The sequence below is a fragment of the Macrotis lagotis genome, chromosome 5, assembly GCF_037893015.1.
Source record: "Macrotis lagotis isolate mMagLag1 chromosome 5, bilby.v1.9.chrom.fasta, whole genome shotgun sequence".
Lineage (NCBI taxonomy): Eukaryota > Metazoa > Chordata > Mammalia > Peramelemorphia > Peramelidae > Macrotis > Macrotis lagotis.
The window spans coordinates 77,162,253-77,306,431 of NC_133662.1; the positions used below are offsets into that span (position 1 = coordinate 77,162,253).

Here is a 144,179-nt window from a genome sequence, read left to right on the forward strand (position 1 = left end):
AAAAAACCTATGGTAATAGTGGGGAAGAAGGGAACAGAGGAAAAACACCTGAATCTTCTTCTCATCAGACTTGGCTTAAAGTCAACCTACACATACTCAGTTAACTTATAAAACAGCTAACCTTTCAAGTATTAAAAGGGGGAAAGGGGAGGGGGGAATGGAGAAAGGGAAGGGGAGTGGGGGAAATAAGGGGAAATAACAAAAGGAAGGGAAAAGGGGAAAAAGGGAAAGGGGAAAGAAAGGGGAGGGTGTGATATAGGAGGGCAAACACACTGAAGGGGGTGGTACTCATAAAGAAAATACTGGGTAATATGGATAAAAGGGGGGGAAGGGGAAAAAATACAAACAGAGGGAAGATAGCACAGAGGGCAAAAAAGAATTAGTAATCATAACCTTGAATGTGAATGGGATGAACTCTCCCTTACAATGTAAGCAAATACCAGAGTGGATTAAAAACCAGAATCCTACAATATGCTGCTTACAAGAAACTCATTTGAAGTAGAGAGATACATATAGAGTAAAGGTAAAAGGTTGGAGCAAAATATATTTTGCCTCAGCTGAAGTAAAAAAAAGCAGGGGTAGCAATCCTTATCTCAGACAAAGCAGCAGATAGCATTAAAAGAGATAAGGAAGGAAAATTAATGCTCCTAAAAGGAACCATAGACAATAAAGTCATTTCAATATTGAATATATATGCACCCAATGGGACAGCACCCAAATTCTTAGTGGAGAAGCTGAAAGAATTACAGGAAGACATACACAGCAAAACTCTACTAGTGGGAGACCTCAACCTCCTGCTATCAGATCTAGATAAATCAAATCATAAAACAAACAAGAAAGAAATTAGGGAGGTAAATAAATTGTTAGAAAAATTAGATATGGTAGACTTATGGAGGAAATTGAATGGGGACAGGAAGGAATATACCTTTTTCTCGGCAATACATGGAACTTATACAAAAATTGACCATGTACTAGCACATAAAAACCTAATGACCAACTGCAGAAAGGCAGAAATAGTGAATACATCTTTCTCAGATCACAGTGCAATAAAAGTCATATGCAATACAGGCCCAAGGAGATATAGACCCAGAACAAATTGTAAACTGAATAACCTCATTTTAAAAAATGAGTGGACCAAAAAACAAATTATAGAAAGAATTAACCATTTTATCCTAGATAATGATAAGAATGAAACAACATACCCAAACCTATGGGATTCATTCAAAGCAACTCTCAGGGGATATATTATAGCTCTAAATGCTTATATGAATCAATTGGAGAAAGAGGAAAGCAATGAACTAAACATAAAACTAAAAAAATTAGAGAAAGAACAAATCAAAATCCCCAATTAAGTACCAAATTAGAAATTCTAAAAATTAAAGGAGAAATTAATAAAACTGAAAGCAAAAAAGCTATTGAATTAATAAAAAAACAGAACATTGGTATTAAGGAAAAACCAATAAAATTGATAAACCTCTGGTCAATTTGATTTAAAAAAAAAAGAAGAAAACCAAATAGCTAGTATCATAAATGAAAAAGGTGAACTCACCACCAATGAGGAGGAAATTAAAGTAATAATTCAAAATTATTTTGCCCAACTCTATGCCAATAAATATGATAATCTAAGTGAAATGGATGAATATTTGCAAAAATATAAGTTGCCCAGGTTAAATGAAGAAGAGATTAAATACCTAAACAACCCTATCTCAGAAAAAGAAATTCAACAAACCATTACTGAACTCCATAAAAAACAATATCCAGGGCCTGATGGATTCACAAGTGAATTCTATGAAACATTTAAGGAACAATTGGTTCCAATCCTATAAAAACTCTTGGGAAAAATAGGGAAAGATGGAACTCTGCCTAACTTTTTCTATGAAACCAAATGGTACCGTTACCTAAACCAGGAAGAGTTAAAACAGAGAAAGAAAATTATAGACCTATCTCCCTGATGATATAGATGCAAAAATCCTAAATAACATCTTAGAAAAATGATTACAAGTCATCACTAAGATAATACATTATGATCAAGTAGGATTTATTCCAGGAATGCAGGGTTGGTTCAATATTAGGAAAACTGTTAGTATACTTAATTATATCAACAACAAACCTATCAGAAATCATATGATCATATCAATAGATGCTGCAAAGGCTTTTGACAAAATACAGCATCCATTCCTATTAAAAACACTAGAGAGTGTAGGAATAAATGGACTGTTCCTTAAAATAATTAGCAGTATCTATCTGAATCCATCAACAAGCATTATACTCAATGGGGAGAGGCTAGAGGCATTCCCAATAAGATCAGGGGTCAAACAAGGGTGCCCATTATCACCACTACTATTCAATATTGTATTAGAAATGTTAGCATCAGCAATTAGAGAAGAAAAAGAAATTAAAGGAATTAGAATTGGGAAGGAAGAGACAAAACTGTCACTCTTTCCAGATGACCTGATGCTCTACCTAGAAAATCCCAAGAAATCATCTAAACAACTACTGGAAACAATTAGCAATTTTAGCAAAGTTGCAGGTTATAAAATAAACCCTCATAAATCCTCAACTTTTCTATATATGTCTAGCAAGAAACAGCAGGAAGAGCTAGAAAGAAAAATCCCATTCAAAGTAACCTCAGACAATATAAAATATTTGGGAGTCTATTTGCCAAGACAGACTCAGAATCTTTTTGTAAACAATTATAAAACACTTCTCACACAAATTAAATTAGATTTAAATAACTGGGCAAATATCAACTGCTCATTGATAGGTAGAGCTAATATAATAAAATGACAATTCTACCAAAACTAAACTATCTGTTTAGTGCCCTACCAATCAAAATTCCAAAAAATTACTTTAACGAGTTAGAAAAAATTGTAAGTAAATTCATATGGAGAAATAAAAAGTCAAGAATTGCCAGGAGCTTAATGAAAAAAAGTGCAAAAGAAGGTGGCTTAGCCCTACCCGATCTAAAATTGTAATATAAAGCATCAGTCATGAAAACTGTTTGGAATTGGCTAAGAAATAGAGTGGTGGACCAGTGGAATAGACTAGATGTAAACGCAGGAGATGATGACAGTAATCTGCTGTTTGATAAATCCAAAGAGTCTGGCCATTGGGATAAAAACTCCCTCTGTGATAAAAATTGCTGGGAAAGTTGGAAGTTAGTATGGAAGAAACTTAGATTAGACCAACATCTCACACCATTTACCAAGATAAGATCCAAATGGTTACAGGACATAGACATAAAAAACAATACTATAAGCAAATTAGAAGATCAAGGACTAGTCTATGTGTCAACTCTATGGAAAGGGGAACAGTTTATGACTAAGGAAGAGTTGGAGAACATCACCAAAAACCAATTAGATGATTTCAATTACATTAAATTAAAAAGCTTTTGCACAGATAAAACCAATGTAACCAAGATCAAAAGAAATGTAGTAAATTGGGAAACAATCTTTACAACTAATTATTCTGACAAAGGACTCATTTCTAAAATATACAGAGACCTGAGTCATATTTTTAAAACAAAAAGCCATTCCCCAATTGACAAATGGTCAAAGGATATGCAAAGGCAATTTACAGATGAGGAGATCAAAGTAATCCATAGCCATATGAACAAATGCTCTAAATCATTAATTATTAGAGAAATGCAAATTAAAGCTTCTCTGAGGTATCACCTCACACCTCTCAGATTGGCCAGTTTGACCAGAAAGGATAATGATCATTGTTGGAAGGGATGTGGGATATCTGGGACACTACTTTTAGTGGAGGTGCGAACTCATCCATCCTTTCTGGAGAGCTAATTGGAACTGTGCCAAAAGGGCAACAAAAATATGCATACCCTTTGACCCAGCACTACCACTACTGGGTCTATACCCTGAAGAGATGAGGAAAAATGGTAAAAACATTACTTGTACAAAAATATTTATAGCAGCCCTGTTTGTGGTGGCAAAGAATTGGAAATCCAGTAAATGTCCTTCAATTGGGGAATGGCTTAGCAAACTGTGGTATATGTATGTCATGGAACACTATTGTTCTATTAGAAACCAGGAGGGATGGGATTTCAGGGAAACCTGGAGGGATTTGCATGAACTGATGCTGAGTGAGATGAGCAGAACCAGAAAAACACTGTACACCCTAACAGAAACATGGGAGTGATGTTCAACCTTGAAGGACTTGCTCATTCCATCAGTGCAACAATCGGGAACAATTTTGGGCTGTCTGCAAAGGAAAGTACCATCTGTATCCAGATAAGGAGCTGTGGAGTCAAAGTGCAAGGACTATTCCCTTTTAGAAAAAAACAACAGATAGCTTATTGTCTGATCTTGTTACCTCTTAGACTTCTCTTTAAGGATATGATTTCTCTCTCATCACACCCAATTTGGATCGAGGTACAACATAGAAACAAAGTAAAGACTGACAGAGTGTTTTCTGTGGGGGGGGGGAGGGAAGCAAGATTGGGGGGAAAATGTAAAACTCAAATAATATCTTTAACAAAAATAAATTTAAATTAAAAACAGAAAGAAAGAAAGAAAGAATATGCATTATAAGTTGAAATTTTCTCATCTGTCAAATGAGTTTTTTCAATTCTGCTTTGAGAACCATAAATTCTGACAAAATCATTCCTAATTTCTTCTTTCATGGATATCAATTATCCATTTCAACCATTCTCATTTGTTGTTCCATGTACCCCAGAAATCCACACAATTCTGCATTTCATCAGATATTAATTTACTTTTCTTTGTCTTATAATATTTGTAAAAAGCTTCTGGTTTGGAGGCAGAGACAATATGGCAGAGTGAAGGTAGGACCTCCTGGTGGTTCTCCCCCAGACCACTGGAAATACCTTTAAATAATAACTTTAGCTAAATTCTTGAGTAGTGAAACCTACAGACAGGCTAAGTGAAACAATTTTCCAGCCCAAGATAACTTGTAAGATCTGTGGGAAGGGTCTGGTTCATCAGGGTTAGAAAGGACTGCATTGCAGCCCAGTTCAAGCCAGAGCAAACTGGCCCCAGTCACCCAGGAACAGTCTGCTGGAGTACCTGGGTCCCTGGGGTGCCTGAGGCACAGTGGTGAATTCCAGATCTCTTACCTCAGGGATTGCCAAGGACAATTTAGAAGGTCAGCAGGGAAACTATGCTGCGCCAGAGAAAATGCAAAGCCCAGTCCCAGGACCAGGAGCAGATCTTGGGGGGGGGGGGGCAACCAATAAGGACTCACTTAGTAATTGAATAGTGGATATACTACTAAAGTAACTGAATAGTATTGCTCTTTTTTTAAAATTCCCCCATTCCCCATTACATGCAAAAGCATTTCAACATTTACTTCCAAAACTGAATTCCAAATCCTTTCCTTCCTCCCACCCCACTTCCCCTCACTGAAAAAGCAAGTTACTTGGTGTAAGCTAAAAATATGTAGCCATGAAAAAATTACTACAATAGTCATATTGCAAAAGTAAACATAACCCTCTCCCCCAAAAGAGAAACCTCAAGAATCATAAAGGGAATAAAAAAAAATATGATTCAGTCTATATTCAGACACCATCAGCTCTATCTTAGGGGTAGGTAGTATCCTTTATCCTAAGTCCTTCAGCATTGTCTTGAGTCACTCATACTTAAACATCCTGCAATATTGTTGATACCTTGTTTAAGATACATTTCCCATTGCATTTGCCCATATAAATAGGTTTTTGTTTGGCTTTTTTCTGTTTTATTTTTTTACTTAAAGCATCCTGTTCATCATTTCCCATAAACAGAACAGCATTTCATATCAATTACATGCCACAATTTGCTCAACCATTTCCCCAACCACTGAGCATCCTCGAATCTCTACCTCCCCAACACCAGAAGAGAACTGTTATAAATATTCCTTATATATAAGATTCTTTTCTTCCCATATTTCATCTCTTCTGTAATATAGACCTAGCAGTAGCACTGCTAGACAAAATGGTTGGCATGGCAAGCCCTTTGGGCATGGTTCCAAATTTCTTGAAAGAAATGTTGAATCATTTCACAAATCCTCCCACAATGCATCAATGCCTCAATTTCCCTACATCCCTTCCAACATTTGTCATTTTCTCCTTCTATCCCATTAACCATTCCAAGGGGTAGAAGGCAGCACTTCAGAATTGTTCCAACCTACATTTCTCCTATCAATAGTGAAGTAGGATGTGAGCAAGATGAGCAGAACCAGAAGAACATTATATACCCTAACAGCAACATGGGGGTGATGATCAACCTTAATCGACTTGCTCATTCCATCAGTGCAACAACAGGCACAATTTTGGGGTATCTTCAATGGAGAATACCATCTGTACCCAGAGAAAGAATTGTGGAGTTTGAATAAAGACCTTTAATTTTAAAATAAACCATTATCTTATTTTATAATTTTGCTATCCCTTACACTTTATTTTTCTTCCTTAAGGATATGATTTCTTTCTCATCACATTCAACTTAGATCAGTGTATACCATGAAAACAATATTAAGACTAATAGATTGCCTTCTGTGGGGGGGGGAGAGGGAAGCAAGAATAGGGGGAAATATTGTAAAATTCAAAATAAATAAATAAAAAAATTTTAAAATAGTGAAGTAGGACATTTAAAAAATATTTAAATGAATTGTATCCAATAACCTCATCTGCAAACTGTTAATATATCTTGATAATTTATCAACTGAGGAATGGCTCTTATTGTTTTGTTATAAATTTGATTCTATTCTCTATGTTTGAGAAATTAGGTCTTTATCAGAGAAATTTGTTTCAATATTTTTTCTATAGTTGCTATTGCTAGCTGTATTTCCCTCCATTCTATTCTCTCTAACCCAATTTTTTGATATTCTCTCTTCTCTCTCTCTCTCTCTCTCTCTCTCTCTCTCTCTCTCTCTCTCTCTCTCTTTCTCTCCTTTCACCCTGTCCCTCCTCAAAAATGTATTACATCTGATTTTTCCCTCCCATAATAATCTTCTTTCCCTTCTAACATCTACACCCTGCCTCCCCCCGCCCCACTCTGTTCCCTTTCCTCTCCTATTTTCTGCTAGGATAAGATAGATTTCTATATCCAATTGAGTGTATGCATGTTATTCACTCTCTGAGTCAATTCTGATGAGAGAAAGAATCACTCCTTCTCATCTTCCCTCTGTTCCACTCCCCTGCAAAAGTTCTTTCTTGCCTCTTATGTGAAGTAACTTATGCTATTCTACCTCTCCTTTCCCTTTCTCCCAGTACATTTCTTTCTCACCCATTAATTCCATCTTTATATTATACCTTCATATTCAGCTTCCTCCTATAATTGTCTATACATGTTCCTTCTAACTGCTCTAATAAATGAGAAGGTTTACATGAGAATTATGAGTATCAACTTCCCAAGTAGGAATACAAGCACTTCAACATCATTAAATCCCTCATGATTTGCCCTTCCCATCCACTCTCTACACTTCACCTGAGTCCTGTACTTGAAGATCAAACTTTCTGTTCAATGCTGTTTGTTTCATTCAGAAAGTTTGAAAGTCCCTTATTCCATTGAAAATCCATTTTCCCCTGAAAGAGAAGGTTCAGTTTTCCTAGGTAGTTGATTCTTGGTTGTAATCCAAGCACTTTTGACTTCTGAAATATCATATTCCAAGTACTGCTACTTAATGAAGAAGCTGCTAAATCTTGAGTTATCCTGACTGTAGCAACACAATATTAAAATTGTTTCTTTCTGGTTGCTTCTACTATTTTTCTCCTTGACATGGGAGTTCTGAAATTTGACTGCTTCTAGTATATCAGGGCAATTTTCCTGGATAATTTATTGTTTTTTCTAAGGCTGCTCAAAGTTTATTGGTTTCTGTTGAATACAATGTAAATAAAGTTATTCAGCCTTCTGGAAAGCACACAGGTGATTTGGATAGTAAAAAACCACAGTATGATTACTTTTAATTGATTTTTCTGTTTTGTTTTTTGATTTTCTTTAGTAAAAAAACAATACTTATAACACAACTAACTTCTGCATTTAATCAACCTATCTATTCTAAATGAATTGGCAGGAGAGGGAAGGGGAAGGGGGAAGAGAGGGGGAAATGGGCTCTGATGCTCTGAACATTTCAGAAGTGGGGAGGGGAGGGAACAGCAAGGATGGTGTTGTCACTCATGCAGAAGGTCCAGCACTGATTTTACTGGGCTCACAGATATGCCATGAGAAACCTGGAAATTTTCTGAACCCTCTGGGGATTCTAATTCAGTTGTCAAGAATGAATGACTCAACTTCCTGAAGAAGAAGCTTGCCTACCAGTGTCCTGGGTCTGATTTGGGAAGACTGGGATGAGGGAAGGGATCACTTTCTCTGACTACTCAACTCCTCCACAGGAGTTGTTGGAAGTGGAACCCAGATGCCTTCGGTAGTGGTCATGGGTTACTTCAAGTGAATGGCTGGACAACATTGCTGCCTTATTGCTTGTTCTTCCTGTTGTGATGTGAATTTTAGTGGCAGCTCCTGAGCAGCCTCTGTGAGGCAGTGGGTTGCAGCAAACATTGACAGGGTGGGGGACCTGGCTCAGGGAAAGGGGGAGTTAGGCCACAGAGCCAGTTTGTAAAGAAGATCAGTAGAGAATATTCCATGGCAATAGAAAATGCAAGAGTTCTTTGAGTTTCCTCCTAGATAATTTCTTGAAAAATTATGTCTGGGCTCTTTTTTCTGATCATGACTTTCAGGTGGTCCAATAATGTTTAAATCATCTCTCCTGGATCTGTTTTCCAAGTCAGTCATCAACTTCCCTTAACTCCATTCTACATTTTAATAAATTATTTTCTTCAGAGAGATTTTGAATCTCCTTTTCCATTTGATCAAGTCTGGTCAAAAGATAATCTTAAAATAATCTTGTCCTCATTGGCCTTTGGACTCTTTTTTCCATTTAGTACAGTTCATTTTTTGAGATATTATTTTCTTCCATAATTTTTGCTATTTCCTGCTGACCAGGTTTTCATGATTTTCCCAAATAGTTCTCATTTCTCTTCCCAATTTTTCATCTACTTCCCTTGTTTCAAAATCTTTTTTGAATTCTTCCAAAGCCTGAGTTCAATTCATATTTTTCTTGGGGACATTGGATACAGAAGCTTTGATTTTGTTATCCTCTTTGAGTGTATATTTTTATTTTCCATAAGACCAAAGGAATTGTCTATGTTCAATTTTTTTCCGTTTGGTTGTTTGTTCATTTCCCCAGAGAATGACCTGATTTTACCTCTTTGTAAGGTGGGAGCTCTACTTCCAGGGTGGAGGACACACTGTCCCAAGCTTTTGAGGGGTTTTGAAGCTGTTTTTCAGGGATACACCACCCAGGGACCTGCAAGTTTTCAATTCCTCCAGGGCTTATGAGAGACTCTGACTGTTCTACTTCTCTGTGCTCTGGTCTGTGAATGACCACAAAGCAGTCCTTCCTGCCCTGAAACCATAAGGAGAGTTTCTGCTCTGCTGCAGCCTGGGGTCTGAATCTGCAATCTGGATCTTACCATTAACAAAGCAACATAGTCCTGTCTCAGGGATAGCCAAGAGATCTCTGCAATCCCCCCATCCCATTACTGTCTGTGGATTGAGAGATCTGGGAGCAGCTGCTGGGTGGTACCATACCAGGTGGTTCCCCAAGTCTGTTCCTGGTCCCCTGGGGCTGGGTCTGTCCTGAGGTCTGCACTCTCCTGGACTCTGCTCTTACTCTTGTGTGGCAGAGTTTTCCTGCTGACCTTCCAAGTTGTCTTTGGTAATCCGTGTGCTAAGAGGTCTGGGAAAAAACCACTGCTGCCATGGACTCAGGCACCCACCATCTGTTCAGGAATGACTGAAGCCAGTTCACTCCAGTGGCCCCTTTCTAACCCTGGAAGAGCTAGGAAACCAATGTAAAACTTTTAACCACAGCACAGTTAAAGTTCTGGTAAAAACTATCAGCAATGAGGGTACCAACTCTAGCTTGGGGAGCAAATTTTCTAGTTCTGGGAAGCTTATGTTATGTTGGGCACTAGAAACACTGAAAAACCCATCAGAACCCTGACCTACAGCAAAAAATATTTGGAATTATACATCTTCCACCATAAGAAGAGAGCTCAACTGATAAAATGACCAAAAAATGCTTACCATTGACAGCTACTATTCAAATAAGAGGCAATAACAATGACTACATGTTATGCCTCTAAGGGCCTAATGAGTTGGTCTCAATTCCAAACAGATCTTCAAGAAGAGTCAAGAAGAATTTTAAAAACCAAAGAAATGAGGAAGAAAAAAGTGGAAAAAATGAAATTAGAGTCATGCAGGAGAATTTTGAAAAATTAACTGAAGAAAACAATAACTTTCAAAGTAAAATTTATCAATTAGAAAATAAAATTAACTGGAAAAGGATACAAAAACTAACTATAGAAATTAAAACCCTAAAAACTAGAATTGGACAAATGGAAATAAGCAACTCTATGAGACACCAAGATTCCATCAAACAAAATCAAAAGGGTGGAAAAAATAGAAGAAAATGTATATTACCTTTTAGGAAAAATGAATAACCTGAAAAATAGATTCAAAAGAGACAATTTACAGATTACTGGTCCATATGAAAGCCACAATCAGAAAAAGACCCTGGGCAATATCAGCCAGGACATTATCATGGAAAGCTTCCCAAATATCCTAGAACAAGAAGACAAAATATTCTTTGAAAGAATCCATCCATCAGTTCCAGAAAGAGATCCTAAAATTAAAAACTTCAAGAAATATCATAGCCAAATTTCAGAAGTTTCAGCTACAGATGAAAATACTGCATGGAGCCAAAAATAAGCAATTGAAATACCAGGAAACCATAATCAGTATTATACTGGTCTTATCAGCTTCAACATGAAAAGATTCGAGGGCCTGGAATATATTCTGAAGGGCAAAGGAAGTTGTATTACAACCAAGAACCAAAATTCAGCGTATTTTTTCCAAGGGATGAAATAGATTTTCAATGAAATAGAAGATTTTCAAATGTTCTGATAAAAAGACCAGAACTGGAAAGAAAATTTGATCTTCAAATACAAGATTCAAGAGATGTGCATAGGTAAGTAGAAGGGGAGGAAAATTAGTTAATGACTAAACTGTCTATATCCCTACATGAGAAGACAACACTTGTAACTTTTGAGAGCTTTATTTCTCTTAGGACAGTTGAAAGGAGCAAATTTAGATGGTATGGGTATCAACTGACTGTGATATGATCAAACTTTTAGCTCTTGAGGGTTGTTTTCCTATTGGGTCAGTGCAAGGAAGGATACTTGAAAAGGGGATGTGGTTATAAATTGACTGTAACTAAAATATCTGAAAAGACTTACAGATATAAAGAAATTTTGCAAAGAAATTTGTAAGTTGACATACTTTAATGTTTGAGATCTTCAAGGCAAAGATAGAATAGGTGCACACAATAAAAATAATTAGGAAAACTAGATTTGGAACAGAGAATGAGAGAAGTCAAATACTTGTTAATTAAACAGTAGTTTCACTTATCCATATTGCAAATCCTTTTTTGAAAGAAAGAATTAAAAGGTAGAGAACATGTAAAGCATTAAATAACATTTAATAAAATGGATTTTTTGTTAGCTGAGAGAAAAACTGCTTATTGCTGATATGGAAATAATTACTGAAACAACTGTCTTTATACAGTTAGACCTCTGGTTTATTGAGTAAAGATCATTATTGCAAAGTTACAATAAAGAGACAAAAAGATATGGCATGCAGGTAAAAGAAATTTAATTTGATTTTTAAATAATTTATTAATGTTGAATAATGGAATATTAAGAGACAAAAGGAGATATATATATATATATATATATATATATATACCTTATTTTAATAGTTTCCATACAAAAATTTAACTACTACAGATCAAATGCCATAAGAAAGAGACCAAAAGAGACCCTACCCCCACCTAAAAAAAATTACCTTCCTCAGCAAACACTTATCTTGGATGTCAAATATAGAGATATAGCAGCCAAGAGTAACACAAATTTAGAATATAAACTCGTTTATAAAATCTTACAGAGAAGGACCAGGGAAGATTATGACCCAGATCACCTCATAAAACAGAGAGAAGCAGTGAAGGGTAAAACCACTTTTAAAGAAATATTGGCAAGAGACACATCTAAACGCAGTCATCCTGAAGGCATTTTAACCTCATCACTCAACAGAAACGCCTCATTCCAAATTTACCAATGATCTCTCAATTGCCAGTTCAGATGATGTTTTCTCAATCTTCATTCATCTTGTATTCTCTGCAACATCTGATACTTCCAACCACTCTATTCTCCTGGATCTTTTCTCTCTTCTTAGATTTTGTGGCACTCTTCTGCTGATTCTTTTCCTGCTGCTTTTCTGATCACTTCTCAGTGTGCTTTGCTTGTTCATCAACCATGCCCTGTAACTATGCAAAAGGTTCATCTCTCTTAGGCTTGCCTCCCTAAATATCTCCCCCCCACTCCCTGCCTCCCCTCCCCATGGTTTTTATTTTCTGATCTGACTCTACCTTCTCCTGAATTGCTAAATGCTTATTAGAATTTCAAAATGGATGTCCCAGAGACATCACAAACTCAACATGTCGAAAACATTGTCTTTTCCTCAAACCCACCTCCTCTTATTAACCTTCATATTTATGTCAAGGGTACTAGTTCCATTCTCCCAGGTTTACAACCTCAGCACTATCCTTTATTCCTCATTCTCTATATCAATTCAGTTTCCATTTCTAACCCCACAATAGCCCTCACATCTGGCCCAATTTTTTTTCTCCCATGGTCTCCACTCTGATTATGTCCTCATTACCTCTCACCTGGACTATTGCAATAGCTTTTAGAAAAGGGGAAGGCTGTAGTTATTACAATAGCAAACAGAGAAGAACAAAATGAGGCAGGAAGAACCAAGTTATTGCCTTCCCCAATTTATTTTACACACAGCTGCCAAAATGCTTTCCCTAAAGGTCAGATCTGACCATGTTCATCCCCTATTCAAATACAATGTCTCCCTATTAGATGTAAGAAAAATATGACTTCTCTGACTAGAACCTAAAGTCCTTTACCACCTGGCTCCAACCTACCTTTCCAGCTTTATTTTATAAGACTCCTTTTCACTCATTTAATAATCCAGACAAACTGGCTTTCTTGCTTATTTCTTTCATGTGACACTTCATCTACTATCTCTGTGACTTCTCCATCTTACTGCTGCTGTGGAATGCATATATTTTACTTCCTCGCCATTGCTTCCAAGAGTTCCTTGTTTCAAAATTCAGCCTAAATATAACCTTATGGAAGAAGTCTTTCCTAGCATCTCTGAATTCTCTCACTTCCTAAAATTACTTAGTATTCATTTTGTATGTACACTTAGTGTGTGTGTGTATGTATGTATGTATGTATAGAACTAATGATAGCATGTTTACTCAGGTTAAGAAGACTTGAGTTAGAATTCTACTTCAGTCACTTGTCAACTGTTTGACAAGGCATTTAATTCTTTAGTCTTAGTTTCCTCATCTAGAAAAATAGAGATAATGATAACACTCACCATTCTAGTTGATGGTGAGAATCAAATAAGATAATGTATGTAAAGTGACTTATGATCTTTATAGCCCTATTGAAATGTTAGCTTTGACTTTGCAAATGCTTATCTATCTAGCTATCGAATCTCTCTGTATCTAAATATACATATGGTCATATGTGTATACATATTCATAAATATAATGTATATATATAGTGTCCGCAGAAAAAATATTAGTTCTTTAGTGTTAAGGATTATTTCATTTTTTGTTTTTCAGGCTTGGTGACTGATTTTTATAATAAGATAAAAGAAAATTTTCATGTTATTTTCATAACTTTTTTCATTAGTGAGAACCATTGAGTCTGCACATATGGAATTTAAAATTTTAGAGATGTTTGTGTTTATAGAGAAGGAAGATGTCACAGAAGAGAACACATATGGGAAAGACACCTATACCAGACCAAACCTTTGCAAATAGCTCTACTGGAAGTAAAACAATTGAGTGTATTGAAGGATTTATTCTCAAAGAGTCTGAAAGGTAGGAAAATACCAAAAATGAGTGGGAGTAAAATCTTAGGCCATAATTATCTGAAAAATGATAAAGAAAATTTCAGCATCTACTGACATATGCATCCTTTTCCATTCTTAATTCTTTATGGAACAATCTACATGCACATTAAGAAAATTCTTAATGAGAGCATTAGATAAAATTAGCTAAGCTTTTGCAAGTAATATTTCTAGGTACTTCACATTTTTACCAGTCATAATCAAAAATTATGAAGAGAATACAAAATGTTATTGCTCCTTGATGAGAAAAAAGATTCAGTATAATTATATGCAGTCTTACAGGCTGCCCTCTTAACATATGCCAAAATTAGATAGGATTCTTTGAAAGATAAAACAAGAGGTAAATCTATTCAAAAATAATTGATATCAAGTAGAATAGAAAAGATAGGACTGTATAGTCACCAAAGGCATTTGCCACTGTCTTAAATGAGATCCAAAAGAGTCCAAATTGAAGTTGAATTTCTTTTAGATGACAAAGTTTTCCAGAAGTTCCTATTTATGAGTGCATTGTAATTGTTATACCAAACCCCAAAAAACTAGTTTTCTAGAAACACTTGGAAGAAATTGGTCCAGTTATTTACATAGGAAAAAATCAAATAGATGAAGACTGTCCATAGCTCAGGATATTATGTCCAATTAGATATACAGGCCAAAGAACCTGTCCATCATCGTGTGTGTGTGTGTGTGTGTGTGTGTGTGTGTGTGTGTGTGTGTGTAATGGCCCAGAATTTTTCAGGAGGAAGAGATTCAAATGAATTATGTTTGACACATGTTGAAGTTATTTTTACAACTCCAAACTTTTTCCTGAAACCAATGCCCATTTCTTTAATAATATTCTATTGCTGGTGTTATATGTCTGGAAAACATGGAACACTACAGATTCTGAAGGATTAATAGGATGGGTGTGAATACAAAACAAATATAAACAATGAACTGTAAAGAAGAATCAAAATAAAATGTGAAAAATAAATAGATGAATTAAAAAGTCTATGTGGTAATAATGAAAGATAACCAATGGGTACCTGCATATTCTTTTAATTACAGTAGATTCCCTATAATGAAATTGTAGAAGGATATGGGCAATGATCACCCAGGCTGGAAAGGCATGGAGGGGTTATATTCTCCATCATTTGACTTTGTTTATTGCTCAGTGATGATAAAAAATGATTCAGTATAATAATAATAATAATAAGTAATCTTAAAAGATATCCTCTAACATACCAAAATCAGATAGAATTCTTTGAAAGTTAATGATATCATAAATCAGTCTGGGAATATAATATAACCTACTATTTTCACATGATATAGGAAATTCACTTTCATGCTTTAACAGATTGTCTAACAACATGTTGTCCTCAAACAGTTGTGCCAGGAAGAAATATGTATCAGTTCAGTTATGATTCTAGGTACATTCTTTAAAAAAGAGGAGCTACTTAGTCCTTATATTGTGGCAAGAAAAAGTTATCAAAACTAGAATTATGGAAAGCCTTTTTCTTGGTGATCCCTAATATACATTATTTGTGCCATCTCATTGCAAATAAATATGGTATAGTGAAACTAGTATAATAAATTAGGATTTAGGAGACCTGTCTTCTAATTTCTATTCTTTCAGTAAATAGAGAGTAACCTGGATGAGTAGTTTTACTCTTTTAGATTTTAGTTCCTCATTTGTAAAATGATTGGGTTAAACAATATAATATTCTTATAGTCTCTTTAGCTTTAACATTCATAAGTATATATGTCAAAAATTAAATGCATTTTATAAAGTTGCGTGTATAAGTTAGTTTGAATAAATGTGAGAAATCATCTCTTCTCTCAGTAGTTTATCTTTTGAATATTTTATCAGTTCCCATATTTTTAACTGCCATCTCTATGAAAATAGTGCCTCAATCTATATGTCTAGCCCTCAACTTTCTCAAGCATCACTAATTCCTTATTAGACACCTCCACATGGATAGTCCCATAAGCAACTCAAACTCAGCATGTTCAAAACAGAACTTAATTTTCCCCTAAATCTATCCTTTCTCTTGTCTTTTCTAATTCTGTCCTAGGCAACACCATTCTTCTAGCTATCCAGATTCACAACCTCAGTGTTATCCTCAGTTCTCTACTTTCCATCTCTAGTTCTTACACCCACATCCCTGTTATCTTAGTTCAGGCCCTCACCAAGTCTGAACTGAACTATTTTAATGGTCTCCTAATTAGCCTCCTTGCCTTTAATCTCTCTCTCTCCTTCAACCCTTCCTTCTCACAGATGCCATATTGTTATTTCTTTAAAAAAACACTAAACAAATAAAAAAAGAGTTTAGTCATGTCACTCCCTTTCTTAAAAAACTCCAGTTATTTCCATATTGCTCCTGGGTTAAAAATATTTTTAAAAGTTATCCTTGATCTAGAACTGGAAAGGACCTAAGAAGCCATCTACTTAAATGCCCCATTCTTATATTTGAAGAAACGTAGGCCTAGGGAAATTAAATAACTTGGTCAAGATCATATAGTTAGAATCATAGGCATGATTTGAACATTTGTCCTCAGACTCCAGATCCAGTGTTCTTTCAACTCTACCAAAATGCTTCATTTATCTATTTGATATCAAAAAAAATCTCTACTATCTTTCCAAAATAATTTTAGACTACTCTCCTTCACATATTTACATTTTAACCAAATTGTTGTATTTGTTGCTCTAAATAGATAAAATTCAATCATCCACTTTTGCATCTTTGCATTGGTTATCTCCCATGACTGGAACATTAGCCTTCTTCACCTTCATTTCACAGAATTCCTAAATACTTTCAAGCCTCAATCAATTACCATCTTTAACAAGAAGTCTTTTGTATTTCTCCCAATAAATAGGATTTCCTTCCTTCCCCATTCCAAACATATTTTATATTTATTTGACTGTATAGAAAGTAAGTAAACTGAGGTAAAGAAATGTACAATTTTATCTTCATATTCCAAGATATTTAATGTAGTTTTTTTAACTCATAGTAGGTACTTAATAAATCCTTCTTTTGTTGTTCATTATTAGATGCCAATATAAATCTTAATCTGTGACATATAATTGATGTTTTTGCATTTAAAATAGTTTTTCTGAGGATCTTGAATACATATTATGTATCAGATGTTTTAAATTAACTTTAAAACACATTAATTTGATTTGAGTATTGTTTTAGACTGATTCAATTTATATATTTTCTTATTAGCATTTTGTCTTATTGCAATTCAAATTGTTTATTTTTATTTATTTATTCCCTTATCTAATTAGTGCAATTTGTTGAAACTATATAGAAACTCAAGAGTTAGATCGTAAACCTAGTAGACACTATAAATTTTAAAACTGAAAATATGAAGTAGAGTACTTGACACATCATTCAATGGTGGTCAGATGACTGTCAACAATTCATAAAATCATTATGGCCCATCAAACCAATTCTTTATTATACCATTTTTAAAAAAAACTGTCTAATACCAAGAACAAAATCAGATAGTCCCGAGCACAGAACATTTGAAATAGGCTTCTTTTAAGTTCAATGACTTGGTCAACCTGCTTAAAATAATTGAAGAGAAAAGAGATATAATACTTTTCTGCACTTTTTACTTTTCATCAAATAACTTTTGCTTCAGTGATTTCTAAGGCACCTTTGTGAATTGGTGAAAGAATTAGAATAATGGCAACTGACTTGGGCCTTAAAGGAGTTGGGAGTAGCTAAACAAGTTAAGGTATATGAATGTTATGGAGTGCTATTGCTCTATAAGAAACCATGAATTGTCTGATATTAGAGATGCAAGGAAAGATTTATATGAACTGATACTGAGAGAAGGGAGCAGAACCAAGAGAACATTGTACATATTAACAACATTGTGAGTTGATCAACTATGATGGCTACAGCTCCTCTCAGAAGTTCAGAGATCTAGGACAACCCTGGAAGATCTGTTATGGATAATGCCATCCTCATCCAGAAGAAAACAAAAACCAAACTAACAAACCACAGAAAAAATACCCTCAGAATCTGAATGGATACTATTTTCACTTTTTTAAAAAGCCTTCTCTTCCTATCACATAGTTTTCTTTCTTTTCCCTTACTCCTAATTCCTCATGCAAAAAAAAAAATGACTAATAGCACAGCTAGGTGGCATAGTGGATAAAGCACTGGCCCTAGAGTCAAGAGTACCTGGGTTCAAATCCGGTCTCAGACACTTAATAATTACCTAGCTGTGTGGCCTTGGGCAAGCCACTTAACCCCATTTGCCTTGCAAAAAAAAAAAACAAACCTAAAAAATGACTAATATATGTTAACACAATATATGCATACAACTTTTACTAGACTGTTCATGACTGAAGGGAATGAGGTGGGAAGGGATGGTGGTAGAAAAATGTACAATTTATAAACAGAATTTTGAAAAATTTTCATAAAATGTAATTGAAAAAATTAAATTTTTAAAATATAAATAAAAAAGAAATTCAAAGCCTTTCATAACTCATTCTCTTCCTGTCTTTGCAGTTTTCTATACCTTACTACTCACCATGTATGTTTTGATTCAGTTTCACTGACATCCTGGCTATTCCATACACAAGATGTTTCATCTCTCAGATTCAGGTTTTTCTCTGCCTTTCATTTCTTTCCTCAGCTCAATTACTAACATACATTTATGCAAATAGATAAAGTTATCAAAGAAAAATATTCAGAAAGAGAAAAATCAAGGATGCCCAATGAGCCTTCTGTAATTTGATACAGTTCTCTGTTAGCAATATTAATATTGTAAGAGAAAGAATTAACAGTGTAAACCTAGATAGAAAGAATATAAAGTGATCCCTATTTGCTCATGACATAGTACTTTACTTAGGAAATCTTAAAAAAGATCAGCAAAGAAACTAATTAACAATTTGTAACTCCAGTTTATGTGCAGATGACAAAATAAAGCCATTATATAGCATCAAAGCATTTCTGCAGTACAATAATCAAAAACAAATACTAAAAGACTTGTGATGGAAAATATCCATATCCAGAGAAGAAACCAAAGTTTACAATCTTCAATTTGAAAAAAAAAGTTGTCTTATAAATTATATCTTTTTTCTTTTTAATTTATTTTCTCTTCCACTTGGATATGATTCTTACTTCACAACATGAATAATATGGATCTATGTTTAGCATGGTTATAAATGTAGAATCTATATTATATTGTGTTCTTGCAGGGAGGAGGGTAGGAAGAAGAGAGGGAGAAATAAGTAAAAAAAAGATTGTTGAAAACTACTGTTACATGTAGTTGGAAAGATAAATGAAGAAAGTTGACTGCAAAAAACCAAAAAGTCTCTAAATAGGTGGAGAGACATAGAAAGTACCGGTTTAATTAGTAGAAATTATCCAACTCTATGTTGTCTAATAAAAAGACATATTTTCCAATATAATAAATAGCAAATCTATACAATAACAAAATTAAAGAGGAAATAATAGAAAGGAAAACTTCTTTCAAAATAACTGCAAAATACATAAGACATTTGGAAGTCAGTCTATCAAAGCATACTCAATACTTATAAAAAATCAATTATAAAATGTTACTTAAAATATAGAACAAATTAATACTTGCGGGAATATTCAATGCTCATGGATGGTCAGTGTCAATATAATAAAAATGACAAAGCTGCCTACGTTAATTCATAGTTTTTGTGCTATGCTCATAAAATTTTCAAACAGATATTTTATAGAATTCAATATAAACTAAGTTTTAAAAATTCATTAGTAGGTTGATATCTAAAATGCCAAAGGAAATAATGGGGTGGAGAAGCAGAAATGAAAAAAACAAATAGCATTTCCAGGCTTCTATTCATATTATAAAATAACAGTCATCAAAATCACATGTTACTGAATAAAAAATAGAGTAGATCAATGAAACAGACTAGACAAGGGAAAGGCTAAAATGTTAGACCTGAATTCAGAAAGGTTCAATTTCCTGAGTTCAAATATGTCCTCAGACATATTGTAAGACCCTGGGCAACTCACTTAACACTATTTATCTCAATTTCTCATCTGTAAAATGAGCTAGAGAAGGAAATGGTAAAATATTCCACTGTCTTTGCGATGTTGCTTGAATCCTAAAATATAAACTAATCTCTATTTGATTAAAAACTCCTAAGAAAACTGGTAAATTACCTGGCAGAAATTAGTTATAGATAATAATTTATATTCTAAATTCAAAGTTGTTATACAATATAAATGTTAAATATAATACTGTAAAACAAATTAGATGATAAACAGGTTATCTTTCACAGCAAAAAATAGATGATAAATATCTAATTAAACAAGATAAAGAGGTAATTACAAAAGAAGTTTTTAATTTTACATATATAATTGAAAAACTGTTGCATAAATACAATTAAGGCATCTAAATTAAATAGGGGTAATAGCTTTGTTGCAAATTTCTCAAATATAGGTGAGGCACACAAGATATATAGATGCCTAACACTAAACACAAGACCAAAAGTTATTCCCCAATAGATAAGTGGTCAAAGGATATGAGTAGACAGCTGTCCAAAAAAATGTAAACCATTACCAAAATGAAAGAATGCTGTAAAACACTAACATTAAAAGAAATGAAAATCAAAGCAACCTTGAATTTTCACCTCACACTGGGCGAATTGACAAAGATGACAAAAAATAATATTGAAGGGATTGTGGACATTAAGCATTGTTTAAAAGAGTTTCAAATTGATTAAAAATAATCCTGGAATATAATTTCAAATTAGGCAGATAACCTTTGACACATAGATTGCACTGCAAGACATATACCCAACGAAGGGCACTGGCAGACATTCATCAAAAGATTTATATTATTGGAGGCTGGCTAAGAAATCATGTTACATGAATGTTATAGAATAGTATTGTGCCCTAAAAAATGATAAACAAGGAAAGTAAGGAAAACCAAGAAAAATGATATGTAAAATAACTATGACAATATAGAACAACCATGAAACACTACAGTTTGAAAATTATATATATATATATATATATATATATACATATATATACATATACATATATATATATAAATAGTTAGCTAGTTAGTTAGTTAGATGTTTTCAGTTTATCTATTGGTTTTGTTGAAATTTTTCCTCTTTAAAAAACTCCTTGCTATATGTATTTGATATCTGGGAGGTGGAAGGCTGAAGGAAAGAGAAGAGATGCAGAGGGAATGTAAAAACAAAATTTTTCAATAAACATTTAGTTTAAAAAGCAATTCCAATTCAAGAGGAAGAAAGAGGAATAAAGATAATCTTTCTGAAAGAAATTGTGAAACTTTACAACATAATGCTCAAAGGAAAATGCACAAATCTCTATGCCTGGTTATTTCTTAAGAAAAGGATTGGGCATGATAATACTCACCTGTAGTCCACATTTTTTGTGGAGGGTGAGGCTTGTGCCTCTAGCATTGCTTATTGTAGGCATGTGTAAGTTGATAAGACTGCCCATAGTATCTGGCACCAATATAATAAGCCCCTAGAAGCAGGGGGAAGGGAAGTTCTATTCTGTCTAAGAAGGGACTAATCCAGATCAGTAATGGAGCAAATCAATCAGCAATGGGGACAGTGAGAAGTTGTTGCTGAGGAAAGAATCAAAGACTCAGTCTCCAAAAAAAAATGGAAAGGAGAATGGAAAGGAATCTTTTTTCCCAATATTTTCAGTTCATGAATTGATTAATTTCATCCAGTCATTTCACAAAGATGTTCTTTTAATAGCATTTATTGAATTGAATTGGTTATTAGATCAACAACTAAAAAAAATGGAACCCAGTGTAGAAGTTACTCAAACAAATATAGGCAGAGTAAAAATAAAGAAAGAATCAAAAATCAAAAAACCAAATATAAGAGTCATAACAAAATGACACCTTTTAAAAATATCACCAGCTAAACCTTGATTCTATAATTGTGCCTCAAGCAAAGTCCTTCTGATGTCAATAGGAATTTTGCCTAAGAAATACAGAATCAGACCCACCAAGAAGCATGTTTCCAACAGACTGGCAAATGTTTTTTCAAAGTTAAATATAGATGGCTGTTTATGCAAAAGGCAGCTTAGATGGCCATGGACAACAGCTGCTAAAACAAGTATGTGTTGACTGATCCCTAATCATGAAATACTTAAGAATTGTGGCCACTCGATGGATCTATGATTTATTTCATCAATTTGGGGAACTTCCTTCAAGTAGGTAGATACCATACCGCTGAATTCTAGGGTGCTGAAGAACAAAGAATTGAAGTGACTTATTCAAGTTTACATAGGTGGTGGCCAATAGGTGAAGGATGACAACTACATTATTAGTCTTATTTGCTTATATGTTAGCAGTGAAGTTTCTATGGGGTTGGGGAAAGGAGGGAAAGGGAAATATAACTTGAATATGATGATGTTGTTTAAAAAGCACCAATAAGTATATATTTAAAATTATCTTAGTGGTAATGTTTACTGGGGTCTTGGTAATCTGATTCAGATCTTGTTCACATCTGTTCAAAACTTATCATTTTAAGTCATTATAGGAAATAGCAACAAATTTCATGCAAAAAAAAGAACCAATGGAGCCGGTCCTCATATAGTATTTTCAGACTGATAGGAAGATATATGGGGAAGAAGAATAAAAAGCAAGTTAACATTGCAGCTAATGATTTAATAGACATATTGAATCAGGAGGGAACAGACACACTGCAAAATAGAATTGGTTATGTATACTGTTTAAGAAGATAGAGAGCAGTCAAGCATTTTCTTAGCTGACTGGCAATGCATGTAACATGAAAGCAGTGTAGCAAAAAATAATGAAAAATATCTGTGAGATTTCATTGTTTCCTTTGGTAATAATTGTAGTGAGTCACAATCCTTGCTTTCTCCTAGAATCATTATGTTTGAGTCAGAGCATTTTTCAGACACTTATTAGCAAATGTTTCCAAATGACAGAACTCGCTGACAGTCATTATTTGATGTTAGAGATGGCTTAAATTCAGTTCTTCCACATGAAATTCAGTGCTCTTTGCACAATGCTATACTGCTATATCTAATTAGTCTACAAAGCCAACAGCACATTTGAGATTTCTTTGTGTCATGAAGATACTTTTCAAAAGTCTCAGGATTCAGAATACCTTCAGACATTCGAACTCCTAATATAGCCTGGGATTTTGAAAAACACATCCCTCCTCCAACATGGCAGCCAGGCCATGTTGGGTTTTCTTGTTCCATGCTTATTTCCTATTCCACCACTTTCTGCAACATATGAAAGAAATTAGTCTATAGAAACACAGGAAACCAAGAAACTACTAGAGATAAGAAGTTTATGTCAATTTTGGCACATGTCTTTTTTCAGAAGATGATAAAAAATATAACATAAATAGAAAATTCTGGTAGTAATACATCAGGAAAAAAAGACTACGTAGACAAAAAATTATGCTGCAAAAGTTTTATTCTATAAACTTTAGAAGGGAATTATAGAAGGTCTTGACTCTCCTTTTTTTGCAAATTAGTTTAGCTAAACTCCCGTCCTTCTACCTTCTACCTATTGTTCTGAGAACTCTAAGTAATCAATACCATCAAACTTCTTTGTGATTTCCCAGATGATAATTTCCATGTCCCGACTCCCATACTGTCTTGCTCATTAGGATGTGAGTTAGTCAAAGACAAAGACTGTCTTACATTTTCTTTCTTTTTTTTAAATATTTTTTAAATATTTTATTTATTTTGAGTTTTACAATATTTCCCCTAATCTTACTCCCTCCCCCCACCCCCTACAGAAGGCAATATGCACATCTTTAGATTGTTTCCATGGTATACATTGATCCAAATTGAATGTGATGAGAGAGAAATCATATACTTAAGGAAAAAATATAAAGTATAAGAGATAGCAAGATCAGACAATAAGATATCGTTTTTTTTTCTAAAATAAATTTAGTAGTCTTCGGTCTTTGTTCAAACTCCACAGTTCTTTCTCTGGATACAGATGGTATTCTACATTGCAGACAGTCACAAATTGTTCCTGGTTGTTGCACTGATGGAATGAACAAGTCCATCAAGGTTGATTATTACCCCAATTTTGCTGTTAGGCTTGCCTGAATTCCCATCCCTCCTTGTTTCTAATAGAACAATAGTGTTCCATGACATACATATACCACAGTTTGCTAAGCCATTCCCCAATTGAAGGACATTTACTTGATTTCCGATTCTTTGCCACTACAAACAGGGCTACTATGAAAATTTTTGTACAAGTGATATTTTTACCTTTTTTCATCATCTCTTCAAGGTATAGACCCAGTAGTAGTATTGCTGGATCAAAGGGTATGCACATTTTTGTTGCCCTTTGGATGTAGTTCCAAATTTCTCTCCAGAAAGGTTGGATGAGTTCACAGCCTCCAACAACAATATAATAATGTCCCAAATTTCCTACAATTCTTCCAACAATGATCATTATCCTTTCTGGTCATGCTGGCTAGTCTAAGAGGTATGAGGTGATACCTCAAAGAAGCTTTAATTTGCATTTCTCTAATAAGCAATGATTTAGAGCAATTTTTCATATGACTATGAATTGCTTAGAACTCCTCATCTGTAAACTGCTTTTGCACATCCTTTGATCATTTGTTAATTGGGGAATGGCTTTTTTTTAAAGTTGACTCCGGTCCTTGTATATTTTAGAAATAATTCCTTTGTTAGAAACATAAGTTGTAAAGATTGTTTCCCAGTTTACTATATTTCTTTTGATCTTGGTAACAGTGGTTTTTGTCTGCACAAAAGCTTTTTAATTTAATGCAATAAAAATCATCTAGTTTATTTTTAGTGAGGTTTTCCATCTCTTCCTTGGTCATAAACTGCTTTCCTTTCCATAGATCTGACAGGTAAACTAATCCTTGATCTTCTAGTTTGCTTTTAGTATTTTTTTTTTATGTCTAAATACTCTATCCATTTGGATCTTATCTTGGTATAGGGTGTGAGGTGTTGGTCTAATCTAAGTTTCTTCCATTACTAACTTCCAATTTTCCCAGCAGTTTTTATCAAAGAGAGAGTTTTTATCCCAATAGCTGGATTCTTTGAGTTTATCAAACAGAAGATTACTATAATTGGTTCCTGCTATTGCACCTAGTCTATTCCACTGCTCCACCACTCTATTTCTTAGCCAATACCAAACAGTTTTGATAACTGATGCTTTATAATATAATTTTAGATCAGGTAGGGCTAAGTCACCTTCTTTTACACTTTTTTTCATTAAACAACTGGAAATTCTTGACTTTTTATTTCTCCATATGAATTTACTTACAATTTTTTCTAACTCATTAATTTTTTGGAATTTTGATTGGTAGGGCACTAAACAGGTAGTTTAGTTTTGGTAGAATTGTCATTTTTATTATATTAGTTTGACTTATCCATGAGCAGTTGATGATTTTCCATTTATTTAAATCTGATTTAATTTGTGTGAGAAGTGTTTTATAATTGTTTTCAAAAAAGATTCTGAGTCTGTCTTGGCAAATAGACTCCCAAGTATTTTACACTGTCTGAAGTTACTTTGAATGGGATTTCTATTTCTAGCTCTTCCTGCTGTTTCTTGCTAGTCATATATAGGAAAGTTGAGGATTTATGGGGGTTTATTTTATAACCTGCAACTTTTCTAAGATTGCTAATTGTTTCCAGTAGTTGTTTAGATGATTTCTTGGGATTCTCTAGGTAGACCATCATGTTATCTGTGAATAGTAAGAGTTTTGTTTCTTCCTTCCCAATTCTAATTCTTTCAATTTCTTTTTCTTCTCTACTTGCTGAAGCTAACATTTCTCATACGATATTGGATATTAGTGGTGATAATAAGCATCTTTGTTTCACCCTTGATCTTATTGGGAATGCCTCTAGCCTCTCCTCATTGAATATAATGCTTGTTGATGTTTCAGACAGATAGTGCTTATTACTCTAAGGAACAGTTCATTTACTCCTATACTCTCTTAGTGTTTTTAGTAGGAATGGGTGCTATATTTTGTCAACAGCTTTTTCAGCATCTATTGATATAATCATATAATTTCTGCTAGGTTTGTTGTTGATATAATTAATTATACTAACAATTTTCCTAATATTGAACCAACCCTACATTCCTGGGATGAATCCTGCTTAGTTAAAATGTATTGTTGTAGTGATAACATGTTGCAATTGTTTTGCTAAAATTTTATTTAAGATTTTTTTACATCTACATTCATCAAGGAGATAGGTCCATAATTATTTTTTTCTCTTTTTTAACTTTTCCTGGTTTAGGTATCAGCAGCATATTGGTTTCATAGAAAGAATTAGGTAGAGTTCTGTCTTCCCCTATTTTTCCAAAGAGTTTATATAGAACTGGTATGTTTGATAGAATCCACTTATGAATCCATCAAGCCCTGGAGGTTTTTTTCTTAGGGATTTCAATAAAGTTTTGTTGAATTTCTTTTTCTGAGATAGGGTTTTTTAAGTATTTAAACTCCTTTTCATTTAAACTGGCCAACTTATTTTTTGTAAATATCCATCCACTTCACTTAGATTGTCAGATTTATTGGCATAGAGTTGGGCAAAATAATTTTGAATTATTACTTTAATTTCCTCCTCATTGGTGGTGAGTTCACCCTTTTCATTTATGATACAAGAAATTTGGATGTCTTCTTTATGTTTTTAATCAAATTTACCAGAGGTTTATCAGTTTTAGTGGTTTTTTCATAAAAACAATTCTTGGTTTTATTTATTAATTTAATAGTTTTTATACTTTTGATTTTATTAATATCTTCTTTAATTTTTAGAATTTCTAATTTGGTATTTAATTGGGCATTGTTAATTTGTTCTCTTTCTAATTCTTTAAGTTGGATATTTAGTTCATTGATTTCCTCTTTATCTAATTTATTCATTTAAGCATTTAAAGATATACTATATCCCCTGACAGCCACTTTGAGTGCATCTCATAGGTTTTGGTATGCTGTTTCATTATTGTCATAATCTAGCATAAAATAACAAATTCTTTGAATAATTTGTTGTTTGATCCACTCATTCTTCAAAATGAGGTTATTCAGTTTCCAGTTGTTTCTGGGTCTATATTTACTTGACCCAATATTGCATATGACTTTTATTGCATTGTGATCTGAGAAAGATAAATTCGCTATCTCTGCCTTTATGAAGTACATCATTAGGTTTTTATGCCCGAGAACATGGTCAATTTTTGTATAAGTTCCATGTACTGCAGAGAAAAGGGAATATTCCTTTCTATCCCCTTTCAATTTCCTCTGTAAGTCTATCATATCTAGTTTTTCTAACAATCTATTTACCTCCTTAACTTTTTTCTTCTTTATTTTATCATTAGATTTATCTAAACCTGAGAGCAGAAAGTTAAGGTCTCTCACTAATGGAGTTTTGCTGTCTATGTCTTCCTGTAGTTCTTTCAGCTTCTTCTCTAAGCTTCTGGATGCTATCCCATTGGGTACATATATATTCAGTATTGAAATAACTTTATTGTCTATGGTACCTTTTAGGAGTATATAGTTTCCTTCCTTACCTCTTTTAATGCTATCTATTTTTGCTGCTGCTTTGTCTGAGATAAGGATTCCTACCCCTGCTTTTTTCATTTCAGCTGAAGAAAATATATTTTGCTCCAACCTTTTACCTTTACTCTATATGTATCTCTCTACTTCAAATGAGTTTCTCGTAAGCAGCATATTGTAGGATTCTAGTTTTTAATCCACTTTGTTATTCACTTACATTTTAAGGAAGAGTTCATCCCATTCACATTCAAAGTTATAATTATAAACTCTTTATTGCTTTCCATGCTATCTTCCCTCTGTTTGTATTTCCCCTTTTTTCCCCTTTTATACATATTCCCCAGTATTTTGTTTCTGAATACCACTCCCTTCAGTGTATACACCTTCCTATATCCACCCCCTCCCCTCTTTCCCCCTTTCCCTTTTTCCCCTTTCCTTTCCCTTCCTTCTATTAGTTCCCCTTTTTCTCCCCATCCCTGTCTCCATCCCCCCTTCCCCATTTAATACTTGAAAGGTAAAATGTTTTTTAAGTTAACTGAGTATGTGTGTAAGCTCATTTTAAGCCAAGTCTGATGAGAGGATATAGCCACTTTCATCTTATTGGATAGCATTTTTTTCTTTACCCCTTCCTTTTTTTTAACCTTTTCATGTGTCTCTTGAACTTCCTGTTTGATGTCCAATTTTTCTATTTACCACTGATCTTTTCATCATGAATTTTGGAAATTCTTTCATTTTGCTAAAAGTCCAACTTTTGCCTTGAAAAAGAAGGCTCAGCTTTGCCGGACAGTGGATTCTTGGCTGTATTCCAAGTTACCTTGCTCTTCAGAATATCTAGTTCCAGGCCCTTTGATCCCTTAATGTTGATGCAGCCAGGTCCTGTGTAATCCTTACAGTAGTTCCTTGGTATTTAAATTATTTCTTTCTGGATGCTTGCAGTATTTTCTCTTTTATCTGATAGTTCTGGAATTTGGCCACAACTTTCCTTGGTGTTTTCATTTTAGGATTTCTTTAGGAGAGAATTGATGTATTCTTTCAATAAATATGTTGCCCTCTGATTCTATCATATCAGGGCAATTTTCCATCAATAGATCCTGTCATATTAAGTCCAGGTTTTTTTTTCTCTTCAATGTTTACAGGAAGGCCAATAATTCTCAGGTTGTCCCTTCTCGATCTATTCTCGAGGTCACTGGTTTTGCTGATGAGGTATTTTACATTGTCTTCTATTTTTTTCTGTTTTTTGGTTTTAATTAACAGGTTCTATCTCATGAAGTCATTAGTTTCCACAGACTCCATTCTTTTTTTTGTAGAGAGGAGTTTGATTCATTTACCTTTTGCAATACATTTTCCAGAAAAGCTCTTTTGAAAGAGCTTTCCATTTGACCTATTGAGGTCATCGAGAGAATTATTTTCTTTTTGCATTTGCCCAATTGAGAATGTGAGAGAATTATTCTCATTTTGTATTTGTCCAATTGTATTTTCCAATTATTTGTTTTCTTGTTTCTTAATCTTCTTCTGGGTTTCTTTTCCCAAATTTTCCAATTGGTTTTTAAACTCCTTCCTTATTTCTTCAAGGAAGTCTCTCTGTGCTGAAGACCAGATCATATTCTACTCAGAGGTTTTAGGTCTTTTCCTCCCAAGAATTTTTCTATGGATCCACCTTTCTGTTGATCTTTCTTCATTTTGCTAAGACCTTGAGTTGGGGAGGGGCTGGTTCACAGAGGTTTGGTGTTGGGATCCCTAAAGGCTTTACTCATTAAGTATAATATCTCCAGCTGGCTGGTATGGTTGTGCTGGTTGCCTAGACTGGAGGGTCTGTGACCTTGATTGAGACCTATTCCCTTAGCCTGGAGGGAGTGATTGAAGCTGTTAAATATTTTTGTCTTCAATGGTGGGCTATACCCTAGTGTGAGGTCATCCCTCTCCCTACTGTCAGCTGAGCTGGTTCTTCAGCTCACACACCTGTGCCTGGGGCAGAAGTAGTCTGTAATTGTGGGAAGAGGCCTCAGCCATGGAAGCATGGACTGGGAGCTCCTCCAGACCAGAGGAGCCCAGGGATGACATTCACAGCATTCCCTCACCGGAACTCTCCTCACAGCCCTGAGAGTAAGCTCCAGCCAGTCAATGCCAATACCAATGCCTCTGCTCCCTAGTTGGCCCAAGCCCTTGTGGTCAACCGGGCTCCAGCCCTACTACTTATCAATCAGTTCAGCTTCTTGGGCCCTCAAAGCTCCCAGGGCTCCAACACTGCCACTAATCAGGCTGATCTGTGGCAGGACTCACCCACGACTGAGGAAGACAAATCTGGAGGAAGATATTCTTTCTCCTGGCTTTTCTTTCTGGGTTTTTTTGATCGTATTTCTGTTAAGAGGTTTGTTTCATATCATATATGGGGAAAGATCAGGAGATTTTAGAACTGTGCCATCTTGGCTGGAAGTCTGTCTCACATTTCCTATTTGCATCCATAATCTTTAGTACAATGCTTAGCATCATTTAATCATTTAAGATATCATTTTCATTCATAAAACATATGAGTGTAAACTTTTAACATCTTTCTGGAAAGGCTTCTACTGATTGTCTTGAAGGAGATCTATGTAGCTAAAGACCCCTGGAGATATATTTCTTCCCAGCATAGGAAGAAAGAAAACTTATCAGAGAACAGAACTGAAAGACAGGAAATTTGAGGTTCTCTCTTGGGAGAGAAGAAAGGACACACACACAGTAACCAACTGTGAGGCAGGAGTGACATCTTCAGTTCACTGCCTCAGTATCAAGCCTCTAAAGAAGATGAGTGATGATGACAGCTATAGGCACAAGGAGGATAAGGCATAAGATCATTCTTTTAGTTTTGCTTAAAAATTTGTTTGATAAATCTCTGGCATTCCCTCAGGTAGTGGGAGTACTAAGGGGGGGAAACAAATTTGGAGGAAGTAACTGTATTTACTAGTCTTGTCCCCCTTTTGTAACATGTTGTTTTATTCTGTTAAAGTCTGCATCTTACTGATAATAGAGTCTAATTTCTTCTTGAGTTAATATTCTTTTTTTTTTAGGTTTTTGCCAGGCAGACGGGGTTAAGTGGCTTGCCCAAGGCCACATGGCTAGGCAATTATTAAGTGTCTGAGACCGGATTTGAACCCAGGTACTCCTGACTCCAGTGCCGGTGCTTTATCCACTGCGCCACCTAGCCGCCCCTTGAGTTAATATTCTTCAGCTTGGTCAGATTATCTATAAAGAGCTTTCAGAGGATCTAGTTTTGGATGTTTACATTTAGAAGTAGCAGCATCTTCTATCATTCACTGACTGAAATTTATATTTCAGTAGAAATAATAGGATGTTCTACAACTTCATTCAAATGTTGCTGCTTATTGCCCTATATGTCTGCCTCATGTTCCCTTCTAATGACCAAGCTAAGCTAACAATTAGAAAATCAATAAATATGTATTAAATATTTATGAGGTACCAAACACTAAAATTTGTACTGGGGATACATGCACAAAAAATTAAAATGAATCCTATTCTGAAGGAGTATTAACTGACCTGACTGAAGGCCAATTATAGGCACACAAAGTTTAGTCCCAGATGAGTTTGCCCAGGTGAACCCAAAACATGATATCCATGTTCTTTTTATTCTTGCCTATGAAGATAATAGGTACCAAATGCATTTTTTGTTCTCAGTGCGTAATTGCCGAATTCAGGGAACTGATTCACTCACTGACCTCACTAGTATCCTAAAGTCAATGTGCTACTACAATTACTAAAATAACAAAAATTTTTATGGGCATTCATTATTACTCACACATATTCAGGTCATTTCAGCAGAGGAATCAATCAAATTTAATATGAGACGGATATGGTCTTATATGTTAAACATTAACTTAGTTTTCTCTCAGTATTTACAAAATAGAATAAAAAAGCAAACATGTATCTATCTATATAGATCTATCTATCTATATGTATATATATATATACATACAAAAATACACATATATAATTCCCATTTTTGCTAGATGAGATATATGTGATGTCCATATATATGTATATGTGTGTGAAAATAACATGTGGCTAGGGATACTTACTAGAAAACAGTATTCTGAATAATTGTGACTGTGGCTAGGAACACAAAAGCACCAGCAAATTGATTTTTTAATCCATTATGTGAAAATAATGCAATTGAGACAAATTTGGTTGAGAGAGAAGGGGGTGTAATTGCAAGAAGAATGCAGATAATTGGAAGAAGAGTGCTGTGGTTCTCAAAATGTTTTCTGCTCATAGCACAATCTTTGCCATGAAAAATCAGGAGACAGTGGAAAGTCAAGAGACTGATGCATATGTATATAATTAAATATAAATGGCATGTAAATGATGACACTCATAGTGAGAATTTGTGGGAGTGAATTGAGGCTTGCTCTCCAAGAACAAATGCAATAGTGCTTCATAGTTATAGATAAGCATCCTTAACAATGAAATGGAAAGTGTCCCTCCCATCCAGAGCTTACTTTGCAAACCACTGATTCTTAATATCTGGATGCTTACCTCAATTTTTTCCATCTCAATGAAAGAATTCAGGTACACTGAATTTAAAGCAGTGATTTTTCAATTCTAGTTTAACTCTGCTAGAGTAATTTTTCTAATATTTTTCAACTCCCAAAATACAATATGTGACTTTATATATTTGGTTATTGATGGTAGAATACTGGGATATATAGACTGGGATACCCCAATTGGTCAGAATTTAAAATAAATGGCATAGTAATTAAGAGACAGACTTATTTTTTTAAAGATTTTATTTATTTTGAGTTTTACAATTTTCCCCAATCTTACTTCCCTCCCCCCACCCCCCCCAGAAGGCAATTTGTCAGTCTTTAGATTGCTTCCATGGTATACATTGATCCAAATTGAATGTGATGAAAGAGAAACCATATCCTTAAGGAAGAAACATAAAGTATAAGAGATAGCAAGATCAGACAATAAGATATCAGGGTTTTTTTTTCCCTAAAATAAAGGTAATAGTCCTCAGTCTTTGTTCAAACTCCACAGTTCTTTCTCTGGATACAGATGGTACTCTCCATTGCATACAGCCCCAAATTGTCCCTGATTATTGCACTGATGGAACGAACGAGTCCATCAAGATTGATCATCACCCCCATGTTGCTGTTAGGGTGTACAGTGTTTTTCTGGTTCTGCTCATCTCACTCAGCATCAGTTCATGCAAATACCTCCAGACTTCTTTGAATTCCCATCCCTCCTGGTTTCTAATAGAAGAATAGTGTTCCATGACATACATATACCACAGTTTGCTAAGCCATCCCCCTATTGAAGGACATTTACTTGATTTCCAATTCTTTGCCACCACAAACAGGGCTGCTATGAATATTATTGTACAAGTGATGTTTTTACCCTTTGTCATTATCTCTTCAGGGTATAGACCCAGTAGTGGTATTGCTGGTTCAAAGGGTATGCATATTTTTGTTGCCCTTTGGGCATAGTTCCAAATTGCTCTCTGGAAAGGTTGGATGAGTTCACAGCTCCACCAACAATGTAATAGTGTCCAAGATTTCCCACAATCCTTCCAACAATGATCATTATCCTTTCTGATCATGTTGGCCAGTCGAGACAGACTTCTTTAATACTGCAAAGTATGCAATTTAGCTGGCTAGACTCTTGTTGATCTTCACCCTTTATCTTAGGGCAGCAGTGTTCAAGGAGAACACCCTCTCCAGAGTGTTTCCATGTCTCCTTCAGTCAATTTTCTTCAGCTTGAACAGATTCTGTACAAGGGTTCTAGTTTGTCAGGACTGCCATTGGGTCTGAATCATAGTAAGGCCATCTGAATTCTTAGGTTTTTCAGGATATTCTTTATAAACATGGCATTTAAAGAATATTTTTGATAGATTAAATGGAAGAAACATTTGACCCACAAGTATTTATTTAAGTCACTGTGGTGGTCCCTAAGAGGATAAAAAGACAAAAAATGAAAATCCCCTTGCTTTTGAGGACTTTATATTCTATCACGGGAAACAACATGCATATGTATAAATGTAAGTAAAATAAATATAATCAGAATAAACCCAAAATAAATACAGGATAGGTAAAGGACTTCTGGGACCCTGTAAGAATTGACTTCATGATTGCTGATTGACCTGTGGGATCTCTCATGGTTTTCTTAATGATTCCTAATCTTCTATAATATGACACATCCCCCCTAATCTGTTGCCTAGATTTAAATTCATGTTCAGCTTGGTTCCTGATGCTGCCAAATTGGAAACATAAGGAAATGAGATGCAGTAACTCATTTAATTAATTTGCTTCACAGTTTATCAAGTCTCAGCTTCCCTCTCTGAGTCTCTTTATAGCTAGATTCTTCATAAACTTTTCTTTGCTACTCATCAATTCATTAACGCTTCTTTCATCCACACTGTTGGTCTAGAAAAACTTTTTACAGCTAATGTAGTTATCTCATAAATCAGAAAGTTTACAGAAGTCTGAATTTGTTGGGGTGGGTGGGGACGGAATGAGGAGATAAGGAATCTGAAATCCAAAATCAGTTTTAAAAGCTACAACTTCCAGTCCCTGCACAAACAGTAGTAGCATATGGAAAACCAAGGACAATGAAGAGATTATGTGCCTCTAAAAACTATGGAAAATTAAGGAAATGGTAGCACCCACTGAGACTGCTATGAGTGAATGTTGGAAATGATTGGAAATAGGAGTGGTAATCATAGGGCAATAAAGGAAATAACAGTGGCAGCAAGTCATGTTACAGTCCATATCCATTGCCTCCATTTCATCACCATAATCCCCTTCTGGCCATATAAGATTTAGCTTTCGTCCTCACCATATTTCTGGAACTTTGGTTGAGTTCAGAAAGCTTCCTCTTGGTCAAATCTGTCAGCTTCCTAATTGTTGTCATAGATCCATTCAATATTGCAGATTACCCTCTTTTCTGTAGATCTCTTTCTACATTACTTCAAAGATCCTTGGGTTCTCGTCATATCTCTGAAGATCTAATGAGAGCATGTTGACAACCATGTTTTCAACCAACATCTGAATAAACCTATTTTCCATTTGAATTATTCTCATTACATTACACTCTATTTGTAATTGCCTAGAAATTCTTACCTTCCTGTGTTTTTGTGACTCTTCTCTGTCAATTTTTTTTTCTGTCAGATTGGTCCTTCCTGGATTTTTAGAATGAGCATCCACATCCCTGTACACTAGGTCATCTTCTTGTCTCCCTATATATTCCCCTTATTAATGATCTCATAATTTCCTAGTAATTCAATTGTCAAATCCATGCATAGGAATCCCAAATCTTCATAGCCATCCCTCATCTCTTTCCTGACCTAGTTCAAACTGCCTGCTCTTCATCTTTACCCAGATATTCCATAGACGTCACAAGCCCAACAAGCCCAAACTAGAATTGTCATCTTTTCCCTAAAATCTGCCTTTCCTATGAACTTCCTTATTTCTATTGAATACATAACCTTTTTTCTGTTCATCCAGGTCCTCAACCTAATAATCTCCAAGTTTTCATTCTCAGTCATCTCCCATATTCAACTAATTGTTGTTGTTGTTCAATTGTTTTAGACTTTTCATGATTTCATTTGGGATTTTCTTGGAAAAGATTCTGGAATAGTTTATCATTTCCTTTTTTAGTTTATTTTGCAGATGAAGAAACTGAGGCAAACATAATTAAGTGATTTGTTCAGTATCACAGAAGTACTGAATATGAGGCCATATTTGAACTCCCAAGGATGAGAAGACTCCAACTCTGTACTCTATCTACTGCATCATCTTAGTCTTCCACATATCCAATTACAAATTCTAATAGAATATAACTTATTAACATCTCTCATAATACTTTCCACTCTCAATTCATAGTACAACTCCTTAGTTCAATCTTTCATCACTTCTCATATGGGCTATTTTAAAAGCTTCTTAATTAATTTCCCTGAACCTAGTCTCTCAATTTTCTTATCCATCATTTACACAACTTACAAATTGACATTCCTAAAATTCTGGTCTGACCATGGTACTTTCCTATTCAAGAAGTTTAAGTGGTTCCCTGTTTTTGATTGACTTCTCACAGTCTTATCATCATGCCTGAAATAATCTCCCTCTTTATTTTCTTCTCTTGGATCCCTCCATTTCTTTCAATAATCTGTTCAAGTTCAATCTTCTTGTAGAGGATTTACCTGATTTCCCAAATATTAATGCCCCTTTTCCTTAATCACCATATATTTATTTATTTATCTGAGATATATTCCGCATTTACTTATTTACAAATGTGTTAATAAAATTCTTAGAGTAAGTACTTTGCATCATTTTTGTATGTGCATCTCCAACACATACCACTTAAAAATATTTAATAAATTATTGTTGATTGTTTGATTGACTGATCCCTCCATAAATCAACCCTCAAACAAAATAAATTCATATCCATCTCTTGCAAGTGACTCTTTCTTCTCCCCAGTCAGAAATAGAATTTTTTCCTCCTCTGAATTCCCATCAGACTTTATATCTCTTTTTTTGAACTTTGATACTGTAACTCATAGTTTTTTACATACATTTCTTTTCTCACTTAGGCTATGTGTTCCACAATGACAAGGACCTTGGGAACTTCTCTAGGTTAAAGTTTCCTAAAAGTAAAATGATATGGTTGAACTAAATAACTTCTGGGGTCTTTTTCAGCTATGTGAACCTATGGTTCTGAGAGTCAGAGTTGAGGGAGAAGTTTGGTGCAGGTCCCCAAGTGGTTGTATTAGTAAGACTTTATTCAGAAGTTATAAGGAGAGTCAAAATTAATGTGTCACCCCAGGACTTGCCCATACCTGAACCCTTTGGCCCCTCACTCCAAAGGACATATATATATATATATATATATATATATATACAGTTGAAGAGAAAAATGATGTGTGCTTTTGGAACGAATGTAATCCAATAAGCAATTAAGTGATATAGTAGATAGAGCAGCAGTCCTAGAGTCAGGAGGGCCTGAATTCAAATCTAGCTCAGATACTTGGCACTTACTTTTTGTAACCTTGGATAAATCACTTAACCATGATTGCCTTGCATCCAAGGCTATCTCCAGTTATACTGATTCATATCTGGTCACTAGATCCAGATAAGTCAGGAAGAGAAAACGAGGTTGGTGATTTAGCACAGCCTTCCCTCACTCAAATCCAATTCACTTGCATGTCATGGCATCACCTCCTTGATACCATGCTCTTCTTCAAGAATGAAGGGCAAATACCAGTATCATCATCAATCCAGTAAGTTCTAAAGAAATGTTGCATATCTCATTGATTTGGTTTTGAATCTTAAGTAGTTCTTTATGAGAGAAAAGAGCAAACAAAGGAGGGAAAAAAATAAACGAATTCATTACTTGAAAAGTGAGTGAGAGCCTAATAAACATGGATAATCTCAGCAAATTGCTCCTCAAATGATCATTGCTTCACATTGTAATCAATGAATGGCATTTATTCTGGGGTATGCTGGTAGATGTTTACAACTAGCTCTCTAAAAAAAAAATATATGTATGGCATACTTTTAAATATAATATTCATTAACTTTTTTTCTTACAATTTCTAAATCTAAAAACCTCAAAAAACAAATAATGATTTGTAGTATTTATTAATTTCCAAGGTATAATTGCTCCCACTAAATATTTAGTGGTCAGCTCTCTTGAGTCCCAGTTGGTTCCAGCATTGCACTGCTTATCTTTTTTATCTCTCATATCTTTGTCTTTATGACCACTTTGTATTTTTCTTTTCCTAACTTACTAAATCCAAATCATTGGTTAGTCCTGGCATTTCTTACTCTTTTCAAATCTGCTTCTACCTCTTTTTTCCCCACAGTTATAAACCTTATATAGTTCTCTGAAAAAAATCTCCATATATGGAGATTATTTACTTATAAGTAAATAATTTCTAGGAATAACAGTTAAAAAAAAAAGGAATTCCTTTTGAAATGACTGTGTCTTTTCCTCTAGGTTCAGCTCCAGAGTTTCATCAGAAGAAATGTTTACTTGTTTATATTACACTTTATATTTGTAAGAATCAATGCTTCTATGAAGAAAGCAAGGTTCTATCTATAGGTGAGAGCAAGTAAGGTTAACGAATTAGTTGAAGTGCTCCTGGAGGTACTAATTCTTCCTGCCTAGACTTTGAAAGGTTGCTTTTGACAAAAGACCTGTCATATCAATGCAGAAAATTTTACATTAACTGCATACTTCTGCAGTCAAATTGTAGTCAGAACCCTCCACTGACTAGTCAAGGCACTTGCCAATAGAAAATGACTATAGTTTCTCATATATTCATTCTTTCTATTATTCATCTACAAAACATACATTACATGCTTACTCTATGTTAGACATTGTAACAGGTTCAAGGAATATAAAGACCAAAAATGAAAATTCTCCCTGTCATAATGGAGTTACTCTTCTATTATAAGTAAACCAATCTGTGGGCAGAGAAATAAATATAAATTATGTACTAAGTGATTTGAGATGGAGTGCAGAAACACTTAAAACTGTCCAGATCAGGGTAGAAATAACATGAATTGAGGTACCTTGGAACTCTAAGAAGCAGGGTTGGAGAGAGAGCTTTCCAAATATAGGGGACAAGTTGTGCTAAGATATAGAACTGGAAGATAGAATGTCATATATGGGAAAGACTGAATATGATAATTTGACTAAAATATAGAGTGCATAAGGTGGAAAAATGGGAAGATGACTTGAGGCTGGGGGTGAAATGTTAGAAACAAATTGTGAACTACCAAAGACTTTTAAACTTTATCATATAGACATAGGGAGCCACTGAAGCTTTTGAGTTGAGGAGTAAACTTATCAGTTATTCCTAGCAATCTGCAAAAACAACTAGGGATGCTCCCAAGTACTTGACTTTGGATCATCTTACCATAATGAAAAGATAGGGGAAAGGGGAGGGAAGGAGAGTTAGTTCCTCCTGTAAGTCGAACACTTGGTTATGATAAGAATGAGATGACAGTGAAAGGGGGGAAGAAAGAAATGGAAAGAAACAACAAAAATGAGCCTAACAGTCTTTGGGGACCAGAAAAGGATCTCTGACTCTTTCCCAAATGGCTTGGATTTGGCAAAACCCAAAATATTCTTTGCCAAGAACTTTTCCCCTTAAGTTTTTAAACCCATGTGAATTTCAAAGGAAATTTAGTCCGTATGTTTCTGATTCATTTACACTTAACTCATCACAATGTTGTTGTGAAATAGCCATTTGATGTCCAAGAAACCCTTAGAAGTCTCTTCTGTCTTTTTTTCTGTTTGCCAATACTAAATAGAACTCTAACCCAAAAACACACTGTTAGCTCTCAATGAAGAGGCTGACAATGCACTCTAGTCTTGATAAAACATTCTTGTCAGCAAGTAGACACTTTAAACCCAAGAGGGACAAGGAATTCCTTATGCTCCTGAGGCTTCTTCCAATTAAGGGCTTCTTTTCTCTTACTGAATCTCAAACTAAATCAGAAGAAGAAATATCAAAATATATGAGGAAAAAATGAAAATTTGCTCCCTATTTGGCTGTACTTGAAACAGAAAGCACCTCAAAACGCAGCTTTGTTCCAAATCTTCATGTTGCTAATTCAAAAAACTTTGGCCAGTTTCAAAAGATTCAGAAAAGTGCCAGCAATATTAGTGCCATTTAACCCACTGATGTCTTTGGCTTTAACTAAAAAACAGAATCAAAGAACCTGGAAGCTAAAAGAGTCCTCAGATATGACCTAGTCCAAACTTCTATAGGAGGCACAGACCACTAAAACTGCATTTATTTGTTATGTGATAGAACTTGCTTTCAGAATCAATGGAGTATAGAAGAAATGGAAGTTGATGTCAAAAAAAGAAAAGAGAAAGGAGAGCAATAATGAAAACAATGCAAAAATATATAGACAAGAATATACCTTCAATAGGGGATATAAACAAGTTGGAAAATGTAGTGATTAATATGATCAACTTTTCTTAAAAATCTGGACATAATAGGTATCCAAATTTTCATATATAATCCATGAAAATTTAAGTTCCTTTGAACATGTTTGTTGATGTTTTAAAATTTATAATTAAAAAATACAAATAGATTTTTATTGATGCTTTTTTCTTTTTGCATTACTTGAATTTTTGCCCTATCCCCTACCCCTATCTTCTCAATCATCCCTTATCAAAAAATATTTTGTTAAGGAAAGAAGGAAGGAAGGAAAGAAAAAAAGAAAGAAAGAAAGAAAGAGAGAGAGAAAGAAAGAAAGAAAAGAGAGAGAAAGAGAACAAATGAGATGAAAAAGAAAAAATCAGCACAATTTTCAATAAATTTGAAAAAGTTTGATATCATATGCAATGATACTCATTTTATCCAGAGCTCTGCAAAGAATGGGGAGTAGGGGATATAGATAAGAAAGAACTTCTCATTCTCTTTTTTGGGGCCAAGTTTTTATTGAAGTTATTTTTGCAATGCTCAGTTTTGATCATATTATAGTTGTTCTTTCCATTTGCATTGTGATAGCCATTTTGCGTATCATTTTCCTGACTTTACTTCATTTTATAATCTATTCAATAAGTTTTTTCATGCTTCTCTATATTTATCATGTTTATCATTTCATATAGCACAATGATATTATACTATGTCTATACACCATACTCTTCTACATCATCCTCAAGTAATGACTATCTTTTTTTTTACACTATTTGCTACTCAAGCAGGAGATTGCTATAAAATTGCACTATAAATATTTTGCTTATAGGTAACTTTATTTCTGACATGCATGTGTATGCATGCACACACATGTATGTATACATATATATATATATAGTCTACAAAATCATAGATAAATGGTCATTATCCACTCACTTCTAAAAAGACCCCCCCCCATCTCACAAGGAATGTCCTCTTGAGCAAGTCTATTCTATTCTTGCACTTAATGAGTTAGAAAATTCTTCCTTTTATGAAGCTGAAGTACAGTTTCTTATAACTTCATCAATATTTTCACCCAGTTCTAGAGTCATATGTAACAAATCTGAGGTAGTATAGAATGAGTATCACTTTGGAATCAAAAGACAAATAATAAGTTACTTAACTTTTGTGAATTTCCAGGAATATTCTCCTTACATTTTCCTCAGGCTGCCTTCTCTGGCTTCCTTCAAGATTGATCTCAAATTCACCTTCTGCAGGTCTCCTCCCCACCCCTAGCAATTATCTCCTATGTGTTCCTGTGTGTGTTCATAACTGGTTGCATGATTGCCTCCCCTATTTGTAAATGAACCCATTAAAGTTTAAGATTGTCCTAACCTTTCTTTGTCTCTTCAGTACTGAGCATAGTGTCTGACTCATATAAAACCCTTTCTAAATGATTGTCGACTGATTGGCTTCAGTTTCTTCCTCTGTAAAAGGAAAGAGATGGACCAGATAAAAATTTAAGTTCCTTCCATGTCTACATCTTTAATTCCAAGAAGTCTAAGGGTCCTACCCCCAATCCTGTTCATGTAATAGCCCTTCAGATCTTTGAAGAAGACAGTCCTACTAAATCTTTCCTTTGGGCTAAATTATTAACACAAAGTAATTGAGTTATTCCTGATAAGAGGCTTAAATCCAATTTGCAAATCCAAACTGCAAATATGTACTTTTCCTCCTAAGCAAAAAATAAAATTATTCTAATTTGTCCAAATTTACTTTTAAAAACCATGATTTTGATCAATACAGTGCTCAATCATGAATTGCAAAGACTAGTTGTGAAACATTTTCCCTACTCCTTGGTAGGACAGTTTTGGACTAGAGGTGCAAAATGGGACAACTATTTTGAAATTTGTCAATGTGATGATGTAGTTTAAGGATATTAATTTGTTTCATGGGAAGTCCTTGGGGGGGGGGGGGGTGAGAAGGTGACAGTGGGAAATGGCAGTAATACCAAAAAAAGATAAATAAAATATTTTTTAAATAAGCTAAATTTACAACTCTAATATTAGTGTGATTTTTATGATGTCAGTTCTGGTGTCAACTTTTCAAAAGTAGGAGAAGGGAGTAAGAACAAGTAATTCTGTAATTGTCCAAAAGATCTGTGTGCAAGCATTCATTAGAAAACCTCAAAATCATAGGTAAAGAAGAAAAATTCTGACCAGATACAGTGAAATTATGATGGCATAATTCTTGGCTTCTCTATGGGTTCTATGGAGGTATTTAATTCTGTTTGTAAGTGCTATTTCAACAACCCCATTTTCCTGCCAGTGTGTTCCTTCAGAGTAAAGATCTTAAGAGACTCAAATCAGGGCAAGGCAATCAGGGCAAGGCAATGAGATAAATCACTTCCAAACAATCCCCTCTTCACCTCCTTATTCCTCACTCTTTCCTTTTTTTTTTCCTCACAAAGTTTCTTTCCTTCAGCATTTTTTATCCAATAATTGCATTCAATCATTTGAGAAAATATCCTCCATAGCAACCTAAGAGTGCTTTAAAACATGCCTCCATGCATCCAAATAGAACTTGAACCATTTCAAACAACTCCCTCCTGGCTCTGCAAAGTTGCCATACTTTCTCCTCATTTTAAATTATGCGAACAATTAGACATTTTGAAAGCTGCATACATCAAGCAAAGCAAATCAGGTTTTAATTATTTTAAAACATTTATAATTCCTGCTTTCAGAGTCAACGCTCTCCCCTTGGGCATGTAAAGTCCTAGCAGGACTGTGATATCTTTCTGGTTTGACCTCAACTTCCACTTTTATTAAATTGAGTTACTATGAGACCTGACGACTAAAAAATTAGGCACTAGTGGGTAAGTAGTGAGTACCTGCTTCAAGAGGATAGGTTTAAGAGATGCCATAAAATTAAATGCATCTTTAGTGGGTCTATAACTCACTCCACATTTGTATTTAAATAGCAAATAATCTTCTGATTATTATGCATAGTTTTCAGTAACTGTAACAAAAACATGATGTCGAATTCATGCTGGGAGTTTCCTTGTTTATATTAACAGCTATAAACACAGTCTAACACGGGCTTGCTTTGAAAGCGAATTTCCCATTGTTTCCTGCATTCATCATGTTGTGAAAGCTGTAATTGCACATTTTCCCCCAACATTCTATTTTCCCTCCTGTACCAAGGACTAACTTTTTCAAATCCTGCTTTATTATTTTACCCACATCAATTCCAATGTGGAACAGCCTAGTCAGCCCAACCACATAGAGACAAATCAAATCCAACCAATAAATAGAAAATTACCCTGGGGGTGACCATAAAGAAGGGAAAGTAAGTAATTTGAAGGGACAGTAATAGTGCTTAGATTTTCTTTTGTTTTATTTGTTTTGGTTTATTTTTATTTCAGTTCAGGTTTTTTTAAGGAAAATCAAAGCAATAACTATTGATATTTTACTTGGGGTAAGTGGTCATATTGGCAAGGGAGGGGAAATAATCAGAGTTAAGAGGTGTAGTAGCTAGGGAAGGTGGAACATTCCAAAATGATACTGTCAACATCCTCTAAATTTTCCTCCCTAGGGCAAAATTATGATGACCCCATCCTACTTATGACTCTAAAAATTTCCAAAATATCTAAGGAAAAAAGGTAAAAAAAGTTGGTGAAAGAAAAAAAATCAGATCCTTGGATAGGAAAAGGGAATTCATGGGAAATATTGGAAGAAGACTGAAAATAATCACTGGTAAATTGTAAAGGGAAAAGAAAGAAGACAAAATTGAGTAATGGTTAGGGTAACAGCTAGGAGAAAAGGCCAGAAGGACTTGGAGGAAAATACCTACCTGTGTAATAAAACAAGCTTAAGAAGAAAGGATAGAAAAGTAAAGAGTTAAGGACGATTTCAAAAATATTAAGCAAAAACAGTCTAGGAAACAACAATATGAATATGGAGAATGAGAAATAAAAATCAGAAAGCAACTGTGCACATGTATAAATTTGAGTTCAGCTACAGAAACAAAAAAAATGCACATTTTTAACCAATTTCTGCTTCATATTATGAAATTATTTTAAAAACAAAACCAAAAGCCTTATAAAACCTGCTGGCCACCTAAAAACAGATGGTACCACCGCACCCTGGGTGTGTTCAAATGGGTGGGGAACTTTGAACCAGAGTACAGATCCAGTTACTGTTATACTTCCAGGAAGAGGGCCTCAGAATAAACAATCATGTACCCCCAACATTTAAAACTCTTCAAGTCATCTCTTGAAATGAAGAACAAGGGGAAGAGTGTAGGAGGGATGAAACAGAGGAGAAAGGAAAAAGAGGAAGGGAAGGAGGGAAGAGGAGGAGGAGGAGAAGGAGGAGGAGGAGAGGAGAGAGAGAGAGCGAGAGACAGTTGAGAGAGAGAGACGGTTAAAAACAATCTTCATATTAATACATTGATGATGTATGCAATATTCCACACCGAGAGCCTCCTTACTTTCCCCTTCCCCCCCACACACACACCCCTCTGCAAAGAAGAGGAGATGCATTTTATCAACTCCTCTTTGGAGCAATATTTGGTCATTATAATTCAGAGAATTATTTTGTTTTAAGAATTATTTTTCTATTTACATTATGGTAATCATTTTATACTGTATATTGTTTTAAAGGCTCTACTTAATCTATATCAGTTCAGATAAATCTTTTCATGCTTCTCTGAATTCTTCATGATCCCCTTTTCTTTTGTAATATTCCTTACATTCATGTACCATTATTTTTTTCATTCCCAAATTAGTGGAAATCTACTTTGACTCACATTCTTTGTTATTTTGTGCCACACATTTTAAAATTGGATTGTATTTTGTCCTGTCTATTTCTAACAATTTCATGTATGTCAAGAATTTCCTCCTTGAGCAGATGGTAAAATGTTGGAGATTAGGAAGGATGGCTCAAGCTTATTTATAACTCTCATAGCACTTTCTTCTTTGCATAGGTGGTCAATTAAAGACCAACACAACTGCTCTGATAAGTGACCACTGGGATGACCTGGACTTTCCATCTTTTTATAGATCAAGGAGGAAGTATAGAAGTGCCACTTATTAAAAATCTTCTAATATTTCTCTTCCTACTTAACTGCTATACTCCATGCTAAAAAGAAATTCTTAGTTTACTACAAAGAACCAGTCTCAAGTAAGTGAACACTCTTTTTTTGGGTGGAGGGAGTACTGCAAGGCAATGGGATTAAGTGACTCCTCTAAATTCACACAGCTAGTAAGTATAAAGTATCTGAGACAAATTTGAACTCAGGTCCTCCTGGTTCCAGAGCAGTATAATATCCACTGTGCCATCTAGCTGCCCTAACTTTCCTCTTTCTAATTTTGTTTTAGGGGGATACTCAAGCAAACTAAAGAAATTAGATAGCAATGACTAACAATAGACATTACCATCATCATCATCATCATGATCATCAAAAGTATTCATAGAAACAGGGTATTTTAGAACTAAATGGAAACCACCCTAATTATAGACAGCTATGTGGTACAATCCAAAGAAAGCTGGGTCAAAAGTCAGGAAGAAAGGAATTCAAATTTGTCATTGGACACTTACTAATTGTGTGACCTGGGCAAATCACTTGTCCTCTCTTAATGGGGATAATAATAGCATCTACCTCCCAGGGTTGTTGTGAAGATAAAATGAGAATATGTAAAGCACCTCACAAACCTTAAAAACACAATGCTATACGAATATTTGTATGCACATTTATAAAATCTCTTCCAAACTTCTTCATTCTATAGGTATGAAAATTGAAGTTAAAATGCTTTGTTTGAGGTCAGGAAAACCTGAGTTCAAATCTAGACTCAAATATTTAATACAAATATATATATATGTAAATGTTTATGTACAATATGTATTTGTATTTGGTATAGGGCACTATGTGGTATAGTAGATTGAATACCAGTTTTAGAGTCAGAAGCAACTGAGTTCAAATTTGATCTCAGATGCTTGATACTAACCAGTGACCTTGGACAAGTCACTTAATTCTGCCTCACATCCAGGGTCATTTTCAGTCATCCTGATTCCTATCTGGCCACTGGACTCAGATGGCTCCTAAGGAGAAAGTGAAGCTGGTGACTGGGCACAGCAGCCTCCCACTGAAATCCAATTCACTTCTTTGTCATGACATCACCTCCTTGATGTCATGATCTTCTTAGAAAATGAAGGACAAACATCATTCTCATTTGTGTATGTACATATACACACATACATCTATGTATCTATGTATCTATCTATCTATCTCTATCATGTATACATATGCATGCATAAATATATATATATATATATATATATATATATATATATATATATATATATCCCAATAAATCACTTCAGCTAAGCCTGACTCAGTTTTCTCAATTATAAAATGGGGATGATAATTCCTACCTCCTAGAGTTATAAGGATCTAATGCAATAATAGTTGTAAAAGTACTTAGCCTAGTGATTGGCATACTGTAAGTAATTTTTAAAGTGATAGCTTCCTCCCTCCCTTCCCCATTCCAGTGTTCTTTTTATTAGTTCATGCTTCCTCTAATTTGTCCAAGACTTAGAAAATTATTTCTAAGGGGTTGCTTGAAGAACATGGGGTTTAAAATGACAGGATTTATAGCCAGAAAATGTCAAAGGTAAGATCTGAACATAATTTTCCCAAAATCTAGACTTCTCTCCTCTATTTCAAATTCTCCGTCACTTCTGACAGTAGCTAAAAACAAAAACAAAAGTCCACATCTCACAGCACTTTCCTCTTCGCGTTGATGCTCAATTAAAGACCAACAAAATTGCTCTGATGTGCAACCTCTGGGGTGGCCTAAACTTTCCATCTTTTTATACATCAAGGAGGAAGTATAGAAGTACCACTCAGTAAAAGTCTTCTAGTTTTCTCTTCCTGCTTATCTCTTCAAGACTAACCATGCTCCCTACTCCATACTAAAGATAATTTGTAGTTTAACCCAATGAACAAGTCTCAGGTTTACTCGCTAGAGTAAACTTCCCTCTTTGGTGGGGGGGGGGGTTTGCAAGGCACAATTCACACTCCTTCATCCTCAAGGCAAAGTGGATGGACCCATATCAAAACAACAAAATTAAAGAAAAGGCTATGTCGGGTCTTCCTGCACTGCTGCCTATGCTTGTTCCTTTGTTCCCTGCTTCTGGTATTTAAAATGCTGCCCACAATCCAAGATGCTACACATTAAGTCCAGTCCTGTTATATTCTCCTTCTTTCCATTTATTTTCTTCCATAGCCTCTATAAACCAAACCAATGTGAGCTATTGTTATTTCAACCAATCTCAAAAGTATAGTTATTTTAAACTTAATTAGTTTTCATTTCCATGGTATGGTAGCAAATCGATTCTTATCACTTTCTTGTAGAAAATCAAATCAGGATCATGCTTGTGAATTTGTATTAACACAATTAAGAAGGCATGACTTAATTTTCCACATTAAAATAACATGAAATTCATGCCAAAGGAATTCTATTAAGGATTTGGCAATGGTACCTCAATAGTTTAATATATGGAGAAAGTGCTCAACTTTCTTGATTTCTAACCCAAATCAATTTATAGCTCTGGTCACCTCTTAGTTACTCATGATCTGGGTATATTTTAAAATCCTAACCCTATAACATTGTCTCTATAGCAATGACTTGTGATGTCATTATCTAATTAATCTAGGTATTTATTATTATTATTATTTATTCCTATTTATTATTATTATTATTATTAAATTTCTTTTATATTTCCATCACTGTGACTAAGTACTGCAGACTCAGCAACAAAAGTGATGCAATATTTTCCTTCAAGGACCTTATATTCACTTTTAATATAGTTTAATATAGTTTAAGGATACATGTCATATTACCATCTATCCAAATTATAAATATCTATTCCCTGTGATTGTTTTGGGTAGGGTCAGAGAAGTACTTGGTCCCTTGCTTATATTATCTCATTGTGTCTTTAACTTCTGGTCATATCACTACAGCTCAGTACACCCTCAAGACAATGAACAGGGAAAGAGGAAAAAAATGAAACTCAAGTTAACCAATCTTGTTATTGATGTTCTCTAAGGTTTTCTCAGAAGAATTAATTGTCCCAGGGTGACAGAGGGAGGAAAAGTAAAATTAGCACCATTTCTATCTTCATGAAATGTTGACATGTAAATGGTTAAAAAATTAAACAATAATGACAGCTGACATTAAAATAGGACTTTAAATAATAGATCTCATTTGATGCTCACAATAACACTGGAAGGGAAGTACAATTAGTATTCCTCCCTAGAAATGGGGTATTTAGCAAGGTGGTACAGTAAGAACAATTAGTAAAACCCTCCCTTCAGAATCTGTGACACATGTTCCTACATACAAAATTCAGAAAATGAACCCAATTTTAGGGAATATGTGTGGACAGAAAGGTAACAGAGTTTGTATTAAAATTGTATTTTGTTTTGGTCCCCCTGAAGATATCCCCCCCTCCTCATCAGTATAAGTAAGCTTTATAAAAGGGGCCTTAGTAGGACTTGAGATTACAAAGGAGAACCTGGAAGTAATAGACAAACCAACTCAAAGATCAAAGGAGAATAATTTGGCAAAATGTATCATATATTAACTAAAATCCGCATCCTAGTAATATGTATTGAATCAGGAGAAACCATGTAGGCACTCACTCCTTGTCAAAGTTCTGGTCCTATGATACATAAATTCCAGACAAAATCCAGACCTCAGCAGCTCCAGACCTGCAAAACATCAAAAACAATGTTAATAACTTTGAAATGATTAGAGTTTTACTGATAACTTTGAGATTATTTGGATTTGTTAATGAACTAACCCCAAAATGGTACAGATAGGAGTTGGTTTATTTCCCACAGAAAATAAAACAAAATAAAAATGAGACCTCAAACTCCTGCCTAACCAAGCACCCTTCCATTTCCTAAGGGTCCATGCTGCTCAAGTTTCCCAACTCAAATTCATGATTATTTATGTGACACGTCCCTTTTCCATTCCTCTTCCTCAGACTTCCATTACTCCACCACCTCATTTGCCCCATCTCTGTATTGTCTGTCTCTGTATCCCTCTTTTTTTATTGCTCATCTTTGTATTTCCTCTGTGGTTTGCATACACCCATGGTGGTTATGAAAGTGTGATAGCTACCCCATTTCCCACTGCCAATCATGGTCTTTGCTGCCAAGTACTCAAAGAAACAAGTGTGCCTGTACATATTTCATAATTTTATAAGTTAATTAGCAATTTGCAGTTCCTACTTTTTGGAAGTCCTTTTTTTTTCACTTGTGTGGTACTCAAGAATTTTCCATTAAGCATAGTAAATCCCCATATAGCATATCCTTGACTTCTACCACAAACACATCACAAAATTCAGGCACGCCAGGACACTGATGAGAAAATTAGAATTTTAACATTTTCTTGGTCAACTAAAATGTAAAGCTTAAAAAACACTCCCTGGTTGAAGTGGGATGATGATGAGGAAAAGGAGATAAGAACACCTAGGCTAGGAAGTATCTGAAGTTGAATTTGAAGTCATCTCATGCCAACTCTAGGACCAAGGTTTTGTACATTATGCCACCAAGATGGTTAAGAGAGTTGTATCTTAAATACTATTATTAATACAATGATTCAAGACAATGCCAAAGGACTAATGCTCAAGCATACTATCTGCCTCCAGTGGAAGAACTGATATTGTTGAATACAGATTGAAGCAGGATATTTTTCACTTTCTTTCACTCTTTTTTTAGTTGTGACTTCTTGTACAAAATAACTAATAAGGAAATGTTTTACATGACTGCACATGTACAACTTGTATCTGATTTCTCATGATTGGAGTGGGGAAGGGAGGGAGGAAATAATAGAATTTGAACTCAAAACTCAAAAAATTGTTAAAACAAATCGTTAAAAATGTTTTAATATATAATTGAGCGGGAAGAAATATATTAATTTTTTAAAAAAAGATGTGCCTAGGGGTACAGGAGGTCATAATAAAAGTATACACAACATAAATACAACGGCAAGCACTTATTAGCTACCAACTATGTGTTGGGTCATTGTGATAGACACTGGAACATAGACAGGAGAAATCTTTCCTGATCTTCACAACAGTCTTACAATTACCTTGATTTATGTTTTCCTATAATTACTTATAAATGTGTTGTCTTCTCCAATCAAATATAATCTCTTTAGGGGTACAGACTATTTCAACTTTGATTTTGTATTCCTGTGTCTGGCACAAAGTAGGGGCATAACAAATGTTTGGTTTAGTTGATTGGAATGGAATGAAGAAATAAAAATGGTTCAATGAATTTACTAAAATAAACATTTATTAAGAACTTAAAATGTGAATACCTGCATGGCGCAGTGGATAGAGCACCGACCCTGGAGTCAGGAGGACCAGAGTTCAAGTCTGAACCCACTGCCTTGCAAAAAAAAACCCAAACAAACAAACGAAACTTAAAATGAGGTAGGCTGACAACGTAACAGGTTACAACGTAACAGAGATTGGGAATAGAAAGATGACAATTGACACAGGTCCTTTCCTCTAAAGTGTCCTTTAGAGTGTTGAAAGGGAAAGAGTGTGATTAGATGTCTACAATAGGATTCTAGGTAGAGACAAGAGCAAAGGAAGATCTAGACCAGGACTTTTTAACCTGTGGTCCATGACTTTGTTTTGAAAAAAAAAAGCATTACTATTTTAGAATGATTTATTTTCTTTTCAATCCTATTTATTTAAGCATTTTAAACATTATTCTGAGAATGTGCCTACAGACTTCAAAGAGAGCATAATACACACCAAAAAAAAAATGTTAAGAATCTATTATCTAGATAAAATGTTCTAGGAAAATTTGAAGCCAAGAGAGATCACTTTCAGCTGGGAGGTAGGGGTCAGGGAAGGTTTCATAGAGATGTTCTTCTCTTGAAGGCTGCATAACCATTCAGTATCCAGAGCTCCCTTTGAAGCCCGGGGAAGTGAACAAAAAGACTTTCAGGAAACAGGAAGCTGATGAACAAAGGCAAGTGCAGCATTTGAAGTAGGATTAGTACCAAAGGTTATTTTTCTTAATTGAAGGTTGATGGATCTCAGATTGAGCAAAATATCTGTTTTGATACTTTTCTTCCTATAACCATCCATTTTCTCTCCTGGTTTAAAAGTGACTATCATTTCAGATTTTTTTTTGATGCTCTGAACTTAATATGTTTTTTGTGTGTGGTAATAAAAAATAATTTGTTTATAACTGCTCTCAAAGGGTTTCTTTTCCAAATGTGGTAATTTCTTGCCTTTGGATCAGAGCCCATTTTGTATTTCCATGCTTAGGCTATCCCATGGGTTACATCTGGATTGTTTGATTCTCTGGACAATCTGCATCTACTTTAGGTCAAGTCAATCCATAGTTACAGCCCTGCTGTGTCAGAAAGAGAGGGAGTAAGTGGGGCACTAGGGATAGCCGGGGAACTTGGGCTCATTCAACTCTGACCCTCCACTCAAAAACAACCAGCCTCTGACCTCAATTCACATAGTTTCCAATCACACCTCTCACAATTAGCTGAGCAATTAGTAGTTACACTGTTTCTCTTAGAGAACAAAAAAGAAAAAAAGGTAAAAGGTGATAGATACTCAGACCTCAGAAAGCCCAGGGAAAAGCCCTCTAGATCCTATGGTATGTCCTCTGTCCAGTTTGTCATATATTTTCACTGGTTTCTTGGATTTATTTTCTACAGCTTTTGCTTGTAGTTTCAGCATTTTACTAGGTCATTGAGGATTTTAATGTCATTCCTGAAGTGCTATTGCAAGCAAGCGCCAACACTAGACAGGGATATGAGACCTACATTCAAGTCCTGATTCTAGTGCTTTCTGAGAATGCATAAAAATCACTTTTCTCTGGACCACTGTTTCCTCCTCATCTGTACAATTAGAAGATTGGTTGAACTAGTTAGTGTCTAAAGTTTCTTCCAGTTTTGATATTGTCTGAATCTTTGAAGCTACAAAGAATAAAAATTGCAGGAGACCTCAAAAATGGGGAAATGTATGCTGAATATAACTCACTCTGTGTCAAACTACTAATATAGCTTACATACAAGAAATTTTATAAAAATGGTCATACAGGAAATATATAAATGGAAATGGAGGTAGGTAGATCATACATAGAAAAATTTAACAGATGAAGAGACCAAATGTTATACTAGTGCCCACAAAATGTTAAAACATCTAGAAGGTTTCCCATAAATTGGGTATGTCTTCTTTGCAACCAAAAGCTTTATTTAAGAAGGCATAATGTCTAGAACTAAGAAGATGATAGTATTGTTCTGCTAAGCCACAATCAGATCAAATATAAAGCATTTTCTTGAATTCTATGCACATTTTAAGAATGAGACTAATAACTGGGAGAGTATCTTTAAAGAAGACAATTGGTATGGTGAAAAATCTTAAATATGTGGAATGGTTTAAGAAATTGAGAATATTTAGCTTGGAGAAGAAAGATTTAGATAAAGACATATGATCACAGATATAGAGTAGGAAAAGTCCTTAAAAGCCAAATATTCCAGCACCCTTTAAAGATGAGAAAAATAAGGCCCTTATTTTTACAGATGAGGAAAATAAGGCCCAGAAAAAATGAAGTGATTTGCCTAAAGACTCATTAATAGTTAATGTTAGAGCTGGAATTTGAACTCGGGTCCAATTCCACAACACTGGGCAGCTTCATGAAAAGTGTGAATATTTAAAGGGCTATCACTTGAAGGAGAGATAAATTTTCTTTTGTTTGGTTTCAGAAAAAAACTTAATAGCTGTTAGTAGAATGTGAAAAGAGTTCATTTCCTACCTATTTACAATTATCCCAAAGTAAGATGGTTTGACTTGGGAGACTCTTTCACTGAAGGTCTCTAGGTCAAAACTAACAATGCCACTTCTTGGGCATTTTATTGACATCATTCTTATCAGCTGTAGTTGAACTTGATGACTTCTAAAATCCTTTCCACCTCTGAGAATCTATAACTATTATATAGATAATAAATGTCCAAGATGAAAAGTCAAGGATATGATAAAATCCTCATGAAGGAAGGACTCACATTAGTGAGATCATGAATATAGCTATAGAAATCTTAAAGTTTTATTCCTAAATTAAATAACAAGAATGAGAGAAATCATTATTGGAGGACATTCACTCTTGGTAGACCATTTCTGGAATACTGTCTTCACATTTTTTAAATCTGGTAGAGCATGTTCAGAGGTGGTGAGGGAATTTTTTAAGACTATCTGTCAGGAGAACTGATTGAAGGAATTCTTGATGATTAGCCCTAAGAGTCTTAGGGGAAATGATAATAGTTTTAGGCTTGAATCAACTCCTGGGAATAGAATTAAAAGCAATGGATAAAAATTCCAAAAAGACTTTTACTGAATACAAGATGTAAAAAAACTTCATAAATATTAAAGATATCTGACTGCAGAATATGTTAGCCTAGGATTGAGTGTATTCCCATTATCAGAAGCTTTTAAGCAACATCAAGATCACTCCTTTGGAATGTTATCCAGATTTTTGTATAGGTGATGATTGAACTCAATGATCTCTGGGTTCCTTCCATTTAGCATATCCAGTGATTTCATGAATGGATGATATTCTGAAAGAGAAGATCAAAGATGAACATAAAAAAACTGATTCATGTGGTATGCCTGAAAAAAGTTAAAATAACAAAGTTAATTTAATGAAGGAAATTAAGAACTGGAGAGAGGTAGGAGATAGGAAAAGAAATAGGAAAGTATAGTGTCATAGGAAGAAGACAGTTCTGAGCAGCTTACATTGGAGTCACTGAATAATATGAAATATTAGAAGAGTGTGAACTAAGTAAAAACCATTGGGTTAAATTAATGGAGAAAACAAGTTCAGTAGAGTGTGGGGGGCAGGATTCTGAATGCAGTGAATCAAGGTAAAGTACAGTGTAGTGTAGTGTAGTGGAAAGTGTTGATTTAAAGAAAGGATAGAATTGAATTTGAACACAGCATTCACAGACTGTGTGATGATGGTCAAGTCATTTAATCTCTCTCTATCTGTTTATTTAGCCATAAAATGGGTTTAAATATACCTATAGCAACCTCTTCCTAGAGTTCCAGTGAGAATCAATGAAAGGAGGAAAATGTAAAGTACTTCATAAACTTCAAAGTTTTATATATGAATTAATTGGATGATTATTAGAGTGATAGTAAAGAAATGGAGTCAATAAATGTAAACTATTTTTAAGAAATTTGTCAACAGAATTGAGAAGAAAGGGTTTCTGCCGCCCCTCCCCCCAGTTAGGATGAAATTACTTAACTCATAGGATCAAAGAGCTGGAAGAGATCTCAAAGATTACAGCACTTATTCCCCTACATTTTACAAATGAGGAAACTGAGGACCTGAAGATGAAGTTAAAAAAAAGATAACTACCTTTCTTATTCACAGAAGTGAGGGAAAAGGAGTGTGAAATATTGCATATATCATCAAACTTGCTTTATATGTTAGTGGAGTTTTATTGAGCTGCTTTTTTCCCTCCATTTTTTTCTTCTATGATACAATGTTTGTTTTGGGGGAAAGGGAGGAGAGAGGAAAATACTTAGGAATGAAAGTGATACAAAAGCCAGAGATATCAAACTTTTAAAAATGCAAGAAAATGTCTCTATTACACAGAAAACAAAAGTAAGACAAATTAAATGAGTGGGGTTTAATGAAAAGAGGACTGGGGACAGAAGATCTGATTTTTAATCTGAACTCCATAACCTTGTACAGTCATTCCCCCTCTATTGGCCTCAAATTTTTTATCTGTCTCTTCCAGCTCTAGTCTTCTAACTTTAATCAATTTGTATCAATTTGCTGTGTGATTATATCCATCATAAATTAAGCTGAATTCTAGGACTGCTTGTCCTGGTATGAAAATTTAATAATTTTTAGGGAGGACAAAAGTTCTCCCATTCCAATAAGCTATCTTAAAAACACATGACATATATTTGAAAGGAAAAGTAGATTGTGCATCATAGATTTATCGTTTCATGTTTAATCATCTTTTTTTATTGTACTATGTTTTGGAAACGCTAGCTTTATTCTACAAATTAAAAAAATTAAATTACATTCATGATTTGAGTTGAAGAAAATTAGAACTCAGGACAGATATTTATTTAGTGTAGTTTAGTGGATTTGTAGTCAATATCTGGGTTCAAATTTTGATTCTGTGACTTACCACCTGTGCATTTTGGGTGATGTCCCTTAACCTCTCTTCCTCGCCTATAAAAGGACTTGGATATACTATAACATGGTTTCTAAAATTCCTTCTGGCATTAAATCTATGATCTTGCTACACCTGCTAAGGTGGGGAAATGTTAAGTTTCAGAGGAAATTGAATTAGAAACTGGAATTCATGATTTCACAGATTTGTTCTCCATGCTGCCACCTGGTGGAAATAACTAGTAACATCAGTTATTGTAATTGCTGGGCAAGGGGAAAACCTGACTTTACAGTTAAAAGGGAGAGAGAGAGAGAGAGAGAGAGAGAGAGAGAGAGAGAGAGAGAGACAAAAACTAAAGTAGGAAAAAGTATTAGTCAAAAGGGACTCTCCAGCACAGATGCTCCCGGGACAGCTGCAGACACATTCCATGTGGGTCCACCCTGCAGCCACAGAGGCCAAAGAACACTCAGCATGCTGAGTCCTGGAGCAACGTCGCAGGCGGCTGCAGAGGCTTTGCAGGTGCATCCCTGACCTTTCTGTCTCATTGCCTTTGCTGTGGTTTCAGGTCTGGCAACAGAGTGCCCCTTCTCCTGAATCTCTGCTTTGTTAGGCAACAGTCAAAGAGGCTCCTGCTTATCTACTTGGTTTGGAACTAAGCAGAAAGAAGAGCTATTGTTATTCAAAATGCAAAACACACTCAGATCTTCCTCTTTGGGGCAAAAGAAGTGATGAGTCAGGAAGAGACAAACCCTCCCTTTTCTTCCCCCCTCTGGTTTTGTCAAACATTTGAATTTGTAAGCCATAAAAAGCAAACCTTTCTATGCCTGAACTGTATCAGTTGGTTTAAGAAATATAGATTTTTTCTTTAAAATCTCCATATTATTTATAAATCAAAATCATTTTTCCCTTGAGAACAATCAAAACATAATGAGACAAAGAACTCAAAATTCAAAAAGACCTGTTGGTTTTAAAGAGTCTATCCAAGAAAATAACTTCTGAATTACTGAAATAGCAGTATAGTACTTTGTGATACTCAGATGAAAGACATCATCAAAGTACAGAGTGTTATTAATAACCCTTGGTGTCCAGCCATCTCTCCCCCTTGTTCTTTCAGGCAGGCATCTGCTGAGTTCTATTTCCTTTATTTCTTTTCTTTTTTCTTTTTGTTGTTTCATTAAGTATTTCTCAGACATCTGCTCTGGGATTCTCAGAGAAAACACTAAACTCTTCTTAAGGATGAGTATCACATACAAAGAGGAAAGTGTTGAAGGATTCCAAAATTCCAATGTTTCCAAAAATGGAGTTTGGGGAACCACAAGCAATATTTCAAGATTTGCATCAGACAATTAGTGTTTTAAGTAGCTAAAATAGGGTTTGGGAAAAAAGAAGTAAAAGTTTCATTCAAGAAAATAATGCAAAATTATGAGCATCAGCTAGACAAGTGATTATTTTAAAATAAATTCAGAGAGATCTAGTGAATTTTCTAATAAGGAAATTCAAGCTCCATTCTCTCTAGAGTAAACTTTTTCCTCCATAAAGGTCTTCCTCTTCTATTCTGACTTATCTCCTTTTCTATCCTGACCAATCATAAAACTCTACTTTCTTTGACTTAATATTACTCTTTATAATTGAAAATTATTAATAGTATTTGAAAAATTGCTCCAAACCCATATTATCAAGAGAATTGTAAATTGAAAAAACACTGAAGTTTTACCTCATACTGTGAAATTGCTAAGATGATGAAAGGTGAAAAGACAGGTAGACCAGCATTCTGTCCATTGAACTATTTTGAAAAGAATTTGGAATTATGAAAAAGGAGTCTAAAATGCCCATACCCTTTGATCTACCAGGAAAGGCATATTTAAAAAAAGGAATCAAGTAGAAAAAGAAAAGTAAGATAGATATAGAAATATAGATATAGCTATACATAGATATATAGAGACATAAAGAGATTGTAATATTCATAGAAGCACTTTTTGTGACTAAATAAATTTATACCAAAGTTAAGGGAATACTCTTGCACCATGAGAAAAGACTAGATGAATTTAAATAGGAAAAACAAAAATATAAACTGAATACACCAGAATTATAATAACCAAGCTTTTTCTGGTAGAAAAATTGAGAAAATGTACCTACCTTCCTTCTTCATAGATCAGTATGAACAGTTCCAGGAGAGAAAGAAGTGTTTGTGCTTATCTACAGACCTGAGCGTAGGTCAGGAGAGCAGTTATAGCCACCCATAAGCCCTTGAAGGAATTGAGAACTTACAAGTCACTGGAGGGAAGCCCTCAAAAGAGATGTAAAAACTATCAAAAATTTGGGAGAGTACATCCTCTACTATGGAAGCAGAACCACACCTTAACAAAGAGTTAGAATCCAGTCATAGACTGGGGAAATGAGAAAGCAACAGAAGAAAAATAAATTTAGCCATAGGCAATTACTTTGGTCCTATGGAGGATCAAAATAAACACTCAGAAGATAACAATGTCAAAGCTTCTGAATTCAAAGACCCAAAGAAAAAATATGAATTTTTCTCAGGCTATGAAAGAGCTCAAAAATATTTTGAAAATCAAATAAGGGAGGTCAAGGAAAAATTGGGAAGAGAAATGAAAGTGATGCAGGAAAAAATTCTCTGAAGAAAATAACTTCTTAAAATATAGAATGAAACAAAGGAATGTTGGCGACTTTGTGAGAAATCAAGAACAATAAAAGAAACCACAAGAATGAAAAAATTAGAAGAAAAAGTGAAATATCACATTGGAAAAACAACTAACCTGGAAAACAGATCCAAGAAAGATAATTTTAAAATTATTGAATTACCGAAAATCATGATCAAAAAAAGAGTTTGGACACTTTTTCAAGAAATTCTCCAGGAAAACTACCCTATCCTAGAAGCAGAGGGTAAAATAGAAATTGAAAGAATTCACTGATCACCTCCTGAAAGAGATCCCAAAATGAAAACTACCAAAAATTTTATAGCCAAATTTCAGAAGTCCCAAGTCAAGAATAAAAACTTGCAAGCAGTCAGAAAGAAACAATTCAAATATCATGCAGTTACAGTCAAGATTTCACAAGATTTAACAATTTCTACATTGAGGGCTCATAGAACTTGAAATATGATATTTTGTAAGGAAAAAGAGCTTGGATTACAACCTAGAATCAACTACCCAGCAAAACTGGACATACTCTTTCAGGGGAAAAATGGGCATTCAATGAAATAGGGACTTTCAAACTTTCCTGATGAAGTGAACAGAGCCAAACAGAAATTTTGATCTTCAAGTACAGATGAAGCACAGAGAGAGTAGATGGGAAGGGCCAATTATGAGGAACTTAATGATGATGCACTGCTTGTGTTCCTGCACAGGAAGATGATACTGATAGCTCTTATGAACCTTTACATTTATTAGGGCAGTGAGAAGGAGTGTATATAGCCAAGGCACATGAGGGAGTTAAATTTGAAGTATAATATATTTGGGGGGGGGGTTTGCAAGGCAGTGGGGTTAAGTGACTTGCCCAAGGTCTCACAGCTAGGTAATTATTATCTGTTTGAGACTGGATTTGAACTCACGTCTTTCTGACTCCAGGGCTGGTGCTCTATCCACTGCACCACCTAACTTCCCTGAAGTATAATATATTTTAAAAAAGTTAATGCCAGAGAAAGGACTGTACTGGGATAAAGGGAAAGGAGAGGTAGAATGGGTAAGATATTTCACATAAAAGAGGTAAAAAAGTAATCTTTTGCAGTAGAAAGGAAGAGGAGAAAGATGTGGGATAGTGAATTGGATTTAATCACATGGAAATGACTCAGAGAGGAAATGACATACACACTCAATTGTGAATAAAAATCTTTATTTTCCTAGAGGAAAATAGGAGAGAAAATGGATGCAAGTCAGGGGACAAATGGAGGGGAGGTGTTCTGTAGTTGATAGAAGAAAGGGAAGATTGTTGGAAAGGATAGTCAAATACAACACACTTTTGGGGAGAGAGAGGGAGAAAGGAGAGAGAAAGAGAGAATAAAGGGGACTTGGGAAGAATAGGATGGAGGGAAATACAGCTTAGCAACAGCAACTAAGAAAAACATATTGAAGCAATTTCTCTGCTGTACTTATGCTAAAGAAAGATATTCATCCTAAAGACAAAGGTGATGGTGTCTGAATACAGATTAAGGCATCCTTTTTTAAACTTTATTTTTCTTAAGATTTCTTTTTTGGGGTGAGGGTTATGTTTACTTTTACAACATGTCTATTGTGGTAACATTTTTCATGACTACACATTTTTGACCTATATCAAATAATTTGTTTCTCAATGAGGTGGGAGGAAGGAAGATTATTTGTAACACAAGGTTTTATAAGTGAATGTTGAAACTTGTTTTTCCATGTAACCAGGGGAAAATAAAATAAAATAGAAAAAAAAAGAAAGAAATCATAGTTGGCCTAACTTTAGAAAAGCCTAAAAAGACTTGTGAATTGATGCGAAGTGAAGTGAACTAAACCAGGAAAACATTGTACACATTAACAACAATATTGTGAGATGATCAGCTTCAATGGAAGCAACTTCTCTCAGAAATTCAGTGATCAAGGACAATTCTGAGAGATTTGTTAAGGAAAATGCCATCCACATTCAGAGAATAAATTATGGATTCTGAATGCAGAGTAAAGTATACTATGTTCACTTTTTAAAACTTCTCAGACTTTTTTCTCCCTCAGTTCTAATACTTCTTTCACAATGACATTGATATGGAAATTTATCAAAAACATCTTTGGATGCACAACCTATCAAATTGTTTGCTACCATGGGCAGGAAGAAAGAAAGGAAGGATGGATGGTAGAAAAATGTGGAACTCAAAAGCTTGCAAAGGGATGAATATTGAAAAATATTTTGCATGTATTTGAAAAATAAAATTTTAAAAAGAACTTCTTTTAGAAAAAAAGAGTTTTTACCCCACTAGCAGGAAAGTTGGAGTGGAAAATTATATTATTGCATTTGTTTAGGTCTACATGTTTTTTATTTAATCTGTTTTACTGATCAACCTCAATTTTTTTTAAGCCATACTAAATCACTTTGATGAATATTGCTTTGGGATGTATTCTGATTTGGCACTGTGATGTTTCCTTCTACTTCCATTTTTTAAAAGTTTTTCCCTTGAGATTCTTGACCTTTTGTTCCCTCAAATAAATTTCATCATTTTTTTACCTATAAAAACTAATCTTCTATTAGATTTGTTGCTATGAAACTGACTAAATAAATTAATTTAGGGGAAATTGTCATTTTTATACTATGACCCACCCAGGAACAATGAATATTTTTCTGTTTATATACGTCTGTCTCTATTTTATGATTGTGTAGTTCCTGGGTTAATCTTGCTAGATAGGCCCACCAAATAGTTTACATGTTTTTAGTTATTTTGAATAGAATTTCTACTTATGTTTCTCTTTGCTAAATTTTTAGATGAATTTATTTTATATCTTGAAACTTTATTGAATTCATTATTTCAATTAATTTTAGCTGATTATTTAAGATTATCACTTCATCAATAAAAATCAATAGCTTTTCCCCTCTACTTTTGGCTATGCTTATTCCCTTTCTCATTGACATGTTTTATTTTTACATTACAAACATTTACAGATAACCTCCATTTCAAGGCATCTGTCCTATAACCAAATAAATCAATTAAGCAAAAATAATACTACAGTGACTTTATCTGAAATAATATGCAATAATCCACATATATAGATCTGTGATACTCTTCCCAATTTACCACCTGCAGATTCTTCCTTCCCTGGCCCTACACTACATATCTCTAGTGTGGAGAAGGGGAAAAGAAAACTTCAGTTTGAAGGAAGGAAAATCTCTGATTAAGTTGATCAATACTTTTGATGGCATGGAGAGAGAAAGGAGAGAGGGAATGGACATTGGTTGGTTACGGTAAATATTAAAATAATATTAAATTAAAATAGTTAGACAAATATCTTTAAAAGTCCCTTCACCATCTTAAATCCCTCCAAGAAAAGCCTCAACTGGGGCAGCTAAGTGGCACAGTGGATACAACACCAGCCCTGGAGTCAGGTTACCTGAGTTCAGGTAACCTCAGACACTTAGCTGTATGACCTTGGGCAAGTCACTCAAACACATTGCCTTAAGTAAATAAAGAATTTTTTTTTAAAAAAAGAAAAGCCTCAAATGGATTTATTCAATCAGAGGGATTAAAGAAAAGCCTTCAGCAATAAATATCATTTATATGTGTATATACATAAATGTGTATACACATATGAGGGGGTTGGGGTGATTAAGAAATTATGTTAGGGAGGAACAAGACACAGACCCAAAAGAGAATAACTCAAAAGTACCTACAATCCAAACCTCAAGGGAAAAGACCATAATTTGCTTTTTGCAATTTCATGTTCACTTGTTCAATTGGGTACAAGGTTCATAACCACTTAAGCATACTATCCATAGGGTTTTCTTGGCAAAGATTCTGGAGTGGTTCACCATGTCCTTTTCCAGTGAATGAGGGCAAATAGAAGTTATGACTTACCCAGGTTCATGGGCACACTCACAGACAATTTGATATGGAAATGTATTCAATTCAACAGAGATATAGAGAGCATTAAGAAGAATAAAGGAAAAGAGAGTAAAAGGGAAAGGATAAATTCAAGGAGCAATGGTAATAAATCAAAGAAACTTCAAGTATGAATATGGGAAGGATAAAAGGAATAATGAAGATAACAGAAAATGAGGTAAAGAGGGAACAAAAATTACAAGAAAAAAGGTTGGATAGAGAAGAACAATTGGCTATTAAAACTGTGAATGTGCCTGGGATAAAGCTTACTCATAAAATGATAAATGTTGGCCAACTGGATTAGAAAGTAAAATTTTGAAATATTAAAAACTCATAGTAAGTTTGAATCAATTATGCCTCAGCTGAATGCAAAAACAATAAAAACAAAGGTAACAATTAGGACTTTGGATTAGGCAATAGCAAAAATAGACTTCTCTTAAAGAGACAAAGAAAGAAACTACATTTTGCTAAAGGATACAATAAATGATAAATTGTTTCAATACTTAACATATGCAACAAATTGCACAGTTTCTAAATAAAGAAAAAACTAAATGAATTACAAGAAGAAAGAAATAGTAAAACTATAATAGAAGAGTCTTCTATTTACTTCTATCCACCATAGAACAACTTAATTTTTTACAAGAGAAAGACATTAAGGACATACCTTAATAAAATTTTAATAAAATTTATGTATGATAGACGTTTGCTAATTTTAATGCAAATAAAAAGAAATTTAGCTGTGTTATACATTACAAATAGATTTTGTACATTCTAAATATATAAATATGTATATATATGTATAATATATATATAGGTGTGTATGTGTATTTTACTTGTACCTTTTATAAAATTTATCATGTCTTTAGCCCTATAAATATACACATCAAAAAAATCAAATATACCTTTACCAAACAAAATTCAATGAAAGTTACATTAAATAATGAAATTATATTTTCCCTTCAAGAAATATTAAAGATTAGCTGAAGAATAAATAACTTAATCCTAAAGAATTAAGGAGGGGGGAATCAAAGAACACATTATAGAATGAACAGATAATTTCATTAGAGAGAATGACAATAAGACATGTGGCCAATTTTGGGGGGATACTACTAAAGCAGTTCTTAGGAGTAATTTTATGTATCAAAACATTTTTATTATATAAGAAAAGAATAATGAACTTAAAATGCAATAAAAATTACTATTAACAAAATTTAAAACTACAAATAAAAATCAGAATAGAATCCTAATAATAAAATAAAAAATTAATAAAATTGAATGAAAATTCTATCTAATTAATAAATAAAGTTCATGATTATTTTGAAAAATAAGATAGATAAATCATTGGTTAATTTGATTATTCATGTCAAAAATGAAAAAAGAATTTATAATAAATGAATAAGTAAAGAATATCATTAGAACTATGTAATTCAACTATATGTTAACGAAACCTACCTACAAGCACATGAATTGTCCACTTCTTCAGTATACATTGAGGGATCCGGAAAGGTTCATTTATTTCCAAATATCTCCCCAAATGCCCAGGAAAAAAAGAAAACCATATTATTCATGTCAAATCTGAAAAAAAGAATTTATAATAAATGAATAAGTAAAGAATATAATTAGAACTATGTAATTTGGGTCAGCTAGGTGGCACAGTGGATAGAGCACCGGCCCTGGAATCAGGAGTACGTGAGTTCAAATCCGGCTTCAGGCACTTAATAATTACCTAGCTGTGTGGCCTTGGGCAAGCCACTTAACCCCATTTGCCTTGAAAAAATGTAAAAAAAAAACCCCAGAACTATTTAATTCAACTATATGCCAACAAAACAACCAATATAAATGAAATAAATGAATATTTATAAAAATATAAATTTCCCAAATTCAAGAACAATAGAGAATATAAATAATTCAATTTCAGTGAAAGGAAGTGGCAAAGCCATAAATGAATTTTCAAAAGGTGAGGTGAGAGAGGGACTCTAGGATGAGATGGATTCACAAGTGAATTCTATTATTTAAACAAGAGTTAATTCTGATGTTATAAAATCTGGCTGTTTTTTAAAAAATAAAAGAGAATCCTACCAAAATTCTTCTATCATACAACAAAAAAAGAAAAACAATACACCAGTATTTTTAATGAATATTGCTGCAAAAATCTTAAATGAATCATTAGCAAAGAAGTTAAAGCAATAATTCACAAAAATTATACACAATGACTAGAAAAGGTTAGAAGTGAAAGAGAGCTTTCCAATAAAATTGGAGGTAAGGAATGGATGTGTATTATCTCTACTGTTTTTAAAGGTAACACTATCTATGCAAGGTATAACAAAAAATAAAATATATATATAAAGAATATTTTGTAGTTTGTTTATGAAATTATAGGTTGTATTTTTTAGTGTGTTCCCAAGTATGTTATGCATTTGATAGTTATTTTGCATTAAATTGCTCTTCCTTTGGGTTTTATTGGAATTTTATAAATATTGATAACAGTTGTAGAAATATTTAATATCCAATAAGTTTGCAAATGCTATTGGTTCAATTGATTTTAGTTGACTCTTTAGAATTCTTTAGGTATATTCATGATATTATTTATAAAAAGGAGTAGTTTTGTTTCCTCTTTTGTCTATGATTATTCCTTCAATTTCTTTTCCTTGTCTTACTGCTACAGTCAGAATTGTTAGTAAAATATCAAAAAATAGTGTTGATAATGAGAATCTTTATCTCACCTCTGATTTTACTAAAAAAGAATTTTAGTTCATCTATGTTATGCATATTGATAGTTTTTGATTTTGGTTATACATGCTATTTACTTTTGCAAGGAAATGTTCATTTATTATCAAATTTTCCATTTAAAATAGAACCAGAAATAGTTTTATTTAGTCAGATGTCTTGTCTTCATATATTGATATACTCCTGCATTTTATTTGTTATTAATATGCTTATTTATTTATGATTTTCCTAGTACTAAATCAATATTACATTGCTACGTTAAATTTAGACTGATCATGATGCATAATATTTTGATATATTGTGTATGTAAATTTCTAAGATTCTATTTGCATCAAAGTTCATTGGAAATTTTGCTTTAATTCTTCCTAAATTAAGTATAATGATCATATTTGTAATTTAGAAAGAGATTTTAAGAATCTTTCTCTACCTATTTGAGCAATTTATGTTTATTAGTAAACCTAAAAGAATGCTTTATTGAGTGTACCTTTAAAACTATCTGGTCCTATAATGTTTGTTTTTCTCTTTGGGAGTTCATTCAAAAAATGCTTGAATTATTTTTCAAATATAGGATAATAGACATTTTCTCTTTTAAATCTGAGTATGTTATAACTTTGTAAGTATTAATTCTTTTTCTATAAGTTATCAATTTCTTGGCTTTTGTTGGTATTGATCAATCATGTCTGACAGTCTGTGATCCCATTTTTGATTTTCCTAGAAAAAAATACTGAAATGGTTTGCCATTATGCTCTCCAGATTGTTTTTCAGATAAGGAAATTGAGTCAAATAAGATTAACTGATTTATATAGGGTCACAGAACTAGTAAGTGTCTTACATTTGAATGCAGAATTTCTGATTTGAATGCAGATGTGGCACTCTAATCACTGTGCAACTTAGCTGCCCCAATTTTTTGGTGTATACTTGAGCAAAATTATTTCTAATTTTATCCTTTATTTCTTCTTCAGTGGTTGTGAATTCTCCCTTTCCATTTTTGAATTTCATTTCAAATCTGGTTTTACTCTCTTTTTTCAAAAATAAGATTTGCTATCTTTTTCAAAACTTAAGCTCCTAACTTTTTAGAAAAAAATCAATTTAATGTTTTTTGTTCTTATTTTAAATTTGTTCTTGTGATTTTTGATTCTGGGAATTTCAAGGTTATTATTTAATAGATGGAATGATTTGTTCAATTTTTTGTTGCCTAATTCATTAATTCTTATCTCCTTTGTTGATGAAAATATTTAAAGATTTCAATCTTATTGTGACAACTACACTAATTGTACCACATAAATTTTGCACATTGTCTCATTATTTTTATTTTCTTTTATTAAAATTTCTAGTTTTCTATAATTTGTTCTTTGACCTACTAGTTCTTTAGAATTCAGCTCATTGTTCACTAATTAGTTTTTAATTCTTCAAAAGAACATTATTGAAAATAATTTTATTGCTTTTCTGCATTTTTGGTAAGGTGTTTGTCCTGCAAAAATATTGATCAAATTTTGTAAAGCTTTCATAAATACCTGAGAGGCTTATAAACTCTTTTTTATTCTTATTTAGAAATAACCAGAAATCTTTTAATATGATGTTCACATTTTAATGTTGAGGAAAAAAATAAAGGGAATTAAGATATAGGAGGACTTCCAGGCAAGATGGCAGAGAGAAGACAGGCACAGTTCTAAAGTCTCCTGATCTTTCCACATCTATCATATAAAACAAACCTCTTAACAAAAATCTGACCCAAAAAAAAAAAAACAGAAAGAAAAGCCAGGAGAACGAAAATCTACCTCAGGATATGTCTTTGGCAAGTCCTGGCAGGTGACTCTAGGCCCAGAGGGCAGGTCAGCCAGATTAGTGGCTTGATTGGAACCAGGGAGTCTGATGGCCCTAGAGACAGATCTGCTGGATCAGTGGTGGGGCTAGACCATGGGGGCTTGAGTCAACTAGGGAACAGAGGCACTAGTGTTGGCGCTGACCCTCTGGAGCTTGCCGCCAGGGCTGGTGGGGAGAGTTCCGGTGCAGGAGAGCTGTGGATGCCATCCCTGAGCTCCTCTGGTCTGAGGAACTCAGAGTCCACACCTCCACTGCAGCTGAGGTCTCTTCCCAGAACAAAGAATTACAGACTACTTCTGCCTCAGGCACAGTTGTGTGAGCAGAAGAACCAGCCCAACTGACAACAGCGAGAGGGATGAACTCACCCCAGGGTAAAGACCACCATTGATTGAAGACAAAAGGATTCAATAGCTTCAACCCCTCCCTTCAAGCAAAGGAAGAAGGCCTCAATCAAGGTCACAGACACTCCAGAGAAAGCAACAAGCACCTCCTACTGGTCAGCCAGATAAATTGCATGTAGTGAATAAAGCCTCTAGCTATCCCAACACCAAACCCCTATGAACCAGCCCCTCCACAGCTCAAGGTCTTAGCAAAATGAAGAAGGGTCAGCAGAAAGGTGGATCCATAGAAAAATTCTTGGAAGGAAAAGACCCTAACTCAGAGAGACCTAGAACCTCTGAGGAGATTATGATCTGGTCTCCAGCACAGAAAAACTTCCTTGAAGAAATAAGGACGGAGTTTAAAAATCAATTGGAAAATTTGGGAGAGACAATTAATAACTTGCAACAAGAAAACACATCCTTAGAAAAGGCAACTGGACAAATACAAAATGAGAATAAATCTCTCAGATCCTCAATTGGAGAAATGAAAAAAGAAAATAATTCTCTCAAAACCTCAATTGGTCAAATGGAAAGCTCTTTCAAAAGAAGAATTGACCAATTGGAAAAGGAGTTGCAAAAGGTTAATGAAGAAAACTCCTCCCTAAAAAAAAAAAAAAAAAGAATGGAGGGGTGGCTAGGAGGCATAGTGTATAAAGCACCAGCCTTGGAGTCAGGAGGACCTGGGTTCAAATCCGGTCTCAGACACTTAATAATTACCTAGCTGTGTGGCCTTGAGCAAGCCACTTAACCCCATTTGCCTTGCAAAAACAAAAAGGAAGAATTCTAAAAATTCATGATGAAAAAACCAGAGTGAAATAGAAAATTTGGACATCAAGCAGGAGGTTCAAGAGACACATGAAAAGGTTTAAAGGGGGGGGCAGTAAAAGAAAAAGAAACTGCTATCCAACAAGTTGAGAAAGGCTATATCCCAGAATGGGGAAAAAAAGATTCTCATAAATCTTGAGAATCGTAACTCTAACAGAGAGAATATACCTAGCCAGAAGTGATACACATTCATGATCTATCCATGAGACTGATATCCAATGGGATGTAACCAGCATTAACCCCACTTGGGAGAAAGGCTTTAATAAGTCTCAAGAATTTTAACTCTATTAGATAGAGTGTACTTAGCTAGAAGTGATGGATACTCAGAATTTTCTATGACTCAGATAGAATGATTTTAAAAACACTACCTCCTTAAAAAGGGGGACAGGAAGGAGAAGGGAGGAGGAAGGGTATTGAATGGGGTAAATCTCATTACAGTAAAAGTTACGGAATACCTATGGTAATAGAGGGGAAGAAGGGAGGAGATGAGAAACACCTTAATATTCTTCTCATCAGACTTGGCTTAAAGTCAATTTGCACATACTCAGCTTAAAAACCATTTAACCTTTCAAGTATTAAAAGGGGAAAAGTGGAGTGGGGACAAAGAAAGGGAGGGGGAGGATGAAAGGGTAACTAACAAAAGGAAGGGAAGAGAAAAGGGATAAAGGGAAAGGGGAAAGAAAAGGGAGGTGTGATATAGGAGGGCAAACACAATGAAGGGGGTGGTATTCAGAAACAAAATACTGGGAAATATGGATAAAGAGGGGAAAACACAAACAGAGGGAAGATAGCATGGAGGGCAATAAAGAATTAGTAATCATAAGTTTGAATATGAATGTATTGAACTCTCCCTTAAAATATAACTAAATAACAGTGGATTAAAAACCAGAATGCTACAATGTGCTGCTTACAAGAAACTCATTTGAAGCAGAGAGATACATATAAAGTAAAGGTAAAAGGTTGGAGCAAAATATATTTTGCTTCAGCTGAAGTGGAAAAAAAAGCAGGCGTAGCAATCCTTATCTCAGACAAAGTAGCTACAAAGATAGATAGCTTTAAAAGAGATAAGGAAGGGGTGACTAGGTGGTGCAGTGGATAAAGCACCAGCCCTGGAGTCAGGAGTACCTGGGTTCAAATCTGATCTCAGACACTTAATAATTACATAGCTGTGTGGCATTGGGCAAGCTACTTAACCCCATTTGCCTTGCAAAAAAAAAAAGAGATAAGGAAGGAAACTTTATTTTCCAAAAAGGTACCATAGACAATAAAGTTATGTCAATACTGAATATATATGCACCCAATGGGATAGCATCCAAATTCTTAGAGGAGAACCTGAAAGAAATACAGGAAGACATAGACAGCAAAACTCTACTAGTGGGAGAACTCAACTGCCCACTCTCAGATCTAGATAAATTGAATCATAAAAAAAAAACAAGAAAGAAGTTACAAAGGTAAATAGGTTATTAGAAAAACTAGATATGGTAGACTTATGGAGGAAATTGAATGGGGATAGAAGGTAATATACCTTTTTCTCTGCAGTACATGGAACTTATACAAAAATTGACCATGTACTAGAACATAAAAACCTAATGATCACCTGCCAAAAGGCAAAAATAGTGAATACATCTTTCTCAGATCACAATGCAATAAATGTCATATGCAATATTGGGTCAAGTAAATAATGACCCAGAACCAATTAGAAACTGAATAACCTCATTTTACAGAATGAGTGGAGCAAAAAACAAATTATAGAAAGAATCATTTTATCCTAGATAATGACAATAATGAAACAACATAGCAAAACCTATGGGATTCACTTAAAGCAGCTCTCAGGGTATATAATATATCTTTAAATGCTTACATAAATAAATTGGAGAAAGAGAAAATTAATGAACTAAATATGCAACTTAAAAAATGGAGAGAGAACAAATTAAGAATCCCCAATTAAATACCAAATTAGAAATTCTAAAAATTAAAGGAGAAATTAATAAAATTGAAAGCAAAAAAACTATTGAATTAATAAATAAAACCAAAAGTTGGTTTTATGAAAAAAAAACAATAAAATTGATAAACTTCTGGTCAATTTGATTACAAAAAGAAAGAAGGAAACCAAATTTAAAGTATGATAAATGAAAAAGGTAAACTCACCACCAATGAAGAGGAAATTAAAGTAATAATTCGAAATTATTTTGCCCAACTCTATGCCAATAAATTTGATAATCTAAATGAAATGGATGAATATTTACAAAAATATAACTTGCCCAGGTTAAATGAAGAGGAGATTAAACATTTAAACAACCCTATCTCAGAAAAAGAAATTCTACAAGCCAAAATTGAACTCCCTATGAAAAAATCTCCTCAGTCTGATGGATTCACAAGTGAATTCTCCCAAAAATATAAGGAACAATTGATTCAAATTCTATATAAATTCTTTGGAAAAACAGGGAAAGATGGAACTCTGCCTAACTCTTTCTATGAAACTAATATAGTGCTGATACCTAAACCAGGAAGAGTTAAAACAGAGAAAGAAAATTATAGACCCATCTCGCTAATGAATATACATTCAAAAATCTTAAATAAAATCTTAGCAAAACAATTACAAGAAGGAAAGGGGAGTAGTTTATGACTAAGGAAGAGATGGAGAACATCACCAAAAACATTTCAATTATATTAAATTAAAAAGTTTTGCACAGATTAAAACCACTGTAACCTAGATCAAAAGAAATGTAGTAAATTGGGAAACAATCTTTACAACTAATGGTTCTGACAAAGGACTCATTTCTAATATATACAAAGAACTGAGTCATATTTTTATTCTTTTATTTTTTTTTCATTTGTTCATTCATTTATTCATTTTCAACTCTCTAGGCAGATATAAGGGCAGCTAGAGCACCAGGCCTAGAGTCAGGAAGACTTGAGTTCAAATGTGGCCACCAACACTAGCTTTGTGGCAAATCACTTAACCTCTTTGCCTCAGTTTCCTCATCTGTAAAAATGATCTCTAGTATCTCTGCCAAGAAAATACCAAATGTTGGTCACAAAGAGTCAAACATGATTGAAACAACAGGCAAATAAATTCTTACCAGCCCTTGGTATAATTAGTCTGTGACCATGTCATTCTTATATTTTATTCTATGAACCAGAAATCCATATCCCATTCTTAGCCACTATGTTCTTTTTTTTTTTTGAGTGGATCACATTCTTTATGATAAGTCCATCACAAAAGTTACTTCCATATTTTTCCAATGTTGCCATTGCTGATCGCAACTCCCTCCTTTCTTATTTCTCCACTACCGTGTACTATATTTTCTCTCTCCTTTCACTCTGACTCTGCTGTAGGGTCGCTGAGTGGGGCAGCAGACAGATCCTTGGTCCTGGGGCCAAGAAGCCCTGAGCCCTCATACCACCCCTTAGGCCCAGAATCCACCTGGCCCTATGGTCCTGGGCAGGCCATCCAATCCCAGCCCCTTGCAAGAAGTAAAAAAGAAAATGTTTTATATCTGAACACTGTCCCCCCATGGTCCATCCTCTCCTCCTTTATTCACATCCCCACCCCTTCCCCCTGCCCCCCCTTCCTTCTTACTCCAGATGTCTATACCCCATTGAGTATATTTGCTGTTTCCTCTCCTAGCCATCTCTGATGAGAGCAAAGGTTCCCTCATTCCCCCTTGCCTCCCCCCCCTTCCATATCATTGCTATAGCTCATTGTAATAAAAAAAATCTTATTATGTGAAATATCTTGGACTATTCCCCCTCTCCTTTTTCTTTCTCCCTTTCCATTTCCCTTTTTTTCCTATTAACTCCATTTTTACACCATATTTTATCTTCAAATTCAGCTTTCTCCTGTGCTTCAACTGTAAAAGCTCCTTCTACCTGCTCTATTAACTGAGATGGTTCATATGAATATTATCAGTATCATTTTTCTATACAAGCAGTTCATCCTCATTAAGTCCCTCATATTTCTCCCCCCTCCTCCAATCTCCATGCTTCACCTGAGTCCTGTATCTGAAGATCAAACCTTCTGTTCAGCTTTGGCCATTCCAAAAGAAACCTTTGAAATTCCCCTGGTTCATTGAAAGTCCATCTTTTTCCCTGGAAGAGGACATTCAGCCTTGCTGGGTAGTTCATTCTTGGCTGCATTCTAAGCTGCTTTGCCTTCCGGTATATGGTGTTCCAAGCAACTACGAGCTCCCAATGTAGCTGCTGCTCAGTCCTGTGTGAACCTGAATGCAGCTCCACGATATTTGGACTGTGTCCTTCTGGCTGCTTTTAATATTTTCTCTTTGACTTGGGAGTTCTGGAACTTGGCTATAATATTCCTAGGGGTTGGTTTTTTGAGATCTCTTTCTCGAGGGGATCGGTGGATTCTCTCCATTTCTATTTTGCCCTCTGCTTCTAGAATATCAGGGCAATTTTCCTGTAGTAATTCTTTGAAAATGATGTCAAGGCTCTTTTCCTGATCATGACTTTCAGGTATTCCAATAATTTTCCAATTATCTTTCCTAAGTCTGTTTTCCATATCAGTTGTTTTTTCAATGAGATATTTCACATTTTCTTCTAATTTTTCATTTTTTTTTTGTTTTGAAGTGTTGATTCCTGATTTCTGGTAAATTCATCAATCCCCCTGAATACTATTCTTTGTCTGAAGGATTTATTCTCCTCAGAGAGTTTTCTTATCTCTTTTTCCATCTGGCCAGTTTTGCTTTTTAAAGCATTCTTCTCCTCAATAAGTTTTTGAACTGTTTTATCCATTTGACCTGAGCTGTTTTTTAGCATGCTATTTTCTTCAGCATTTTTTTGGATTTCCTTGACTAAGCTGCTGACTTCATTTTCATGTTTTTCCTGCATCTCTCGCCTTTCTTTTCCCAGTTTTTCTTCCAACTCCCTCATTTGATTTTCAAAGTCTTTTTTGAGCTCTGTCATAGCCTGAGCCCAATTTCTGTTTTTCTTGGAGTCTTTAGATGTAGGAGCTTGTGCTTCCTCATCTTCAGACTGAGTATTTTGATCCTTCTTGGGCTCATTTGCAAAATATCTCTCAATGTTCTTCCTCTTATTTCTTTGCTTGTTCATTTTCCCAGCCTACGCCTGTTTTTTTTGGGGTGCTTCCTGAGCTTTTGGGACACTCCCACAAGGGTCTCAGTGTGTGAGGTTCTGTCCTCCCTCCTGGTCTGTGAATGAACATAGGCACCCCCTTCTTCCACGGGGCCAAGGTGGGGGGACCCTGTTGTTCTATGGGGGGCCTAGACTGGGATCAGGATCTGAATGTGGTCAGAGCCCCAGAGTCCTGTTCCAAAGGCAGAGGACAGAGCTCGGCAGTCTCTCTCTCTCTCTCTTCACTCCCCTCCCTCAGCTCAATGGGCTCATGCCCTGGGGGCTCCTGCTTCCATAAACTCCACCTGCTTCTGTTTCCTGGATTTGGGCTGGCTGTGTGCCCTGAGGGCTGGGCTCCATGTGCACTCTGGCAGAGGTCCCCTGCTGTTCCCCCACTTTGTGCCGGTGCTCCCCAGGGTGCAGCTCAGGAGACTCCCCCGCTGCTGTGAGCCACAGCTCCCAGAGCCCTGGGGCTGCCTCCAGGAGGCTGAAGTTCTTTGGCTCTGATGGGCCACCCCTCTGGCAGGCCACCCCTCCAACCCGGGGAGCAGAGCCTTTCTGCTCTTTTCCAGGTTACCTTGAGTAGAACTGCCTCACTGGGTCCCTTTGTGGGTTCTGTCTCTCGAAAGTTTAGTTAGAGTCCTTAGTTTATGAGTTTTTATCAGAGAGCTCCTAAGACTCGATCCCTTCACGTCCCCATCTTGGCTCCACCCCGCCACTATCTGAGTCGTATTTTTAATATAAAAATCCATTCCCCAATTGAAAAATGGTCACAGGATATGCAAAGGCAATTTACAGATGAGGAGATCAAAGCAATCCATATCCATATGAAAAATTGCTCTAAATTATTACTTATTAGAGAAATGCAAATTAAAGCTTCTCTGAGGTACCACCTCATACCTCTTAGACTGGCCAATATGAGCAGAAAGGATAATGATCATTGTTGGAAGGGTTGTGGGAAATCTGGGACACTATTACATTGATGGTGGAGCTGTGAACTCATCCAATCTTTCTGGAGAGAAATTTGGAACTATGTCCAAAGGGCAAAAAAAAAATGAGCATACCCTTTGATCTAGCAATACCACTATTGGGTCTATACCCTGAAGAGATGATGAACAAGGGTAAAAACATCACTTGTACAAAAATATTCATAGCAGCCCTGTGTGTGGTGGCAAAGAATTGGAAATCAAGTAAATGTCCTTCACCTGGGGAATGGCTTAGCAAACTGTGGTATATGTATGTCATGGAACACTACTGTTCTATTAGCAACCAGGAGGGAGAGGATTTCAGGGAAACCTGGAGGGATTTGCATGAACTGATGCTGAGTAAGATGATCAGAACCAGAAAAACATCGTACACCCTTACATGGGGGTGATGTTCAAACTTGATGAACTTGTTTGTTCCATCAGTGCAACAACAAGAGACAATTTGGGGCTGTCTGCAAAGGAGAATACCATCTGTATCCAGATAAGGAGCCTTGGAGTTTGCACAAAGTTCAAGGACTATTCCCTTTAATTTAGGAAAAAACATATCATATTGTCTGATCTTGTTATCTCTTATACTTTTTGTTTCTTCCTTAATGATATGATTTCTCTCTCATCACACTCCATTTGGATCAATGTATAGCATGGAAACAACATAAAGACTGACAAATTGGTCGGGCAGAGTGGCGGCTTCCAGCTCAGCAGTGGTTCATGTACGAGATGGATTACCACTCTCTGCTTCTGCTGATTATGAACAAAGCATGGGAGTGCAGGAATGCAGAAAGTATTTTAAATCACTCTCGAAGATTCTTGGTCAGCTTCCTGATAGATGTACACTGAAAACTGGACAATATAATATTAATTTTATTAGCTCCCTGGGAGTGAGTTACATGATGCTGTGTACCGAAAATTATCCAAATGTCTTGGCTTTCTCTTTTCTGGATGAACTTTAGAGAGAATTCATCAGTACTTATGACATGATGAAGACAAATACAGCCATCTGACCGTACTGTTTCATTGAATTTGATAACTTCATTCAGAGGACCAAGCAGTGATATAACAATCCTAGGTCTCTTTCGACAAAGATAAATCTTTCTGACATGCAGACTGAAATCAAATTGAGACCACCTTATCAAGTTTCCATGTGTGAATTGGGATCAGCCAATGGGTTCACATCTTCATTTTCTGTGGAGTATAAAAGTGCCAGTAAGATATCTTCTGCTCACCAGAGACTGGAACCAGTGACTCTGCCAGGGATTGTGGCATTTATTCTTAGTCTCTTATGTGGGGCTCTGAATTTAATTCGAAGCTTCCATGCCATAGAAAGTCTCCTACAGAATGATGGTGAGGATTTCAATTATATCATTGCATTTTTCCTTGGAACAGCAGCTTGTCTATACCAGCTTTTCTTTCATGTGACCGTGGGAGTGTTCGTGACACTGCAGATCTGGCTGAGGCAGCCCCAGGGCAAGTCCCCAGATTATAACGTCTAAAACAGGCATGACTACAATTGCCTGCAACAGCTGCCTAGAGGGTCAAGAGAGCCTCCTGCCTATCAGTGGGGAAGATTTCTACTGGACATGAGGAGTATCAAATTCCCTTCTTTCTTTCTGTTGTTTGTAAACAATGCAACCTGCCTCTTAGTACATCTGCTGTGGACTGTCTTCCAAAAGTCTTTGAAAAATATGACTGATTTGAGTGATTGCCATCATGAAGAAGACAGGCTCCCTATTTACTCTGCTGAACTTACGGATGGACAAAGTAAATTTGGAAGATAACTAATTAGTAGCAAGCAGCACATAAGTCTTTCTGAAAAATTCAATGAAAACATAAACATAGTACTAGTTCTCCAAACCAAGTGTGAACCAGTACCAGCGTTGGTCTTTGCCTTTGTGAGGCAGTAGTATAGATTAAATAAAAAGATGCTATGGCACACTGACAAACATGTTTGAAATGAAAAAAATAGTTAGTAAATGTTAGAATGTTGGATTATACACTAATGGGAATGTGCATTTGTATGTCCAAAGATGATTCTTCTAATTGATTCTTTTAAAGTTCTCAGTTGAATCCTTTACCTTAGAAACCATCTACTTCTGAAGATTATCAAGGCAGTCTTACCTAGGCAAGAACTTTAGAAATATTTTAGGAGACAGTGTTTATAAATACTTGTGTGCAATTTTGGAAGTGACTGTTCTTACCAAGTTTTATTAGAGTTTAAGGCAAATAGCTTATCTTTTTCTTTCAGTACTACTATCCTGCTTTTGACAACAGTTTGCACAAATGTCACATTTTAAAAGAATGAAACCAACATTTTCAAGTGGAAAATGTGAAGGTAGCAGCCTGAGAGATAGAAAGGAGGTTACTAGAGTGGGAGTCATGCTGGAATCCTGACTCTGCTACTCACTTTGGCAAATCACTCATTTGAGTAAATGAGGGGTTTGGGGACAGAATAGCCAGTTTTTTTCATTTCTAACATTCTGTAATTTCATGGAATTCAATAGTTGAAAAACCATGGTCTTTATGCTGCTGGTTAAAAATAAGATGTAGTGGCAGCTAGGTGGCACAGTGGGTAGAGCACCGGCCCTGAAGTCAGGAGTACCTGAGTTCAAATCCAGCCTCAGACATTTAATAATTACCTAGCTATGTGGCCTTGAGCAAGCCACTTAAACCCATTGCCTTGCAAAAACCTAAAAAAAAGAAAATAAGATGTAGAAAGACACAGAAAAGACCAAGACAATTTGCAAAATTCATCATGTGGTTTTAATTACCATATCCTGTATATGTTGTTGTACTTTTACAGATACCCACCCAAGAACTGTATCAACCATAATTGACCACAACTTTTCTTGCTGTAGTCAATCTCTAAGTGAAAGAAGCAAATAACAAGAAAAGCTGTTATCAGGGATTTATTTGAAAAAGTAGTATAAGATATTGCTAGGCCAGTACACATTCATCCCCTTCTATAACTACAAGATTGTTGCAAGAAGAATTGACATTTAGAATCATGACCCTGAGACTTACAAGATCATAAATCATCAAAGAAGCAGAAGCTGATATACACTGTGCTATTCTTAACTTAGAAAGAAATGTATGGATGAATAAGAATTGAAACAGAGTTTTTAAAATTTTATTTATGTCAGAAAGATTTTATTCCCTCTTCCATCCATCAGTATCCACATCACTCTGTATACATCCAGAATTCTTGCTTCTGCCAAATTGAGCATGTTTTGTTGTACAGGATTCTGTGACTCTTTGGGGGGAAATAGATTTTTGCCAAGAATACAGAAAAATCTTGGACTCTTGAAAACATTTCTTGAATATTTATAATAATTATCCTATAGATTTTTATACTATTTTTTGCTTTAGAAACAATTTCTACCAGGTGTGATATGGAAGATAGTTACTTTTGTCAAATTGTATAGAGAAGGAAACTGGGGTACAAAAAAATTTGTGTGACTTCCTGAAGGTTCTCTTAACTAAACCAGTATTAGCATTCATGTTTCATGGCTTTAAGTTCAGGACTCTTTCCACTGTGGTGGGAATCATAAATGTTGTATTCACAGAATACCTCTTTTCTTGGTAAAATCCAGAGAGTTTAGACCACTTGATAGCAATGAATTCACACTTCCTTCCACCAAGTATTGATATATTTTCCCTTAATTTGGGGTGTCTTGAGGGTCTTTTGATTGCCCAAAATAATTTTTGCTGTTATGGCACAAATATTTTCCATAAGCCTGACAATAATATAACTTATTTGCTTGACAGAGCTGTTTCTTTGCTCTTGTATGTCAGCACTCAGGAATTCTCATTTCTGGGCTTCCACATGTATGTTGTAAGCCCCAATCCTTTTGACTAGGGCTCCTCTTTATGTGCTAGAAACAGATACATCAGAAATTGAAGATCTGCTTCCTATAAATACTGTTGCCTTGAGACACAGAATATTTTTCTTCAATTTTGAATTTTTTACCATGAATGTACTAGCTCCAGGTTAATGTAGAATGGGAGTGTTTATAACAGTTTTTAAATATGTGAAATGTTATTTTCAACTAACTCCATAATTGAAGGCTTGAACTCATTTAAATTAGCTCTTCTAGAAGACTTCATCAGATTCAGAGACCCTTTTCTTTTATACTGTCTCTGAAACTCCAATAGATCTCTAACTTGTCCAGGCTGCACAAAGGCCAAATTACTTTACATTTCACCCTTTACTTGCAGGCCACAAGGTACTCCTTCCTAGTATTAGGTACTTCATGCCAAAAATGGTCAAGGGAAGAAATTTTTATCTATTCTATATTCCATTTGAATTAATAACATCTCTGATAACCTGTCCTGGGCTTGTAGGAATTACTGAAGATACATATAAACAAACTGTCTTTTATTTGTCCTTTTGGGCTTTTTATAATTCTGTTGACCTAAAAGTCAAGTTTTGTGTGCTGTGAAAGAGAAATAAAATTATAAAAGAAAAAAAAGAAAAAAAAAGACTGACAAATTGCCTTTTTTGGGGGGGAGGGAAGTAAGATTGGGAGAAAAATTGTAAAACTCAAAATCTTTAATGAAAAAAGACATTATATAGGTTGTGTTGTTTAGAAAAATCTAGATAAACTCATTTGATTAAAGTATGGCAAAAGATAATATATAAGAACCCCAGGACAAAGTATAAGTTCCAATAGAATGGAAATAAGGAATGTAGCCAGAGTAGCTTCCCTATTGTTTGAAACTTTCTAAGTGGTATGGTGTACTGGTTCCCAATAAAACATGACAAAATCTCACCCACCAGAATACATTACCACTTATCCTGAATTTTTAATTTTGAAGGAATGAACATGTTCATTGAGGGGAGGATGTAAAGTGTTATTCTTTTATTATGTGAACACTTTAGTTGCTGAAAGGGGGAAAATGTGTATGAAACTTTGATAAAATTAACTCAAAAGTAAATATGCCCTCTCTGATTAAAAATAATATCAGAAATAAATCATTCTGATACCTTGAAGGGAAAATAATGCTTCATAAATAATATAGTTAGAGGAACTCTTTGAAAACTGAGCACTGAACTGATTTCCAGATGGCTTGTTCATTGTGACCCCACAGTCTTATTTACATATATGCATTTTTAGAATTTTGAAGAATGTGGCTAATAATCTATACATCAAGTACAAAACTACATGTTTCATCCATAATTAAGACAAAAGTGACTTCTGTGAATTTTACTTCCAAAGTTAGAGATGACTCACTTATTATGAGGATACCCTAATTGACAAGGTTAGAAAGCAGGGTTAAAGATGACCAGATAGGACAGCTAAATGGTGCAGTGGATACAGCACCAACCCTGGACTCTGGAGGATCTGAGTTCAAATTTGATCTCAGACACTTAATAATTGCCAATGACTCTGGGCAATTCACTTCACACCATTGCCTTAAATAAATAAAATTTAAAATAAAAAAAAAAAAGATGGCCAAGTGAATATAGAAGAGAAGAGGAAGATAATCAAAGAGTGCTAGACAGAAGACAGAAGCTAAAGGTAGAAGTTACTTACAGAAGACAGAATAAAGAAGCTATCAAGAATTGAGGTAGGCTGTACGGATATTTTCTGAGAGTTATGCTAATTGGAAGAAATACAGTACTTTACTGAGAGCTAATTGGATGAAGAAAGGCTAGGTCTTTTGGTAACACTAAATAAAGTTATATTGTCTTCACAGTATTAAAATCTGACTGGAGGACAAAGAGTGCTTTGATATTTAAAAAAAGTTGCCTAAATTTACGGATGTCTAATACCATCTCTAGACTGAGAAGGGAAGTGTCTCAGGGGGTGCCTGGATTTCCCTTTCCTGCCATTTCTAACTTAAGAGAAGGAAAAGAGAAGGGAAAAGACAGAATTTGTAAATGTTCTGAGTTATGCTAATATAACTTGCTTAAAAGTGTCAATCAATCAATCCAAGTATTTTACTAAAATAACTGGATGCTGCTTCAGTATTGCAAAAATTATAGAGAAGTATAATTCTGCCCATCAAGAGATGCATGAAGACTAGAAGAGAAGTCAGTAGCTGAGAAGTGGTTAATTAACAGGTAACACAGACAACTCCCAGCCAAAATGGCAGAGAGAAGTCAGGCACTGTACTAAGGTCTCCTGATTTCCCCTCAAAAATAATATGAAGGAAACCACTTAACAGAAATTCAATTGACAAAACATAGAAAGAGAAGTTGGAAGAAGAAAACCTGCCTCAAGGTCTGTCTCAGTGGACCGTGGCAATGCAGGGGCAGTGGCAACAGAGTGAAACCAGAAAACTGGCCTTAGTCTTAGAGGCTTTGCTGAGTGGTTGGTCCAAGGACCAACTTTAGCCACAGAACCTTTGGCTAGGAGAGTGGAGGTCTGGTGGGTCCCAGAAGGTCTGTAGGGTAGGTTCCAGCACATATAGTTGCAGAGCACCTCTGGACATCAACCCAAGGTTGGGGACGTGAGCTCCATACTTTCAGCAGAGGCCTCTTCCCAGAACAAACAGTAACCACCCTTCCACCCTCAGGTTCAGGTGTGGGCAGCAGAGCTCCCTCAGCTGAAAGGGAAATTAACTACCTCCATCAGGGTCCAGTCCATTGTTCAAGGACAATTCAGACCTTGCTGCCACTTTTCACTCCATCCAGGCTTAGGGAGAGGACCTCAAACACTCCAGAGAAAGCAATCAGCATGCCCTACTGGCTGGCCCACTCAGAACTACTAAGCCAAATGAACAAAAACTCTAGGATATTCAAAAGCAAACCTCTGAGACACAGTCCCTCCCCCAAACAAGATCCTAGGAAAATGAAGAAAGGCCAGCATAAGGAGGTCTCATTGAGAATTACTTTGAAAGCACAGATTCTAACCCAGAGAGATCTAGAACTTCTGAGGAGAATATGAATTGGTCTCCAGCCCTAAAAGACTTCTTTTTTAGGATTTTTCAAGGCAAATTGGGTTAAGTGGCTTGCCCAAGGCCACACAGCTAGGTAATTAATAAGTGTGTGAAGCCGGATTTGAAATCAGGTACTCCTGACTCCAGGGCCGGTGCTCTATCCATTGTACCACCTAGTCACCCCCCAAAAAGACTTCTTGAAGAAATCATAAAGGAGTTTAAAATTCAATTGGAAAAATTGAGAAAATAAACTCAAGAGAAAATTAACACTTTGCAAGAGAAAGTTAACATCTCACAAGAAAACAAATCCTTGAAAATACAGGTAGATAGATACAAAATGAGAAGAATTCTCTCAGATCTTCAACTGGGTAAAGGCAAAAAGAAAATAATTCTCTCAGAAATTACACTTGGGCAAATGGAAAACTTCAAAAATAGAACTGACCAATTGGAAAAAGGAGTTGCAAAAGGTAAATGAAGAATATTCTTCTCAAAAAACCAAAGAATGGAATCTGTGAAACTAATGACTTCATGAGACAAAAATATTCTATTAACCAAAACCAAAAGATCAAAAAAAATAGAAGAAAATTTAAAATACCTCATCAGCAAAACCACTGACCTGGAGAATAGGTCGAAGAGGGGCAACCTGAAAATTATTGGACTTCCTGAAAACATTGAAGAGGAAAAAAAAAGCCTGGACAAAACATTACAAGATTTAGTGATGGAAAATTGCCCTGATATCATGGAATGAGAGGTCAAAAAAGAATACATCGATCCCCTCTGGAAAGGGATCTTAAAATGAAAACAACAAGGAATGTTGTGGCCAAATTCCACAACTATCAGATAAAAGAGAAAATCCTGCAAGGAGCCATAAAGAAATAATTTAAATACCAAGGAACCACAGTAGGGATTATGCAGGAGCTTGCTGTATCAACATAAAGAGACTGAAGGTTCTGGGATGAGATAATCCAAACAGCAATGGAGCTTGGAATGCAGGCAAAAATCAACTATCTGGCAAAGCTGAGTGTTCTCTTCCAGGGAAAAGGATGGACACTTAATGAAATAGGAGACTTCCAACATTTCCTAATGAAAAGACCAGAGTTAAATAAAATATGTGGACATCAAACAGGATACTCAAGAGACACATGAAAAGGTAAAAAAAAATAGGATAAAGAAAAAAACTGCTATCCAGTAAAATGAAACTGGCTATTTCCCCACCTGGGAGAAAGATTCTTGTAACTCTTGAGAATTGTAACTCTATTAGAGAGAATATACTTAAACAAAATTGATAGGCACTCATGACTTATCCATGAAACTACTATCCAATAAGATGAAACTGGCTATATTCCTACCTGGGAGAATGACTCAAATAACTCCCTAGAATTATAACACTATTAGAGACAATATAATTAGTCAGAAGTGAAGGACACTCATGACATTTCTGTGACTCAGAATGATTTAAAAGCAATACCTCCTTACAAAGGTGGGGGGCAGTAAGAAAACAGGAGGATGGAGGAGATGGAATAGAGTAAATCTCATTACTTTAAGAGTTACAAAGGACCTACTTGAATAGAGGGGAAGAAGGGAGGAGGTGAGAACTGCCAGAATCTTACTCTTATTACATTTGACTTAAAGTTAACATACACACACTCAGTTAAGTGGAGAAATTTATCTTTCCTTTCAAGTATCAAAACTGGAAAAGGGACAGAAGGAAGGGAAGGAAGAAGGGGAAAATGTAAAGGGAAAAGAAAGGGAAGGAGGGTTGATATAGGAGGGCAAACACACTGAAGGTGGTGGAATTCAGAAACAAAATACTAGGGAATATGATTAAAGTGAAGAAAGTGGAAAAATACAGAGGGAGGATAGCATGGAGGGCATTAAAGAGTTAGTAATTATAACCTTGAATATGAATGTATTGAACTCTCCCTTATAACATAACCAAATAACAGAGTGGATTAAAAACCAAAATCCTACAATATGCTGCTTACAAGAAACTCATTTGAAGCAGAGAGATACATATAGAGTAAAAGGAAAAGGTTGGAATAAAATCTACTTTCCTTCAGCTGAAGTGAAAAAAGCAGTGGTAGCTATCCTCATCTCAGACAAAACTTCTGCAAAAATAGATCACAATAAAAGAAAAAAGGAAGGAAACTATATCCTCCTAACAGGTACCATAGACAATAAAATAATTTCAATACTAAATATGTATGTACCCAATGATGTAGCATCCAAATTCTTAGAGGAGAAATTGAAGGAGTTACAGGCAGACATGGACAACAAAACTCTACTAGTGAAAGACCTCAACATCTTGCTCTCAGATTTAGATAAATCTAATCATAAAATAAACAAGATGAAAGTTAAGGAGGTAAATGGGATGTTAGAAAACCTAGATATAATAGACTTACAGAGGAAATTGAATGGGAATAGAAAGGAATATGCATGTTTTCTGCAGTACATGGCAGTTACACAAAAATGACCATGTACTAGGACATAAAAACCTAATGATTGCAACAAGGCAGAAATAGTGATCTTTCATAGATCATAATGACATGAAAATCATTTGCTATATTGGACCAGGAGATATAGACCCAATAGCAAAATGATTACAACAAGTTATCACAAGGATAATACATTATAACCAAATAGGATTTATCCCAAGAAGTCAGGGTTAGTTCAATATTAGGAAAATTGTTAGTATAATTAATTATATCAATAGCAAACCTATCAGAAATCACATATTATATCAATAGATGCTGGGAAAGCTTTTGACAAAATACAGCGCCCATTCCTACTAAAAACACTAGAGAGCATACGAATAAATGGATTGTTCCTTAGAATAATAAACAGTATATATTTAAAAACATCAACAAGCATTATATTCAATGTGGATAGGCTAGAGGCATTCCCAGTAAAATCAGAGGTGAAACAAGGATGCCTATTGTCACCACTACTGTTCAATATTATATGAGAAATGTTATCTTCGGCAATAAATGGGGATAGAAAGGAATATACCTTTTTCTCTGCAGTACATGGAACTTATACAAAAACTGACCATGTACTAGGACATAAAAACCTAATGATCCAACTGCAGAAAGGGCAGAAATAGTGAATACATCTTTCTCAGATCACAATGCAATAAAAGTCATGTGCAATAGCTGGGCCAAGGAGATATAGACCCAGAGCAAATTGGAAACTGAATAACCTCATCTTAAAAAATGAGTGGACCAAAAAACAAATTATAGAAAGAATTAACCATTTTATCCTAGATAATGATAATAATGAAACAACATACCAAAACCTATGGGAAATGCTTATATGAATAAATTGGAGAAAGAGGAATTCAATGAAATAAACATGCAACTAAAAAAATTAGAGAAAGAACTAATCAAAAATCCCCAATCAAATACCAAATTAGAAATTTTAAAAATTAAAGGAGAAATTAATAAAATTGAAAGCAAAAAACTATTGAATTAATAAATAAAATCAAAAGTTGATATTATGAAAAAAACCAATAAAATTGATAAACCTCTTGTCAATTTGATTAAAAAAAGAAAGAAGAAAACCAAATTGCTAGTATTATAAATGAAAAAGGTGAACTCACCACCAGTGAAGAGGAAATTAAAGTAATAATTCGAAATTAATTTGCCGAACTTTATGCCAATAAATTTGATAATCTAAGTGAAATGGATGAATATTTACAAAAACATAAGCTGCCCAGGCTACATGAAGAAGAGATGAAATACCTGACTCTATCTCAGAAAAAGAAATTCAAGAAGCCATTATTGAACTCCCTAAAAAAAAATCTCCAGGGCCTGATGGATTCACAAGTGAATTCTACCAAACATTTAAGGAAAAATTGGTTCCAATCCTATATAAACTCTTTGGAAAAATAGGGAAAGATGGAACTCTGCCTAACTCTTTCTATGAAACCAATATGGTACTGTTACCTAAACCAGGAAGAGTTAAAATAGAGAAAGAAAATTATAGACCTATTTCCCAGATGAATATAGATGCAAAAATCCTAAATAAAATCTTAGCAAAACGACTACAACAAGTCAACACGAGGATAATACATTATGATCAAGTAGGATTTATTCCAAGAATGCAGGGTTGGTTCAATATTAGGAAAACTGTTACTATACTCAATTATATCAATAACAAACCTATCAGAAACCATATGATTATATCAATAGATTCTGAAAAAGCTTTTGGCAAAATACAGCATCCATTCCTATTAAAAACACTAGAGAGTGTAGGAATAAATGGACTGTTCCTTAAAATAATTAGCAGTATCTATCTGAAACCTTCAACAAGAATTATACTCAATGGGGAGAGGCTAGAGGCATTCCCAATAAGATCAGGGGTTAAACAAGGGTGCCCCATTATCAACACTACTATTCAATATTGTATTAGAAATGTTAGCATCAGAAATTAGAGAAGAAAAAGAAATTAAAGGAATTAAAATTGGGAAGGAAGAGACAAAACTCTTACTATTCACAGATAACATGATGGTCTACCTAGAGAATCCCAAGAAATCATCTAAAAAACTACTGGAAACAATTAGCAATCTTAGCAAAGTTGCAGGTTATAAAATAAACCCCCATAAATCCTCAACTTTCCTATATATGACTAGCAAGAAACAGCAGGAAGAGCTAGAAATAAAAATGCCATTCAAAGTAACCTCAGACAGTGTAAAATACTTGGGAGTCTATTTGCCAAGACAGACTCAGAATCTTTTTTTGAAAACAGTTATAAAACACTTCTCACATAAATTAAATCAGATTTAAATAACTGGGCAAATATCAACAGCTCATGGATAGGGAGAGCTTATATGATAAAAATGACAATTCTACCAAAACTAAACTATCTGTTTAGTGCCCTACCAATCAAAATTCCAAAAAATTACTTTAATGAGTTAGAAAAAATTGTAAATAAATTCATATGGAGAAATAAAAAGTCAAGAATTGCCAGGAACTTAATGAAAAAATATGCAAACGAAGGTGGCTTAGCACTACCCGATCCAAAATTATATTATAATTAGTCATCAAAACTGTTTGGTATTGGCTAAGAAATAGAGTGGTGGACCAGTGGAATAGACTAGGTGTAAAAGCAGGAGAGGATGTATAGTAATCTGCTGTTTGATAAACCCAAAGAGTCAGGCCACTGGGATAAAAACTCCCTCCGTGATAAAAACTGCTGGGATAATTGGAAGTTAGTATGGAAGAAACTTAGATTAGACCAACACCTCACACCCTTTACCAAGATATGAAACAAATGGTTACAGGACTTAGACATAAAAAACAATGCTATAAGCAAATTAGAAGATCAAGGACTAGTCTACCTGTCAGATCTATGGAAAGGGGAACAGTTTATGACTAAGGAAGAGTTGGAGAATATCACTAAAAACCAATTAGATGATTTCGATTACATTAAATTAAAAAGCTTTTGCACAGATAAAACCAATGTAATCAAGATCAAAAGAAAAGTAGTAAAGTGGGAAACAATCTTTACAACTAATGATTCTGACAAAGGACTCATTTCTAAAATATACAGAGAACTGAGTCATATTTTTAAAACAAAAGCCGTTCCCCAATTGACAAATGGTCAAAGGATATGCAAAGGCAATTTACAGATGAGGAGATCAAAGTAATCCATAGCCATATGAAAAAATGCTCTAAATCATTAATTGTTAAAGAAATTCAAATAAAAGCTTCTCTGAGGTACCACCTCACACCTCTGAAATTGGCCAGTATGACCAGGAAGGATAATAATCATTGTTGGAAGGGATGTGGGAAATCTGGGACACTAGTACACTGTTGGTGGAGCTGTGAGCTCATCCAACCCCTTCTGGAGAGCTATTTGGAACTATGCCCAAAGGGCAACAAAAAATGTGCATACCCTTTGACCCAGAACTACCACTACTGGGTCTATACCCTGAAGAGATGAGGAAAAAAGGGTAAAAAACATTACTTGTACAAAAAATACTTATAGCAGCCCTGTTTGTGGTGGCAAAGAATTGGAAATCCAGTAAATGTCCTTCAATTGGGGAATGCGTTTAGCAAACTGTGGTATATGTATGTCATGGAACACTATTGTTCTATTAGAAACTAGGAGGGACAGGATTTCAGGGAAGCCTGGAGGGATTTGCATGAATTGATGCTGAGTGAGATGAGCAGAACCAGAAAAACACTGTACACCCTAACAGCAACATGGGAGTGATGTTCAAACTTGAAGGACTTGCTCACTCCATCAGCGCAACAATTGGGAACAATTCTTGGCTGTCTGCAAAGGAGAGTACCATCTGTATCCAGATAAGGAGCTGTGGAGTTTGTACCAAGTACAAGGACTATTTCCTTTAATTTGGGAAAAAACCCAGATGTCTTATTGTTTGATCTGGTTACCTCTGAGAATTCTGTTATCTTTAAGGATATGATTTCTCTCTCATCACACCCAATTTGGATCAAGGTACAACATGGAAACAAAGTAAAGACTGATGGGAGTACTATCTGTGGGGTTGAGGGGTGTGGGGAGCGGAAGCAAGATTGGGGGGAAAAATTGTAAAACTCAAATAATATCTTTAATAAAAAATAAAAAAAACTAGCAAGGAGATTACAAAAATATATTCAAAGACCATATTCTTTGATCAGTCTGAATTTAAACCAAGAATTTAGGACTGGTTCAACATTAAGAAAACCATAAGCATCATTAACCATACTGATAATTTAAACAATGAAAATTATGTAACTGTTTTGATAGATACAGAAAAGGATTTTTAAAAATATGTATATTTCAATTTTTAAAACAGTAGTAGAAAGCATGGTGATAAATGCAACCTTCCTTAAAATGATGAGTATTATATAAAATTAAGAGTTTATAAAATCTAAAGCAAACACTGTCCTTTTTTGCATGTAAATCTTAGGGGTTTTATTTTTTAATTTATTTATTTTTTTAATTTACAATTTTCCCCCAATTTCATTTCCCTCCCCACCCCCTACAGAAGACAGTCTGATACTCTTAACATTGTTTCCATGTTATACAGTGATCAAAAATGAATGTGTTGAGAGAGAAATCATATGCTTAAGGAAAAAAAAAACAAAATATAAGAGATAGCAAGATTACATAATAAGATAACATTTGGGTTTTTTTAAAATTAAAGGTAATAGTCTTTGGTCTTTGTTCAAACTCCACAATTATTTCTCTGGATACAGATGGTATTCTCCATTGCAGGTACATCATAAATGTACCAGGTTGTTGCACTGATGAAATGAGCAAGTCCATTAAGATTAATCATCAACCCCATGTTGCTGTTATGTTGTACAGTGTTCTTCTGGTTCTGCTCATCTCACTCAGCATCAGTTCACACAAATCTTCCCAGACTTCTCTGAATTCCCATCCCTCCTGGTTTGTACTGGAACAGTGATGTTCTATAATGGGCACATACCACAATTTGTTCAGCCATTCCCCAATTGATTCACTTAATTTCCAATTCCTTGCTGGAAGTGGACTGTTGTGAATAATTTTGTACAAGTGATGTTTTCACCCTTTTTCATGATCTCTTCAAGGTGTAGATGCAGTAGTGGTATTTGCTGGATCAAAGGGTAGGCACATTTTCACTGCCCTTTGGGTGTGTTTATAAATTGCTCTCCAGAAAGGCTGTATGAGTTCACAACTCCACCAACAATCTATTCATGTCCCAGATTTCCCACATCCCTTCCAACATTGATCATTATCCTTTCTGCTCATATTGGCCAATCTAAGAGGTGTGCTGTGGTACCTCAGAGATGCTTTAATTTGCATTTCTCTAACAAGTAATGATTTAGAGCAATTTTTCACATGACTATGGATCACTTTGATTTCATCATCTGTAGATTGCCTGTGTATATCCTTTGACCATTTGTCAATTGGGGAATGGCTTGTTTGTTTTTTTTTATAAATTTGTCTCAGTTCTGTGTATATTTTAGAAATGAGTCCTTTGTCAGAAATACTAGTTGTAATAATTGTTTCCCAATTTACTACATCTCTTTTAATCTTGGTAACAATGGTTTGTCTGTACAAAAGCTTTTTAATTTAATGTACTCAAAAGTATATAGTTTGTTTTAATGAATGTTCTCCATCTCTTCCTTGGTGATAAACTACTTCCCTTTCCATAGATCTGACAGTTAAACTATTCCTTGATCTCCTAGTTTGTTTATATTATCTTTTATGTCTAAATCCTATACCCATTTTGATCATATCTTGGGATAGGGTGTGGGATGTTTGTTTAATCCAAGTTTCTGCCATACTAACCTCCAATTTTACCAACAATTTTAATTGAAGAAAGAATTTTTATCCCAGAAACTGGAATTTTTAGATTTATCAAACAGCAGATTACTATAATCATTTCCTGCTATATTTTTTGCATCTAGTCTACTCCACTGGTTCACTACTGTATTTCTTATCCAATACCAAGCAGTTTTGATGACTGATGCTTTATAATAGAATTTTAGATCTAGTAGGGCTAAGTCACCTTCTTTTTGCACATTTTTTTCATTAAATACCTGGAAATTCTTGACTTTTTGTTTCTCTGTATGAATTTATTTACAGTTTTTTTCTAACTCATTAAAGTAATTTTTTTGGAATTGTGATTGGTAGAACACTAAATAAGTAGCTTAATTTAAGTAGAATTATCATTTTTATTATATTAGCTCAGCCTATTCATGAGCAGTTGATATTTGCCAAGTTATTTAAATCAGATTTTATTTGTTTGAGAAGTGTTTTATAGTTTTTCTCATAGAGTTTCTAAGTCTGCCTTGGCAGGTAGATTCCCATGTATTTTGTATTGTCTGAAGTTACTTTGAATGGGATTTCTCTCGCTCTTGTTGTTGTATCTTGCTAGTAATATATAGAAAAGCTGAGAATTTGTGAGGGTTTTTTAGTATTCTGCAACTTTGCTAAAGTTGCTAACTGTTAGTTGCTAATTGCAATTGCTAATTGCTAGTAGTTTATAAGATGATCGTTTTAGGATTCTCTAGGTATACCATAATGTCATCTGCAAAAAGTGAGAGTTTTGTTTCTTCCTTCCCAATTCTAATTCTTTCAATTTCTTTTTCTTCTCTTATTGCTGAAGCTAACATTTCTAACACAATATTGAATAATAGTGGGCATCCTTGTTTCACCCCTGATCTTATTGGGAATGCCTCTGGCTTATCCCCATTGCATATAATGCTTGTGGATGGTTTCAGTCAGACAGTGCTAATAATTCTAAGGAACAATCCATTTATTTCTATGCTCACTAATGTTTTTAGTAGGAATAGGTGTTGCATTTCTTCGATAGCTTTCTCAGCATCTACTGAGGTAATCATGATTTCTGATACATTTGTTTTTGTTATTGTTATAGTTAATTATGCTAATAGTTTTCCTAATATTGAACCAACCCTACCTTCCTGGGATAAATCCTGCTTGGTCATCGTGTACTATCCTAATGAAAGCTTGCTGTAATCACTTTGCTAAGCTTTTATTTAAGATTTTTGCATCTATATTCAAAAGGAAGATAGGTCTATAATTTTCATTCTCTGTTTTGACTTTTTCTGGTTTAGGTATCATAGAAAGAGTTGTGCAGTCCCATCTTCACCTATTTTTCCAAAGTGTTTATATAGAATTAGGACCAATTTGTGCATAAATGTTTGATAAAATTCACTTGTGAATCCATCTGGCCCTGGAGATTTTTTTCTTAGGGAATTCAATGATGGCTTGTTGAATTTCTTTTTCTGAGATCAGGTTGTTTAGGTATTTAATTTCCTCTTCATTTAAGCTGATCTACTTATATTTTTGTAAATATTCATCCATTTTGCTTAGATTATCAAATTTATTGGCATACAATTGGGCAAAATAATTGTGAATTATTACTTTAATTTCCTCCTCGTTGGTGGTGAGATCATCTTTTTCATTTATAGCACCAGCAATTTGGTTTTCTTCTTTCTTTTTTTAATCAAATTAACCAGAGGTTTATCAATTTTATTATTTTTCTCATAAAATCAACTTTTGGTTTTATTAATTAGTTCAATAGCTTTCTTTCTCCTTATTTTATTTTTCCTCTTTTAATTTTTAAAATTTCTAATTTGGTATTTAATTGGGAGTTTTTAATTTATTCTTTCTGTAATTTTTTAGTTGCATCTTTACTTCATTGATTTCCACTTTCCTCTAATTTTTTAATGTAAGCATTTAAAGCTATAATATCTCCCCTGACAACTGCCTTGGCTGTATCACATAAGTTTTGTTTTTTTGTCTTGTTACTGTCATTATATACAATGAAATCATTCATTTTTTCTATGATCTACTCATTCTTTAAAATTGAGGTTATTTAGTTTCCAATTGATTTTAGGTCTATCTCTCCCTGGCCCATTATTGCATGTAATTTTTATTGTATTATGATCTGAGAAGGATGGATTCACTATTTCTGCATTTCTACATTTGATTATAAGATTTTTTTATGCCATAGTACAGTCATTTTTTGCATTAGTGCCATGTATGGCAGAAAAAGTATATTCCCTTTCCACCAAAGGTCTATCATGTCTAGATTTTCTAACATCCTATTTACTTCCTTAACTTCCTTCTTGTTTATTTTATGGTTGGATTTATCTAAATGTGTGAGCAGGTGGCTGAGATCTCCTACCAGTAGAATTTTGTTGTCTATGTCTTCCTGTAAGTCATTCAACATCTCCTTTAAGAATTTGGATGCTATACCACTTGGTACATACATATTTAGTATTAAAATTGCTTCATTGTCTACGGTATCTTTTAGGAGAATATAGTTTCCTTTCTTATCTCTTTTAAAGAGATCTATTTTGCAGTGAATTTGTCTGAGATAAACATTGCTATCCCTGATTTTTTCACCTCAGCTGAAGCAAAATATATTTTCCAGCCTTTTACCTCTACTCTATATATATCTCTCTGCTTCAGAAGAGTCTCTTGCAAGCAGCATTTTATAGGATTCTGATTTTTAATCTACTCTGCTATTTTCTTATGTTTTATGGGAAAGTTCATTCTATTCACATTCAAAGTTATAATTACTAACTCTTTATTGTCTTCCATGCTATCTTCCCTCTGTTTGTATTTTCCCCTTTTTCACTTTATCCATATTCTCTGATATTTTGTTTATAAATACCACCACCTTCATTGTGTTTGTCCCCTTCCATCCCACCCTCCTCCCCTTTCTTTCCCCTTTCCTGTTGCTCCTTCTTCCTTCCCTTCCTTCTGTTAGTTCCTATTTTCCTGTCCCTTCCCCTCTCCTCTTATAATACTTGAAAGCTCAGGTAAGTTTCTTACCTGAGTGTTTGTATGTTGACTTTAAGCCAAGTGTGATGAGAATAAGATTCAGACAGTTCTCACCCCCTCCCTTCTTCCCCTCTATTGCAATAGGTCTTTTGTACCTCTTTATGTAATGTGATTTACCCCCATTCAGTCTCCTCCATCTTCTTGTCTCTTTACTGTCCCTCATTTTAAGGAGATATTGTTTTTAAATCATTCTATCAGACTCATGGATAAGTCATGTCTGGATAAGTATATTCTCTCTGATAGAGTTACAATTCTCAAGAGTTATGAGAATCTTTCTCCCAGGTGGGGATATAGTCAGTTTCATCTTATTGGACAGCAGTTTCTTTCTTTTCCCTTTTTGTACCTTTTCATGTGTCTCTGGAGTTTCCTGTTTGAAGTCCCAATTTTCTATTTAGCTCTGGTATTTTCATCAGGAATAGTTGGAAGTCTCCTATTTTGTTAAATGTCCATCTTTTACCCAGAAAGAGAAGGCACAGGCTTGCTGGATAGTGGATTCTTGGCTGCATTCCAAGCTCTCTTGCTCTTTGGAATTTCATTGTCCAGGCCCTTCTATCACTTAATCTTTATGCAGCCAGGTCCTATGTAATTCATACTGTTGCTCCTTTGTATCTAAATTGTTTCTTTCTGATTATTTGTAGGATTTTCTCTTTTTTCTAATAGTTCTGTAATTTGACCTCAGTATTCCTTGGTGTTCTTATTTCAGGATACCTTTCAGGAGGGGATTGATGCATTTTTTCAATAACTATTTTTCCCTCTGGTTCCATGTTGTCAGGGCAATTTTTCCATCACTAAATCCTGAAATATTGTGTCCAGGTTTTTATTCTTTTCATTGTTTTCAGGAAACCCAATGATTCTTGTTATCTCTCTTGGAGCTATTCTTGAGGTCAGTGATTTTGCAGATAAGGTATTTTACATTTTCTTCTTTTTTTGATTTTTTGGTTTTGCTTAATAAATTCCTGTTGTCTCATTAAGTCATTGGTTTCCAAGGATTCCATTCTTTTTTTTAGAAGACTTTTCTTCATTTACCTTTTTCAACTCCTTTTTCAGTTGGAAAACTCCATTTGCCCATTTGAGGCTTTGAGAGATTTATCTTTGTGCATTTTTCCAATTTATTTTCTAAGAATTTGTTTTCTTGTTTCAAGGTGTTAATTTTCTCTTGAGTTTCTTTTCCCAATTTTTCCAATTGATTTTCAAACTCCTTTTTTGATCTCTTCTAAGAAGTCTTTCTGTACTGGAGACCAATTCATATTCTCCTCAGAAGTTCTGGCCCTCTCTGAGTTAGGGTCTTTGCATTCAAATTAGCTTTCAATAGGCTCCCTTTTCCACTGACCATTCTTCATTTTCCTAGCATCTTGTGTTTGGGGAGGGGTTAGATCACAGACCTTTGGGTTGGAAAACCTTAGAGGCTCTGCTCACTGGGGTTAGTAACTTCAAGTGGGTCAATCCATAGAGGGTGCTAGAAGTTTTCTATGGAGTCTTTGAGCTTGATTTGTGTTCCACTCCCTAGGACTGGGGGGTGGGGAAGCAGCAGCAGAGTCTGAATTATCCTTGAACTATGTGGGTTGGGTCCTTGAGCTATTTAATTGATCTCAGTACTGAGAAAGATCTGCTGCCCACACCTGAGCCTGGGAGTGTGGTGGGGAGGTTGTTATATATTTGTTCTGGGAAGAGTACCTTTCTCTCACTGGAAACCTGGGGATTCCACTGAAAATACAGGGCTCATGGCCCTGGTCTTCCAGGCTAACAGAGCTGACCAAATTGATGTCTAGCTGCCATACTGAATCTTCCCTGCCCTCCATGCTGCTCTCATGCCTACTCACAAAGCCAAGCTTCCAAGGCTGCTCTGAGGTTAGTATGGGATCTCACCCCCCTGCCCCTGTGCTGTCTCTCTGCCCCTGGCTCAACTATGTTCCCCTAAGATAGACCTTGTTAGTAAATGTTCCTTTCCTTTGCTCTTTCTGGATTTTGTGGGTTTGAATTCCGTTAAGAGGCTTGATTCATATTAATTCTGAGGGAAAGCCAGGAGACCTTAGCACACGGCCTAACTTCTCTCTGCTACCTTTGATCTTAAACATTTTCTTTATTGGGGATTATCTTTTCCTCTAAGATTGGGTTGAGGCAAGGATGCCCATTATCACCATTAGTACTCAGTATTATACTAGAAATTCTAGCTATAGAAAGGACAAGAAAAAGAAATTGAAGTAAAAATATAGGCAAAGAAGAAACAAAACTATCATTTTTTGCAGCTGATATGATATTTACTTAGAGAATGCTGTGGAGTAACTCAACCAAATAAGATAATATTTGTAAAGCATTTAGCAAAGTGCCTAGAAAATGGAAGATATTATATAGCTATTTCTTATGATTACTATTGATATTATTCAATCAAATACTAATTAAAACTATTTACTTCAGCAAAGATGAAAGTATAAACTAAACCCATACAAACTGTCAGTTTTTCCATATATTAGCATTAATTTGCTATCAACTACTCAATTTAGTTTCAATTCTACCACCTCACTCCCTTCCATCCTCCCTATCCCAACACCAGCATAGGCTCATAATCAGGAAATTTACTGGGGAAATTACCTTAGCTTTTGCACTTATATGTCATCTATACCCTCAGGTTTTTTTCTGCCCTTCCAATTGAAGGGACTGAAGAAGGAGTAAAACAAACAAAAAAACTCCCTTCCTTGACTTAATTTTATAGACTGCTCATAATCCTATTCATCCCTTCAGCTATTCTGCTTGAATCCACAAGCTTTCTTTTTCTCATAGAAAATACTTAATAGGGGTGGTTAGGTGATGCAGTGGATAAAGCACCAGTCCTGGAGTCAGGAGTACCTGGGTTCAAATCTGGTCTGAAACACTTGATAATTACCTAGCTGTGTGGCCTTGGGCAAGCCACTTAACTCCATTTGCCTTGCAAAACCTAAAAAAATACTTAATAATTATTTATCATCTATATTTTATGGCACCAACAAAACCTAAAAAGGAAGTAACCTGGAAGAGACCAAGCATAGTCCAATATTTCATGCCAAGTTAAGTCCAACATTGATACATAATTTAAATGTGAAATATGATATTAGACACAAATTAGTGGATCATAAAAGGAATTAACTCTCATATTTATATATATATATATATATATATATATATATATATATATATATATATGATAAGAATCTATGACCAAACAAGAGACAGAAAGGTTCATAGAGGGTAAACTGGAAATGTTGATTATCTAAAATTAAAGTGTTTGCATAAATAAAATCAATGTATCTAAAATTAGAAATATTGGAGGGAAGAAATCTCAGCAGCAAGATTCTATGATAAAGATCTCATTTCTAAGATCTACAGAAAAGTGAGTGAAATTACAAAAGTTATTCCCCAAATGATAAATGTTCAAAGGATACAAAGAGGTGGTTTTCAGGAAATAAATGCAAGTTATAAATTGTCATATAAAAATGTTCTAAATCATTAATCTTTAGATAAAACAACTTTGAGGGACTGTCTTCTACTCATCAGATTGGTTAAGATGACAAAATAAAAGAAAATCACAAATGCTGGAAGAGATTTGAGAAATAGGGTACACAGATTCCCTGATGGTAGATGTGTGCTCTATATAGCAATTAAGAACTATAGTCAAAAAAATTAACAAACTTTACAGATTCTTTACCACAGCAACTAGATCTATAGCATAAAGAAATCAAAGAAAGACAAAAAAGATCCAAATTTGCAGAAAAATTTATAACAGTTCTTTTGTGGTGGCAAAAAATTAGAAACTAAAAGGATGCCCAGTAATTGTACAATAGCTGAACAATATTATATTGATGTGATGAAATATCATTGTGTTATAAGAAATGATGTAGGAATCATTGTAGAAAAACCTAGGGAGACTTTCAGACAAGATGGCAAAGAGAAGCCTTGCTCTGTTTTAAGCTCTATTGATTTTCCCTCAGAACTGTCATGAATCAAGCCTCTGAATAGATTTTGGATTGGAGTAACTGGGTGGCACAGTGGATTAAGCACTCACTCTGAAGGCAGCAGTACCTAAGTTCAAATCCAGCCTCAGACACTTAATACTTACTTATCTGTGTGACCTTGGACAAGTCACTTAACCCCACTGCCTTGCAAAAACAAAAAAAAATTGATTTTGGGATTAACAGAACCCACAAAAGAACTAAGAGGAACATCTTTCAGCAAGGTCTATCACAGGGGCATGTGGATGAGCCCAGGGCAGAGAGTAGAAGCCCAGAACACCAGTGGAAGTGTGAGGCATGGACAGTAGGAATGGCAGCCTTGGCAGTGAGCCCAGTGGGCAGCCTGGGAGAATTCCAGCATGCTGACGGAGAGCTCCAGCAGGGCTACCCAGGACATCCAGTCAGTCAGCTCAGCTGGTCTGGATAGTGACCCAAAGCTCAAGTCCCCAGAGGAGACCCCAGTTTTCCCAGCAGAGCTCCCAATATTCCTGCAGAAGGACCTGATTTTCTCCAGTACAAACATAGAAACAACCCCAGGTTTTCTCACCTTTTCCCAAGATCAGGGTGTGGGTGGTAGGACTTCCCCAGCACTGATTACACAAAGCAACCCTCTGGGGTTTCTAGCCCTGACTACCTAGCCCAGTCACCGGGTTTTGTCAAGACAGTCACAGGCAAAGGGAGTGAGTGGCTGACATAGCAAATACATTCAATCCAGAGAAGACTTCTGACTTCCTTACTGGATCATCTACAGAGTAAATCCTTGGAAATACTAATTCCAGTGGGCAAAGCCTCTAGCACTCTCAGCATTGAAGGTCTGCAAACCAATCCACTCATTCAACACAAGACCCAAAGGAAAGATCACATCTCCAAATGGAAAAAGATTAGCTCAAAGCATAGTCTATTTAATATTAGCTTGGAGATAAGGATACTAGCTCAGAAAAGGGGAACAAGAGGGAATGTATGAATGAAGCTTCAGAGGAGAATATGAATTGGTCTCAATCAAGCCCAGAAAGATTTTTAGAAGAGATCAGAAAGGAGTTTAAAAAACAAATGGAAAAATTAGGAAAAGAAATGGAAGAGAAAATTAACATCTTACAAGCAAAAATGACAAAAGAAAACAAATTCTTTAAAAATAGAATTGTACAAATGAAAAAGAAAATATTTTCCTCAAAAACACAATTGGGTAAATGGAAAAAATAACCCCTTTTAAAAATAGACAACTAAATGGAAAAAATGGATGCAAAACTTGAATACAGAAAAGTCCTTTCTGAAAAATAGATTTGGATCTGTGGAAACTATGACTTCATGAGACACTAAGAATCTGATAAACAAAATTTTAAAAAATGAAAAAATAGAAGAAAATGTAAAGTACCTCATTGATTAAACAATTGACATGGTGAATAAATCTAGAAGAGACAATTTAAGAATCTTAAGACTACTTGAAAACCTTGATTTAAAAAAACCTGGATCGAAAATTCAGGATATAGTTAAGGAGAACTGCCCTGATATCCTGGTACTAGAGGACAAAATAGCCATTGAAGGAATCCATCAATCCCTTCCTGAAAGGGATCTCAAAATGAAACACTAAGAAATATTGAGGCCAAACTCAAGAATTATCATATCAAGAAGAAAATCCTGCAAGCAACCAAAACAAAGGCAATTTAAATATCAAGGGACTACAATCAGGATTACACAGAACCTGGCTGCATCAATGTTTAGGGATTGAAGGGCCTGGAATATGATATTCCAAACAAAAAGGAGCTTGGATTACAACCAAATATCCACTATCCAGCAAAACTGAACCTTCCCTTTCAGGGGAAAAAAATGGACATTCTACAAAAGGTGGCTTTCAAACTTTCCCTGATGAAAAGACCTTCAAACAGGAAACTCAAGAGATACAGGAAAAGTCAAACAGAAGGAAAGAAAAAAACTGTTAACCAATAAAATTAAACTGGTGTCATCACAGTACAAGGGAGTTATATGGGGAAAAGATTCTCATAAATCTTGAGAATTGCAACTCTATTAAAGGAAAGATACTTGCCTGAAGGTATGGACATTCGTGGTATGATAGATGGAATGATTTTTTAAAAATCATTTCATTAAAAAGGGGGGGGGCAAAGAACCTATTACAATAGATGGAAAGAAGGGAGGGAGTAAAAACTGCCTGAATCTCATCAGATTTGACTAAAAGAGGGAGTAACACACATATACACACACTCAGTGGAGTTTAGAAATTTATCTTATCTTTCAAGCATTTGAGGGGGAAAGGGGGTGAGAGAGTGAAGGAGGAACTGATAGAAGGGAAGGAAGAAGGGGGAAAAGGAAAGGGGAAAGAAAAGGGAGGGTAGAAGATAGAAGGCAGAAACACATTGAGGGAGGCAGCATTCAGAAGAAAAACACTGAGAAGGAGGAATAAGGTGAAAGAAGAGGAAAATACAAACAGAGGGGAGATGGTATGGAGGACAATAAAGAGTCATTGTAACTGTAAATATGAATGGGATGAACTCTCCCATAAAATGGAAATAGTTAGCAGAGAAAATTGAGAACCAGAATCCTATAATATGCTGCTTATAAGAAACACATTTGAAGCAGAAAGACACACACAAGATGAAGGTAAAAGATTGAAGCAGAATATATTTTGCTTCAGCTGAAATGATAAAAGCAGGAATAGCATTCCTTATATCAGACAAAGCAGTTCTAAAAATAGATTTCAATAAAAGAGATAAGGGAGGAAATTATCCTCCTAAGAGGTACCATAGACAATGAAGCAATTTCAATACTAAATATTTATGTAGTAAGGGGTATAGCATCCATATTCTTGGAGAAGCTAATTGAATTACCATAAAACAAAGATAGCAAAACACTATTGATAAGATCTGCAATCTCCCTCTCTCAGAATTAGATAAATCTAACCATAAAGTAAACAAAAAGGATGTTAAGGAGGTAAATAAAATGTTAGAAAACTTAGCTTCAGTAGACCTCTGGAGAAAATTGAAAGGAGATAGAAGGAAATACAACTTTTTTCTGCAGTTCATGGCACCCACAAAAATTGACCACGTATTAGGGCATAAAAACCTCATAATAAGTTGCATAAAGGCAGGAATATTGAATGTATCCTTTTTCAGGTCATAATGCAATGAAAATTGTATGCATTAAAGGGCCATGGAGAGATAGACTTAAAACCAATTGAAAACTAAATCAGTTGCTCATGGATAGGTTGAGCCAATATAATAAAAATGACAATACTACCTAAATTAAATTGCTTATTTAGAGATATACCACTCAAACTTCTGAAAAATTACTTGAGTGAGATAGGAATAATAGTAACTAAATTCATAGAAAGAAGCAAAAAGTCAAGAATACCAAAGGTGGGGGGGGGCGGCTAGTTGGTGCAATGGATAAAGCACAAGCCCTGGAGTCAGGAGTGCCTGGGTTCAAATCTGGTCTCAGACACTTAATATTGACCTAGCTGTGTGACCTTGGGCAAGCCACTTAACCCCATTTGCCTTGGAAAAAACCTAAAAAAATATAAAGAATATCAAAGGAATCATTGAAAAATGCAAAAAAAGGTGTCATAAGCATAGCAGATCTAAAATTATAAAGCATCAGTTAGCAAAACTGGTTGGTATTGGCTAAGAAATAGAGTGGTGGGTCAATGGAATAAATGAGGTGCAAATGAGACAGCAGTAAATGACTATAGAAATACTATTTGATAAGCCCAAAGATTCTACCTTCTGGGATAAAAAAATTACTCTTCAGTAAAAACTGCTTGGGAAACTGGAAGATAGTATGATGGAAACTAGACATAGCACATCTCTCTCCCTATACCAAGAGAAAGTCAAAATGGGTGCAGAATTTAGATATAAAAGGTAATATTGTAAATTAATTAGGAGAATGAGGAATTGTATCTATGGAAAGGGGAGTAGTTTATGACCAAAGAAGAGACAGAAAACATAAAAAATAAAATGGGTAATTTTGATTATATTAAATTAAAAAGGGTTTGCACAAAAAAGCACTGCAACCAAGATGAAAAAGAATGAAGTAAGTTGGGAAACAATTTTTACAGCTAGTGATTCTAACAAAGGACTCATTTCTAAATATGTAGAGAACTGAGTCAAATTTATTAAAAAAAAGTCATTCCTATATGGAAATGAAGAAATCAGATGAAGAAATCTAAACTAATTATAGTCATATGAAAAATTGCCCTAAATCATTCTTGAATAGAGAAATGCAAATTAAAGCATCTCTGAGGTATCATCTCATCCCTCTCAGATCGACCAATATAACCAAAAGGGGAAATGACCAATATTGGAGGGGATGTGAGAAAATTAGGACACCAATACATTGTTGGTAGAACTGATTCAACCTTTCTGGAGAGCAATTTGGAATTATGCCCGAAATGCAATAAAAAAATAGGTATATCCTTTGATCCAACAATACCACTACTGGGTCTGTATCCAAAGAGATCATGAAAAAGGGGGGGGAGAATCACACATGTACAAAAATAGCAGCTTTTTGTTGTGGCAAAGAATTGGAAATTGAAGGGATGCCCATCAATTTGGGAATGGCTGAATAAATCATGGTATATGTATGTGATGGAACTCTCTATAATAAATCATGAGGGACAGGGTTTCAGAAAACTCTGGAAAGAGTTGCATGAATTGATGCAAAGTGAAATGAGCAGAACCAGGGGACTGCTAGGTGGCTCAGTGGACAGAGCACTGGCCCTGGAGTCAGGAGTACTTGAGTTCATATCTGGCCTCAGATGCTTGATAATTGCCCAGCTGTATGACCTTGAGCAAGTCACTTAACCCCATTGCCTTAAATAAATTTTAAAAAAATTTTAAAAGAAATGAGCAGAACATCAGAACATTATTCATATTAACAACAGCATTGGGTCATGATCAAACATGCTGAACTTGTTCATTTCAGAAGTACAACAATCAAAGTTCATTTCAGGAGTACAAAGACAATTTTAAGACTTGTGATGGACAATACCATTTGTATACAGAGAAGGAACTGTGGAGTTTAAATGAAGACTGAAGTTTATTATCTTCAATTTTTAAAATTTGCTGTGTATTATCTCTTTTTTCCTCTAATGTTTTCTTTCTGTTTGAATCTGATTCTTCTCTCACAGCATGTTCAATATGGATCTAAATATATGGCTTATATCAGTTTGCTTTCTGTCAGGGGCAGGGAGTGAAGGGTGAGAAGGAGAAAAATTGTAAAACTTAAAAGCTTATAAAGAAATGATTGGTAAAAATTGCCATTGCTTATAGTTGGAAAAACAAATAAAATAATAAAAAAGGAAAACCTGGGAAAACTGGTACAAAGAGAAATAAGCAGAACAAGGAGAATAATTTATATAGTAACAAAATTGGAAATTAACTTTGAAATACTTAGTTACTCCTATCAACACAGAGATGAAACACAATTCCAAAGAACACATCATGAAACATTCTATCCACCACCACAAATATATTTTCTTCTCTTTCTTTCTTTTTTATTCTTTCTTTAGATGTGGCTAATGCAGGATCTTCTACCATATTGAAAAGGCTCTTGTTCTCTACTTTCTCTATGGATAGGGAAAAACGAGGGGGATATAGAAAATTTGGAACTGAAAAGAAAATAAATGGAATTATTAAAAGACAATTAACAGGACAGCTAGGTGGTACAGTGAATAGAGCACTGGTCCTGGAACCAGGATGGACTGAGTTCAAATCCATCCTTAGACACTTGACATTTACTAGCTGTGTGATCCTGGGCAAGTCACTTAACTCAATTGCTTCAGGAAAAAAAGTCAATGGTATTGTGGCTAATTTTGTGTAAATGAGAAGCACACTGGTAGAAGCTGAGGAGCTATATTAACAGTTATAGTATGTTCTCTTATACCAGGTTTCCCCCTAAAATCCTGCATATGATTTTGAGGTACATGAACCAGGGCAACCCCCACCTGATTCTGCAAAACACCCCAATCTTACTAAATTAACTCAGATTGAAGAAAGTGAGCCAATCAGAAACAGAAAGAAAACATATCCAGGAACCTTATCACATGTCATGTCAGGGTAAATATGAGTTGATAAATTTGAGATTAAAATAACACAGCTCAAGGTTTAGAGTCAGGAAGACCTCAATGAAATCCTACCTCTGTCATTTTCTAATTGTATGACTTGGGCAAATCCTTTAATTTCTTTGTGTTTCAAACAATTGCCTAAACTTAACAAGTAAGACATTTAACTATTACTGTGTTACCTGTGTTGGTAGACAGAGTTCCCACTCCAGAACTTTATAATACCAATGAAAGTACAAATGTCTTGAATATTTGTCTATTCATTTGTATGTATATATGTGAATATTTGTCTATTCATATATATATATATATATATATATATATAATTATTTTGACGTACACACACACAAACACACACCTTTGTATATATTTTCTTTCCCAGTAGAATCTAAACTCCTTGAGGGCAAGGATTCTTCCATTTTTATCTTTGTATCCTCAGTGCCAAGCATAGTGTGTGAGCTTTACTAATACAATGTTGAATTTTTTTGATTTCTTGATTTAATTTTCCACCATCACCTGCAAAGCAAACATCCAGAAATGGTGATAGGCACCATAAGGCTCCTCTGTGTAGGAAATAGTTTACTGAATGTAGTACAGAGTGTCAGGAGGCTATCTGCCCCAAGGTGTCTCCCCTACCAAATTGTCACTATCTCAGAAATATACTTTATTTGGATCACATATCTGGGTTATTTACTGAATGCTCTTCATATAAATGAAACATTAATGGAGAGTATTATATTATATTTCCTTTATTTCTTAAAACACCACATTGGCTAACTTCTGTGAAGAGACTTTTCATATTGAGACTCCTCAAAGCCTTTACAATATGGTAGAATCCATCAGAACATACTTTCCCCTCAATCACATTCTTGAGCTTAGGGTTTGTTATTAGCACAGTGAGGTATGGGCAATAGAACTTTTCTGAATGTATAACTTGCCTTTCCCGAGAGCAGTGATTTATGTTTGGATAGGAGTCAACACATTTACCCACTATAATCCATGCTGATATTAACACTGATTAATTAGTAGATTAACTAGATCTCACCTTTCAGAAGATGAGACCATGAGGGATTTGGAAGTTAGAACACATATATTTTGGCATGAAGAGGGAGACGATTTGGAGCATGAAAACTGCGAAAATGATAGGTTTAGGGAAGAAGTTGGACTTCAGGGAAGGGGAAATATGCATCCAGGGGATCATTGAAAATTGTCTGAAAATGGAGAGGGAACTTGCTAAGACACACTTTGTCCACTTCGAAATTCTGTCTACAGCTGGTGCTGGTGACAAGCTTTACAAACAGCGATTGGAGTTTCAAAACAGACGATGATTTCTCTCAGTGTGTGGTATAGAAAAAAAACAGCTTGTCTTAAATCAGTCCTTTAAACCATACAAGGATAATACCACTTTCAACACATTCCCTTCAAACACAAAGAATTATTTAGATAGATAATTCATGAGGTGATATATCCCATCCCCTAACTTCCCATAACCTGGGACCTTTCTTGATCCCAACTTCTGTCCCTTTAAGTCTTGATCTAGAGTCATACACATGAGAAGGAAGAAATAATGATAACAATAATAATAGCAATTAGCATCCATAAGGGAACTGTTCATCATTCAAAATATAACAATTGTACATTAGTTTAAAGTCAATAGAATAGCATTTTTAAGGGAGAATTCGAGTTCTTTATAGTTCCAGCTATAGTTCCAGCTAACTCTTAAAATCTATTCTCATCTTTCCAAAATAGAACTGCACTTGACTTCCCAATTAAGGAAGGAGCTTACACTATATTAATCCCTCGCTGCAAATTGAGAATTATCAAACTATTTTTTCTTTCATCTAACAGAATCTTTAGCCAATGTTATCAAAATGTCATTTGACTTTGATACATGCAAAATCTTCAACATACTAGAATGAAACATAGAGACTGACATCTTTGAATTTAAATCAGGTTAAATTGTTCTTGTGAATGAAAAATGATAATTACAAATAATTTGGTGTCATCCAGATGAAATCAAGAAGACTGTGACTGAATATTTTAAAAGAATTGCTAGCCTCCTAAAGTCAAAGACAAATGAGAAAAATATATATGTAACAGTTACTACCAATAGAATAATGTTTTAATATGCACATTTAGATTTGCAGAATGTACCATAATGGATCTGTAAAGTATCCCAATAAAACCTTATATAAGTTAGAGACAACAAATACTTAGCAAGTAGACTACAGCACAGCTCACACTATTCCTGGGTGCTGATCAAATGAAATTAAAATGTAATTGGAAAAATATTTAACAAAACAAATGAAAATACAGTAAAACATAGATAATAGTTCATTTAAAAACTAAGACAATGTTCAACTTGCAGGTAACTTTATGTACAATTTAGTGACCCTCATTTCTATCCCCAATTTCCCAATTCCAATTTTTAAAAATCCTTTTTGAACTCTTCCAAGAAGTCATTTTTGGACTAGAGATCAATTCATATTCCCCTCTGCAGTTTCATATAGATTTTATTTTTTCTGCCATCCTCTTTCCAAGACCTGCCAAGATGGCCTTGTGTTTTTCTTTATCTCCAAGGTAACTTTTTATAGTCCTGGTTTTTCTCTGACTTTTATTATTCATTTTGAACTTTGTTCTTGGGCACTGTCCCAAGCTTCTTGGGTGAAGGGAGGGGCTGTGTTTAGAATATCAGAAGCTAGCTCATTGAGTTGGGCCTTCCATGTTGAGAGCAAAAGTGAAGTAAACCAGTGACTTACTGGGCTAGGCAGTTTGGGGTCTGAGATACCTATCAACTGGTCATTTGTGACACTGGCCTGCTGAACCAAACTTCAAGGGCCTCCACTGTGACTTAGAACCTTGGTTGACCCCTTCTGCACCTTGTCCAAGTTGTTTTTCAGCTTGCTGACCTGGGCTCCAGTCCCTGATCCTAGTCATACTTCTCTTCTACCTTAGATAGACCTTGATGGAAAAATGCTCCATTCTGGTTTTTTTATGAATTCTATCACCATAGAATCAGTTTAGAGGCTTGTTAATGTTGCTTTAGAGGGAAGCCCTGGAGAGCTTAAGAAAGTTACTGATTTCTCCCTGCCATCTTGCCTCACACCATCCCCTCCCCTCATGTCCCATTTCTAATTGAGCCTAATATTAGTACCTAAGAGTAGCTGTAGATAGATGAAGAGTTTTATGTTAAAATGGAGAAAAAGTATATTGATGGCTATTCTTAGAGCATATAATAAAGAGGTCAGAAAGGTGGCATAGTGGATAAAGCACTGGCCTTGGAGTCAGGAGTACCTGGGTTCAAGTCTGGCCTCGGACACTTACTAATTACCTAGCTGTGTGGCCTTGTGCAAGCCATTTAACCCCATCTGCCTTGCAAAAACCTAAAAAAAAGAACAAATAAAACAAATATTGGGGCGGCTAGGTGGCTTAGTGGATAAAGCACTGGCATTGGAGTCAGGAGTACCTGGGTTCAAATCCAGTCTCAGACACTTAATAATTACCTAGTTGTATGGCCTTGGGCAAGCCACTTAACCCCATTTGCCTTGCAAAAATCTAAAAAAAAAATGCAGACATACTTTTGGAACAAACAGAACAATTTGACCAAGCAATAGTTGATAGAGTTGATAACAGGCATTATGTCATTGGATTTATCAAAGGTTACTGAAAAGGTTAATCTCTGAATGTAATCTATTAGTTATTAAAATCTCAGAGAGGAAGCAAAAGGCAATACAGCTATGACATCTACATGAACTCAGTCAACAATCAACAAAGAAATATCAAACAATTGGCTGAGTCATGCAATTTATTTGGTGAAATGACGGGAATTTATGATAGTAATTCAGGATCAGGTCACTGCCACAATTAAATTCAGAAGGATTATTCCTAAGAAATCCAAATGAAGTAATAATTGCAGATTTTGTAAGGAAACATCAGAAACTGTACAACACATCACTGTAGGTTGTAAATGTTTAGCATCTACCAAATGCCTAGCAAGATATTGCCTGATGGTTATAATTGTACTTTGGAAACACACCATGTTTCATGAACTCACACAAGACAAATTCTCACAAAACACATGTCAACAAAAAATATTCTGGAGAACTCAACCAATAAATTATACTGGATTTGGACCATTATCTCAAATTAAACAATAGTTCAGAATCACTCAGATATAGCATTGCTTCATAAAGCTTAGGAATAGTGAATTAAAAAAAAACTATACCATTCCAAAGGCAAATAATCTCTAAACTACAAGGAAATGAAAAGTTTTCAAAGAACAGCTATCTAAGAAGACCAAAATCGTGTAAAAATAGAATAAAGGACATAATATTCTTGTTGACTTGTCTCTTACTGGAGTTTTACCAAGGAGGTTTTCAATGAGCCTACAGAGGATAATTGCATAATAAAACTTTCATTCAACTACTAAAAGTAATTTTTTTATAAAGATTGAACAGTTCATAGAACATTGACCAAAAAATAATATAAGAGGATAGCAACTTTTCTCAGGATAACTTCAATATGAACTCTATTTCTAAAAGGGAGACTAAGACAGTAACAATGGAGTTTTTCGGTCCTCCATGAGCTCTTTTTGAATTTGAGACTAATTTGAAAATCCCTTTAAGGTTTCATGTTTAATGACTGCTTTCATTTTCTAAGATAGCACTTTGATAGTTCCTCTCAGAATAGTAGCTTTTCATCTTTTGTGCTTTTTTTTGTTTGCTTCTTTTGATAGTTGAGCTCTGCTTCTAGGGCAAAAGGGGCACAGTCCCAAACTTTTTAAGGTTTTCAAAGCACTTTATTAACAATATATTAAATAATCTTCATCACAATCACTTGAAGTTACTTTTATTTTACAAAAGATAAAACTGAGACTTGGAAAAGAAATGATGCCCATGATCAAAAGGCTAAGTATTACTGGTAATATTCAAATCCAGGTATCTCCTGACTCTATCTCCTGAGTGTATTCCATTGCACAATTCTAGGAGAGAAAATGTTGGCTGCTAGTATGTCTATCTTTTCTCATTATCTGATCATGGGTAATTAGGTCAGTTATTTGTACTTCTTTGAAATTCTCTAAGGAATTCTGAAAAGGCCATTTATCTTTCTCTCCCGTAGGTTACCAATTTTACCAACATCAAGGATTTTTGGATTAAGTATTCTAGTCATTGGGAACATAAAGAAGTACTAGATGCATAGGTTTCATTTTCAAGAGTTGCCCGGCATGGAACTCCTTGAAGTAAGAAGAGAAATAGAAGATTATATAAAGGATACTGGCATGCGCTAACAGGGGCAGAGAATGTCCAACCCAAGGGTAGTATAAAATGGGCAAAAAAAATCATTTGGTCTGACTGCAGGCAGGCCTTGAAACAATAAATCTAGGAGCTTTTTAGGGACAATTAATGAAATGTTTGACTAAATATAGCAAGCTAATTTAAAGTTGATAATTTTGTTATATGTTAATAGTACTATAAATTTCCAAATGGCCCTTAACATAAAAAGGTTCCCTACCCCTGCTCTAATATATTGTTAAGTGATGACTTGCCTATAAACAGTGACATAAGAGAAATTAGTGAGGAAATGAATGTCCAGAAAAGAAGGCAGACCAGTCATAGAAAGAGTGAAGGATAACAAATGGACAGTTGAAATCCTTTAGTGGGATTCACAAAATATTAAAATAAGCCAAGGAAAGACTTCAGCTTGAACCTGAAAAGAGCAGAAAGGCTCTGCTCCCCCGGGTCGGAGGGGCGGCCTGCCAGAGCGAAAGAACTTCAGCCTCCCGGAGGCAGCCCCAGGACGCTGGGAGCCGTGGCTCACAGCAGAGGGGGAGTCTCCTGAGCTGCACCCCGGGGAGCACCGGGCACAAAGTGGGGGAACAGCGGGGGACCCCTGCCAGACCTAGCACGTGGAGCCCAGCCCTCAGGGCACACAGCCAGCAGCTTGGTCTTTCAGCAACCCAGACCAGGAAACAGAAGGAGGCTGAGCCAGTAAGCAGGAGCCCCCAGGGCATGAGCCCATTGAGCTGAGGGAGGGGAGTGAAGAGAGAGAGAGACTGTGAGCTCTGTCCTCTGCCTTTGGAACAGGACTCTGAGGCTCTGACCACATTCAGATCCTGATCCCAGTCTAGGCCCCCCCATAGAACAACAGGGTCCCTCCACCTTGGCCCCATGGCAGAAGGGGGTGCCTATGTTCATTCACAGACCAGGAGGGAGGACAGAACCTCACACACTGAGACCCTTGTGGGAGTGTCCCAAAAGCTCAGGAAGCACACCAAAAAAACAGGCTTAGGCTGGGAAAATGAGCAAGCAGAGAAATAAGAGGAAGACTATTGAGAAATATTTTGCAAATGAGCCCAAGAAGGATCAAAATACTCAGTCTGAACATGAGGAAGCACAAGCTCCTGCATCTAAAGACTCCAAGAAAAACAGAAATTGGGCTCAGGCTATGACAAAAAAGACTTTGAAAATCAAATGAGGGAGTTGGAGGAAAAACTGGGAAAAGAAAGGAGAGAGATGCAGAAAAAACATGAAAATGAAATCAGCAGCTTAGTCAAGGAAATCCAAAAAAATGCTGAAGAAAATAGCATGCTAAAAACCAGCTTAGGTCAAATGGATAAAATAGTTCAAAAAGTTATTGAGGAGAAGAATGCTTTAAAAAGCAAAATTGGCCAGATGGAAAAAGAGATAAGACAACTCTCTGAGGAGAACAAATCCTTCAGACAAAGAATAGAATTCAGGGAGATTGATGAATTTACCAGAAATCAGGAATCAATACTTCAAAACAAAAAAAATGAAAAATTAGGAGAACATGTGAAATATCTCATTGAAAAAACAACTGAGCTTTGACATCATTTTCAAAGAATTACTACAGGAAAATTGCCCTGATATTCTAGAAGCAGAGGGCAAAATAGAAATGGAGAGAATCCACTGATCCCCCAGGAGAAAGAGATCCCAAAAACAACCCCTAGGAATATTATAGCCAAGTTCCAGAACTCCCAAGTCAAAGAGAAAATATTACAAGCAGCCAGAAGGACACAGTTCAAATATCGTGGAGCTGCAGTCAGGATCACACAGGACTTAGCAGCAACTACATTAGAAGCTCGTAGGGCTTGGAATACAATATACCTGAATGCAAAAGAGCTTAGAATGCAGCCCAGAATGAACTACTCAGCAAGGCTGAATGTCCTCTTCCAGGGAAAAAAGATGGACTTTCAATGAACCAGGGGAATTTCAAAGGTTCCTTTTGGAATGGCCAGAGCTGAATAGAAGGTTTGATCTTCAGATACAGGACTCAGGTGAAGCATAGAGATTGGAGGAGAGGGGGGAAATATGAGGGACTTAATGAGGATGAACTGCATGTATAGAAAAAAGATACTGATAATATTCATATGAACCTTCTCAGTTAATAGAGCAGGTAGAGGGAGCTTTTATAGTTGAAGCACAGGAGAAAGCTGAATTCGAAGATAAAATATGGTGTAAAAATGGAGTCAATAGAACAAAAAGGAAATGGAATGGGAGAAAGAAAAAGGAGAGGGGGAATAGTCCAAGATATTTCACATAATAAGATTTTTTTATTACAATGAGCTATTGCAATGATATGGAAGGGGGGAGGCAAGGGGGAATGAGGGAACCTTTGCTCTCATCAGAGATGGCTAGGAGAGGAAACAGCAAATATACTCAATGGGGTATAGACATCTGGAGTAAGAAGGAGCAGGGGGAAGGGGTGGGGATGTGAATAAAGGAGGAGAGGATAGACCATGGGGGGACAGTGTTCAGATATAAAACATTTTCTTTTTTACTTCTTGCAAGGGGCTGGGATTGGATGGCCTGCCCAGGACCATAGGGCCAGGTAGATTCTGGGCCTAAGGGGTGGTATGAGGGCTCAGGGCTTCTTGGCCCCAGGACCAGGGATCTGTCTGCTGTGCCACCCAGCAAACCTACAGCAGAGTCAGAGTGAAAGGAGAGAGAAAATATAATACATGGTAGTGGAGAAATAAGAAAGGAGGGAGTTGCGAACAGCAATGGCAACATTGGAAAAATATGGAAGTAACTTTTGTGAGGGACTTATCATAAAGAATGTGATCCACCCATGACAGAGTTGTTGGTGTTGGAACAAAGACTGAAGCACATTTTTTGTTATTATTATTTGGGGGAGGGTGCAGGGCAAGTGGGGCTGGGTGGCCTGCTTGGGGCCACATAGCAGCAGATCTTTGGGTGTCTGGGGCTGGATTTGGGCCCAGGTGCTCCTGGCTCAAGGGCCAATGCTCTGTCTGCCACCCAGCCACCCCTACTATTATTACTATTTTATTTTATTTTGGGTCTTTTTTTTCTTCTTTTTGGTTTTTGCAGGGCAGTGGGGATCAGGTGGCTTGCATGTCACATGGCTGGGTGATTGTTGGGTTTACGAGGCTGGATATGGACTCGGGTGCTCGTGGCTCCAGGGCTGGTGCTTCGTCCATTGCGCCACCTGGCCATACCTACAATTATTACTATTATTTTTTTTAATTTTAATTTTTTTCTCTCCCCTTTACTTTTTTCTCTCAAGCAAGTCTATCTATATTCATAGGGGGATGGGGTATTTTGTTTACTTGTAAACAAGAATATTTTATTAATGTAAAAAAATTTGTACAAAATGAGAATAAAAAATAAATTTAAAAAAATTCTGAAAAAAAAAGAAAATATAAATGAGAATTGGAGAGGATGAATAGGGATTGATAGGTGGAATTCATAGATGAGATTAAGGATTCTCCAAACTATCATAAATGAATAACTTTGTTCGGTCTTTTCTGGATGGCAAATTTTTAAAAGGAGAACGTATAGAATATCCTATATATTGAAGTGAATTTACCAAGCTATTAATGGGATAAAGAATAGAATATTCAGAAAAATAAGTTTTACCTTCTTCATAAGATCCATAGATCTTGCCCTGAAAACCATGTTTCTACTCTTTTGTTGTTTATTTCAGCCTAAAATATTATTAAAACAGCGATATATCCATGACACTTTTCTCACTCAGAAATCTTCAGTGACTTCTCAATGTCTTTAAAACAATATACAAATTCCTCAATCTACCATTGAAAGATTTTCACAATTGGACTTCCATCTGACTTTCTAGTCTCATTTCTTATTATTACACTTTATGCTTTCTAAATTTAAGTCAAATTGGCTTGATAGTTGTCTCTAGTATGAACAATTCTTTGCTGTTTGAAATGCACTTCCTCCTTACCTTTATCTGACAAAATCCCCAGATTTGTTCATGATACAAAAGCCACTTTCTTCATAAGAATTTTATTAATCCCAAGTCTTTCACACATCACAAACTCACACACACACACACACACACACACACACACACACACACACACAGACTGTAGTTCGTAGTTCTTTAAAGGGAGAGGGATGTTTATATTCCTGGTAATTCACAGCTCCTAGCTGAACTGAGAGAGCTGAGTTTGGGCATCTAGGATAACAGCAATGTTCCTGGGTGAGGAAATGATGGGAATAATGTATGTTTATATCAGTTTCATCCATTCGAGAAATAAAATCAACTACCCATTACATTCCCAGATCCCTAACTGACTGTCACACACATACACACACACACACACACACACACACACACACACACACACACACACACAAACACTTTAGTTCTTTGAAGGGAGAGGGAATGATTACTTTATATTCCTTTGTTTTTATTTTGTGTTTAGTTCCCCATGCACATATTATATTTCTGAGTTTAGGAATTATTTTACTTCTGTCATTGTATCTTCAGCTTCTGTCATAGTATCTTGCATAAAGTAAACACTTACTATTTATTGACTTGTACTGAATTAAATGGAATTGAATTCCTTATCTGTCTATATCTTCCTTTGTCCAACAGCTTTTACACCCTTCCTATTACATTTATCCTCAATTCTAAATCCTTCCCCTGCTTTGTCACTTCATAATTCACCCAGTTCTTTTGCATGAAAGGATAGAAGGCGGACAGAAAGCAATCAAGATGGTTCAATATAAATTATATATATATATATATATATATATATATATATATATATATATATATATATTATATATGTATAATGCACATATGTAAATATATACTGATTTGTTTGTATATGCCTACATATATACATTTTTATACATAGATAATTTCAAATTATGCTATGTCTGAAGGCCAATTGTGGGGTATGTGTCCAGGATATAAGCAGAATCAGATGACCTCTTAAGTCCCATCAAACTGCAATTCTTTGATTGTATTGAAAGCATCAGTTCAGTTGATAGTCTACTTGGTCTACCTGGTAAGACCTTATTATAATGTAAGCTCCATATATATACATATATATATATGTATATATGTATATATATATATATATATATATATATATATATAGTGGGTTTATCAAGAGTTGAAAAATAAAGCATTTTCTTCATTAATTCCTTGGAATAAACACACAACCTGAAATTGTAGTCTGTCAAATGATTAAATCTCAACAACTACAACAAAATCATTCTTTGTTCTTTTCCTTGTTATTTGGAAACTAGCCACTACTCAAAAGTATGTTAAGGAAGATGACCTCACCTCAATATTTTCTACCTAGGGAGAAGTCATTTGCACATTCATCTAAAAGAAGTAGTTGGTAGTTCCTTATTTTTCTGACAGAAGTCTATATGTATCTGGAAGGACAGCTCCAGATGGAAAAGAGAGGTAGGTGAAAAGACTGTATTACACAAGAGAGGCATGGCTGATCAGCAAAGCTTTATTTCATAACAAAGGAGAGGCCGGACTTTTCCTTTGGGGTACCTTTGGAACCCTGCCCAGGATGAGGCCATTCTCTTTTGCTGTTGTCCTAAGGGAGATAGCAATTTAACCCACAACCAAGGTGAGAGAATTCACAGCCCTAGTGAGAGAATTCACAGCTCCTAGCTGAACTGAGAGAGCAGAGTTTGGGCATCTAAGATAACAGCAATGTTCCTGGGTGAGGAAATGATAGAAATAATGGATGTTTTTTATCAGTTTCATCCATTTGAGACATAAAATCAACTACCCATTACATTCCCAGATCCCCAACTGACTGTCAGATGCAACACATGGAAAGCTCCAGGGTGGAAACTGAAAATTCCCAGACAAACCAAAGATGCAGAGCAGAAAGAACAGCCTCTTTCCCCTGGGAATGATGAGAAAGATAGTAAGGCCTATTCACCATAAAGAGGGGTGAATAGAAAAAAACTAAGAAAACCACCAATACAATGAGAACAGTCAGACTAAGAGATACCCAGAATGAGGCAGATACTAAACTGAGAACTGTTCCTCAAAAAAACTGGTTATTGGAGATCAAGTTTATATTGAATATTCATCCTGAGCCCCCAACCAACAAAGAGGCCCATCTGGAGAAGGCCACACTGAAGTGTATGGTGCTTATTACTCTTTCTGGACTCATGGGATAAGTATTACTTTTTACAAGCTTTGAAAAAGAAGAAGAACAAAGGAATCATATGGGAAGGTGCTAGGCTCCTATTGTTTCCGGGCTGAAGTCCTAAAATGCAGGGCAAAACGGAAAAATTAACTGTGCTTTCAAACATACACACACACACACACACACACACACACACACACACACACACACACACACACACATCTCTTCTTTGTATAAAATGTGCCTGCATCAGATTCTTATCCAATTTCTCCATGCTGCAGATTGCCCACAATGAGAAAGCACATATCATCCCAGGAAACAGACAGTTGTAAACTTCCCTTCAAATCCCACCAAAAATAGCCAGAGGAGAAAACAATAGAGAAAGACACTAAGTCATTCTGAGGTTACAACTCGCTAGTCCTACCAAACCTCCAGAGAAAAAGGCAATGGAACTATCTCTTCCCAAGTTAGTCACCTTTCTTGGGAACATGAACTTTGTGATATGTAGTTTTTTGTCTGTTTTATTTCTATTTTTTTTTCTTTTTTGTATTGTGGTCTGTAAAATTTTTCAATTTTGCAAAAGAATGTGAGTCAATTTCAAGAGTTTGAATCAGCTACATGCAAGATTCTGTGCTTCAATTATTCTTGTGGATATTTAATTCAAAAGACACTGGATCTATTCATCCTAAATATATTCTATTGAATTCAGGGGACACTGGTTTTTGTCCCAAAAGAATTCAAATTGCTACCTTGGTTAACTGAAACTTTAGTTGCTACTAATTGCAGCTACTGCTTGGGAAAAGTAGCTATAAGTACCCAGGAAAATTTAGCTGTGTTTTAGCGGAAGAAAATATGATTTCATTGAAATTTTAAGACCTTTTCCATAAGTCAAAATTTAATCACTATTTGAGCAGTCACCAACTCAACAATGGCATTCCTTCTAAAATATAGGCCATGTGGATAATGAATGAAAAAACCCTGTGATTAAATCCAGCTTTTGATACTTACTGTGACTTTGGCATCTCATTTAACTCATTCATGTCTCAGACAAAGTCCTAGGACAAAATCATACAGGAGTTTGTGATCTGCATTTGTGAAGGAGATTCCCATAGCAAGGATCTTCCTCTCAATAAAATCCTAGATCTTTCCATAGTCTTATTAAAGTGTCCAACTTTTACCAGAAAATGAAAGAATTTTGTTTTTTATAAAATAATTAATATGATATTATCATAGATGCAATTGAAAAATAATATGAAATCAGAGAGGGAAATGTCCTCAGTTTCTAACTCTAAGTTTTTCATCTTCTCTTTTCAATTTTTCATCTTCTCTTTGAAATGGTCAATTAATCCATTGAAATGCTGTATATCCCCTGCTGATAAGGAACTGGTCCAACTACAACTTAATAATGCCCTCTTCTGAAGCACTAGAACTAAAAAAATGACTCCAGTGTCACTCCTGGATTCATCTCTGGCATATTGACTCTGGATGGATTCCCCCAAACATTCAGATCAAAGAGGTCTCCCCCATAAAAAAACAACTTGGTATTATTCTCTTAAAGGCCCACTACATTTTGACACAATGTTTACTTCCACCACCTTTCAACATACTTTATACCCAGCTTACAGTTTTATATGTTTTACAATTTTTTCATTCTTCATTCTTTGCAGAAAACATTTAATTAATCCCTTTTCCAGAGATTAGACCACTTTCTTGCTTGATAGCTATACTGGTAAATATCTTTCTGGCTCCACAAGCTGGACAAGAGAATGTATAGCCCTAATGAGACACATGTTTGGGCTATTGAATAAATAGTGTCTAGCAGCCTTATTGCATAATATAATATTCCTATAGTTCATATGGATTCATTTCAATTATCAACACAAGCAACAGTCCTGAATAGCATAACATAGTCTGCACAAATTAGGGTCTCCACTAGATTGGGGAACCTAAGTTTGATGAACATGATAAGAGTTTGAAGATCAGTAGGTCCTTTCAAATTAATTAAACTTCCACATTCAAAATTAGCAATAAATTAGACAAGAATTCACCTTTACTAAACACCACTTTACCAGAAGCATTTAGAAACTTAAAACAGAAACAGAAACCAGAAGTGAGAAAATCCTCATGTTTAAGAAAATATAATCCTTGTTGTCTTAAAATAATAGTTCAGGATTGGGATATTGGAATTGCTTAGTGAAAAAGTAGAGAGATAATATGAATTTACCTTTCAAAAACAATCTATGTTAAATAAGACTTTGTGCCAAATGATTTCCTTCCTTCCTTCCTTCTTTCCTTTCTTCTTTCTGTTCTTACTTTCCACCCTCCCTCCCTCCCTCCTTTCTTCCTTCCTTCCTTTTCTCTTTTCTTCTTTCTCTTTCTTTCCTTTTTCTTTCTTTATTGACAGGAAGAGGAATCAAAGATCAGTAAGTTAATACCACCCAAACATGATGGTAGGTCTATGATTTTATTTCTCACAGTGAGCAGCAGAACACAAAAACTTTGTGCAAACACAAATTCATACATAAAATCACACCAACTGTTTTATTGACAGGCAAGTTTCTTGGTTATATTATCTGGGGCCACACTAGTGACCTTAATTGGTAGATATATATTTTCCATACAATGAGAACATCAAATGGAGACTTCTATATTCTTTCCACATAAAATTGCTATTACTATAAGCCATAATATGCCTTATAGAGACCCACTGAAAGATGAATTGCTTGAATACATAGTTCTTAATTGCCTAATATTCATTGGCAAATAAGATCTGCTATTAACAAGATTACAGTGTAATAAGGAGGATGTACTAGAGGCTCCCCAGTGGGACCAGATGCTTGTGTAAAAATAAATAAATTAATTAAAACTGCCATGCTAAATAAAGTTGTCCTGCCACCTTAGGTTACCATCTGTTTCTAGTTTTCCTCAACAGTTTTCCTGCAGCCCATTTTGTCAACTTCATATAACTCCAGCTGGCAGACCTTAAAGTTAAACATGGAGGGGCCCACAAACACCTATGTTCCCTTCCCCATGATCCCAGACATTTGGATGTTACCTGAGCAAACAATGATTTCTGTCATCCTCTAACCTTTTCATCTCATGTTCCACCAACTTCAAAAAACTTTTTTTAGTTTTCCTTTATTTGGAGGAGGGATGTTAATAATAGATGAGTGTTAGATTTGGCAATAAATTAATGTCCAGATGAAGGGAAAACAATTACAAATTAGAAACAGATTTATTCACACTCAGTGTATTAATGAAAACTAAAAAAAAAAAAGGCCTGAACTGTGTGTACTGTGTGGAAAAAAATAATGGCCCAGCAGGTCTACTTTTTATTAACAACTCATCAGTAAGCAGGTTGTAATTCATAACAAAGAATTTACCCCAAGGAACACCACATGACTGTGAGCTTTTTAGTTTCCTAAGAAAATACATATGCTGTTCCACTTGGTTTCCCTTCCATAAAACCCACCAGTTAGCACTTCATTTTCAAGCTGTTCTGACAAATCAGGTGAGTTAGCTTTGTAGAAAAAACAGAAGCCAACTTTTCGGCTGAGAATTTTGGGGAATTTTTTAATAACTTAAATAAATTTCCCCAATGAAAAGGAAGCCATGATAAATGCTGTGAAATGAGTTCATTTGGAACAGCTCAAAAGAAGTTCTGTTTCAATTCCATTCATTAATTTATCCTAAGGAAATATTTAAGGATACATCTCATTCTGCTGAGGCATGCTTCTGAGTCAAAAATAATTTTTATTATCAAATAATTAGAGTTATCCAAATGTAGAATGGGCTGTCTGAAGAAATAGTGGGTTCCTCCTCACTCTGGATTATCAAACAAAATTTTAAAGAAAGCTCCAAAAGGATGAGAACTGTCTCACTCTGATAGTAAATGTTTCCCCTCCCTAGCACCTAGCCCAGGACCTGGAGCATAATGGATACTTAATAAATGCTTGCCAAGTGATTCATGTCCATTGTAGGATATGTTGCAATGGAGATTCTTTAGGGGTTATGAGTTGAACTAGGTAATAACTTTTCAACTCTAAGATTTGGTCTGATATGATTTTTATGTTTTTATAATTATATTGAAATTTGACTGAAAATATTATGAAGGCTAGTTAGCAGAAGGCCTAAAGATGACATAGACTTTCTGAGTCCAATAGTTGAAAGATGGATAATAGAGAAACAAAAGACAAGGTTGTAGGAAGCTTATTAAATGGGACCCGGTATTCAGCTAGCATACTTCCTATTGACCAAAAAACTGTGACAAGATCAAAAAACATTGCAAGAAACCTTAAAATGGAAGAAAAAATGGAAACATTGGAAGGAGATAGGGGAAACTGGATGAGAAATTGGATGGGAAATATAGTCATTCAAAAGAAGCATGTTTATTCCCACTTCTTCTCAAAATATTTCAAACTTCCATTGACCTTGATTGTTACAGTAGGCCACCCTTGTCATCAAAGGGACAAGAAGAAACAATGAAAAATTGTTCTGGTTGACAGCATTACCATTAACTTAATATTTGGTCCATATGTTTCATGTGCCAAGGTTCAAACTTTGTGATTTGACTGAAATTAATTGCCTTAAAATATTCTCCAAAAAGTTGGATGAGCAACACACAATGCACTGCTAAATAAGGTCATCACTGAAGAATTACCAAGTAAAATTAACTGGACTAATATTAAGATAGTCACCAAATTCATAATTATTCTCTCTCTCTTAAATGAGATCCATGGGGATGCCAACACAATTGTGTTCAGACATGCTTATGTATTAATCAAATAGAGCACAGTTCTTTTTTGGGTAGCACAATGGATAGAGTACTGGGCCTGAAGTCAAGAATAGTCATCTTCCCAAGTTCAAATCTGGCCTCAAACTTAATGGTTGCTTAACCATGGACAAATCACTTACCCTATTTTCCTCAATTTCCTCTTCTATAAAATGAACTGGAGAAGAAAATGGCAAACCTATCTAGTATCTTTGTCAAGAAAATATCAAGGAGTCATGAAGAATCAGACACAACTGAAAAACAATTGAACAGCAGCAACATGAATATTCCTATTAATCTTGATAAACAGACTGATGTGAATAAATTCAGCATTGGTTTTCAATGAGAGTTGTCAGAAGGAGATAGGAAAACACAATTCTTAATGGATCAGTGAACAAACCAAAGGTACTGAAATAAGGTCTTCCATCTGTCTTACTGATATTACTTCCACTCATTGTTAATCCTAGCATCATCTAAAAGAAAAAGTATAGTAAACTTCACAACACAACTGAGTTTCAATCTATCTAAAAGCTTAGCAGAACTACAACAGTTCATATGCAGGCTTCAATGCTAAAAGTCCATATAAAAAAGCCAATACAAGCAGATAGCAAGTTAGAGTCAAATCTTTAGTAGACCATTGGCCTTCTGGTGGTCATTGTGAAAGGATGGCAGTTCAGTTGGTCTTCCAGTCACCTTGACTTGAACAGAAGACAGTGATAAAAAAAATAATAATTCACATTTATCATATACTAGGTGAAGACAACAATTCAAAATAACCTTTATTCCACTTAAGATGATCTTTAAATCCCTTAAACATCCACAACCATGACCACTCAATTTGCTTGATAATTACCTAAAGAAATTACTCAAAGAATTACTCAAAGAAATAAACAGCTAATTTATCATTTCTCATTCCACCAACACTGAGAACACAGTGTCATAGGGAATATCCCTCTAAAATTAAGAAGATCCCTTCAATGGATTTAGACTTTTCAAGCAACACTAAACCCAGTCTTTGATTTGTCAAAAAAGACAGTAGGATTTGGAGATATATACCTTTCCCAATCCCTTACATTATCATAAATAGATGAATGTGACAAAAACACAATTTGATTATTGATGTTTTACTTTTCAGCTTTTCAGAGGGATTATTTCAATACATCCTGAAAGGTTGTATATGGAAAGGTTATAAATTAAATGTCATACATGACAAATGACTGACTATTCTCAGAAGAAAGGTATTGGAACCAGGAATGTAGGCTTCCCAGCTATGTTCTATCCTGATGAAAATAAATGGAAATCTAGATTTAACAATTTTTAAAAAGACCTTCTGTATTCAAATCTTATTGAAACATGTGAAATTTTATTTAGATCCATGATAGCATCTAAATATCTTTTTAAACTAGGGATCATTAATCTCTTTTTCTCCTGGAACTCAGATCCATGAAGCACCACTATTAAACATAAAGTCTATGAATGATAAAAGAGAAGGGAAAAGGAAAGAAATAAGGAAAGGGGAAAAGAAAGAATGGAACAGGTAAAACCCAGAGATGATGAAGGAGAAAGAGGCACCCATGGTGGGAAATAGCACTAATTGACTCAGATGCCTCTCAGGGCTATTGATTACATAGTTCATCTGTATTGCTATAACTAAGATACAGGAGAGAATCATGTCTTCCTCTTTATAAAAGTAGAATTAGCTCAGTTATATGGTATAGTTGAGTTAGGAGTTAGACATTATTGTGCAGTCATTTCAATCATGTCATGTCATGTCCAGCTCTTCCTGATCTCATTTGGTGTTTTCTTGGCAAAGATACTAGAGTGGTTTACTATTTCCTTCTCTCAGTTTATTTTACAAAAGAAGAAAGTAAGTCAAACAGGGTTAAATGACTTGCCCAGGGTCACACAACTGCTGAGTCCAAATTGGAATTCAGGAAGATGAAGCTTTCCTGAGGAAGTTAAACAACATGGGTTTGAATTCTGCTTCTGATGTTCAACATGTATGCAAGCAAGCATGAACAAATCACTAAACTCACTGAGCTGCAATTTCCTTATATGTAAAATAAGGAGATAAATAAAATGGTCTTTGCAGTCCCTTCAGCTTTACATTTTTGGGAGTTTTTCAACCTAAGTTAGAGATGTTTTTACAATTAGGCTTTAAAGCAGAAAATCAAGAGTTAGCAACTGAAGTCAAGCACATATAAAACATCAGAAAAGGCTGATGAAGTTTGTTTATAGAAACAAAGACATAAATGTTAGAAACCAGAACACAGAGCAAAGAAACCTATGGAATTGAAAGCCTCCAAAAGTATTGCAGGAAACTGACCTAACTGGAGATAAGTTCTGCCCATTTAAAAGAGCTGGTTGGAGGAAAGGAAATCTATTCCTGTGGTTGAAGACTGAATTTCTAGCATCTCCTACAGCTAAAGAGACAAAAACAACTGAAATACCTGCCTTCACTACCCATTTTCTATCCTCTGATTTGGAAGGAAAAATTCATTGAAAACCTACAGAGTCAAATATTAATCTTAGGATTAAGATCAAGGGGTGATAAGGAACTACTTTTCATTGAATATCAGCACCTAACCAAGGGAGCTGACCTGGGAAGTCCTAAAGAGCCCGAGCTTAAGGTGGGGGTTAGCTAAAAGAGTTTAACATCCATCCAGCAAATGGAGAGTGATAAAAATGTATTTTTCCAGCTGGAGACTAGAGAAGCCAACAGGTGAAACATGGTACAGAATATTATAAGAGAATACTAATATCCATAGCTGTGAAGTGACTCTAGACATGTGAATTTCCTTAATCATGTATCTCATCAGTGGGTTTCTATAGATTTAAGCATCCTCCCTACTCATATAGAATATATACATTAGTGAAAGAGTGTGATTCCAGTTTATAGGTAGACTGCTATGCTTTGTTTATTCCTGGTTGTGCCTTCTATTTAGTAACTTAGATGATATGATAATTCTGCTTTTTATCTTCTCACTTAGTAAGTTTTTCATGTTTTAAGAACTAGTGGTATAATTGTGATTGATTTGTATTGATCATACTCAAACTAGTAGAAGATTCAGGTTCAAGCATAATGAGTTTAGATATATATACACCTAGTATTTCCTAGTACCCTGAGAATGACTTTGAAAACTCCGCTGATATACCAATGAATTACTGATTGGGGCAAGTGAGCCAAGCTGGGAGTGAGGGAGCAATGCAGACATCAAAGAGCATAATGCTTTCTAAAGTCTCACATATAAACACACACACACACACACACACACACACACACACACACACACACACATATTCAAAATTTCTCCTGAATTCTAATCTCCAAATGCTATCTGCCTACTGGACATCTGCTACTAGATATGTGAAAGATATCTCAGTCTTAACATGGAACTCTTTATATTTCTATCCCAATCTGTCTCCATCCTACGTCTTCATTTCATTGTTTCTGTAGATATCACCACCACCCTTCCAGTCACTCAGATTTTCAAACTGAAAGTAATCCTTAAAACTTTGCATTCCCCCATTTTGAAAATTTTGCTGATTTTGCTTCTCTAACATGTCTCAATCTGTTTTTTTATATGCCTTATACCATCATCACTCGAGTCAAGTTGGAAATATGTATTAAGCTTCTATTGTATACCAGGCATATAAAGAATACCTGGGAATACAAAGAAGGGAAGGAAAAGTCCTCATTCTCGGGAAATTCACAGTCTAGTTGGAAAAACAACATGAAAATAATGATGCACTGGTAAGAGAGATGGCACTAAGGTAAAGGAAGAATAGAAAAGACATTTTGCAGAAGGTAGAATTCTAACAGTTGCTTAAAGTAAGGAGATTGAGATGATTTGGGAGAAAGTATGGAACAGGCATGAAAGGACAGCCAGTGAAAATGTCCAGAGCTGGTAGACTGGGTTATGAAATCTTGGATTTGAGGAATAGTAAAAAAAGGCTGGTGTCAGGATCATAAGTGGAGGGACAGGGAAAATGGCTTTAAAAAGCCAAAGTAAAGGGGGGAAGCTAGAAGGCACAGTAGATAGAAAACCGGCCCTGGAGTCAGGAGGACCTGACTGACCTCAGACACTTAATAATTGCCTAGCTGTGTGACCTTAGACAAATCATTTAATCCCATTGCCTCAAATAAGTCAAAGTAAAGAGTGTATTTGATACTAAAGGTAATAAAGATTCCTAAGTCTCCCCCAAGCATATGATGACTTTCTCCAGGGGAATGGGCAGATGAGAATAATTTCTTCCAATGGCCATGAAGACAACAGAACCAGAAGCTGTAGAGCACTTAGAGCTTGATCAAACATCAAAGATGATATGAAGTTATCAATGTTATTTATTATTTAAATCACTAAAATAAATTTCTAACTCATTATTGATAGGAGAAATGTGGGTTGGAACAATTGGATTCAATAATAGAACACAATGAGGTGACAAATGTTGGGAGGGAAAATTAGATTAATGTTCTGTTGGAGGAAATGTGAAGTGATATGAAGATTCTATAAAGCAATTTGGAACTATTCCTAAAGGGCTAAAAAACCATGCCTACCCCTTGAACTAGCAGTGCCATTACTAGGTCTAAATACCAAAAGAGATAAAAAAAACAAGATGGAAAAGGATCTATATGTTTAAGGATTTTTATAGAAGTTCTTTTCTGGTGGTAAAGAACTGGAGATTGAGGAGATGCCCATCATTTGAGAAATGCCTGAACAAATTGTGGTATGTAATTTTGAGGAAATACTATTCTGCTATAAGAATGATGAAATGGATGCACTCAGTAAAAATTTTACATGAGTAGATGCAATGAGAAACATACTAAGTATATAGTAACAACAATGTTGTGGGATGATCAGTTGTAGATAACTTATCCTTTCTCAGTAATGCTGTGGTCCAAGACAACTCTGAAGGACTTATGGTAAAGAATACTATCCATAGTGTCAGAATAAAGATTGATTCATACTTTTCCTGTATTTGTCTTAAGGTTTCACCTTTCTTGGGGAAGGGAGCTATGTTTGCTCTTACAACATGATTATTATGGTAAAGTTTTTCATGACTACACATTTCTAATCTATATCATATAACTTGAATTTTCAGTGAGGAGGATTGCAATAGGAGGAAGGGAGAAATTGGAACTCAGAGTTTTAAAAATGAATGCTGAACTTGTTTTTGCATGTAACTGCTGAAAAAAATGTAAAAAAAATCCATCAAAGATGCCATGTTTATCCACTGCACCCTGAACCATCATCAGTTATCCTGATTTTTGTTTTGCCAATGTACTTCAATGATTCTGGAAGAGAAAGTAAGGCTGATGATTTTCTGTAACCCTTCCTTACATAAATTCAATTCTTTTGCAAATCATGGCATCACCTTCCTGGTGTTATAGTCCTCTTTGAGAGTGAAGTACAAACAACAACCTTTTTCCCCTGCACTTACCCAAATTTTGCTTAACTTCTAATGTTGCCATAAGTACCAGTCTCTTCATGCTATTTTCATGGACATCTACACTGATATCTGTGTTCTTTCTGAAATATTTGTATTAAATATTGTACATTGAAACACTAGATCATTTTAATTGCTTCATGGGTGTTAGATTTTGGGCGGGGTTCCCCCTAACTAGATTATAAATGCCAAAAATCATGCCCTATAAATTTTTTGTATTCACTACAATGTTTGGCACAGTTCCTTGTTGAGAAAAGACTTCTAATAAATATTTTGGAAGGGAAGGATCTGTGGAAGAGAAAAAAAAGGAAGGAAGAAAAGAAGGAAGGAAATTCTTCTGTATTTCTCAAAATTTCTAAAACTGACCTTTATATAAAATAGGCACTAAAATGTCTTTACTGATATGATTTTATCCACCAAATGTATATTATTGCTAATTAAAAGTCACTCTTAAGAATAGGCAAATTTGAAGAATTTCTTTGCTTTCTAAGCAATTGTGTACTGCCTTTCTAACAACAACAACAACAACAACAACAACAACAATGGATTTAAAGGAAACAAAATTGTGTCTAAGTGCCAGAACACCATATGCTTGAGCCTAACAAAGTTCTTCAAAGATATGGTCAGATTTTCTAGAAGAGAAGGAAGTTGGAGAGTTATTGAGAACTGGGATTGGAAGAGAAAAGAAGGAAAGGGGAGGGAGAGAAATAGGATAAATAGATTTCTCATTGGATAAAAAAATGTCCATGTCATACCTTTAGTGATTCCTGTAAATAAAGATTAAAGCAGAGGCAGGATATTATCAAATTTTAATATTATTGCTGGAGTCTGTTACCCAGAGCCAAATCAACAAGAATTCAGAAACAGCTGGATTTAACAATAAAAGCCAGACTAGGGTACCTGAAGGTGCCGATGTTAATGTGACTAAATCCACATGTAGCATTAAAAACCTCTTCCAGGCTTGTTCCCTGACTGCTCTACCAAGCCCTCTCCATGAGACCCCTCCTGGGTGTGAAAGACTCTCAGATTGAAAGAAAATTGACCCAGGACTGTGGAGTATATGAGGTTCAGAAGGCTACAGTTGAAAGGTGGCCAGAACAGGGAAAATCTAGCTCAGTCAAAAGAAAGGAAGGGAAAAAAATTCATCTTTATAGCTTTGTTTGAGGGTATAATGGAGTGAGGGTGAGCATGTGTATACAGAAGAAAAACATGCCTAGTCAATTCAGTGGAATCTTTGGGTCTTATCATCCCTAAGTTAATAGTATAATAGGTGTGTTTGTCTCTCTGTGTGTCTCTGCTTCTCTCTCTGTCTCCTTGTTTCTCTGTCTCTCTCTCATATTCTCTATGTATGTGTTTGCTTCTTTCTGTCTCTCTCCGTGTGTCTCTGCCTGTCTCTGTTTGACTGTGTCTCTGCCTCTGTGTCTCTACTCATCTGTCTCTCTGTCTCTGTCTCTGTCTCTCATATATCTATGTGTGTGTGTGTGTGTGTGTGTGTGTGTGTGTGTGTGTAATTGTAGGCATAATAAAAGTATGTGTGTATAGTACCGAGTGAGAATAGAATAATTTTGACCCTATTCTTACTCATGTTGTTTAAAAACAGCACATTCAAGGTCTATCTCTAGGTGAGTATGTTGGGGTCTGGGTTCCTTTCTTTGGGGAGAAAAGGAGTAAGAGGCATAGGTCTCTAATCTAACTTTTTTTTCAGTGAACATGGACTCAGGAAACTGTGCCTCTTTCTGGGAGCAGAAATGGGAATATGCTGGAAGTGAAGTGAGAGATTTATTTTACCAGTTGCTTAAGGACTATACCTTCCCCATAGGAGGTGAACAAACTTTCCATCTGGGAATGAGGTAGGATCAACTGTCCTCCCACTTTCAGGCATCTTCCCCAGTTAACTGGCAAATGCTGCAGTCATACTTGATCTTCTCTCATGTTTCAGTCTGATAATCCTCCCTGAGCTCATAGCTTAGCTCTAGGGATGACAGCAGATACGAAAATTGTGACTCCCACTCCAGAAAGGATATAAACTAGGATGCTTTTTCCATATGCAAAATGCTGAAATGGAAAGATTCTTGTCCATTCTAGCCTCAAAGGCTTGCCAAAGAATCAGGCAGATTCTTATAGCTGTTTACGGTGTTACAAATGGTGTGTTAAATATTAAGATGCAACACATATAGAGAACTTTGAACTGATGTGCCTTGCTTGACATCATTGTGTCCATAAAACTACTTCAAGATGATTATATCTGCATTATAGACTCTCATATATCAATCAATTTTCATTTTTTACTAAATCCTGCAGAAAAGAACAAAAATGTAATATCCCTTACCTTCAAAGAGCTTATATTCTATCAAGAGAATACAACTTGTACATATACATGGAGCTATTATATATGCAAAATAAAGATGTGATAATTTAGGGAGGTGTAAGGCCCTAATGAAAAAAGTTTAGGAAGGCAGGGATTACTGTATTAAGTGAGAACTTTTGATTTCATTAATTTGGGAATTTCTGTAATGGAAATGCCTTCCACTGAAGAGGTAAAGGAACCACATCACTTATATATTTCAGAGGCAAGAATTGAACCTAGTCATTCTAATTCCATAGTTAAACCTCTAGCTACTATACTAGTGTTCCTCTCTGTGGAAATGGAGGCACAGGAAGCAAGGCTTTTAAACAATGACCCTAAAACCTGACAGAAGTTAAATCCCAAACTGGCATTCAGATCACACAATTTTTATTATCAATCTATTACCCATCAATAAATCAAGAAACATTTAGTAATTGGTATTATGTGTCAGGCTACTATATTAAACACTGAACATCTCTTCTTCTGTATCAACTCTCTAGACAGAATAGAGAATTGAAATGTGATAGTTTGAAAACATAGCAAAAAAAGCAATGGAAAAAGAAATATATACTCAATGTGGACTTTAGATTCAAAAAGGTCTTTTCTGCTTTGGTGTTGATTCTGATTAGGACTATCAACTAAATCTAAAGAGCATAAATAAATAATATGATCTGTCCAGGCTGTTTCCTAAAATTTAGAGAGAGATAGTTTGTCCAATTTGGTGAGTTAGAAAATGATGATATTTATTGACTCATAGATATTTTCAGTTACCTTCATGAAGATCTCCCAAATCCCCTCATAATTATTTTATATTGGGATTTGAGGGGTCTTCATGTAAAAGGGAGATTGGGTTTGTTCTGTTGAACTCCAGAGGATAGATTTAGGGACAATGGATGCAAGATAAAATAATAATAATAATAATAATAATAATAATAATAATAATAATAATAAAGCTTGATATAAGAACAACTTTCCTAACAATTAGTAGTTAAATGGGCTGCCATGGTAGATGGGGGTCCTCCTCTGCAATGGAAGTCTTTTAGCAAAATACAGGTCGTCACTAGTTGAGCATGTTGTAGAATGTTGATTTGACTAGATTGTCACTTAGCCTTGAAATTATGGGATTCTGTGCAATTGTCATTACTTAGATTTCTCAGAATATTTTGCAGGGAAGAAGAATGTGGATTTTTAGGTAAGAGACATCCCCTGGGATTAAACAAGATAGCTAAATGAAAATACAGTCAGTGCTGAATAAATTCTAAGTTTTCCCCATTTCTCATGATCTACAATTTTGCTTCAAATATGCTGGAGGGATGCAGGACATATTAGTAATCTTCCTGATTATGATGAGGGATATCCTCCTGATCATCCTTGAAACAAAAACTACCTGGGCAAGAGAAATGAGAGGTTTTAACCCTCTTTGGGGTAGATAAAGCAATAAGGATATGACTGGCAATCAGAAGACCTGAAATGGTATCCTTCCCTCATCCAGAAAATGGGAATAATAATAATAATAATAATAATAATAATAATAATAATAATGATGATGATGATGATGATGATGATACACATTAGCTAGAATTTATATAGAACCTACTAGAATGCTGTGCTAAGTGCTTTCCAAATATCTCAATTGCTTCTCACAACAACCCAAGGAGATAGATATAAAATGGGAATTTTATATATTTATAATTGAGTAAAATTAGGACAACAATGGTTAAATATTTTGCCTAGGGTTTCACAACTACTTAGTGTCTGAAGTTAGACTGTACAACCTAGATGCCTTACCTGATTACTTCACAGGGTTATGTAAATATCACATTTTTAAACAGTAAAATGCTATATGACATTAGTCATTTTTATTAGTCTTTCTCTTTCCTAGTTGTGGCTACAACTGGAAATACCAGCTTGCTGCTGGTCAACAAGCAAAATTTCCTAAACCTTCTCCTATTCATCCCACAATATGTCTTTTCTTTGGAAGTTTTTGATCCTCTGCTTTCTGAGAGGCAAATGTGCAAGATAGAAAGTTTTTTGTATGATTCAATTTAATTCAACAAGCATTTATTAAGTACCTACTTGCTGCCAGGAACTGTTAATTGCTTTCATTATTCCAAGAGTAATTCACTGGATGAATTGGATATATTAGGGTATAGATGATTTACTAAGCAACTCCTCACATTTGTTATACCTTAAGGTGATTAATCTATTAGGTAGCTTCAAAAGAATAATAATGTAAATATGCAAAATGCCTTGTTATATAATCTGTCAGAAGATGTTTAAAAACACATAATATGTTATTAATGGAAAATGTTAATAATGAAGATTAAATTTAAAAGTGAAGCAGTGTTTATTGTCCTTCTGCTTTGAAGTCTTGAAGAAAAGAATGGGGGGAGGAGAAAGAGGAGGAAGACATTGCAGAAGAGGAAGATGGAGTTCTCCTTCCTTGAAGAGGGAAAAGATGAACAGGAAAGGAAAAAGAAAGAAGAAGGAGAAGGAGGAGGAGAAAGGGAAGGAAAAGGAGAAGGAGAGGAAAAAAAGGGAGTAAAGAGGAAATGGAGGAGGAGGCAATGACAATGATTACAACAGTGGTGATGTCTTTTGATTTCCTCACTCAAGAGAACATTCACCTGCAACATGCTAAGTAAAAAGTATATATCCCACAAGGGTTAATAACTTTTCCCAAATCAATGGTTGCTTAATTATGGGAATTTAGTAGAAATAGATAAATACTTAAAAAGATATTGGAATATCCAGGTTAACAAAAGAACCTTAAGGATAATAATGTAAAAGTGGGAAGAAGAGGATCTAACAGTACGGATTCTCAAACTGTACTTCAAAGCAGATTTTTTTAAGTGGAACATATTAAATAAACATTATACAAAAGCAAAAATCATAGCATTGTGTTTGATGAATATAAATGTCCCAGGAACCAGGGAAAGAACTCCCTATTGTCAAAAATTCTGGGAAAATTGAACAGCATTCTGGCAGAAACTAGAATTAAACTAAAACATGACAACACATAACATGATAAGCTCCAAAAGTATTCATGACTTAGATATTAAAAATCACATAATAAACAGAGGAGCAAGAAGAAATTATATTTCAGATCTATAGAAAAACAAAGAATTAATGACTAACAATTATATGATAACAGAATAAAATGGGCAATTTTATTATAAAGATTTAAAATTATTTTATATAAAGGTTTAATGCAGTAAAAGAGTGGAAAAATAACCGGGGAAAATATTCTTTCAAATAAGTTTCTTTCGTAAAGTTCTCACTTCCAAGAAATATAAGGTGTCCCCAAAGTTTCAGTGTAGTTTTAAGCTATGTAAGTTTAAATTGCTTAAGGAATTGAAATGCATATTTTAATAAGAACTTTGGGATATACCGTATAAGGAACTTTCTAAGACTAATAGGCATTACATAATAGATAAATGGTCAAAGAATATGAAGAAGTAATTCATAGCTTCGGAGAAATCCACAGCTTTAACAATCATTAGAGGAAAATGATCCAAATAATTAAAAAATTAGAGAAATGCAAATTAAAGCAACTTTATATCTATCAGACTGATAAACATGACAAAAGAGGAAAATTACAAATGTTGGCGGGGTCGTAGGAAAACAGGTATATTAATGCACTGTAGGTAGAACTATGCAATGGTCCAGCCATCCTGGAAAGTAATTTGCTGCCATTCCTGCAGTATATTTGCTTAAACCACTTCTAAGTTATACCACTTCTAAGATTAAAACCCAAAGAAATTCTGAAAAGGTAAAGGATTCATATGAACAAAAGTATTTATAGTAGCTCTTTTCATTGTAGTTGAAAATTGTTAACTAAGGGATTGTTCTATTAGGGACTAATTAGTCAAATTATGATATTAATTTAATGGAATAGCAAAGCATATGGAATGACAAAATGAATAACTTCAAAGGAAGTTAAGAAGACCTTTTAGAAATGAGGCAGAATGAAGGAATTAGAATAATTTATGCAAGAAGATGTATAGAACTATTTTTACAAAAAAATAATAATGATGATAATAATAAAGTTCTTGTCACCAAAGCCCTTGCTGCTATCAGAATTCAATACCTGAAATTGATGTGATTTTATCAGTGGAAATGATATCAAATACTATTATTAAATAAATAAAGTACTAATAATTTCTTTGCCACTCCACCCTAAGGACCATGGGAATTTTCCATCTGACTTGCTGCCAAAACTTTCCATATTTTGTTATTTCCCCCATTAGAATGTTAATTACTTGAGAATGGAGATAGTCTTATTTTTATTCCCAGCACACAGTAAACTGCTATTACTTGCCTATAATAAGCATGAATAAATTACTTCAGTCATTCATTCATGACAAAATTATAGAGAAAAATGTTAGAACTTTCATTCATTCATGAACCTCTTGATAAAAATGAAGGATTTAAGATGAAGAAAAAGATATATGTTTTGGGATGTTGCTAATATGGATATTTCTTTTGCCCTTAAAAAAGTGAATCTCCTTTCAATACATGTTTTGTTCAAAGAGCTAACTTTTCTTTTCCCTTACTACAAATCTAGAGTTCTCACATGATTGCTCATTTGAAGAACCACTTGCCACCAAATGGAAGAATTAAAATGAATAGAAGAAATTGATGAGTTTTTCCATTGTATAATTCCTTGAGCTAGATGAGCCCTCATTCTTACTGCTTTAGTGAGAGAAACATAATTTACCCTTAGAATGTGACTTCATTTCTCATATTCTCAATTATTTTTTATTTGTATATGAAGTGATTGACATAGAATTCATCTAAAGCCATATATATGTACATAGTCACATATATGATCTATCATATATGTATAGATATACGTTCATATATATATTATATATATATATAGAGAGAGAGAGAAAGACAGAGACAGAGACAGAGACAGAAATATAGTCATGAACATTAGAACAAGGAAGTTAGAGCTCATTTAATCCAATGACTTCAATTGACAAGAATAAACTAACATCCAAAAAAGATTAATTGAATTGACCCATGGTCACAAAATTCATACAGCTGAGAGTTGTGAAAATACTAAAACTTAGCTCTCCAGAATTCAAATTCATTGTTCTTCACATTATACCAGAATATAACCTTTAACATCTAGTACACAAATTCTTTTGTCTTGCACTCCATCTGGAAGTATGGTAAATCCCATGGAATCCTCCCAAGAATAATACTTTTAAATGCATAAAACAAAATCCATAGGATTATAGAAGAAACTAATTATATTAAAATTAAGTATCAAATATTCTAAAACAAATGCATGGTGACCTAGAACCCCTGGTCTAGAGTCATTCCTGATCACATCCATCTTACTGCTAGTGTCTTCCAATCCAAAATCCAGTTTGCTTTGAATATGTCCCCTGTGTGTGTGTGTCTTTGTGTTTGTGTGTGTATGTGTGTGTATGTGTGTGTGTGTATTTGTCTCTGTTAGAATCTAAGATCCTTAAAGGAAATAACTGTTTTGATTTTGGTTTTTGTATTCCCAGCACTTAGCATGTTTTCTGATTCATAGTAAATACTTAATAAGTACTTCTTAATCAGTTGACTGGTCAACAGAATCCTGGCTTATGCCTAGTTATAAGAACAGTGAACAATGCTTGAAAATCATAAAGTGACCATTTTAAGCTTGATATTAGTGGGGGAAGACTTTCTAATAACTAAAGATATCCAAAAGAAGAAAGGGCTGTCTCAGAGCATAGCAGATTTGCCTTCACTGAAAATCATAAAGTCTAGATGATGACTTCTTGGTTTTTATTAGAGTAAGGTTTCCTTTAGAATATGTATTGGACTAGCTGGACACTGAGGTCCCTTCCAAATTTTGTGTGTTTTAAATTCTATGAATTATTAAATAACTAAAGTGATCAAAGCCTCATAAGGCCAAAGAAGACAGAAGTATGAGGGGAATCAGTCATTTGACCATGGAATAGAGAGGATTCTCCTACTATAGCAGTGAGCCTTGTGGGATTGAAATATTTTTAGCCAGGGGCCAGCATCTGTTGCCTTTCTCATGGGATATTCTTCCCTTACAACAGGTGTTGATATGCCCTCAGGGGAAAGCAGAGAGTTAAAAATGTTTCAATGAAATTCATTACCCTTTGCAAAGTGAAAGTGTCCATTTTGCATATTGGTGAGTATGAATAAGATGACTTGTCTGGAAATTGCATTAGAGATTCTAAATGATATTACCAAACACAGATATAAAGCTCCATCCTTATGTTACCAACCTTTCCTCAATCCAATATCTCACCTCTTCCACAGTTCACAACTCTCTGACTTGCTGTCCAAGATAAACCATTGTCCAAGATGGTAGACTATTTACTTAGCTTCAATATTTATTGTGAGTCTGGATCAGGCTGTAAGGTTCAGCCAGTCCCTTCCTCTGAATTAAATCAATTCATAAAACTGAACCAATTTCATAGTTTTTTTAGAACTTAAAAGGACCTTTGAGATAATCTAGTTCATTTACAATTTGAAATTGAGGCAAAGAGAAGTTAAGCAGCTTCCCTAAAATCACACAGGCAATTAATTAGTGACTGAACTGGGACTAATCTTCAGATTTTTTTAACTTTTATTCCTGTGCCAGAACCCAATTTTACAGCATATGTAATCTGTAACTTCAAAATGTTGCTTCTTCTATGGAATCAGAGGATAGACCCTTACAATTGAAAGGACTTTGGGAGTCATCTAATACAACATATATTTTATTTGTTTTTAAAATTTTTACATTTTAAAGGGGGGGAAAAGTTAAATTTAAGGTGAAAAATATAAAATATCTCTTAGATATTTAGACTAAAATAAGCCCTGGAGATAGATGAGATAGACAGAGATCTTTATACCCATTATCATTCTAAAGCTTTATAATTTTCCAATATTATTCTATTGTCTGGATGATTCCACCCTTCCATAATCTTCTATCACACTTAATCATGTTATTCCTTTGCTAATGACAACATGTCCCTGCACTCTTGTCTCTGAGCTCCATGTTCTAATCTCTACTGCCTCCATATACTATGCCATAATACCCCAATTTTCTTATAGTATTTGATTAATGAACTTCCACCATTTTTGCCAAATACTGACACTCCCTCATCCCCTGAAAATACTGTTTCTTCATGCAGTGCTCCTTGGCTTCACATTCCATCTTCAAACCTGGAGCTCCAAAAAATTATCCTGGATCCCTTGACTTCTGTTTGTTGAGTCTTCACTGTATTTAACCTGACCTAAATGTCTATGTTGCTGTTCCTCAGCCAACTTCACTTACAAATAAACCATACCTTCTTCCACCTTCCCACAATGTTCCCTTCGATCTCTAACTCTGGGAACAATAATCAAAGCAACATAACTATGGATCTAGAATCAAGTTAACCTAAGTTCAAATCTGGCCTCAGACACATGCTAGTTACCTGACTCTGGACAAGTCAGTTAACCTCTATATGCCTTGGTATCCTCATCTTTAAAAATAGGGATAATAATAACACCACTGAGATCTAGTGAGATATTAGGTACACAGTAGTTACTATATAAATGTTAACTGATATTATTCCTAGAAAGGATAGACATTCCTAACTGGTCACTGATTTCAAATATGTGCTATTTTTCCATATTAAAATGTAACATCCTTGAGGTTAGGGATTCTCCTGCTTTTTGTTTGGTTGGTTGGTTGATTTGGCTTGGGTTTTTTGCTTTAAATCTCTAACATAACTAAGAGAATGACACAAAGTAAATCCTTTATTCTTTTTATACTTTAATTTATTCTAGGATAAATTATAAAGGCTACCATTTACCATTTAAAATGTTTGACAACCTGATTCTATCACCATTTTTCTATCATTCATTCCATTTACATTGTTTTGATATTCTCTCCACACATTACAGTACCTTCTGGCTCAATTTGCATAGGTCAGCAATGCTCTCTCTTTCCCTCCAAGAATCAATGAAAAGTCACCTCTACAACAGTCCTTTCCTGATTCCCCTAGCATTGCCCTCCCAATTACTTTATCTTTTTTTCAATATTACTACTGTTCTGTGCTTCTGTTATTTCTCTCCTTCCCCTCCCTTTTCCCTTTCCCTGGAATACTTCTTTAACTTGGTCTGGCTTAATTTTCTCAAACTGTCTTTCCCTTCCTTCAAAAATTCATTTTGAAAAGTCTAGACTATAACTCTAACTCATCAAAAAAAAAGAACAGCTGAAAATTAATGACTAAATTCCTTACTTAACTTATACATTCCATATCACGGTTCTACAACAAAATAGTCTTACCTCAACAGAAAAAAATAGCACAAAATAATTAATACTTTTCACTGCTTATGGAATATAGTAAAAAAGTTAAAATTTTTAATTTTTTGAAAGGTTACAAATATGTTGCCCAATTTGTTAGCCCACATTTGACATTCAACTTGTAAAGATGGTTGTCCTGATGGAATCTGTCTTTAATCATAGCCCTTCTCTCTAACTAGAAGACTATCAGTGTTTACTAGCTTACAAAGCTGGAGTAAAAGAATTGTGTGAATAAAGAATATTACATGTTAATATAGACTTTTGTGCTGGACAAAATATCAAGGAAAATTGGCATACCAAAACTTGGGACTTGCCAGAAAAATTTTCCCAAAGAGAGCAATGGAAGCTGTTAAGTATAATTTTTCAATGGAAACTGTAAACCAAAACCCAGGCATGTACAGTCTGTTTTTATATTCATTTAATACATTTAAGTTGATTTAAGTTGATCAGAGTGGTTAAATTTGCAGTTTTAAAAACTCAACATTTATCTTTCTCCACAGATTAAGTGTATCAGAATTCTGTTATGTCTTCATCTGATTCCAGTGTGGTTCTACACAGAAATTCACATAAAGATCCAGAACTCCTAGACTTTAGGATTTTGAAAGTTATATGATAAAAGTTATATGAAGAAAAGCACATGATGCGAAGAATAAACAGAGGCTCCCTACAGGAGAGTTTTACAAATGAACAAAGGAGATTAACTACTTCTCACCTGAACTCATTGAAATTATTGAAACAAGTTTTCAACTGTAGACCATGGAGGATCTTCAGTGAAGTTCTGTCTCCTTAAGGGAGAAAGGGGAGATAAAACACAGCTAAGCAGGAAAGTGGAAGAAACTAGCAGAAGGCTTAGAGCCATAGCAGCCAGGGTGCCATCAGCTAAGTAGCAGCCCATGTCCCAGAAGTTAGATAGCAGGCCAACATGAAGGGTACCATCCCCAAAGTCTGAACCTTGGGAATACTGGGATAACAGATAAGACTGATTGGGGAAAAGCCACTGCATAGATAGAGCCTATACATAAAGGACAGAATAAAACTATATAGGCAATGCTTGGGCTGCATAGACAACATTAGTACCAGCACAAAGCTTGGGATTATATTCCCTATATCCCAGGAACAGAGCCTAACAATCAAAATGAGCAAAAGCAAAAAAAGAATGCTAAACATAGAAAGCTACAATTCAGATAGAAGTGATAAAAAATTCCATTTCAGAAGAAGAAAGGAGTGACAGATTTTCTATATGGAAAGTTTAAAGGAGGTTATGAATATGACTCAATCCAAAACCTCATAGAAGAGTTTAAAAAAGAATTTAAAAACAAAGAAGAGAGCAAGAAGAAAAATGGGGGGGGGAAGAAATGAGAGTCATGCAGGGAAATTATAAGAATTTGACCAAAGAAATCAACTCCTTTAAAAATAAAAATAACTCTTCAAAAAAAATCGACCAACTGGAAAAGGAATGCAGTTCAACTAAAACCCAAATTGACCAACTGGAATCAGAATGCAACTCAGCAAAATCCAACTGGAAAAAAAAGCTAACTGAAGAAAATAAAACCCTCAAATTTAGAATTGGACAAATACAAACTAATGAATCTATAATTCCATCAAACAAAATCAAAAGGCTGGAAAAATTGAAGAAAACATATAGTACCTTTTAGGGAAAACAAATAACCTGAAAATTTGATCCAGGAGAAATAATTTATGAATTATTGTCTACTAGAAAACCTAGATCAAAAAAAAAGCCTGGAAAATTATTTCAGGAAATTATCAGGGTAAACCATCCCAAACTGCAAAATGAAGAAGATAAAGTGGCCATTGAAAGAATATGCAACACCTACAGAAAGAGCCCCAGGATAAAAACTATAAGGATTATCATAGCCAAATTCCAGAATTATCAACTAAAGGAGGAAAATACTGCAAGCAGCCAAAAAGAAGCAATTTAAATACAAAGGAAGCACTATCTGAATTACACAGGGCTTATCAGTTTCAACATTAAAGTATCAGTGGGTGTAGAATATACTAATTCAGAGGGTAAAGGACCTTGGATTACCAAGAATTTACTACCAGCAAAATTCAGCATATTCTGTCAGCAGGAAAGTTAGACTTTCAATCAAATTGAAATTTTAAATAAAATGAGGACTTCCAAAAATTGTTGATAAAAGGACCAGAACTGAACAGAGAATTTGATCTTCAAATACAAGAATCAAGAGATGCATAAAAAAATTAAATGGAAAGGGGGAAACATGCTACAACAGATATGTTTGAAACTCTTGAGAATTACATTTCTGTTAGGGTTGTTAAAAGGCTGAATATAGTTGAAGGTATTGTATTTAAAGGATATGGATATGGTTGGTTCTTGTCCTTTGTTAACAAAGAAAACCAAAATGATATTACTATGTTTGAGACTAATTACAGTATATCTGACTGTGGCTAATCAGAGCAATTTGAGCTTAGAATGCTCTATCACAAGTCAGGCACAAATAGTCCAGGTGTTCATCTGGGGTTGTTTCCTCTAAACTTATGTATCTCACATTTCCTTTGAGTTACTTTAATTCTGCCTTGCTCAGAGAGCTCAGCTCTTTCTCTGATGAGGGAACCCTCTGCTGGACAGTCCTATGCCAGAGTCTCTCATAGTTTACAATCAATTCAAAAGTTATTAAGACAGATCTTCAGGAAGTCCCAGTAGTTTCAGTACTTAGAGACACTATACATAATTAAATCACAAGTTATCTTAATTACTAGATATCTTAGTTAAGAAGGATTGTAGCACAATAGGAGCAGAGGGAGCTACTTAGAAAAGTTGGACATAAATAAATCAGGAAGTGATCTTGTGCTAATCCATACTTAAGGTAATAAAAGTTATACAATAGTTGGTGCTAAAGGGAAAGAGGAAGAGAGTATATCTGATATTTTGGTTAGAGAGGGTTAAAGGGCTATGGAGAAGTAGGAAGAGAGATTGTATTTAGATGACTGAACTTGAAAACAACATGAGATTTTCCTTTACTTGACACTTTGGCCACAATTGGGAGCAGTGTGCTTGAGGGTTATAATGTGGTGGGTGTATAATGGTTCATGAAATTATTTAGCTGTACATGATGCTTTGGCTCGCAAGGACTGTGTGCCTATGGAGAGTATCTGAAAAGGGGACAAGGTATAAAATAACTGTAATTTGAAGTGATTTGTGACTCTGAGAAGTGTGTTTCTAAAGAGACAGAAGAGGAGAGAATAAGGTAATGGTGCTTATTAATCAATCAATGAATAAACCTTTGAAGATAGAACTAACAGGTCAGATAAAAGGAGTATATTTTGATAAAGAGTTAAAACAAACTTCCGGCCAAGATGGCAGAGAGAAGATGGGCACAGTTCTAAAGTCTCCTGATTTTTCTTTCCCTATCTATCATATGAAACAAACCTCTTAACAGAAATCTGACCCACAAAACCCAGAAAGAAAAGCCAGGGGAAAGAACATCTACCTCAGGATTTGTCTTCTGCAGCTTTGAGTGAGTTTGGGTGGGTGAGTCCTGGCACAGAGGGCGGATCAGCCCCAGATCAGCCAGATTAGCGGCCTAATTTGAGCCCAAAAGCCTGAGGGCCCAAGAGATGGACCTGCTGGATCAGCAGTGGGGCTAGATAGTTGGGGCTTGAGTCAACTAGGGAGCAGAGGCACTGGTGTTGGTGCTGATGCTCTGGAGTTTGCCGACAGGGTTGGGGGGAGAGTTCCAGTGCAGGAGAGCTGCCCACACCATGGGTCTGAGGGACTCTGAGTCTGTGCTTCCACTGTAGCTGAGGCCCCTTCCCAGAACAAACAATTGTAGACTACTTCTGCCTCAGGTACAGGTGTGTGAACAGAAGAACCAGCCCAGCTGATAATAGGAAGAACCTCACCCCGGGGTAAAGCCCACCATTGATTGAAGAGAAAGGGATTCAATAGCTTCAACCCCTCCCTTCAAGCTAAGGGAGAAGGTCTGAATCAAGGTCACAGACATGCCAGAGAAAGCAACCAGCACCTCCTACTGGCCATCAAGAGAAATTGCTCTCAGTGAGTAAAGCCTCTAGGTATCCCAACACCAAACCCCTGTGAACCAGCCCCTCCACAGCTCAAGGTCTTAGCAAAATGAAGGGTCAGTGGAAAGGTGGATCCATAGAAAAATTCTTAGAAGGAAAAGACCCTAACTCAGAGATACCTAGAACCTTTGAGGAGAATATGATCTGGTCTCCAGTACAGAGAGACTCTCTTGAAGAAATAAGGAAGAGTTTAAAAATCAGTTGGAAAATTTGGCAAAGGAAACCCAAAAGAAGATTAATACCTTGCAACAAGAAAACAAATCCTAAGAAAATACAATTGGACAATTACAAAATGATAATAAATCTCTGAGATCCTCAATTTGGCAAATGCAGAAAGAAAATAATTCCCTCAAAACCTCAATTGGTCAAATGGAAAGCTATTTCAAAAGTAGAATTGACCAACTGGAAAAGGAGTTGCAAAAGGTTAATGAAGAAAACTCCTCCCTAAAAAAAAGAATGGAGTCTGCAGAAACTAATGACTTCATGAGACAGTAAGAGCCTGTCAAACAAAATCAAAAAATAGAAAAAATATAATAAAATGTAAAATACCTCATCAGCAAAACCACTGACCTCAAGAATAGGTCAAGAAGGGCCAACCTGAAAATTATTGGACTTCCTGAAAACATTGAAGAGAAAAAAAGCCTGGACTTAATATTACAGGATCTAGTGATGGAAAACTGCCCTGATATCATGAAACCAGAGGGCGAAGTAGTTATTGAACGAATACATCAATCTCCTCCAGAAAAGGATTCTAAAATGAAAACACCAAGGAATGTTGTAGCCAAATTCCAGAACTATCAGATAAAAGAGAAAATCCTGCAAGCAGCCAGAAAGAAACAATTTAAATATCAAGGAGCCACAGTAAGGCTTACACAGGACCTGGCTGCATCAACATTAAGGGATCAAAGGGCCTGGAATGAGATATATCAAAGAGCAAGGAAGCTTGGAATGCAGCCAAGAATCTACTATCCCACAAAACTGAGCCTTCTCTTCCAGGGAAAAACATGGACATTTAATGAAATGGAAGATTTCCAAAAATTCCTGAGGGAAAGACCAGAGCTAAATAGAAAATTTGGACATCAAACAGGAGGTTCAAGAGACACATGAAAAGGTAAAAAAGGGGGGGGGACAGTAAAAGAAAAAAAACTGCTATCCAACAAGTTGAAACAGGCTATATCCCAGAATGGGGAAAAAAGGTTCTCATAAATCTTGAGAATTGTAACTCTAACTGGGAGAATATACCTATCCAGAAGTGATGGACATTCATGACCTATCCATGAGACTGCTATCTAATGGGATGTAACTGGCTTTAACTCCACTTGGGAGAAAGACTCTAATAACTCTCAAGAATTGTAATTCTGTTAGATAGAATGTACTTAGCTAGAAGTGACAGATACTCAGACAGAATGATTTCTAAAAACACTACCTCCTTAAAAAGGGGGACAGGAAGGAGTCGGGAGGAGGGAGGGGATTGAATGGGGTAAATATCATTACATTAAGAGGTACAAAATACCTATGGTAATAGAGGGGAAGAAGGGAGGAGATGAGAAACATCTGAATCTTCTCATCAGACTTGGCTTAAAGTCAATTTACACATACTTAGCTAACTTAAAAAACATCTAACCTTTCAAGTATTAAAAGGGGAAAAGGGGAGTGGGGATGGAGAAAGGGAGGGGAAGGGGAAAAGGGGGAACTAACAAAAGGAAGGGAAGAGAAAAGAGAAAAAGGGAAAGGGGAAAAAAGGGGAGGGAGTGATATAGGAGGGCAAACACACTGAAGGGAGTGATATTCAGAAACAAAATACTGGGGACTGTGGATAAGGGGGGGGAAGGGGAAAATACAAACAGAGAGGAGATAGCATGGAGGTCAATAAAGAATTAGTAATCATAACTTTTAATGTGAATGGGATGAAATCTCCCTTAAAACATAAGTTAATAGCAGATTAGATTAAAACCAGAACCCTATAATATGATGTCTCTCTCAACACACTCAACTTGGATCAATGTACAACATGGAAACAAAATAAAGACTGACAGATTGCTTTCTGTGGGGGGGGGGGGAGTGGAGGAGGGTGGTAAGATTGGAAGAAAAATTGTAAAACTCAAATAAAATCTTTTTTTAAAAAAAGAAAGTAGGTACTTAAATGCTTTTCAACTGATCATTCATGTAAACTTTTAAAAGTGCAAAAAAAAAGAGTTAAGACGATAAAAACACAGAAAGGACTATACTAGGGGAAAACTAGGCATTAGTCAATAAATACCACCAAGTGATGATACTCAAATACCTATTATAGCAGAGAGAAAGAAGGGAAGGTGTGAACACTACACAAGTACAACTCAATAGGTTTGGTCCAGAGAGGGAATAATATACATTTTAAATGGGTTTACAAATTTATCCTACCCTACAGGGAAAGGGGGGGGTGGAAGGAATCACAAAGGTAAAAGTGAAAGTAAAATCAAAGTTAAAATTTATAAAAAAATTGAAAGGGAAAGGGAGAAAAACATTGCTGAGGAGGAATAAGAGGAAAGGAGAGAGAAAAGTATAAAGGGGGGGAAGTAGCATAGAGGGAAATACAGAATTAGTCTTTTTAACTAAAAATGTGAATGGGATGAACTCTCCCATAAAATGGAAGCAGATAGCAAAATGGATTAAAAACCAGAATTCTACAATATGCAATATGTTGTTTAAAAGAAACACATTTGAAGCAGACAGATACACAAAAGGTCAAGGTAAAAGGCTAGAGTGAAATATATTAGCCAAAGCAAAAAAAAAAAAAAAGAAATCAGGGGTAACAATACTGATCTTAGAAAAAGAAAAAAAAGAAAAAATAGAAAAAGGGATAAGTAAGAAAACCAAATCTTCTTAAAAGGTACCATAGACAATGAAGTTATATCAATTATTAACCAACTATTCACTAGTGATCTAGCATCCAAATTCTTAGAGAAGTAAAATTACAAGGAGAAAATATAAGAAATAGAAAAAATTACAAGGAGACATAGCAAAACTTTTATAATGGGGGATCTCCACTTCTCTCTCTCAGAATTAGATAAGTCTAACCACAAAATAAACAGCAAAAAAATTAAAAAGGTGGATAAAACCTTAGAAAACTGAGATATGATGGACTTCTGGAGAAAACTGAATGGAAACAGAAAAGAATAACCTTTTTCTCTGAAATACATTGCACCTATACCAAAACTGACCATGCTCTAAGGCATAAAAATCTTACAATTAAATGCAGAAAGGGAGAAATAATAAATGTATGCTTTTCAGAACATGATGAAATAAAAAATTACATCAAATAACGGGCCATGAAAAGATAAACCAAAATTAATTGGAAATTAAATAGCTTAATTTTAAAGAATGAGTGAATCAAACAACAAATGAAAGAAATGATCAACCATTTCATCCAAGACAATGATAACAATGAGACATCATACCAAAACTTATGGGATGCAGCCAAAAAAGTTTTTAGGGGAAGTTTGATATTTTTAAGTGCTTAAGTAAATAAAATAGAAAAAGAGGAAGTCAATGAATTGGATATGCAACTAAAAAAATCTAGAAAAATAACAAATTAAAGAGCCCAAATTAAATATCAAAATTCTGAAAATAAAATGAGAGTCAATAAAATTGAAAGCAAGAAAACCATTGATCTAATAAATAAATTTTATGAATAAACCTATAAAATAAACCTTTGGTCAATATGTTTTTTAAAAAAGGAAAGAATACCAAATTACTAGTGACAAAAATGAAAAGATGAGCTCACCATCAATGAGGAGGAAATTAAAAAGATTATTTGGAGCTATTTTGTCCAAATGTATACCAATAAATTTAACAACTTACATGCATTAACAGAGGAGGAAATAAAATACTTATATAGCCCCATTTCAGAAAAAAGAAATTAAAGAAATCATCAAGGAACTTTCTAAGAAAAAGTCTCCAGGTCCAGATGGATTAACAAGTAAATCCTACCAAACACTAATGGACAATTAATTCTGGTTTTACATAAACTATTTTTATGTAGTTCTGCCAAAATCTTTTTTATGATACCAATATGATGCTGAAATCTAAAGGAATTCAGGAAGAGTCAAAACAAAACAAAATTATAGACAATCTCCCTATGAACATTGATGCAAAAATCTTAAATAAATTATTAGCAAAGAAATTACAGGTTATTACTAGGATAATATTCCATGATCAAGAAGAATTTATACCAGGTAGGCAGGGATGATTCAATATGAGGAAAACACTCAACATAAGCAAACACGTAATAAACAAAACCAACAGATATCATATGATTATCTCAATAGATGTTGAAAAACCATTTGACAAAATATCACATGCATTCCTAATAAAAACACTAGAGAGAAGAGGAATAAATAATTTTCTTTAAATTAATAATCAGTATCTATTTAAAATTATCAACAAATATTATATGTAATGGGGATACACTAGGAGCATTTCTTTTTTTTAATGATTTTTGCAAGGCAATAGGGTTAAGTGACTTGCCCACAATCAGACAGCTAGATAATTATTAAGTGTGTGAGACCAAATTTGAACTCAGGTCCTCCTGAATCCAGGGTTAATGCTCTATCCACTGTGTCAACTAGCTGACCCCACTAGGAGCATTTCCAATAAGATCAAGAGTCAAACAAGAATATCCAGTATCACCATCACTATTCAGTATAGTATTATCATTGTTTGCTTTAGCAATAAGAGAAGAAAAAGAAATTAAAAGCATTAGAATCAGCAATGAGGAAGAAAAACTTTCATTCTTTGCAGATAATATGAAAACCATCTAAGGAACTATTTGAGAAATGTTGGATCTGTTCACAACTCCACCAGCAATGCATCAATGTCCCAGTCCTCCCACAATCTCTCCAACATTGTTCATCTTCCCTTTTTCTCATCTGGGCTAATCTAATAGGTATGAGATGTTACCTTGTTGTTGTTTTAATTTGCATTTTTCTAATCAATAGTGTTTTGGAGCATTTTTTCATATGCTTATATACAGCTTTAATTTCTTCATTGAAAACTGCTTATGTTTTTGAACATTTATTAATCAGGGAATGACTTGTGACCTTAAAAATGTGATGCAATTCTTTATGTATTTTAGAAATGAGACCTTTATCAGAACTCCTGGTTGTGAAAATTGTTTCCCAGCTTTCCACTTTTCTTCTAATTTTGGTAGCATCAATTTTATTAGAACAAAACCTTTTTTTTAATTTAATATAGTCAAAGTCATTCATTTTGCAGTTTATAATGTGTTCTAATTCTTCTTTGGTCATAAAGTTATCCCTTTTCCATATATCAGATAGATAGAATGTTTTTGTTCTATTAATTTATCTATAGTATCATTCTTTATGTCTAAATCTTGTACCCATTTTGATCTTATTTTGGTATAAGATTTGAGATGTGGATCTATGCCTAGCTTTTTCCATATTATTTTCCAGTTTTTCCAACAATTTTTGTGAAACAGTGAGTTCTTATCCCAGAGGCTGATGTCTTTGGGTTTGTAAAATAGCAGACTGCTGAAGCCGTTTACTGTGTTTTCTTTTGAGCCTACCCTAATCCACTCATCCATTACTCTATTTATTAACCAGTACAAGACAGTTTTTATGACTGCTGCCTTATAGTATAGTTTTAGATCTGGTAGAGTTAGGCTACCTTCTCTTACCTTTGTTTTCATCAGTTCCCTTGCTATTCTTGCCCCTTTGTTACTCCAGATGAATTTTGTTACTATTTTTCTAACTCAGTAAAGTATTTATTTGGCAGTTTGGTAAGACACCAGACAAGTAATTTAATTTGGGTAGAATTGTCATTTTTAATTATATTAGCTTGACCTAACCATGAGCATTTGACACTTTTCCAATTATTTAGAACTGACTTTTTTGGGTAAGGAGAGTTTTATAATTGTGTTCATACAATTTCTGGACTTGTCTTGGGAGGTAAATTCCCAAGTATTTAATATTATCTACAGTTATTTTAAATGGAATTTCTGTTCCTATCTCTTGTTCTTGGGCTTTGTTGTATATATATATATATATATATATATATATATATATATATATATATATATATGGAGAGAGAGAGAGAGAGAGAGAGAGAGAGAGAGAGAGAGAGAGAAATGCTGGTGATTTATGTGGGTTTTTTTATAACCTGCTACTTTCCTGAATTTGTTAATTATGCCCAAAGAGCAAGAAAACTGTTCATACCCTTTGCCCAGCAATTCCAATTCTAAGACTATATCCAGAAGAAATTGTATAACATGTAAAAAGTCCTACATGTTCTAAAATATTCATAACAGCCCTTTTTTGTAGTGGCAAAGAACTGGAAATTGAGAGGATGCCCATCAATTGGGGAAATGGATAAACAAGTTATGCTACATGAATACTATGGAATATTATTGTTCCATAAGAAAAATAAATGGTAAGACTAGAGAAGCATAAAATGACTTATGGGATCTGATGCTGAGCGAAGGGAGT

General features: G+C 35.0%; 1 pseudogene; it reads left to right on the forward strand.

Annotated features, from left to right (window-relative positions):
- Nucleotides 1-13,909: 13,909 nt before the first annotated feature.
- Nucleotides 13,910-74,623, forward strand: LOC141489320 (vesicle-trafficking protein SEC22a pseudogene; annotated as a pseudogene).
- Nucleotides 74,624-144,179: the final 69,556 nt, after the last annotated feature.